At 39.7% G+C, this 111101-nt stretch overlaps 2 protein-coding genes across 4 annotated transcripts; both read left to right on the forward strand.

Annotated features, from left to right (window-relative positions):
• Positions 1 to 1832: 1832 nt before the first annotated feature.
• LOC141578873 (uncharacterized) lies at positions 1833 to 37687 on the forward strand. The gene is made up of 11 exons (XM_074372563.1): positions 1833 to 1974; positions 22964 to 23093; positions 23442 to 23550; positions 23676 to 23786; positions 24220 to 24353; positions 25551 to 25687; positions 27688 to 27737; positions 31077 to 31191; positions 31353 to 31526; positions 34673 to 34779; positions 36080 to 37687. Exons 3-11 carry the CDS (start codon positions 23456 to 23458, stop codon positions 36219 to 36221), a joined length of 1065 nt encoding a protein of 354 aa, XP_074228664.1. The 5' UTR covers positions 1833 to 1974; positions 22964 to 23093; positions 23442 to 23455; the 3' UTR covers positions 36222 to 37687.
• Positions 37688 to 47302: 9615 nt separating this feature from the next.
• LOC141573301 (ankyrin repeat domain-containing protein 26-like) lies at positions 47303 to 74644 on the forward strand. 3 transcript variants are annotated; one of them, XM_074372537.1, is made up of 16 exons: positions 47303 to 47503; positions 47944 to 47972; positions 48158 to 48230; positions 50085 to 50158; positions 50650 to 50791; positions 51986 to 52186; positions 52947 to 53157; positions 54379 to 54562; positions 55411 to 55548; positions 56990 to 57502; positions 58993 to 59145; positions 65508 to 65873; positions 66454 to 66644; positions 68238 to 68448; positions 73152 to 73197; positions 74363 to 74644. In XM_074372537.1, exons 5-15 carry the CDS (start codon positions 50662 to 50664, stop codon positions 73161 to 73163), a joined length of 2310 nt encoding a protein of 769 aa, XP_074228638.1. In that variant the 5' UTR covers positions 47303 to 47503; positions 47944 to 47972; positions 48158 to 48230; positions 50085 to 50158; positions 50650 to 50661; the 3' UTR covers positions 73164 to 73197; positions 74363 to 74644. The 3 variants fall into 3 exon arrangements, with proteins under 3 accessions (XP_074228638.1, XP_074228646.1, XP_074228655.1); XM_074372545.1 differs by having other exon boundaries at positions 50088 to 50158; XM_074372554.1 differs by lacking the exon at positions 51986 to 52186.
• Positions 74645 to 111101: the final 36457 nt, after the last annotated feature.

Raw genomic sequence — 111101 nt, forward strand, 5'->3', positions numbered from 1 at the left:
AGGGCAAAGCATATTTTGGATTTAAAATTTAGAAATCTGGGTTCTGGTTATACTTTTAGAATGATACAAGTTTGTTACTCTGTTATTTTTAAGACTATGGAATCAGAATCAATTCAATTGCTGGAAGTTATACTGTGTTAATTTGTTCCAGCTGCTATAACAAAATACCAGAGACTGGGGAGCTCATAAATGACAGAAATTTACTTCTTACAGTTCTAGAGGCTGGGAGGTTCCAGGTGAAGATGCTGGCAGGTTTGGTATATGATGGAGCCCACTTCCTGGTTCATAGATGGAGCCCACTTCCTGGTTCATAGATGGGTCTTTTAACCATGGTCTCCTGTGGCTGAGGGGCACGCAAGCTCTCTGGGGTCCTCTTCCATAAGAGTATCGATCCCATTCATTAGGGCTTGGCGCTGGTGACCTGATCACCTCCCAAAGGCTACACCCCCAATCCCTATCACACTGGATGTCAGGATTCAGAATATGAATTTGGGGGCCACATTCAGTCCATAGCATTTACTTACAGGTAAGAGAGACCAACCTGAGTTCCATGTCCTGCTCCTTCTCCACCCACTCATCTTAGGTTCCTACGGCCTGGTTGTTTTAATTTTTCCGGGACATAGCTTAGTAAATAGATAAAAAAGGAGGACCTAGAATTAGGGTTTCTTTCCTGATTCTTAGAATAATGCTTTCCTCAATTAGATGTGTTGCCTTTATTTTGTTGCGAACCTATGTAGTTTTAGGAAACCAACTCTTTAAGTTCTTGACAATAAATACATGATTTAGGTAAACAGTTTGGGGAAGCATAAGACAGACTAAAGTTTACATGTTAGCTCCACCACTTACTGACTGTGTGACCTTAGGTAAAGTAACCAACCTCCCTGAGTCATGGTTATTTCATTTGTAAAACTGGAGTTTTAACAGCTCCTGTGTCACAGACTTGCAGGGCATGGACCTACAAATGTGTAGCACCCCCGGCCCAGTCACCTAACATGTAGGAGGAAACAAATCCTAGTTTCTTTTCTCTCTCTCTTTTCTAAGATTTCCTTTGAGTTTTTAACAATTTTTTCACCTAACAAAGTTGTCCTTTGTCTCAGAAAAGTATTTTTTAAAATTATATACAATTCCAAAGTGGTGATAAATGAGTATGTAGGGGTCAGATGTACAGTTACCTATTAAAGTTCATCTCTCCAGGTCCCTATGGTTGTCTGTAGGTTATAGACTTCTATTCAGCCTCACCAACTTTGATCAGATTTTCTTAGTTCTTCTTTCCATATTTGTTGCCCAAGCACCACAACTTTCATAGTGAAATGATAATTTCAGAGAGCACAAAATGTGTAACTTTTGTATTTTCTGGAAACCAAAATATTACTTTTTATTCTTACCTCCATAATGGAGCCACATTTGAAAGAAGAAAAGAAAAATCACATTTGAATGATACATCTATCTTCTTGAAGTAGCTTTATTATTTTTATGGTCCTGGAACTGGTCAGTGGCTATGTTCCTCTGTAATATGTAACCTGTCTGAACTAATTATTAATCACTTCAGGCTCTGAAAACGCACAACCTTTTGTTTAAATAATTAACAGGTTTGCTTGCATTTACATCCATAAATTAACATAACCCAAACTGACCGGAGCACACACGTTACAGAGTGAGTTCTTTTCCTTCACAAGCCCCCTCAAGCCCTTTTTATTATCTGTAGCCAGGCTTTGGGGGAAATTTTTTCCTGTTCATTTATTTACAAAGTCAGCTGCAAGAATCAGTCAACCAAGGCTGTGTAAATGTTTATCTTTGAAAAGACAGGCGTACGTTTGAAGTGTGAGGATAAAGCTGCGTGAGTCAGTCGTCAGGAGAGACCCTTCGCCTGGAAGCACGTCTGTCTGCTCTGGTGCTCCTGGTGGACAAGCCCCGGCAGCCCCTCTGTCACTTTGTGTGATGTGTGTCAGCAGGCGGCACTTCGTAGGGATGGCGGTGAAGTAGATTTAATTAAATACTTGTCAGTAATATTGAAGTGTGTTACTGGATCTATACTTTGAGAAAATAATGCATAGCATTAGAGTTTAAAAGTGGAAAGTTACAAATCTCTTCAAACATTTTACAAATAGCATGCTTATTTATCTGCTTAGAGCTCTCCTTTATATTTATGTGGTTAGCATGTATAATGCTTAATTTCTGGTTTATGATTTGATGGACAATTTGTTGTCTCAAAGATATAGTTGAAGGGTGGAATTTTCATAGAATATTTTAAGAAAAATGGATATTCAATATTTGTTTCCTGTATCAGATTGCCTTGCCTTTTGAGGGAAGGGGCAGTGATTAGTAATCCTATTTTTTCATTTATTACTAATCCAGAGTTTTCACAAGTACTTTTCTGACTTTTGTTTTTATATATACATATATATGGACACATATATGTATGTATAATACATATGTATTATATTATGCATGTATTATGTATTATATATATATATGACAATTTATTGTTGTTCAAGAGAGCTAACCTGTCTTCGGTCACCTGCAGATCTTTACTTCACACCCATTACTGGCAGCCAGCGTGCCAGACCCAAAGCCAGACAAATCACAGACCCTGCCCTTGGCGCACTCGTGAGCTAGGAGAGGAGACAAACGTGCAAGCAACCACCACAGATGATGACTGGTGTTACGGTGGGGACTCTGACCAAGATCTAGGGGGTTACCAGACGGGCTAGTTAAAACTGAGGGTGGGTAGTGGTTGGGAGGAAGACAGGTTTGCTGGACTTACCGGAGGAACCGGAGTTTTCCATGAGGTGAACAGTATGAACAAGCTCTGGCTGTGCGTTCTTGGGGTTCTTGGTAGATCTGACTGGCTTTACATCTGTCAATCACAAGCTCATACAACATGGGTGTTTACACACATCTGTTTCATTGCCGTGTTGTCACTTTGCAGGAACTGCTGTTTTGACAGTATTGAAGTTTTCAATTTCAGTATACCATGGCTGTTTGATATATTTAAATCAGTGATCAGAAATTTTAACTGGGAGTTGAAAATGTGTCTTTAAGTTGCCCAAAGTTGTATGAAATAGTTGATAATGATACGATTGAGGATGAATATTATGTGCCTAGAAACAAGGGGAAAATCAGTAAAGCAGCTATGGAATAAAAAATAGCCTGCTAATGAGAGAATATTTGAAATTTAAAAGAAGTCCTAGTATCGTCTGAACATATGGACGTAGTTTTCATTCCAGGATTATAGACGCTGTGTTCTGAGATAGATGCAGAAGTACTTAGTCTGGGTGACATACTCTCAGGGAGCTGCAAAGACTGCACTTCAGGCTGCTTTTTCAGATTAGAGGAGGAGTCCAGGTGACATGCCCGAGTCTCCGAGTGCACGTGAAGCAAGACAGGGGAGTTGAACACCATCTCTTAACTCTCTCTCCAGTTTTCAATGTGCTTCTAGATCTTAAATCTCCCTCAAGTGGCAGAGCACTACTGTCCTTGAACTGGGCACAGACCTCTGGTTATCTGGATTTTGTTCGGTCCACAGTGATACATTCATAATCTCCAAAGTGATCACTGCTGCTTGCCTGCCCGCCCCTCCCCCACCTCACACAGGGCCACCCCCAGAGCCTGCGTCTCTCCCTTCTATTCTGACTTTGTAACTCGAATGGGGACCATTTTTCCCTCCTGAGAGATTTGGGGGAGGATCAGGGGAATAGGATAAAGCCAGAGCAGTCCATTTGGCATTTTTAAAACCCATCCCTGCTTCTCCCACTGCCACCTGAGCCGCTGATGGAACCTGCTTCCAGAGTAGGGACCCCACTTCCTGTCTCTATCTCTAGGTGCCGTTTCTAGTTATAATATTTTTAAAAGTCCTGTTGAAAAATGAAACTTTCCTCATGGTGCTAATTTTCAATCTTATAGTAGCATCCCATGCAGCAACTTGATGAAAACATCTCGATCGTTCATTATAAAGATCTCTGTGGTCATATAATTAAATTTTTGTGGCATCCGTTTAGGAACATCTGAATTATTGAGTGTATGAATTAACAGAATAGCAAATAGCAAAATAACAAAAGGCCTTTTATAAAATCAGGACTAGATTTGGATTCTTTTGAAGTAGATGAACTTGCAAATCATGTAAGATTCCAGCGTTGGAGAATACTTCTGCTTATTAACACAGGACTTTTTATGAAGCATAATTTAATCTGGGCAAGGAATTCACGAGAAAATGGCTTATCTTCCACTGTGATGCCGAGCAGCTGTTTTTAAAAATCAGAAAGAGAAACACAACTTGCATTGATGTTCAGGCCTGTGTGGGAAGCCACCTGTGGGCTTCATTTCAGGGTCTCCACAGGGTCCAGTGTCAAGAAAAGGGATTTCTCCCCTTTCTTTGAAAGTGCAGTAATATACCAGTAATGTAGAGGTTGGATTTCAAATGGCTTCAACCAAGGAGGATATAATCAGAAACTTAGAAAGCAGGGAAGAATATTAGAATAGCCAACAAGTTTGCTCACTGAGGGAGCTGGAGTCCCAGGAAAGCCTACCAGCTCTTACTCTGCTTTCACTTAGTATTACTTCTCTCTCTCTCTCTTTTTTTTTTTTTTTTAATTAAAAAAGTTATGATGGTTTATGTTGTTGAAATAGGCTAGAATGTATGATGGTTTAAAGTCCGGGTTGTTGTCTTTATTTTTAAAAAAGACAGAGCAAGTGACAGAGGGGTACAGATTTCCGATTTCTAAAAGCTAATATGCCATCATTCTACGAATCGGTTGCTGGTAGCCTGACAGTGATGGCCGTGAGAGAAATGCCACTAAAAGCAGGATGGAAAACTCCAGAAGCCAAGCAAGTGAAGTCATCTGAAGTAGGAGCATTTAGGCATGCATTTTCCAAATGTGTACCACATCTGGAGTAAAATTCCTTTAAGTCTTAGAAATGTTGTGATACTCTGAACATTTTTTCTGTTGAGAAAATCACTTATCTGGCATACATTGGCCTTTCACCATGTTGGGTAAATTAGATATTTGAGCATGGGTTTTTTAAATTAGTGCACTTTTTCCTTTTTAACTATAAATGAATGCTGTTTTTTAGTCACCCTTTGGTGGGGCCTTTTCCTTACTTTTTCAGGGGCCTATGTAAAATTGTTTTCCCAGGTATGTTAATCCAGACAAATTATAAAGTCGATAAAGTATATATTGACCTTAAACTAGAGTTTATTTTATCACATGGCCCATTGATCCTCATTTTAAATTACCATTTCCTGTAGGTATGAGCCAGTCATTACCAAGTATGGTCATAATTGCACATGGTGTTGAGTACAGGAACTGTAAATCTATTGCCCAATCATAACATTTTTGAGCTGCATTTAAGTAGAGGAAGAGTGTTAAGCTGGGCAAAACAAATGACAAGGGGACGGCAGTCTGTGAGATTCAATTCAGGGGAAAGATACAAGATTGATTGTAAAACCCTTGAAATGTAGGTTTCTTGTAGATGCATTCTTCATCTGTTACACATGGGAAGTCATGTGTAACAGAGCTTAGACACCCAAAACTAATCAATGCTGAGGCGGCTAAATACTTAGCCTTTTACGTGTAAACCTGTCTGCAAAATTAGCGGGTTAATTTATCATTTAGAAATCTTGTATTTTCAAAAATTCAGTGCAAGCATCAGGTGATCTGTGTCTGAAGATATGACTGTGAACCATACAGGCAGTGGATACAATGTCATCAAACACCTGTTCCCACACTTGCACCTGATGGTCAAGAGCAGTGCTTCTCCATTTGTTTTGCAGAGGAATGTTTTTCATTGCCCATGTGTTCCATTTCCCTCTGAAATCCTTCATCTGATTTTATCCATTTTTTAAGGCTCCTCTTTCCCTCCTTTCTTCAGGCACTGTGGCTATGGCACTTTTCTGTAACCTTTCCATTCCTGTGTACAGTAGCTTAAAATTGCAGTGATTGAGCATAACCCACTTGTGTGTATAAATTATTGAAACCCATTTGCACCTTGTAAGAATGGACTTTAAAGCACTGCTGGGCATGTGTGCTGAAAGTACATGGTTTGCTCAAATATAGGGAAATGGCCTGATAAACATGGTTATGGGAGGGGAAAGGGGGAGAAAAGCTGATCAGATGTGAAATGTATCTGTTGTAATTAACATGTTAGAACAAACAAAAATTGTTATTTTTATTTTCCTTTGGTCAATGCATATTAGAATTTGAACTGCCTGGGGATTCCTTATCAGAACTATTCAACTAGTGTTTATCAGAAATGTTCAACTATTGTTGAACATTTATACTTAATTGAAATAATTAAGGGAGGTTTTGTCTAAAACCTATAAACAGAGAATTGTGTGTAAGAATACTGAATGAAATGTGAAATTTAACAAGAATGATGAAGTCATGTCCCAGATGGCTGTCACTTGTTAAACCCTGGTTTACCTGTCTTGCTATGATGACATTTCATTTGGAAGGATGTTTGTGTCGCAGCTGACTGTTCACGTCTGGTGCTGACTGCTGTTCTCAGCCATCACAAAACGCTGAATGTGTGTAGCTGGAGCTTCCTGCTGTTACCTGGTGATGGTGGGAAAGCTCGGTTATGTATATCGTTTCCTAAAGTATATTCAAATAAAAAAAGAAACTATTACCACTATTTTTTTTTAAAGACTGCTAAGATTTGATTGGGATTACATTAAATCTATAGGTCAACTTGGGAAAAATTGGCATCTTAAGAACATCAGATCTTCCACTGTTTGAATATGGCGTAACATTCCATTTAGTTGGGTTTTTATAATTTTTCTCAGCAATGTTGTATAGTTTTTGGTAGGCAAGACTTGCCATGTGCATTGTTAAATTTATCATTAAGTATTTGTTTTTGATGTAAATGCTGTTATTTGTTCCATTTCAGTTTCCAACTGTTCATTGCTAGAATAAAAAAACACAACTATTTGTACACATTAACCTTCCATACTGCAATCTTGCTGAGCTTATTAGTTTGAGTTGCTTATTGGTAGGTTCATTAGGATAGTCTATGTAGACCATAGTGTCATCTGTAAATTGAGTTTCACTTCATCCTCTCCAATCCACATAATTTTTATCTCATTTTCTTGACCTATTGCAATCAATTGTTGACCAGAAGAGATTCCAGCAAACATCTCTGCTTCATTCCTTATGTTAAGTAGAAAGCATGTTCTTCCTTAATTAAAACATAATTTGAAATGGTATTAGCTATGTTTTATTTATAGTTGCTCTTATCAGTTTAAGGATGTTTCTCATGTTCCTAGGTTGTTGAGAACTTTTATCAGGAATGTGTGCTCAGTTTTGTCAAGTGCATTTTCTGCATCTATTGAGATGATCGTATGATTTTTCTTTTTAAGCTGTTAATACAGTGAGTCATATTTGTTGATTTTCAAATGTTGATCCAACTTTGTAATCCTCAGATAAATCTTGTTGATCACAGGGGATTATTCTTTTAAAGTTATTTTGGATTTTGTTTGCTAGGATTTTGTTAATGATTTTTGGATCTGTGTTTGTAAGGAATATTGGTTTATATTTTTTTGTAGTATTGTTTTCCAGTGTGGGTTTTGGGGTACTGCTAACCTCATGGAATAAAGTGGGAAATATTCCCACCTCATAATTTCTGAAAGAGTTTGCATAATCAATGAAATAGCAAACAAAAATACTCTAGAAAAAAGTCAGTGAAGCCCAAAACCAGTTCTTCAGAATGATTAATAAAGTTGATAATACCTAAGAAAATTAATCAAGAAAAAAGAGAAGAAACAAATAAAATCATGAATAAAGGGAACATATCTATAGATCCTATGGACATTAAAAGAATAACAGGAATAATCTGAACAAGTTAATAAGCTTGATGACTGATATTAAATGAACTGAATGAATGAATGTTTTTAAAACATGTAACTTTCCTTCCCTTTGCTTGCTTTGAAGTTCATTTGCTCTTGGGTTCCATGTTTCTTAAGGTGAAAACTTAGATCATTGACTTGAGATCTGTCTTTTTACTAACATGAGCACTTCATATTATAAATTTCCTACCAGGCACTACTTTAATTGCATCCCACACATTTTGATATGATGTGTTTTAATTTTCATTGCTTAAAATACTCCTATTTATTTTATTTTTGACCCATTGATTGTTTAGAAGTATGTTGCTTAATTTCCAAATATTTAAAAGTTTTCAAAATATCTTTGTTATTATTGTCTAGTTTCATTGTGTATTGGTCTGAGAACATAATTTATTTTAGTCCTTTTGAATATACAGAGATTAGCATCATGTCTCAGAATCGTGTTCACTTTGATTAATTAACATGTGACCTTGAAAACAAAGTATATTCTGAGGTTGGATAAAATCTTCTATAAATAACTTATCCTTGATGACTCTTATGCCTTCAGAGTCTCTCAGGAAGTGAGGGTATTGAGCTCTGCCTGTGATCTGTTTCTCCTTTCCGTTCTCTCAGGGTTTAGCTCATGTGTTTTGGGGCAGTGATATTAGATGTCTGCTCACTTAGGATTATTCTTTTTGAAAGGTTGCCTTTATCATTATGAAACGCACCTGTTTTTGTAGGGTAATAGTCTTTGTTCTGAAGTGCACTTTTTTCTGATATTCATGCAGCTATTCTATCTTTCTTCTGATTGGTGGTTTTACAGTATACAATTTTTAAAATTTTGGGGGGGAGGTAATTAGGGTTATTTATTTATTTGTTTATTTATTTATTTATTTTAATGGAGGAACTGGGGATTGAACTCAGGGCGTCGTGCATGCTAAGCACACACTTGACCACTAAGCTATACCCTCCCCCTATAATATACATTTTTTAAACACTATCATGTATTCCATATATCTTTTTATAGGCTCTGCCTCCCCTTTCCCTTAAAACATTGCTGAGAGCATTTTTTTAATAGACTTATTTTTTTAGAGCAGTTTCAGGTTCACAGCAGAATTGAGCAGAAAATACAGAGTTCGCACATAGCCCTCCCCACCCACACATACATACTCCCCTACCCTCAACATCCCTCATCACTGTGGCATATTTGGTACAATCGATGAACCAACATGGGCACATTATTATCTACCAAATTCCATGGTTTACATTAGGGTTCACTCTCGATGTTGTACATTCTATGGGTTTTGACAAATGCATAATGACATGTAGCCACCCCTATAGCATCATACAGAATAATTTCATTGCCCTAAAGATCCTTTGTGCTCCATCTATTCCTCCCTCTCTCCCTCTCCTCAAGCCCCTGGAAACCATGATCTTTTTATTGTTTCGGTAGCTGTGCCTTTTCCAGAATGTCATTTGGTTGGAATCAGTTTGTAGCCTTTTCAGACTGGCTTTTTTCACTCAGTAATATGTCTTTTAAGTTTCTTCTATGTCTTTCATGGCTTGATAGCTCATTTTTTTCACTGCACATACTTTTTAAAATTTACATATATATACTATTCATTATTTCTAAGAACGTTTAAAATTTTAGCTTGTTAAACTTACATAGTTATCAAAAGATTAGAGCCAACCAGAAAATAAGAATTAGTTCACAAAGATACATACACCTTGCTATTAACAGCAACATTATTCATAATTGCCAAGACTTGGAAGCATCCTAAGAGCACATCAATAGTTGAACAGATAATGAAGATGCAGCATACATACATGTAATGGAATACAACTCACCCATAAGAAAGAAGGATATTCTGCCATTTGTGGCCCTTCATCCACTTTTTTTTCACTTCAAAAACCAGAATTTTATAACCAGCATAAACATCTGATTACATCAAAATGACAAAATACCTAGAAATACAATTAACCAAGGAGGTTACCTATACTCCAAAAACTGAAGTGACACAAAGAAATGGAAAAATTTCTTGTGCTCTTGGATTGGAAGAATCAGCACTATCAAAATGGCCACACTACCCAAAGCAGTCTATAGATCCTGTGCAACCCCTGTCAAAATACCCACAACAATTCCAAAATTTATAAGGAACCACAAAAGACCCCAAACAGCCAAAGCAATTTTTTGTCTGTTCTATTCCCTACAGGCTGTTGGGTGGGGCTAGGTCTTGGGGCTAATGATCCAATCAAGATGTCAGCCTCGAGGAAAGCTCATGTAGATGAACACTCCCAGAATGTCCACCACCAGCTTTTATGTCCCCTGAGTGAGCCGCATCCAGTCCCCATGTCCCCAGGAGACCCTCGAAATCCAGCAGGCAGGTCTGGCCCAGGTTCCTATGAAATCACTGTCCCTGCCCTTGGACCTGGTGCACGTGAGTTTCTGTGCACACTTCTCAAGCAAATGGAGTCTGCATTTCCCCTAGTCCCATAAGGCTCCCAGAGCCAAGCCCCACTGGACTTCAAAACCAGATGTCCTGGGGTCTCCTCTTCCCAATGCTGGGACCTGAGCTGGGGAGCCTGAAGTGGGACTTAGAGCCCTCACTCCTGTGGGAGGGCTTCTGTGACTTAATAAATCTTCAGTTTGTGGGTATGGGTCCCCATTATATCATGAGCACACCCCTCCTACTGTCCTGCTATGGTTCCCTCTTTATGTTTCCAGTTGCAGGAGATCTTTTTTGCTAGGTTCCAGTCTTTTTCTGATGGTTGTTCAGCATTCAGTTGTGGTTTCATTGTAGTCACAAGGAGAGGTAAGCTTATGGTCCTAACACTCTGCCATCTTGACCAGAACTCTCCCTAAATTCCATTTTTATTCCCTGATAATGGGTTTTTGCCAGCGATATCATCAATACATGTTGCTAAGTAAGATAATTGGAAGAGAGAAATTCAAGCAATTGAGAAGCCAGATTAATAGATGAGCACACTGAAGCACTACACTGGAGACGCTATCATCTGTAGGGCTACTTAAATGCCAATCATCCGTCCTTTCCTCTTGGAGAAGGATCCTAGTACAGCTTTTCTGTATAAATCTTCCCTGCTGATTTTAGTGATGACTAATTCCCAGTCATCACAAATAACTTCTTATGTGAAGGATTTAAAAAACAAAAAATAAGTCTCTACATTCCTAAATCAAAGCAAAAAATGGAATTCTACTTGGTAGGTTCAGATGGAGTCAGACGACATATCCTATATATTTCTGTTCTGATTTTGATAAAATAATTCACACTCTCTGCCTGTCAATGCATGAGTAATCCATAAAATAACACCTTTTAGCGCTTCATGCAGGAGGGAGGCATTCAGTGCTTAAGGAGAAAGCGTGCTCTTCCTTTTAGTAGTCCAGTCAGGAAGTTATATGTGTGTTTTAATCTTTACTTGGCATAAATAACCCTGCCACTTCCCATTCAGATTGCATCGCCTCTAATTCTGCTTCCTCCTCGAGAATTCCTTTTCTACTTGTTATTTACATCTTTCAAATATTTGCAGATCATTTTCAAATTCCTTTAGCCCAGCTATAAATATTATGTTGCTTTAATCTCCCCCCATAAATCAGTCTTTCCTTCTCATTATTCGGTGGTTTTTTTTCCTGGATTTTTTTCCAGTGTTGCTACACGTGCCTGGCATTGAAGTGCCCCAGAACTAACACAGTACTGCAGCTGCAGTCCCACCAGTGATAATATCGATTTCCAGTCTTAGTACAGGATGTCTCTTCATTTTGTATTTACTATTATATTTATAGATTTTATTTCGTTTGTTGACTATGCTATATCACTATTCTTTGTGAAATGTTTTAATTAATCTTAAGTCTTTTATATGTTATCATTTCTAATAGCCATGGATTAGTCACAATGACTGTCTAAAATCCATGATTTTATCTATTTGATTGTGATTTTATTTTCCCTAGAAACTCTGTATTTTAAAGTTACATAAGCATCGCCTTGTTACACTATTCATTACTTCATTTAGGACAGTTTGTAAATAGTATTAAATAAAGGAGAACTGAGATCTAGTGACACTCTGGTAAACTCTGCAGTATTTATCATTACTCTGATGACCATATTTTATTCAACATTTAAACCAAGAGGAAATGTTTAGATTCAGACAAGTTAGATTATGTGGAAGTAGTATTTAGTGAATTTTAAAATCCAAAATGTAGTTCTGAATGACCCAGCAGAGTATGTGTCTCAGTGAAATGGAAAATTTCTAAACACTTTGCAAAATATTACTTAGCTCCCAGTTGCTGCTGTGATGTGAAGTCCTCACTCAGTTCCCAAAATACTCTCCATATTGTACTATTAGTGTTCTGTATTAAAAAGTACAGCACTCCATTTGTGTTTCCATGTAGAAGCCTGGAAAGGAAGTTACTGCCTCCCTGTGTAAAACATGTCCTAATTTTTTTTTTTTTTGCATTTCTCTGATGATTAGTGATCTTTTTTTTTTAACATTTTTTATTGATTTATAATCATTTTACAATGTTGTGTCAAATTCCAGTGTTCAGCACAATTTTTCAGTCATTCATGGACATATAGACACTCATTGTCACATTTTTTGTCTGTGAGTTATCATAACATTTTGTGTATATTTCCCTGTGCTATACAGTGTAATCTTGTTTATCTATTCTGCAATTTTGAAATCCCAGTCTATCCCTTCCCACCCTCCACCCCCCTGGCAACCACAAGTCTGTATTCTCTGTCTGTGAGTCTATTTCTGTCCTGTATTTACGCTTTGTTTTTGTTTTTTAGATTCCACATATGAGCGATCTCATATGGTATTTTTCTTTCTCTTTCTGGCTTACTTCACTTAGAATGACATTCTCCAGGAGCATCCATGTTGCTGCTGTCCTAATTAATTTTTGAGACAAAGTATGGTTGGAGGTACATCATGCACATGGTGATATTGAGAGTGTGCAAATAAATCGTAAACACTGAACAGAATATACAAAGGCAGAGAAGCCTAAAAGAGTACGCTCTGAGCACTTCAGTCTTGGCTGATGACAAGTTTTGGGTGATAGGAAAAAGTGGCTTCACCTGAAAGACAGGTGAATGGCTGCTATTTGTTTCTACCCCAAATCCATCGCTTCCATTAATTTGTTTCAGGTGCTCACTCCTCTAATGTGTGATTGAGGTGAAGGTGCTCCCATATTGAGCTGGAGATTGCTTCTGATTAGTCATGGCAAATTTCAGTCATCTCATTATATCCAAGAGAAATTGAACAAAATCCAGAATTCACCTTTGATAAGAGAAAGTTTCAACAAGCTAGGAGAAAAGGGTTTCTTCAGCCTGATACAAGCATCTACCTCAACTCTACAGCTAGCATCTTAATTCAGAGCAAATGACAATGTTTTCCCCTTAAAATCAGGAAAAAGACAAGTATATCCATTCTCACAACTTCTATTTAACATTGTGCTGGAGGTTTTAGTAAGTGTAATAAGATAGGAAAAAGGGTATCCGGATTGGAAAGCGAGAAGTAAAACTATCTTAATTTGCAGACTACAGAATAATCTATGTAGAAAATCTGATGGATTTATAAAAATGTTAGTAGAACTAATGTATGAATATAGGAAGGTTGCAGGATGTAATGCCAATATAAAAAAATCATCTGAAATTTTAAAAATCTGAAATTAGAATACAAATAACACGTATAATAATATCAAATATACAGTAAGTCTTAAAGAAAATGTATGAGACCTGCAAAGTGGGAACTAAAAATATTGTTGATTGCTGTTAAGCAATTAAAGAAGGCTAAAATAAAAGATGGGTACCTTGGTCCTGTCTCAGGACTTTTAACATTATGATGAGGTCAAATATATCTAAAGTAAATGATAAATAGAATAACTATTAAAATCTCAGCAGGCTTCTTATAGAAATTGACATGTGGTTTAATTCATTCAGAAATTCCAAGGACCTAGAATTGCCACAATAACTTTCAAAAAATAAGGACAAAGTCAAAAGGCAAACCTGATTTCAAAAGTCACTATAAACCTGTAAAATTATGATGGTGTGTTTTTACCACAACATAGACAAGTGAATCAATGAAAAAAGATGGGGAAGTCTAGAAATAGAGTGACACATATATGGACAACAATTTTTTTTGTAAGTAGCTTTACTGAGATAGAATTCACAAATTCACATGCCAGACATTTCACATAAAGAGTACAATTCAATGATATTTTGAATGTTTACATAGTTGTGAAACTATAACCATGATCAAATTTAGAACTTTTTTCATCACCTGAAAATGAAAGCCCATGCCCATTAGCTATCACCTTTCAATGCCTTGGTCTTCCCAGATCCTAAGTAAATGCTGATCTACTTTATGGATTTGCCTATTCTTGTCATTTTATATAAAAGAAATAATGTGGGATCTTGTGTGGCTGGCTTCTTTCACTTACCATGTTTTCAAGGTCCATACAAGTTGTAGCATGTATCAGGGCTTTGATATTTTTATGGACAAGTGATACTGTATCGTAGGGGTGCACCACAATTGTATTTATCCATTCACCAGTTGATGAATGTTTGGGTTGATTTGACTTTTGGCTATTATATATAATGCTCTTAACATTCGTGTGTAAGTTCTCATAGTCTATTTATTTCCATTGTTCTTGGGTATTTACACCTAGTGATGAAATTGTTGGGTCAAATAGTAACACTGTGTTTAAAATTTAAGTAACTTTTAGATTATTTTCCAATAGGGCTGTACCATTTTTCATTCTCACCAACAGTTGTAGTTGTCACTGTAGTTGTCACTGTCATTGCTGGAGAGAGTCATTTAAATAAAATATAAACTTATTTTATTAAATGTTGAAGACAAGTAGCTCTGTGAATAGGTGGCCAGAATCCATTCCACTTTGTTCTGCTTTTTTCTGGTCTACTCATGAATTCCTTCCTCTGCCCAAGGAAATAGAGAAATTCCCATGAAAGTGTCCCTGACATAAGAGAAGAAAAACTGGAAAATTCACATATACATCAACAGTAACAACACAACCAACCAATGGACCAAAAAAAAAAAAAAAAAGATCAAGAGAAATTAGAAAATACCTTAAAACAAATGAAAACAAAAAACATAAACTTGCTGTACCCAAACTTACGTGATGCAATGAAGTATATACTCAGAGAAATGTATAGTTTTAAATGTCTATATTAAAAATAAATATCTCAAATCAATTAATCAAGAAGAATAAACTAAATACAAAATGAGTAGAAGGAAGGAAATAGTCAAGATTGTAGCGAAGATAGAGAATAGAAAAACGAGAGAAAATAAATGGACCAAAATCATTTAAAAGGGCAACAAAATTGACAAAACCTTAGCTAGAGTGATCAGAAAAAAAAAAGCCTCAAATTACTAAAATCAGAAATGAAAGTAAGGAAATTACTACAGACCTTAGTTCCAAAGATAGCACAGAATTGTACTCTTAAAAACAGTTAAAATGATGAATTTTACGTTATGTAATTTTACCTCAATAGAAAAGCCTGTATTTGTGTGGATTCATGAACTGTCTGGTTCCATTGATCTGTATGTCTTTCCTTTCATCAGTACCATATTATCTTGAGTGTCGTAACTGTCACTTTGTAGTAAGTCTTAAAATAAGATTTTTTTCTTTTCAAAAATATTTTTGCTATTCTAGTTATTATCACTTTCTGTATAGAGTTTAAAATTAATGTGTCAATATACACAATAGGTAATACTGGGGGTTTTATTGAAATTGGGTTAAATCTATAGATTTTTTTTGTTTTAAAAAATTGATATTTTAACTCTATTGAGTCTTTCAATCCATGAGCATGATCTATCTTTCCATTTATTTAGACTTTCAGACATCCTTTGTTTTCTTTTGTTAGCTTTTTTTAGTTTTAAGTATACAGCGCTGCATATATTTCTTAGATTTGTATCAAAGTATTTGTTTTTTTAAAAAAAAGCTATTTAAGTGGCATTTAAAAAAAGTTGGCTTCTTATTTTTCATTAATATTCTATACATTACAATTTAATTTTTGTACGTTGACCTTTTATTGTGCAACTTTGCTAAATTCACTTACTAATTCCAACTTTTTATAGATTCTGGAGATTTCTACTTTCATGATCATGTCATCCTTTCCAATTTCTATGCTTTTTTCCCCCTTGCTTTATTGTACTGACTAGTCAATGTAGGATGTTGAACAGGAGTGGTAAAAGTTTTATATCCTTGCTTTGTTCTTGATTCTGGGATAAAACATTAAATCTTTTACTACTATGTATGATGTTAGCTGTAGATTTTTTCTGTAGATGCCCTTCATCAGATTAAGGAAGTCCCCTTGTATTCCTAATTGGCTAGAGTTTTTAATGATGGATATATTTTGAAAGTTTCAGGTTATTTTTCTGCATCAGCTGATATAATCATATGGTTTTGATTTTTCCTTAGTCCAGGGATCAGCATACTGTGACCCACAGACTGAATCCTGCCCCCTGGCTGTTTGTGTAGAGGCAGCAAGCTAAAACACATTTTTTACATTTTTTTTAACGGATTGTAAAAAGAAGAATAATATTCTGTAAAAAGTGTATGTCACCCACAAAGCTTAAAATATTTGCTGTTTGGTCCTTTACTGAAAAAAATTGCTGCATCATCCTTTAGTCAGTTAATATAATGGGTTACATCAGTGATGTCTCTTTAACTAGGTTTGCATCACAAGAAACCGCCCCCCCCACTTGTTTGTGATGTAGTATTCCATTTATAAATTTCTGGATTTAATTTGCTATAATTTTACTAGAAAATTGTATGTCTGTTTTCATAAGATACTGATTTGTAATTTTCTTACAAGGTCTTTTAAGGCTAATACTAGCCTCAAAAGTGAGTAGGGGATTGTCTCTTTTTTTCTATTTTTTATTTAAAAATATTTTCTTAAGAGGCTGTGTTTATTTTATGTTTATTTTATGTTCATAGCAAAATTGAGCAGAAAATACAGAAGTTACCCCTTGCTCCCAGACATGCACAACCTCCCCCACTACCAACGCTTGTACCAGAGAGTACATTTGTATGTTATTGGATAATCAATCTAAATTGGTACATCATTGATACACTACACCAAAAGTCCATTAGGGTTCATTCTGTGGGTTTTGACAAATGTATAGTGACATGTATCACTATTATACTGCCATATGGAATAGTTACACGGCCCTAAAAATCGTCTGTGCTCCAGAGTTACTTTACCTTCCTCCCTCTTTCTGAACCCCTGGAAATCACTGATCTTTTTACTGTCTGTGTAACTGTACCTGATCTAGAATTTCATATATTGGAATCATACAGTATGCAGCCATTTCCGATTGTCTTCTTCCATTTAGTAACAGGCATTTAAGTTTCTTCCATGTCTTTCCATGGCTTGAGAGCTCATTTCCTTTTAGTGCTGAATAACGTTACATTGCCTGGATGTACCATGGTTTACTTATTAATTCACCAAATGAAGGACAAGTTGGTTGCTTCCAAGTTTTTGAAATTGTGAATAAAGCTGTTATAAACTTCCATGTGCAGGTTTTTGTATCCATGTGCAGGTACACAAGCTTTTAATTCCTTTGGGTAAATACCGAGGGGTACGATTGCTGGATCGTGTGGTAGGAGTATGTTTAGCTTTGTAAGAAACTGTCCAGCTGTCTCCCAAAGTGACTGTTCCATGTTTGCATTCCCACCAGCAAAAGAGGAGAGTTCTTGTTGCTCCACATCCTTGTCAGCATTTGGTGTTCTCAGTGTTACAGATGTCTGGCCATTCTGATAGGTATGTAGTGGTAGCTTACTGTTGTTTTAGTTTACAACTTTCTAACGGTATATAATGTTGAGCATTTTTTCATATGCTAATTTCTCATGTTTATCCTCTTCAGTGAGGTATCTGTTCAGGTCTTTTGCCCATTTTTAAATCAGGTTGTTATTTAATTTTAAGAGTTCTTTGTATATTGTGAATAACAGTCCTTTATTGAATAAATCTTTTGCAAATGTTTTCTTTCAGTTTGTGGCTTGTTTTCTCATTCTCTTGCCAGTGTCTTTCACAGAGAAGAACTTTGTTGTTGTTGTTGTTGTTGTTATGAGTGTACCTTATCAATTCTTTCTTTCATGGACCGTGCCTTTGCTGTTATATCTAAAAAGTCACCACCATACCGAGCACCATCTAGAATTTTTTCTATGTTACCTCCTAGGAATTTTATAATTTTGCATTTTACATTAAGGTCTATCATCCATTTTAAGTTACTTTTTTTTGAAAGGTATAAGGTCTGTCTCTAGACTCCTAGGTTTTTTAATATGTGGATGTCTGGTTGTTCCACTGCCATTTGTTGAAGAGATTATCTTTTCTCCATTGTCGTACCTTTGTGATTCATTAAGATCAGTTCACTGTAGCTATTCTTTATTAAGTTGAGGGAGTTCCCCTCTATTCCTAACTTGCTGAGAGTTTTTTTTTATCAAGAATGAATGTTGAACTTTGTCAAAGATTTTTTTCTGTATGCATTGATATAATCATGTGGGTTTTTTTCTTCTTTAGCTGCTGATGTAATGGATTGCATTAATGGATATCCAAATGTTAACCAACCTTGCATAACTGGGATTAATCTCACATAGTCTTGGTGTGTAATTCTTTTCATATATTGTTGGTTTTGATTTGCTAGTATTTTGTTGATGATTGTTGCATTTGTGTTCATGAGAGATAGTGGTCTGTAGTTTTCTTGTGAAGACTATCTGGTTTTGGTAATGCTGGCCTCATAGAATGAATTAGGAGGTTTCCCTTATTTCAGTATCTTCTGTGTTTTCATACAAATTTTAGAATGATTTGTTGCAATTTTGTGAAAAGTGCCATTGGCATTTTGATAGGTGTTGCATTGAGTCTGCAGATTTCCTTTGATTGTATGGTCATTTCAACAATATTAATTCTTCCAATATATGAACACAGTATACTTTCCCACACAAAAGACCTAAATAGCCAGTCTTGATAAAGAAGAACAAAGCTGGAGGTATCATGCTCCCTGACTTCAAACTGTGCTACTACAAAGCTACACTCATCAAAACAGTATGGTAAAGGCTAACCTTTTCAACAAATGGTGCTGGGTCAGTTGAATATCTATATGAAAGAAATAATGTGACTCGACCCTTAACTTATACCATACGTGAAAACTGACTCCATATGGATTGCGTACCTAAATGTGAAGAAAAAACGATTTGACTTCTAGGCTAAAACATGAGAACCACTTCATGATACACACCTGATAGTTGAAATCTAAAAGATGGAAAAAGCAAGTGTTGGCATGAATGTGGAGCATTAGCAAATCTCACACACTCTTGATGGGAGCACAAATTGGTCCAGCCACTTTGGAACATTGTTTGGTGGAGTGTACTTAAGCCAAACCCGTGCATACCCCATGACCCAGCAATTCTACTGCTAGATCTATATCTATCACCAATATGCACATAGATTTATCGAAAGACATGTACTAGAATGTTCATAGCATTAATCATAATAGTCCCAAGCTGGAAACTGTAACTATCTGTCAACAGTGGTGTGGGTAAACAAATTGAGACACACTAAACTACTGTGCAGCAATGAGAATCAGATACCTATAACTGCATGTGATACGGATGAATCTGACAAAGACAACATGAAGGAAAATAAAACTACAGTTGATCCTTGAACAACACACGGGTTAACCTGTGTGTAACTTCAGTCAGCCCTCTGTATCCATGGTTACTCTGCTTGTGTAGATTCAATCAGCCACAGACTATGTAGTCCTGTACTATTTACTGTTGAAATATAGCCACATATAAGTGGACCCACAGTCCAAGACAGTGCATTCTAGGGTCAGCTGTGTGTAGTATACCACATAACACACTATCTGATTTCATGCGTGCGAAGTACAAAACAAAGCAACACTAATCTGTGCTCTCAGATGTCAGGACGGTGGCTACCCTGAGAGGTTCAGGCTAGAGGGAAGTTGAGAGGGCTTTGGGGGTCCCAGTATTGTTCCCTTACTTGATTAGAATGCTGACTTCATGAGTCTGACCAGATTGTGATATTTTGGGGGGCTTTAGACATGCAATATTGCATTTTTCTGTATGTACAGTATTTTTCAGTAGAATGTTTAAAAATGTTTCCACAGCACAGATGTGTCATAATTTATTCAAACTTCTCTGTATTTATTGGTCGTTCAATTGGCTTCAGCTTTTTACTTCTACAAATATTGTGAAGTAAAGATCTCCATACATATTTGATTCATGGTGGTCCCCTTTAAGAATAAGTCATTCATATGTTAAGTGGCTGAAGTCTTTGTGCTAAAATACATTGTGATGTTTGTTCCCCCCAAAACGGGAAACTCAGATTTTCATTTTCACTAGCAATGTTTGTATTTCTCCTCTTACAATCTCATGAGAATGTCTTGTCTTTTTCATTGTGTTTCATTTCATTTCCTCATTTATAATAGATTCAATCATTTTGCTTTCATAGATGTTGCAGATACTTTCCCTAATATAGCTGCTCTACATTGAACTTGTTTATAGTAGACTTTCTATAAAACTTATGGTGATTTTAAGTACACAGATACTTTCATACTTTCCTTTGAAGAGATGGAGGTAAATTCCTCTGTCTTTCAGCATGGACTGGGCTTTAATGACTTCCTTTTAATGAATAGTATGTGATAAAGTGACAGCCCTATGAAGAGGCTTACATGGAAAGGAGCTGAGGCCTCCAGCCAACAGACATGTGTGTAAACTTTCATAGAAGTGGATCTTTCAGCCCTAGTCAAGCCTTCATATGACCACAGCCCTGGCCGATGACTTGACACCAAAGCAAAGCCACCCGCCTAAGACACTCCCTAAAGCCTTGCCTTCAGAAATGTGTGAGATAATAAGTATTTGCTCATTTAAACTGTTAAATTTTGTGATCAATTTCTATACAACAGATAAGTAATACACAATTTTTAAACTTTTTATTTTGAAACACAGTGTATGTGCAAAGAAGTAAATGAAACATAGATATACAATTGAGCAAAGTATTACAATGCAAACGCGAATGCAATGGTTATGAAATAGAAAATTGCAGGTCCCCAGAAAGAATATGCATGTTCTTTCAAGTTCAAAACATCTTACTCCAGTTTGTATGCAATCATACTCTTGAATTTCATGGTAATAACCATTTATTTGCTTTGCCTTATGGTCATATCTCCTATGTTTACACCTCTGAACAATACAATTTAGTTTTGCTTATTTTTGAGTTGCATATTAATAGGACCTATGGAATCATAGATTTACTTTGTTATACCTTACTTCTTTTGTTCAACCGTCTGTAAGAGTCACTAGTGTTGCCAGTAGCTCTAGCTCGTTCGTCTGCATTACTGTAGAGTATTTCTGTTGTTTGATTCTACCGCAGCATAGTTTTCCATTTTACCTGTTAAATACTTTCTAATTTGGGATGACTCTGCTTGCTTTTACAGTCCTGTTCATATTGTAATGGTTCACATGTACAAGAGCTTCTCAGTGATATATATTCCTAGGAGTGGTGATATCTTTTTAAGATCTTGATTTCATTTTCCTCAAATCTATATCCCCAAGTGGGATTGCTGGATCATTTAGTAATTGTATCTTTAATTTTTTTAAGGAAACTCCATACTGTTTTCCATAGTGGTTGCACCAGTTTATAGTCCCACCAACAGTGCACAAATGTTCCCTTTTCTCCACGTTTTCACCAACACTTGTTATTTCTTGTCTTTTTGTTGTTGTTGTTCTTTGTTTTCATTGAACTCAAAATAGCTAGTAACAAAAACATCTAAAAATATCTCCAACATTTGATTCTTCAGTCATTTTTGGTTGATGACATTTGATTATTTAGTTCCTGCTTGTTTCCATCATGGAGTAACACGTCTATCAAAATATATCTGAGAGTTTGCAGCAAGCTTTAAACCTGTATATTTAGACCCTAGCCCAAAACCATGATTTAGTTGTTAGTTTTAAATCTAAATTTTTTTCTGCCACACAGAAGCTTATTAAACTAATAATCATAAATAAGCTGGCTATTAGTTAGTTTTCAAGAAAATGCCCAAATACAGCACATACATACAGGTTGCATATATCCTTTCATCCTTTACTACTCATATAATATGAATGTAGAATGTACAGTGGAGTTACATGATAAACACATTTAATTTACATTAATTCAATATGTCATGTCAGTGAAAAGGAAATAATGAGGAGTAAGGAAAACAACAATAAAGCCATGGCTAGAAGAAGCTGAAACAAGTTTCAAAGGCGCAGTCAAGGAAATCGATACCTACTAAATTAACCCAAACTCTGACATACTGCTCTCGTGAGTGGTGAAATTCACAGCCCGTTTATTTCTTGTCTTTTTGATAATAGCCATTCTGACAGGTGGAGGTGATATGTCATTGTGGTTTTGATTTGCATTTTCCTGATGATTAGTGATGCCAATTATCTGTTAGTCATTTGTACGTCTTCTTGGGAAAAATGTCTACTGAGGTCTTCTGTACAATTTTAAAAGCAGATTGCTTTTATTTTGCTCTTGAATTGTGTGAGTTCCTTATTTACTTTGATATTAACCACCTATCTGATAGATGGTTTGCAAAGATATCCTTCCATTCCATAGGTTGCCTTTTCATTTTGTTGATTGTATCTTTTTTTAAACATTTTTTATTTATTTATAATCATTTTACAATGTTGTGTCAAATTCCAGTGTTCAGCACAATTTTTCAGTCATTCATGGACATATACACACTCATTGTCACATTTTTTTCTCTGTGAGTTATCATAACATTTATTGTATCTTTTGCTGTGCATCATTCTTTTAGTCTATTGTAGCCCCACTTATTATTTTGCTTTTGGATGGAATTTCACAGTGCTGGTCTCTTGACAGTTGAAATATCTTTTTAAGATCAGTACTTTAAGGCTTAGAATCCTTTTTATGATTTAAGGGGTCTCGTTTACATTTAAAATGATACCCTAGGATACATTTTAAACTTTCACAGTGGGGCGTGTTTCCAGATTTTGGCAAAGGCCTCTAACAGAGAAAGAGCTTTTCCTAACAAATGAGTGAGCTGGAGAGAGCAAAGCTGACACTTATCCCTGTTTTACTCCAGACCAGGATAGGTGGACAGCAGAACAGTGTGGTCCTGCAGAAGCTGAAGCCTGACACTCCTTACACCATCACCCTGTCCTCCCTGTGTTGTGATGTGGAAGGAGGTCGGATGACAGGAAGAGGCGAGACCAGTAAGTGAACCTGGACTCCTGTGGCTGTTTTAGTAACTGTCATGGGGATGGAATCACATCTTCCACTGGAAACACTGGGGGGACACAGAGGTTTGCTAAACTTTTAAAATGCATGTTAATAATGCTCTTTTTTTTTTTTTTTTAATCTCTGTTGGGGGTGGGGGGTAGTTAGGTTTTATTTATTTTTTAGTGGAGGTACTGGGGATTGAACCCAGGACCTCGTGCACACACTAAGCATACACTGTAGCCCTGAGCTATACCCTCCCCCCAAAGATCTAAATTGCTTTTAATATCCTTACTGGAGTTATCTGTCTCTGGTCTTGGAGAAAGGTGTTTATTACCTTCTAGGATAACACAGACAAATGAGCAAATTATGCTCTGAGGCCAAGATACCTTGTGGAGGGATGAGACATGTACCTGATGACTACATTTTTTCCTTTATTCACTACTTCAACAGGTATTTGTGGGGTGCCTACTAAAGGGATCCTGGGTTCTAGGGTTCCCGGGACCCATCAGTAAACCTGGGCTTCGTGTGTGCTCGGTTGTTAGGGTCACGCGTGGTGTGCTTTCTGTGCCTTTCAGAACCTTTGAATACCTCGGTGTACGACTCTTCCACCAGCACTTTGAATGTTCGCTGGGAGCACACAGAGCAAAATCCTCATCAGTACAAGCTCTTCTATGCACCCACAGCAGGTGGTCTGGAGGAACTGGTCACTATTTCCTGTAGGGAAAAGTGTGTGTTAGTTTCAGCTGTAGATTGCGAAGTGAGGATCAAGAGTTAACTAGTGTACCGTAGCGCCGAAGGAGTTCGTGTTCCTTCTGTAGAACCTGACGGAGGGTAGTCGGTTGGGGCCTCAGTGCCTGGGTGATGGGGGCTTTTGGGGGACTGGGGCTAGGGGATCAAATCATTCCAGGGGCTTTTCAAGAAGGAGCTGAGCGTGTGCAGAGAGGCCTTCATCAACTCTTAGAACAGGTTGTATGGGGGCACATCCTTAGGTCCCAATAGTACAGAACCTGCTTCTCGACTTGGTCTTCAGTTAGTATTTTGAGTGTTTGGTTGTTCAAAGTATTATTTCTTATACAAGGTTTTCAAATCAAGTACTTTACATTTTATTAAAATCTTTAGGTGCCAATCCCTGGGAATACCAATGATGCCGTTCTTAGGAATCTGCAGCCAGGTGTCCCAGACACTGTTACAGTGGTTCCCCTTTATCCTGAGGGTGATGGAGGACGTACACCAGACACTGGAAGGACATGGAAGTAAGAAGGCAGACAAATTCAGTGTTTTCATGATGCATTTTGCTCTTTAGTATAGCGTAAAGTTTAGAAAGAAAATTTGGGAAATACATAATGATGGAATAAAAATGTAACAATTACACATAGTTACCTTCCAACCCCCACCAATTGTTAATATTTTAGTGTATGAAATAAAAGTGACATTCTTCTGAAGTGGTAACTTCAGGATTTCTAAATGTGTGTACAGTTATCAATATTCTCTGTCACTGACAAAAGTTCATGAGCTTTGCTTTGTGCTCAATAAATTTGTACGAAGCAGTGTTTTGTCACTGGCTTTCAGTGTCAGTTGTTGAAATCTGCTGGTCATGTTACTTGATAGCACATTTCTCTGCTGATGAAGTGCTTTTTGGCATTGAAAATCTCTGTGCTTTCATTTGCTTATTAACATGCTGAGAAACCAGTTTATAGTGGTTTTACAATTCTTTGTAGTATTGTTTAAAGGCTTTGGTGCATACCTCTAAATATTTTTTTTGGCTTAAGAATATACATGCTGATGGCTCAAAGAAAGCAAGTATGGATGACTTCTTTTGGCAAAAGATTAGTGGTCTAGAAAAATGATGTTATTCCTAAAGTGGAATTTGGAGATAATACATGGATTTAATTTGCATGTTTTTCTAAGTCCCTATTGGGGCAGTTAACTGAGAACTGAGTGTATCTTTGATTTCTTCCTCTGTTTGCCTTTTCTTTGAATCACAGAAGACATTCAGTGTCTGTTGAATGAGAAGAAATGAATGATTGAAACCAGCTAATCTAGCTGCCCAGATTAGATGGGCGTCCTCCGTGTTGTCAGTTCTCATTTAGAGGCAGAGATGATAGAATCCTCTTGTCTCTCTTTCCATGACCTGTGCTGGAACACTGAGGCTGCTTTTCCAGTTTCTCGCTCTTGCCCCTTGTCCCTTGTCCTTTTGTGGCCAACCCAGTATTACTACTTTTACTCCCTTGTTTTTATTGACAATTTAGCTTCTGTAGAGACCAAGGCCCTAGTTGGCTGAGTTTGGCTAGATGTGGATTTGGAGAGTTTTCATGTGCTTTTGTGTGTAGATAATTCAAAGTTTAAGGAAGTCAGTATTTCTCCTACTATAGAGCAAAAGTTTGGGGTAAGTGATAGCTTGCCATGTGTAAATAGGCGTAAGAAGTATGTGTTGCCTTTTCTTTTCTCAGTGGTGAGAGGACTGGCCAGAAATGTCCAAGCGTACAATCCACCGAACAGCGGGGACGTTGGCTGGACCCTGCCCCTGGCCGGTGCAGCAGCGCCACATGTGTGCACTGCCCTGGCTGGCACGAGGCCTCCGGAACCTGTAAGTACTGTTGTTGGCTCAGAGCTGGCAGAAGAATTTCGTAGATTTTATGGTGCCTTCTGCTGTGGTTGCTGGCGCAGGGCAGTAGATGAGTTGGTGTGGCCCTGGGTCACGTGCACACTCATTTCTTGATGAACTTAGTCTCATGTTTGTGTCGTGCTTGGCAGCCTGTGAGAACGCAGGCCACAAACATGCCTGCGTACAATGCTTAAGTGATTGCTTTTGATGAATTAAGTCATAAGGGTATCAACTGTAGGGTTAGTAAGCAAAAATGAATTTGGGGAAAATGCAGATTAGCTATATATGAGTTAAAAAACCCCAGTAGTAAATGCAAATCATTCATAGACCCTGTCAATATGGGCTTTCATTGTAACAGACACGTCTTTGTTAGGAACCTACCTGAAAGTTTGCCTTCATTGGCTCTTAACAGATTGCCAATCTATCTTAGTACTATTCCATTTTCTAAGTAGAATAATAATACAGAGAGCAGAAATTACTAATTTGAGTAGGAAGAGTATCAGAACATCGGAGGGCAAGTAAACTTACAAGACTTGACAAAAAGAAGCAGGGACCATGAACAAAGATAAACAAAACTTGAGCCTGTCCGAATGTTGACTTGCATCCTGTGTGTGGCAAGACATGTTCAGACAACACTGCTCTTATCCACTGCCTGGAGTAGCTGTTTTAATAGAGAGATCTCTCCCCGAGAAGTGTATCTTAGGTGTACATGTCTCTAACATTTGGGATGCTTTGGGGTCACTATCATAAGCCCTGGATGTTGTATGTGAGAACCTTCCCCAGGAACCTAAATGGGAGGTTGTTGAAGTTGCTAAGGGTCAAGTGTGAGCTCACATTTAATGCAGAGGGAATTTATGAGAGTAAATTACATCCAGTGCTGTGGCCTGGGCAGATCTCATGAGGTGGCACAGAGGTTGACTTCTGCTGTGTCTGGGCTCAGCCCTTTGCTATAAACATTATAATGCTGACTAATAAAAGACTCGGTAAGCATTTAGGTTGTCGTCAGACAGAATTTATCAGGTCCTCCCCTCTAGATTGTGGTGCCAGGAAACACCCACATGGGGCACTTGGAGCAGCTGATTCCAGACACACCCTATTCTGGGGACATCATTGCCCTCCACTCAGATGGAAGGGGAACCCCAGCCCCGCCCAGGGCCAAACACAGGCTGAAATCCTTTCCACCCAGTTCCCTTGTGACTCAGTGAGGAAGGCTGGGCAGGTGGGTGGTGAGGAGGGTGCTGAAAGCTGCCTCCACCTTGTGCAGGTGAGGGAAGGGCTCACGCCTACTTCTGCCCGGGTTCCCCACGTTCACATTCAGGCTGAAGGCCCTCTGGGCTGAGTGAGTGTCACTGGGCCGTTTTCTCATCTGGGACCTTTGTTAAGGAGGTTCCTTCCCTTCTCCTGCCCTGCGGTGGGTCTTCTCACCAACTGGGCACTTTTGAAATGGGAGGGCTTGGCCTCTCTGTTTCATTCAACAGGAATTGGTCAGAATAGTTGAAATCCCTTTCTCTCCCAGTTTGTACATTTAGGTTCCAACCTAGTCTCTGTCCCTAAAAGATCAGAATGTAACCATATCTCTGAATGGAGCACCTTTTCTTTTTTTAACATTTTTTTAAATTGACTTATAGTCAGTTTACAGTGTTGTGTCAGTTTTCAGTGTAGAGCACAATTTTTCACTTATACATTAACATACATATATTCATTGTCACATTCTTTTTCCTTGTGAGCTACCATAAAACCTTGTATGTATTTCCCTGTGCTATACAGTATAATCTTGTTTATCTATTCTACATATGCCTGTCAGTATCTACAAGTTTCGAGCTCCCAGTCTGTCCTTTTCCACCCCCCACCCCCTTGGCAACCACGAGTTTGTATTCTATGTCTATGAGTCTGTTACTGTCTTGTATTTATATTTTGGGTTTTTTTTTTTTAGATTTTCACATATGAGTGATCTCATATGGTTATTTTTCTTTCTCTTTCTGGCTTACTTCCCCAGGAGAGAGAGGGCAAGACCAGGAGAAGGCAGGCCCAGGTGAGTGCAGGCCCAGGAGAGGGCTGGCCCAGGTGAGGGCAGGACCAGGAGAGGGCAGGCCCAGGAAAGAGCAGGACCTGGTGAGGGCAGGGCCAGGTGAGGGCAGGACCAGAAGAGGGCAGTCCTAGGGGTGGGCAGACAAACCCGAGGGCAGACCCAGGTGAGAGCAGGCCCAGGGGAGGGCAGGCAAAGGACAGGGAGGCCCTGGTGAGGGTACGCCTAGGAGAGTGCAGCCCCAGGAGAGGGCAGGTGCAGGAGAGTGCAGCCCCAGGAGAGGGCAGGTGCAGGAGAGTGCAGCCCCAGGAGAGGGCAGGTGCAGGAGAGTACAGGCCTAGGAGAGGGCAGGCCCAGCTTAGGGCAGGAACAGGAGAGGCTAAGCACAGGTGGGGGCAGGCCCAGGAGAAGGCTGGTGCAAGTGAGGGTAGGTCCAGGAGAGGGCAGTAACTAGGAGAGGGTAGGCCCAGGAGATGCCAGGCCCAGGTCAGGGCAGGCCAAGGAGAGGGTAGGACCAGAAGAGGGCAGGCCAAAGAGAAGGCAGGCAGAGGAGAGTGCAAGACAGGTAAGGGCAGGCCCAGGAGAGGGCAGGAACAGGAGAGGTCAGGCCCAAGTGAGAGCATGTCCGGGTAAGGTCAGACCCAGGTCATGGCAGGCCTAGGAGAGGGCTGGACCAAGAGAGGGCAGGCTCAGGAGAAGTCCTATTAAACTTCCAAGAGATGACGTTGAGAGGCAATGGGTATTTGAGTCTGGAATACAGGAGGGAGGTCTGGATTGGAAATAGCAGTTTGGAAGTTACCAACTTGTAGATAATACATAAAGCCCTAAGGCTGATGTGGGCGGCAGCAGACAGTAGTAGAGGCCAGAAGACTGAGACTCAGGGGTGCTGTGTGCCAGCATTCAGGGGCTGGGACTGAGAAGACCAGCCAGGGCCGTGGGAGGAAACCAGAGCAGCCTGAGGCCGGGGAAGCCCCATGAAGAAAGGGCTTCAGGAAGTCGGGGAGAGCAGCGGTGGGAAGGGTGGCTGCCGGGCCGTGCGAGGAGAGGACTGAGAGCTCCCCGTGGAATCAGCACCTGGTGGGTGGTGGGTGACCCTGTCGTGAGCAGTTGCAGTGAGTGGACACACTTGCTTGGATGGAAAATGAGAGGAATCAGAGAAAGCGAATCGGAACAACTCCTTTGCAGGGTCAGGAGACGTTCGTACAGGAGAGCAGAGAAATGGGGCTGCAGTTGGAATGTGAACTCATCTCTGTTTTTTAAGATGAGGGAAATAACAGTATATGCTAATAGAAAAGATAGATTAACAGGGGAAGTTAGTAACACCACATTCCCTTAGGTCAGGGGAGTTGCAGGTGAGGGCAGGTGGGGGCACAGAAATGCCCCTGAGAGAGTCAGCTTCAAAACACTTGCCAGGTCCAGTCCACTCAAGACCAGCTCCCAGGAGTGTCAGCCACTTAGGAACTCTACCGCCCCCTGCAGTTTTGATCCTGGCAGGGCCAGAAGCCATAATTAGCCAGCTGAGGGAGGAAGGATGGAGTTAGGCAGGAAGAAGAGGCCTGCCCTGCCTTCCCCCTCTCCTGCAAGTGGTCAGCCAGCAGCGTGGCCTCGCTGAGTAGCTGACGTGGTGTTTTCATAGTTACATGGTTAAAAAGTTCTCAAATGTTATACCATGCTCCCAAATAAATCTTGGATTGATTCAAGATTTAGTTGGTGGAAATAAAAGCAAAAAAAATAGTGAAGAAAGTGTGTAAACGTAAGGCTGAGCCACAGAGCAGGGTCAGCAGACATGTGGAAACACATCATTTCATCTGGAGAACGTGTGTTGGTTTCTCAAGTTTGTACTTAATGATACGTATTGCCACAATCTCTGAAACCATGAAAACAGCTTTCTGCTGTTTGCATCTGCTAAATTCCCTGGAGACTGGCTGGGGCCCAGAGGGATGGGGAAAGAAAGAAACTGAGGGATAAGGAGATGTAGAGATTTTTGGTGGGGAGCTCTCTGGGGGACTAGGCCTTCAGCATCCTGTGGTTCCACCCTACTCTAACCACAGTTGCATACAAACACGGCTTTCTCAGGGGCAAGCCTCACTTCTGGAAATGTCCGAAAACACTCAGCCACCTAGCACCAACATTTGAAGGGAATCCAGAATGGCCCACAAGCAATTGCAGAGATTTGAAATGCCTTAGGCGCCCACGTGCGCACCGGGCACACTGGGCCTCCGGGCCTCTGTGCGCACTCACAGGGACACTGGCTCTGGAGGGACAGTTGAGGGACAGTTGAGGGTCAGTGCTGTTGCTAGGCTACGAGTGTTCCGGACCAAACATTCCAAGCCGCTGAGCTTCACAGCCAAGGTGTGGCAGCGAGACCTCTGTGGCTCTTCTGCAGCGCCAGCGCTGAGATCGGGAGGTGGCAAGAGGCCAGGAGGGAAGTGAGCGGTGTCGGAAGGCGATAAGCCAGATGAAGAAGAGACTCTTTGAGTTCGTGAGCTGGGTGGACTTCAGCATCCATCAGAGAGAGCGCAGGAATCGTGAGAAGCCCGTGCCTGGGTATCATGTCCATAAGTGTGAGCTAAAGGAGTTCCACAAAGCCGCATATTTAGGTGACACGCGTACAGTGCAGGAGTTGCTGTCACATAAGAAAAATGTAGACAGCAGAGACAGGCAGAACAGGTAACAGCGGCGGGGCGGGGCGGGGCGGGGCGGGGCGGGGCGGGCCTGGGAGGAGCTGCCAACTGTGGTTGTAAGACATGAATTTTAAATTGCCTTTTCATGTCAGAGGTGTTGAAGTGTGAGACAGTGAGCATGTTAGAATCATTGAAGTACAGTGTTCCCTCTCATCCTTGCAGCAGCAAAGTAGATACACTATCATCTTACTTAATTGAAATGTTGTCTTTGTAAAATAGTAACGGTAACAATTATAACATTATCTAACATTGAGCTGTTCAACTGCCAGACACTTTGCATAGCTTTTCATTTAAGCATCACAGTGGCATCCTGTAAGATAACTACTACTTCATGCCCATTTTGTTGATGAGGAGATTGAGGCAGAGACAGGCTAAGTGAGAGCTAATAAGTGACAGTGTTAAAGGAGAAGTCAGACCCAAGGTGAGCTGAATCTCAACGGCATGCCCTTCCTATTCAAACAGGTAGTTCTTCCATTAATGTGAGTAATAAGAGCTAATAAATATTGTTCTTTCCCCATAGAAAGAACTAAGATAAGAAGACCAAATGTTAGTTTTAAAGGGGTAGGAATAGCATGCTGTTGAATGTTTACAATTACACGAGTAACTGTATCTTTGAACTAGTATGCTCTTAATTTCCTAAAAAGTCCTCTCATGTTCGCAGGACTGCCCTACACTTAGCCTGCGCCAGCGGCCGGTCATCAGTGGTGGCTCTCCTTATCCAGTGGAAGTGTGACCTGGATGCTCGTGACAAGGAAAGCAAGACAGCTCTCATCAAGGTGTGTAGCAGCCAACCGTGTCCACGTGAGATGGATTCAATTTATTATTTAGAATAAAAATGAATTTATCTGTTTTAAATATAACGAACTGCTGGAACTTGGGGAATGTTAACTTGGAATGCCTAGCACTTACAGTCTGTTTCTTGGCGTGATACCAACAGGCTGTACAATGCCGGAAAGAAGCGTGTGTCAGTATCCTGCTGAAACGGGGTGCTGACCCAAATCTTGCGGATGACTGTCAAAACACTGCTCTGCATTATGCCGTCTTGGCTGAAGATACATCAGTTGCAGCAGAGCTGCTCCGCTATAAGGCAAATATCGAGGCGATAAACAAGGTATAGCTCAACTGACTTTATTTACAAGATATTTGAAATACAGGGCCTTTTCTAGTTACAGGTGTTTTATTTATAGTAGTATATATACTGAATACATCAGGCCCTGTTATCATGGAAACAACTCCAAAGCCAAGGCCAGGGGCTAGAGGTAGTGCCCACAGAAAGGGCAGAGCTCTGTCTCCCAGCCGCACTTGTACCCCAGAAGGAACAACTTCCCATTAGGAAGTGCCTGGGAGTGGGTGGTAGGCTCAGAGCCTACAGAAGATGAAGGCTTGCAGGGAGTGAAGCGATGGCAAGGGCTGGCTGCCTGCCTGGGGATGGGTGGGAGGAGGAAGGAACCCAGTACCCAGCAGGGGGAGCTGGGTGACTGCACCTGGGCAGGGGAGGCGGCAAACCACAGGCCCTGAGCACCCCAGGATCCCAGGTTCTAGAATCTGGGCAAGTGAGGTCAGGTCATGTTTGACAGCCAGCAGGGGCATTCACTTGTGCTGGTGGCCACGTGGCCCTCCACGTACACCTTGGGGTCTTCCACGCTCAGCCGGGTGCAGCTCCCCTGTGGGGCTGTGGCTGTAGGTGGGGAGCAAGTGATGGCGTAGCTGGTCCTGCTTTTCCTCCTGGCTCTCCCCTGAAGATTTTGATTGAATAAGTCTACTCAGGTCTGGACACAGGTATTTAGAAATACTTCCCTGAGATTCTGATACAACCCTCAGTTAAGGACTATTGAATGGATATGTGTAATACATGTAAATTCACAGATCTCAAAAATAAGACGTCTCTGGAAGAGCGGGGGTTTGATAGATGTTGCTTCATTCAGTGCTCTCGTTTCCAGCCGTGTTAGCTTGATTTTTATCCGTCTCTTCCTGGCAATATTACTGGCAATGTCTATTGCCTTGAAGAATAGCTCCTTTTCCCTTCTAACCACTGATCATTCATTGGCACTCAGACAGTCTTAGAAACTTGGTCGTGGTGAGTGATTCAGTAAGTAGAGTCGGACCCTTTGAAGATTTTGCACCTTTTGTTCCCATCCAGGTCATTAGGTCAACAGGGTTTTTCTGATTGCAATAATAGGAAATCATGAGCCTTCTTTTGGTTAAAGCTGTGTGACAGACTCTTGCAATATATCTGTTAGATTCACTGAGCCCTAGCATAATCAAGATGACAGCTTTTTAAAATTAAAGTCTAGTTCATTTACAGTGTTGTGATAGTTTCTGGTGTACAGCAAAGTGATTCTATTTTATATATATACATATATATATATTCTTATTCAGTTATATGTATGTATATTCTTATTCAGCTATATATATTCTTCGGTTATATATACATTCTTTTTCAGTTATATATATATATTCTTATTCAGTTATATAAAATTCTTATTCAGTTATCCTTATTCAGTTATATATATTTTCTTATTCAGTTATATATATATTTTTTCAGTTATATATAAAATTCGTACTCAGTTATATATATTCTTATTCAGTTACATATATTCTTTTTCAGTTATATGTATATACATATATATATTCACATTCTTTTCCGTTATGGTTTATTACAGGATATTGAGTATAGTTCCCTGTAGTATATACAGTTGGACCTTGTTCATCTATTTTATATATAGTAGTTTCTATCTGCTAGTCCAAAACTGCGAATTTATTCTTCTCCCACTCCCTTTCCCCTTTGGTAACCATCAGTTTGTTTTCTATGTGAGTCTGTTTCTGCTTTGTAAATAAGGTCATTTGTATCATATTTTAGAGTCCTCCACATATAAGTGATACCCTATGGGATTTGTCTTTCTCTTTCTGACTTACCTCGCTCAGGGTGAGAATCTCTAGGTCCTTCCATGTTGCTGCAAATGGCATTATTTCATTCTTTTTTATGGCTGAGTCGTATTCCATTATATATAAGTATACCATGCAAGATGGCAGTTTTAAACAGCAAGACCCATGACATTAGTAACAAATTGGAATTGTAATAATTCAGTTTCGGCCGTCTTATGAACTGATTATCCATTTGATTAACAATCAGGGAGAATTAGATACAGGTAGATTGTAGTTTTAGCAGGCATTGGAAAAATTCTTGAAGTGGATATTATGAGTCTTAATCACAATTTTTATTACATGTTGGGGCCCAGTGTTTTTGTGTGTAAGACATATGATTCTACAGAAAGGCAAGGTTTTACATACAAATACTTGATTTATACCCAACTGTTTGGAAACACAGCAAACATAAAAACACAAGTGGGCTATAGACTAAACATGGCCCTGGGTATGTTCAGTTTGTCTCCACACATTGAGTCAACATTTAAAATTTAGGAGACGTGCAGAAATCTGCACTTCAGAACTTCTAAAGAATCAAATCTGGTCCCCCTTGAGCCCAGGCTGCTATGCGGTCTGCCCTGCAGAGGTGGCCCCTTCTCAGTGGGGCGTGTGTTCTCCGGTGTGCTGTCCTCACCTGGGATCTTCACTTACTCGGGCCACCTATGTCGCCTCTGTAAGCATTTGAATTTACAATTCCTGTTGTATATTTTGATAAATATTTCAATATTTTAAAGATAGTCTATATTAATTTATAGTCTACTTCATATTTTATAATAATCCCTTAAGTGGGATGGAATTTTTCGAATTAGGATTTATAAGTTGGTTTAAGAAAAACTTTTTCTTTACATGCAAATAGTCATATTCCCATTGGAATGTCTGCAAGCTTTATGAGATTAGTCATAGTTGTAATTGGATAGGTTAAGCATGTTGCAGACAGTATGGTATCTTTCTCCTCAGCGTGGCTCCTTAAAAATGTAGTTGATTCAGTAGCTAAATGGTTCTCTCTGGAGCAGTGTTTAGAGTGTCAGGAGTAGTAGTTGAGCAGTAAGGTAACTAGAGAATGCCTGATACACACTGCGATAGAAGCGAAGATTCTTGGAACCAGCAAATGTCTGAAGTGAGTTTCAGAGAATGACTTCACAGGGAAACTTCCAGAGGTCAAGGAGGAACCTTTTCAAGAGAAGGGGCACAGAGGGGCGAGGAGGAAGGGGCTACTTGTTATTTACTGTTTTATAGTATATGTTTTAAGTTCAGAGACTTAAGTTTTTAAATTCAGTTTTGAAATGTATATGTAATTTTGTACATTATCAACTGTTTTTTACTATTTTACAGTATAACTTCACACCATTTTTAGTCGCCGTCAGGGAGAACAAAGAAGAGATGGTCGAATTTTTGATAGAGAACGGGGCAAATGTACATGCAGTCGACATGCGGCAAAGGTACAATAATTTGTTCCCTCTCCCTCTCTTTTTTTGTTTAATCTTAATGTTGTTCTAGAGTAGTAACAGCCAATCAGAAAGATTAACTTAATAAGAAGAGGATTAACTTAGAATCAACACATCATCAGTCAGGTAGAAAAGCAATTATTCTGCCTGGTGTCAAAGAACGAACGGTATGCAGCAGGATTCATCTTCCTTTATAATAGTGACTGCTGTCGTTTGCAACCTGACTTTTTTGGTCATATGATCTTACAGTAGTTCAGGGATTTCATTTTAGTTTTATTAGTATGGACTGTAATTTTAATTTACCTTATGAGACAGTGTTGAATTTCTTCATTCTTTTATAATTTTTTTAACCTCTACTTGGTGTATATTTTTTTCTGAAAAGATGCATATTAAATAGAGGAGTTTGTTTTGCCTTTTGGATGATTCTGCTTTAAATTACTTTCTTTGAAGGATACTGATATTATTAGGTTATCACTAAGTGAATATCACTAAGAGAGTAACTATGACCAGATACTGTGGGCTCATCAGTTTTTATCCTTTTTCATTTCTAGTACATTTTGATGTTTTTATTTTTAATTGATAATGGTAGAAGGAAGAAAAATAGCTTTAATTATTGAATAAACATTCCCTTTAAAGAAGACAAGTCATTGGTGGATGATAAAGAGGAAAGAGCTGGGCTTTAGAGTCAGACGAGGTTGAATTCCCAGCTCTCCTGCTGGCCAGGTGTGTTACCTGGGGTACATGACTTAGCACCAACCAGTATGTTTCCTGACACGTAAAGGAGGGTACATCCTTCAAGGGCGGTTGTGCCAAAGAAAGACCATACGTAGACTGTTCAGGTTAGTGCCGGGCACATGCTTCTCAGCGTGGTTAACTGCAGCCGTGACTATTTTTGTTGCCATTTTTATTCATATTACTGTTTTCAGCCTGCAAACAGCTTCTCCTTACCTGACCTCTAGCTGATTTTAAAGTATTATATTTCAGACTAGGGAAGAAATGGGGAATCCTTTATTTAAATCTTTACCTACTTCAGATAAGTGACCTCAGCATCCTTTCTTGTCCATCAGAGGACTTTAAATTAGCAACTTCTACTATGTGCTACCCAAGTAGGACAGGAGGCTTCTTTTTTGTCCCTCCATTTTGGCCTTGGAGGTAATTTGCAAAGATGAGCACTCGAGCATGTAAGTGGTCAGTTCTCCAGGGGTGGGCAGGATATTAACTTGGTAAACTAGACCAAATTAACTGTTTAAGTTACGCTAAGTTCCTAAGGGTGAAGTTGTCTCTTTTATTTTAGATCAGCGCTCATGCTTGCTGCACATCATGACTCACCAGACATAGTCAAGCTGCTTCTTCAGAAGCATGTTAATGCCTGTTCTCTAGATTTTCAAGGATGGTCTGCTGAAAGATATGCTTGTTGTAATGGTTTTAAACAGTAAGTGTTTAGAGATAACTGGCACTGTAATGTAAACTGAGGTTGAAAATGACCTAACTGTTACTTGTTACGTGACAGGTGAGAGTTCCTAGTTGGGAGCAGGAACTTTGGGGATGGCAGTGAGACACTCCACATCACCAGCTGGAAACCAGCAAAAGGCCAGACTAGTGAGATGGAGCAGTGGGCACAGGGTTCTTTATCTCGGGGTTTGTAAGACCTTTATCCTTAGGGTCCTACTGGTCTCCATTTCATTCCAGTGTAACCCCTATGCATGGGGTCCAAATAATATCACATATCTGATTTTTCTAACTAGTTATTTGGGTCTTGAAATGTTTAGTAGAGCAGAAAATCCTGTATTTTCCTTTGGGGGCTTTCTTCTATAATCTTCCTCTTGAATTTTTCAAGAACCTAAGGGATTCCGTAAGGCCACAGTGACAATCCTCTCGCACAAGGCATTGGGGCAGGGTGAGGGCATGCTAATCGTTCTCTTGTTTCCCTTGATTCTGTTGCTGCAGCGTTGGTACTAAAACTAGTTTTAACAGGATCTCCTTGGCAGCTGAGTCTGGGGTCTGGATGTTGCTCTCTAAAGACCTTTAATAAAATCTTAAAAGAAGAAAAGGAAAAAGAAACTGGTCCTTCAGTCGGGTCATGATTGACCTCTGCTCCTGGGATGCCTGTGCTGATCCAGTTTCCGCGGTCTTCATGGCGATCGACACGTAAACTTAAGCGTGACAGCTTGTTTAGTTCTCATACGTATGCTTGTATGAGGTCATATATTTATAAATGAGTTTAGCTACGAGTTACATAGTAGCTGAGGTGCCCTGAATTATAAACCATGAAGAACAGCTAATCACCATAATTTGTAACATTTTCTGAAAACTGCCACATTTAAATGTTACACCTATGAAAAACACACACATTGGGTTTTATTTAGGATTCTCAAATAGTTCCAGCATTAAAGTTCAAGAACAGATTATTCCATTCTTCCACTATTTCTCTGAGCATCTGGGGGATACATTATCTCATTAAATCTTCGTAATACTCTTATGAGTATTAATAACTAACTGCCTAACAAGACAGTAAGATCCCAGTTTTATAAAGGAAGACTGAGCTGAAGAGAAGCAACTTTTCCAGGAACAAATAGCTGTTGGTTATAGAGCTGGGGCTTCTGAGTTCAAGATACCTTCCATATGTCAGGCTCGCTCTAGTTAACTTACTGAGCTGTACTACCCTCAGTTCATGACTACTTCACCTTACTTTTTTTTTCTTTTTTAATTATACATCCTAAATTTAAAAGTGTAGATTGTACAAATTTGAAGTATATGGGACAGTTGAAGTTTTGATATTACCTCTGATATTGTCTGAAATAATCTAAGAATTTAATATACTTGGTAATTGTTTTTCATATTAGTATTCAAGTAGTAATATTTATTTATCCCATTTTTTTATACATAGCATTTACCAGATGATTGTCGACTACAAAGACGGAAAGATACCAAATATTCCCCCTCAAAGTAGCGACCCAGGACAGAGTTCTGGTAATAAGTTACTCTTGTTGGGCCCACCATAGATACGGAAGTAAGAGTGAGGAAGTTTTGATAATGAAAGAGCAGTGAAACAAGCCAGTGTGTAAATTTCATGTGTGTTTTTATTTTTTTCATTAATTTTTTCTTAATGGTCTAGTATTCAGAAGTACTTAAGAAGTTAATTGTAGGTAATTTAAAATCTGAGACAATATGGTCTGAAAAGAAATTCATTTATTTAATCATGGCTCCTGAAATCCCATATTATATCTTTGTGTAAATAAGAAAAACAGGGTTTTAACTTTGTTGTACATTTCCTCTAACATTATAACAAGTTGGCCTTGTTACAGAACTGGATCTTTTAATTTTCACAGCAAATGGATTACATCGGGCAAATGAATGCTAGTTATTGCATAATGAGTAGTCTCACTAAAAAGTTATTGTCTTTAAAACTGGGAGCTCAGCAATACCTTCCTGGTGCTGTAAACAAATGGCCAACAATTAGAACTGCACAGCTGAGCCAGTGTGTAGCATACTAATAAGAGATTGTTTTTTAAAGATACCTAGTGATAGTGCAGAAATCAGGAAAGCAGTGCCTTGTTGAGAAGCACTGGTTACTTTTCGCATCATTACACCAACAATTTCTCTTTCTTACCGATTGCATTCCTCAGAAGTGCAAACAGAATGAGATATGTTGCCTTCATGAGAGTCAGATGTTTTCTTCTTTTTGGGGGATACTTGTCATGAAACTATATTTTGTTGGAACAAGATTTTCTATTGCCATTAGTTAAAGGATTGTCATAATAAATACTCAAATAGCACAACTCAGGACTCAACAAATTGTAATAAAAGCACAGAAGTGCTTCACATTAAAAAAAAAAAAGACTGTGTTGCCTAGATGTGACCCCTAGCGTGCTGTTCGGTCTGAACTGTATGAGGGCACCTTTAACTTGGTAGACCTGGATCAAGCAAAGAACTTCTGTTGTAGGAAATACAAAGATGGAATAGACAGTTTTGGTCTTCAAGGTGCTCATAACACAACAGAGTTGTCCCTGGTAAATGTCTGTATTATTTTTAAACAGGATTTTCAAAGAAAACATTCTTATCTGTTAATTCATCCACTTAACAGATGACTCTCAAGTGTCGTTTAGGTACTAAGCAGCACTCTGACGTTACAGAATGCAAACAGGTCAAAAGCACAGTTCCTGGCCGCCAGGAGCTTGTTACTGTCATCACCATTTTTATGATTTGCTTTACTTTATTCTGTGCTTACTGTGTCCCAGAGCCCACTAGGACTTTGTAACTGTCTTTATATATATTTTTATTGGTATTTAATATGTGCCAAATACTTTAAGTCCATGGTGAGGAAAGAAGTTTTTTAAAAGTGGGTAGGATGTCAGGTAAGCCATGCAGAGCGAGTAGAAGTTTGCCAGGGAAGGAGGCAGAAGGGCAGTGTTTGGTGGGCAGAACATCTTTGAAGATTACACTTGGCAGAAAGGACAGCGGTGCAAAGGCTAAGATGTGCCAGTGAACTTTGCAGGATCTATGAGTTTCATGTTGTTGGTGCAGGAAGGATGCTGTAGGAATGGTTGGGAACGAGGTGACTACCTAGCTCAGGCACGCTTCTGAAAGCCTTTCTAGTACTATAGAAAGGAGGAGGTCTGCTGTAGACCTTGGGAAATCTGTCAGAATGCTTTTAGCCACAAATAACAATAGGAGCCCTAAGTAACAGTGGCTACAGCAACAGGAGTCAGGATTGGTCAGAAGGTTCGGTGATGTCGTCAGGATCCCAGACGCTGTCCCTCCTTCAGCTGTGAGGCTGCTGGTGTTTGATGTCACCTTTTCTGGTCTGCTGGTTGGCAGCAGTTCCAAGCGTCATCTTCTCACATGACAGTATCTGCAGGTGAGGAGGGCTGCTTCTCTCTGCATGTTTCCTGTTAACGAGGAAGAAAAACAGAGACACTTCTGGTAGACTTCCCCTAGCATCTTATTGGCTGGGCTACATCTCATGCTCGTTCCTAAACCAGCCACGGGGGAAGGAGATATAGTTACTGTGATGACCGCAGAATAATCATTTCTCTTTTTGCAGCTAAGAAGAGTTTACCTTCTTCGCATACTGGGGCAGAAAACATCCAAGAAAAGTTGCAATTGTCCGGCAAGGACGACAAAGAAGAAATGGTTGTCAAGTTGGGAACCAGCAATGGCAGCCGCGTGGATCCACTGAAGAATGTTGAGCAGAAGAGTAAGAAGATTCGATTTGAATCTTAGGGTTTCCTGGTTATGTCATAAAGCAGGGATGCACAAGCTTTTTCTATACAGGGCCAGAGAGTCAATATTTTAGGCCATGTGGTGTCTGTCACATCTACTCATGTGTGCCATTGCAGTGTGAAGGCAGCCCTAGACCGTATGTGAGCGAATAAGGATGACCGTACCCAGATAACACGAGGCTGACAAAGCCAAATGGCAGGGTGGGTTAGTCCCATGGGTGTCGTCCAGAAACACCACGCTGTGTGAGCTTGACAGTGTCAGTTTAGGATACTGATTCTACTAATGATTATTCTTTTGTGAGTCTCATAAAGTTTGGTTGGGATTTTGGTCCTTGTAAACAGCAGTTCACTTCAAGATACCAAATTTGGATAAACATCCTTTGTTTTTGATAAATATAAAGGAGGGGAAGTGGTTTTTATGCATTAATTACCTACCAGGAGTATACTCAGTATTCACTCAAGTGTGTAGTCTCCAGGTGTGGTCCCAAAGGAATGCTTGTTAACAGAACATTGGTCTTATACTTTCAGTATTCTGTATTTTTCTCTTGCTGATATGAAGTCTTACTTTTTTCTTTAATAGCGGATTTAGTGGTTGAGGTTTCACCAAGTAATGAAGATATCTCTGTCATCAGGTAGGATTTTATGGATTTTTAAAAATTACATGTTGACTAAGGGAACACAGAGAAAAGAAACAAGGCTTGTTGAGTGTCCTACTCTGGCTTAGACACCGTGTTATGTACTTGACATTTGTTAACCTCGTACAGTCACCACAACAGCTTTGCAGAGTAGCTGTGCTGTTACAGCTTACTGCTAGTTAATTAGGCAACTGTAGCTTAAGGAGGTTGACTAGTTGACCCATGATTCCATGGTTAGCAAGTAGTTGACCTGTGACTTGACCATCAGGCAGCCAGGCTCCCAAATCTGCTTTCTTATCCCTCAGCATAGACTTTTGTGACTTGTTTGTTTAAAGAAGTGAACTTACTCATTTTTGATGTGTATTTTTGCTCCAAAGAGTTTCACCCAAACATGATACTGATGATTCAAGGCCTCCATCAGATGATGACTTAGCTCTTGCTCCCAAGGTAAAGTGTTCTCTTGTGAAATTAATTTTTCTGCTCTGAATTTAGTTTTGTGTAGTATTTACTCTTAAAACTTAGTGGTGGTCTGCCTATCATTGTTTTATGTTTGTATTAGAAAGTTGGTCAGAGTAAACCATTTTATAAAAATATGACACGTTGATTTTTTTTTTTTTTTTTTTTTTTTTTTTACTTTGGTAAATACTGAAGATAAGGCTGAAGCAAAATGGACTAGAAGATACATAGTGACAGGAAATCTGTACTGTGAAAAGGTTTCCCACAACAGAGGAAGTGTGAAGCTTGGCCAAGGATAAGGGTTCTTTGACTTCTAAACCACACTGACGGCACTTGTATAATACTCATGCCTCAGGGACATCTTCAATGCACACAGCTACTTACTGTGATAATCATGGCCTCTTCCTGGGGCCTTTCAGTTCCAAAACTGCATAGCATGTGTCTTTTTCTTTCCCCTTGGACACTTTTTATTTTGGTATCAGAGAGCTGTGAGGAAAGAGGTTTTTGTTTTGTTTGTTTGTGTGTTTTACTTTATTTCTCTCTCTGGTTCTGCATTAAGACTAAAATAATAGTTGAAATTATAGAAATTTAGAAATTAAAATTCTGTTTCTCAAAATCCATATTATAGATTCCTCTGTGTTTTCTAAATTATCCCATTAAGAGTATATTCAAAACTCTTCATCTAATTGAAGAATACATGTTTCTCCTGAAATAACAACCAGCTCTCAAAGTAGACTCTTAATAACAACCATATGATAAAACCTACTTCAGAATTCTTTTGTATTATAGTTTAAAAAAGTATGTCCAGTCCTCGTGTCCCATTCTAAAATTTCAAGTTTCAGATGCTTTGTAGTGTAGTTATTTACATATTCATTTTATAACCCCTGCGTCAGTATACAGAGCTAGAGATTAGGGAATGTAATTGTGCATTTCCTGGAGCACCTAGAATAAGGTCTTAAATGTAAGAAGCATTTTAGTATTTTTTGAATGTGAATGCATGAGGAGACATGGAATTCTTCACCATGCTGCAGGTTATATAACATGCACACTCTATCATAATGAAATCCATTTGATGGTTACAGGTAATATAATACATGTACTATGTCATAATGAAATCTCTTTGAATTCTAAAAATATGACTTAAATTTCTATTCCCTTTGTTTAGGTTGTAAAAGTTCAGTTGTTATGACAGGAAATATGTCATAAATGCCAAGGAAATAGATAAGAAGTATATGATGAATAGGAATAAGTTACAGTCTGTTTTTCAGTATCTACCAATTGTGAGCTTAGAATTTGAGATGAAAACTTTTTAACCTTCTTTTTAGCCCCCTCTCATGTTCCATTCAATATATCTTTTCAAGCTATATATTATCAGAATCCTCATTACCTGTTCTTTAGGTGGAAAGTTGATGTGTTAGGAACTTTCTAACATCTGTTTTTCTCTCTCTCATAATAATTCATAGTGCTCAGGTAGTGCGAGATGACCGTGTTCAATTGAGTGACTACTAGTGACAAAATTTAACTCTTACTTAAAGTAGTATTTACAAACAAACGGTTGTGGATTAATACAAGTCAGTCTTATTGGGGATATACTATGAACAAATGCCTTTGTTTTATATATCATATATTTTGATATTTTTATAAAATTTGCTGAAGAATAATATATATACTTGCATATGTAATTTATATATTTTTATATATATAATAAAAAGGTAAAACAGAGGCTTTCATTCATAGTATATCCCTGACAATACTGACACATCACCGATCTATTATCTATAAATGCTGAAATACATGTATTTCTCCACACACCTTGTTATACTTACATTTTCCTTTTTTCTTGCCTTAAGTTTGTACTTGACTAGTCATGTTAAAACATAAATGGAGGGATGTCACTTTCTCACTTTTACATTTGCCCAGCAAAATTTTTTCCTCATTTTAACCCACACTTAGTAAAGTCATTCCGTGCTACACGTCATACCACTGCAGACTGCACTTCTGTTAATTTTCCAGACTCACCTAATGAAACTGGTGTATGTAGTGCAAAAACCAAGGCTTAGAAGTCATAGGGAATCGGCTTGGGTTCTGAAGTTAAATTTTCTAAAAACTAAAGAAAATAATTCTTGGTCAGCCTGTGACCAGCTGTTTCTTTGTTATAAATGAATGTGTAAAACTCTTAGTGAGATTGAGACAGAAACAGGTTGTACTAAAAAAAAAAAAAAACGAAACAGTGTTTTTGTTTGTTTAACCACTTTGACCTTGAAAAGACAGTGCTTGTGACTTCAAAGTATTATTATATTTGGATTGTCAATTAGAGCTGCAGAGAACATTTCAGGAGAAGCAAAAGCATGGGGAATAGTAATAAGTATGTGGGTTTAAAATACCAGCAGTTTGGTTTAGTGATGTTTTAATGAGGACAGCCCATTTTGGGTAGGGAAAATAGCGTGCACTGAGTACCTTTATGGCGACCGAACTTGAAGGAAGCTAAGTGCAGGGTAGTGATGACCTATTCCAAGGTGATAGCCGTGGAAAGAGGTAAGAGCCTGAGCCCTTGGATCCCGGCAGCTCCTGCCTAGTGGCACAGCACTGTACTTGAAGTCAGCAGACGTAGCATCCTGGTTCTGACCCACTGTGGGATCTGGGAAACACTTGTCTGACTTGCTTGAATGTCAGTGACCTCGTTCAAAAACATGGTACTGATACCTACCTCTCAGGTTATGTGTCATGAACAAAAATGTGGGAACAAATGTGAAAACACATTGTCAACTGTAAAGGGTGCTATAGAAATGTAAGACGGAATGATCACAGTGGCCACTAGGGACCTACTGAAATGTTGAGGACACTTTTTTAAAATCTGAAGGATAATAAAATGGGAAAGTTAGAGCGGGCATGGGGAGTTCTCATTTGGGGTACGTTAAGTGTCAGTAAACTATTATCGGACATCTCCGATAGGTATGTAGTGCTTTGGTACTTGACGCCTTCTGGGGACTTTAGATGTTTTGACTTTAAATAAATTCCTGTTCCTGAACACCAACTAGCACCAGGCAGGTAGGCACTGAATGTAGCAGTTGAGGGGTTAGGCTGTAGTGGCAGGAACAGAAGAACAAGTAAACAGGAACCCTTTATCAGGGACAGTAAGTCCTTCAGGAACGTGGAGAGCGTTAGGTTAGACAACAGTGGGGGAGTTTGTAGTTAGGACGGGGGTGGAGTAAGGGTGGAATGTAGGTAGTCAGAAAAGAGCTGAGTGTGACCAAAGCTGCCAGGTGATGGACAGGAAGGAGCCAGTCACACGAAGGTCCAGGGGAGGGATGTTCCGGACAGAGAGAACAGCGGGTCACGTCTGCTCATCACGGTGCTCCAGCATCTTGGAGTGGCCAGGAAGCAGCAAGTGGGTAAGCGTCCTTAGAATCAGTTTTATAATTGTGTGTAGAGAAGAGAATGTGCATAATAAGGGCCTGGCACATGCAGATGGTCACTAAACAGTGTTCTTATTCTTCCCTTAGTAAAGGAAAGCTTATGGTACTTTTTTGAAGAGCTGCGTAACTACATTTAAAATTTCTCTGCTGTTAATTTAAACGTAAATGTTTTTCTTTCTACTTTGGTACTTTATTCCACTATTTTTCCTATCAATAAAAGTTTTATCAAATAATTGTTAGATTCTGCTAAGCCTTTGTTTACTGAAATGTAGCAGTTTCTACGGTGATCTGTTAATAGTCAACATGACAGAATCCAAGGCTTCTTTTCATGCCAAGTATGTTATTTTAATATTAAAAACAATATCTGTCCTAAGAAACATTTTAAATTTATAGCACATATACTTATTAAAGAATATATTTAAATATGTGTATTTTTAATTTTATTTTTTATTGAAGTGTAGTCAGTTTATAATGTTAGTTTCAAGTGTACTGCAAAGCAATTCAGTTATACATATAAAAATATGTATTTTTTAAAATGTCCTCTTCTTTTGTCGAGGAATGCAAAATGGAATTAGGTGTTTTGAAGTTAATTCTTTGTTGAAATCTGCACATAGGTCAGTATTTTGTCTATGAAAATATTTGCTCTGGCTTTCCATGCTCAGTTTACAGAGTCAAAAGCCAAGTAAAGATAAAAGATAGACTTGATCTAGAGAGTGTATATGAAGTTTTCTATTTAAATGTTTGGGTTTCCAGGATATGCTTATTTTGTTTTTAAGTCTAATTGCTTTTAAAGTAGGAAATTAAAAAATAATAATAAGATAGGAAACACAGGTATTTTGTTAGAAAGGGATCAGGAAATCTTTATGCAACTCATTATTAATATTAATTTTTACAGAGTACCTCTGAGATTCAACTACCAAAGCATGTTGGCCATTTATCTGGAGCTGCAGGTCTACGAGAAAAAAATACATTAAATGGACAAACAGAAAGTAAGCACTGTATTTTATAAAAAACTCATTTGACAGAATGTTGATTTAAAACATGGATTTGGATCTATTCTCTCAGCCAAGGAAAATCACCTGTTGAATGTATAGGGAGAAAAAAGAGGAGGAAAGGAAGTAAATTGTGTATCTTATCAGGTGTCAGCAACAGATTAAACTAGAATGCTGTTTAAGGAGCTCAGTTGTTAGCTTTCTTTCAAGATGCTCTGTGACCTGAGGACAGTCAGGAAATCAGGAGGAGGGAAGGAGGGAGCGAAGAATGAGAGAGGTAGAGAGGAGGGGAGTAAATGAAGGAAAAGTGGGGGGGGGTCCCTGGCAGGAGGTGGTAATGAATGTAGAATAGTTCTTTAGAAGAAGGAAGAGGAGTGTTTGAAATGAGATGGGTGTGAAGTGAGCTGCTTCCAGCACCAAAGCTTGTCCGGGAAGCACAGCAGAATGTTCCACTCCCCCATCCCCCTGACCCTTAGGAAGGCAGCGAGGACTGCGGTACCTGATCACACAGAGCTGGGTGTGCCTGCCGTGGGTGAGCACAGGCGTGTGTGGTCAGCTGTCAATGTCTGGACCTTCGTGTCATGCAGCGTGTTGCTGCCTTATAGGATGGTGTCTCATAGGCCAACAGAAGAGAGTGGGAAAGAGGAAGAGGGCAGGGTGCGTTCCGGGGAGGTCAGGGGAGCTGGAGCCCGGTAAAGAGTCCACTGGAAAGTCTGCCACTCCTGTTGCAGCTTTTGGGGAAGTGTTACAGTGAGACACGTGCGGCTGGATTGCAGAAGGATCAGTTAAGTCCGAGTGCTGTAGAAGCAGACTCGGTATAGACCGGAGTTTCTCACATTTCACTCAGTCACCTGGGGACCCAGTGAAAAGTGCACATTCTGAGCAGTGGGTCTGCGTTTCTAATAAGTTCTCAGGTGATGCCCTTGTTGCTGGTCTTTAGATCACGCTCGGAGGGTAGACTTGTGTTTAGGGGAATCTGGAAGAAGAGCCACTGGGGAGTTAAAGACACAACAGCATCAAGGAAAAGCATGATTTTGTTTTTCTTTCTGAGCACATTCATAGCCAGAGCGAGGCAAAGAGTTGAAGTAGAAATTAGAGACGTAAGCTACTGCCGCTAAGCAGAGAGGGAAAAGAAGTGGTGGGCATCATCCATCCAAAGAATAGAGAAGGGGAAGAATTAAGACCACAGATCTAGAGGTACCTTTGAAGAGGAAAGTGAAAGGAAGGAGGGAAAAAAGGCCGCAGGTAGGTGATTTTGGAATTGAGGGGAAACTTGAGAGAACTCCTTTTCGATGGCATCAGTATATTTTGCACTGAAGCCAGGTTAGATCACTGCCACTCCAGAGAATACTGGAATCAGGAGGGGGCCTAGAATTGGGGTAAACCACAGCCACTCCTCCTTTCAGGCTTCAAAGATACATGTTGTATTGGTATTCGTTATTCAAGTGAGATTAATTTGAATATGAAGCATTGGCTGTGTTGTTGTTGTTTTTTTTTTTTTTTTTAATGATAACCTAATTTTTTGATAAGATACTTGTTTCACAAAAATCCTTTTAAATATTAGCCTGATTTACCAAACCAATTTTGGAAATAAAAGAAATTAATAGGCTTCATTCCATAAATGCTAAAGTTGTGATTTTCAGTGAATACTACACAGGTTTTGAAATATAAAAGACTTTTAATGTCTAATAATTCTTTGGCAATGAAATTTTTTTTTTGATCACCAGATTTCAATATTGAAAACTCAGTATACATTCTTTCTTGCATGAGTGGATCAAGAAACTTTGACGGCTAGAGGATCCAAGAAATGTAGGCAGACCAGTAGCCCATGTGGGTATGGAAAAAAATGAATATTTTTATGAACGATTATTCTACAAGTGTGTATCCAAGCCGATCAATTCATAACACTTTCTCTGACGAGAAGTGAATTGCACATTCAAATGAACTGCCATCACAACTGTGGACTTCCTAAATCACAGGACGAATTGAAGAGCGTGGTAAATACTTGTAGTCTAATGGTGTCAGTCGCATGGAAGCTGTGCTGTTGCGTTTTACCGTCAGCTTTCACATTTGTCTTCTTGGAGCCGTGACTTGTTCCTCTGATTAAAGATCGCTTTTCTCCTCCTCAGGCAGCATGTTCACCCTGGTACATGTGCACGTTTCTAGTTTATAAAGTCATTTGAAACATAATCGTACTTTTGAGATCTTACCTGCATGTTTTGTTAAACCTATATTCCTGCTCTTTATTCAGTATCTATAATGGACTCTTATTTCTGCCTTGTTGCTGTCCTAACTGCCCCTGAAAATCTAAACACCGAAACCTAACGTGTTCATTTCCAAAGCAAGCATGAGGATTGCGCTCAGTACTAACTGCATGACTGGATAGTTGGCTTTCATATTTATTTATAATTGATTATGTGTCTCTTTTGGCTTTTAGATGCTACTGAAAAATATCCTCACCTGAAGGTAAAAACTTTTATACTTTTATCTTGAATTTTTTTTTTTAATGAGGGTACTGTGAATTTAGCCTAGGACCTCATGCACTGCTAAGCAGGCACTCTGCCACTGAGCTAGACCCTCCCCCCTTGAATTACTACTACAGATTGTATCAAATGTACATTATTAATCGATTTGTTTCAAAAACCATTCAGCCTGCAGTTGGAGTGAAAGATTCTGTTCCTAAAAAAACAGGAGCAAAGAAGAATTTACAAAGATTCAAATCAGGTAAATTTTGCAATACAAATTTAACTCTGAAATGAAGTACAGTCTTCTTCTTCCTAATTCCTTTTACTTTTTCAAATTTAATTGAAAGATGACATAAGTAAGGCAGATGTTACGATCGGTATCCATGTTTGAAAAATATATATAAGCATAAGAAATAGATTTTTAAAATGTCAGCTTTGACTCGGATGTTTCTATTGATGTTGGGAGACACTAAAGTGCTCAGTTTGGAGTCCCTATACTTCTCAGGGATTCTGAGAGATTGATTATTAGGTACTAAGATTTTTCCAGTTTTAAAATGCTTAATTGAATTCTGACCTTTACGTAGGGTAAAGCTTCACTTGCTAACATGTCAGTCATATTTCACTTTAATGATTTCATCGAGTGCTATCACATTGCTGATATTTATTTATTTCTGTACTTATTTATTAATGGAGGTCCTAGGGATTGAACCCAGAACCTTGTACATGCTAAGCATGTGCTCTACCACTGAGCTATTTCCCTAGCCCAAAGATCTTAAGCCAACTGGATGTTTTGATTAGGAGAGTGTGTGTGTGGTGTCTTTGATTATTAAAAATGATGGAAGTTATTAGTCCTACCTTAGTATTTGGTAGACATGATCTTTTCAAAAATAATCCTAAAAGTTTTGGGGTTTAGGATATTTTTTATACTATGAAAAATTATTGAGAATTCTGAAGAACTTTTAAGTGGGTTGTATCTATTGATGTTTAGTATATTAGAAAATGAAACTGAAAGATTTAAAAATCAAGCACAGAGAAACATTGCATTAGCCATTAGAGCTATAATGTTATCACATGTCATGTATCTGGAGACCTCCACTGCAGACTTAACGGAGAATGAGAATGAAAATAGCGTTCAGTATTATTGTGAAATTAGTTTTGACCTCCTGGACTTCCTAGATGGAGGGAACTTGGGGCTTCAGGGCTTTTCGGGTGGCACGTGAGAACTGCTGTTTTAAACAGGGCTCATGGATGTGAAACCAGTGATATAATCAGAGCTGTAGTAATAAGTCATACAATATTTTTTCTGCTCCTATAGTTTTATCTTTTCTTTCCTTACCTGTAGAATTAATGTCGTATTTACAAAAGATTCTCAGTTATCTCCTATAGTAGTGACTACAAGCTATAAACTCAAAGTTTTTCTAATAAATAATGTTTATACAAAGATACTTTTAAGAGTTTGTCCTCTGCAGCAGAGGAGCAATGAGGATAGACATGTAAAGAAATAGTTTAGAGTTCAGCTGGTGAAGACACACTAGAAAAATCTGTGAAGTACCAAGGTAACTCCAAGGAAAGAGATCCCTGTGTCTCTGCAGAAAGAGAGCTGCAATCAAGGAGGACTTCACAGAGCAGGCTGAGTCTTCAAAGAGGAAAAGGCACTTGTCAGAACAATAGAGGGAAACGTTCAGATAAAGGAAAGATGAAAGCATAAAAAGTAACAGTAATTTGGGAAAGCATGAATAACATTGCTCTTGAAGCTTGGTATGTTGTTAAAAAGGTACTGTTAGGAGGTAGAGAAGGTGACTTTGTATATTTCTACTGTATTTTTAAATTTTGTTTTATTTCTTTGTTTTGTTCATGTCTGGTGAATCAATTTGTGAGTGAAACTTTGAGATATTTGTATGCCTTTAATCTGGTAACATCTAGTATTTCCCAAATAGTTTGTTGAAATTTTAAATAATTAGAAGTATTTCTTAAAGAAGTAAATATCCAGCTAAAGATTAAGCTTAATTTAAACTGTCAGTTGATGAAATGTGTTTTACGTTTTTATAAAGATGATGCCTTTTATCTAGCTGTACTAAGTAGTGAATTTTAACTAAGCATATTCATTTTTCAGCAGACCTAGACTTAGAAAGCACATCTGAGGAAGAGCAAGAAAGACTTGATGGAAGTGAAAATAACCACTCACAGGTATGTAAAAATGTAAATTTAAATTTCTTGTTTAATACTGTTTTTTGTGCTTTGATAACACAGTTCAAAAGAAATTGCCTTTCAAACTATACTTTTAGAGTCAATAAATAATTATTTAATATCTAGTTTTTAATAGCATTTTATCTAGTCACAAAACTTAAAGTATTGTTAGGATCTATAATAATTTATAGTTAAATTTTATCCTTGGAATTGAGGCAAAAAACCTTCCTGAATATTGATTTCCTGTAGTAAAAAAAAATTATAAAAGATAGAGTGGAAAAACAGAAAATCCTCCTTTGTTGTAGAAACGTTTACTTCAAAATCATTTAGAAACACTACTGATAAAGTTAGCCTTTTGACCGAAATCAGTTCTTTCGAGAAGTGTCTGTGTTTTTGCTCTCATAAAAAGATGGATATCGATCACCTCTGTACACTGAGCATATTTGATAACAATGTTGGAGACACTGTGAAATAGCATTATTTATTTGTAGGTCAAAGAGCAGATGAATTCTCTGGATGGCCTCGATGACTTACCTCGGTCCCCGGGGACAGCTTCCAAGGATTGCGAGTCGCTTTCCCCTAATTATAAGAACACCCTGAGGCTAATCGAGCGACTTAGCCCGGAGAGTAAAGGTAGGACCCCCGTGTGACTACACAGCCTTTCTAAGTGTCTCGCGGTAACGTGTGCACACCTAGTGCCGCCCAGGGAGCGCGGCTCCGTTACAGTCCGCTGCGTTTCAGGATCCTGCACTGTGTTAAAGCAGAAGCAGACGTGTTGTGCGCTGCCAGCCAGGGGCTGTGACCGTTCCCTCTCCCTGTGCTTTCTGTTGACTCTGCTGTTCCTACGCCTTCACCCAAGGTCAGGGTATCACTACTTCCCTCCTAGAACGCTGAAATCACCTCAGGACTTTCTTCTGCACCATTCCACCTCCTGGGACCTTGGTCTACACCGCAACCATGATTACTAGACAGTTTTTAAAATTCAGGTCTTTGTTACCTCCTTGCCTAAAATCCAGCTCCTGCCACTCGTAGCTCCATGGTTAAAGGCCACCGTCCTCTGGCTTCGTCTTGTTTCCTTTTATTACCCTTCTTTCCACGTGAATTTTAGAATCAGCTTGTCAATGTGAAAACAAAAAGTCTGCTAGTGTGCTGGAAATGAGATGTAGATTATGTTGAATCTGTAGATTAATTTGGGGAGAATTGACTTCTTAACAAAATGAAATTTTTAATCCCGAACAAAGTTTATTTCTCCATTTATATAGGTCTTCCTTGATTTTCTCAGCAATATTTTAGAGTTTTTAGTGTCTGGGTGTTTCTATCTTTTATGAGTTTACCTGTATTTCTTATTTTTCAGAGAGATTATAAGTAGTATATTTTTATTTATTTATTTTAAAATAATATATTTAAAATTTTAGTTTCTGATGATAGAAATACAGTTGATATCTGTATAGTGACTCTCTGCCCTCCAACCTGGCTGAACCCATTTGTTAGTTCTAGTAGTGTTTTTATGGATTCTCTCCGATTTTCTAAATAACCAGAGGTGGTCCAGCTTTTTCTTCTTTAAACTACTGTGTTACTAAGGATAGTTCACATTTAAGACTTGCAGCCAATAAATACATTCTCTGTCACAGCTAATCAGCTCTGTCACCGTTGCAACAAGAGTAGCCATAGACAATACACAAGTTAATGGACGTGGCTCTATTTCAGTAAATGTTTATTTACCAAAGCAAGCAACCCAGCCCACAGGTTGGAGTTAGCTGACTCGCACCATGTAGTCATATTCCCCGCTGATTAGCAGATAGTTTTACCTCTTCATTTCCCATCCAGATGCCTTTTGGTTCTTTATTTTGCCTGATTGCACTGGCTCCAGTACAGTGCTGATTAGAAGGAGTAAGAGAAGCCACTCCTGTCCGGTTCCTCACCTTCCGGGAAAAGCATTCCGTTTTTCACCGTTGCGTATGGTGCCAGCTGTCGGCTTAGCACGGATCTTTGTCATAGTGAAGACGTTCCCTTGGTTCCCAGTTTGCTGGAAGTTTTTATCAGGAATAGATGTTGAGGTTTGGCAAAAAGAGGTCTGCCTCTTTTTATCCACTGACACGATCATATGGTTTCTTTTTTAGTTTGTTAATATGATGAATAACATTGATTTTTACGTGTTAAAACAGCCCTGCATTCCTGGGATACACCCGACTTGGTCACGATGAATTATCCTGTATTGTTGGATTTAATTCGCTAATGTTTTGTTTAGAAATTTTACCTCCATTTTCACGACATTAGTTTTCTTTCTTGTAATATCTTTGGTTTTGGATTCAGGGTAATGTGAGTTTCATAGAATGAGGACATATTTCTTCCTCTTCATTTTTTGAGGAGAATTTGTGTAGAATTGGTATTAAATTTTCCTAAAATATTTGGAAGAATTCACCAGTGTAACCATTATGACTGGAATTTTCTTTGTCGTAAGGTCTTTAAATAGGACTTTTGTTTTGGTTTTGAAGATGTAGGGCTTTTTAGCTTATTTGTTCTTTCTTAAGTGAACTTTTGTAATTCCTCTCTTTCAAGGAATTTTACCCACTTCATCTGAATTGTCAAATTTATTTGCATAATGTTCATAATATTACTTTGTGATTCTTTTAACATCTGCAGAGCTTAGAAGAATGTCTTCCACGTTATAGATGCTCAATATCCATTTGTTCAATGTATGGATGAATGAATGTGAAAATGCACAGTCCTTTATACACAAAAATTATTCATATATTTTGTTTCTATTTTTGTTTTCTTCCTAATGCAGATTCTGATAGGTTATTGAAAATTCAGGATCCAGTTGATTCATTCCGATCAATAGAACTTAAAGAATCTGACTGCACACAACTTAGAGGAAAACTTAAAGAAATGGAAAAGAAGGTGAACTGGCTACACACAGAGCTGCTGAAAACAAGAGAAGCAAAATCACAGTTAAAACTTCAAAATATGGAGTGGGAACGAGATCTCCGCCATATGAGGTACTGAATTTCTTGATTTTAAAGAAATATTTGAACTCTTTATACTTACTTTAATACTGTAGGTATGTAGGAGAAGTCATAATTGCTAACTTCCCTTTTGGGATTTTACAGGGGAGAAAATTTCATTAATATTGTGGAATGTGAGACTCTTGGAAATAACACAGCAATATATATATATATATATATATATATATATATATATATATATATATATATATATATATATATCTCCTCATTCTATATTTCTTTAAAAAAATTCTTTGATCTTTATCTCTCAAGTGTTCTCCAGAAAGTTTATATTACTTTACATTCTCACTTGCAGAATTATGAAATGACCATTTTTCTCAAGGCAGAAACTTTCAAAAAATTTATGCAGTTTGATTCTTAACCTATGAATGGGTGGACTGAAAAGTAAAGTGGAAAGTGATTACTGGTTAGTTTATTCAGCATCGCTCTCATACAGAGATAAGATTAGTTCAAAGGTCTATGCTGAAAGCGTGGATTACTCTTTATTTTTTAATTACTTACTATGGATCCTGCCTTGTACCATAAGGGATTTAAAAATGATTTACTAAATAAATAATATTCAACAAGGTAAGTTCAAAGTGTTGCAAAAGAAGAAACAAAGTGTAGGGCATCAGGGAGTAGAGTCCCCAGCCTCGCCTTGGATTATGCTAACTAGCGGGTCTGTGTTCTGGAAAAGGCACCTGTGGTTGTTACCTTCCCCTGGAGATCATGTAGGAGTCCCTCTAATACTTCAGGAAGTTGAAATTTTATCTCTCATGAACTTATAAACTTGTTTCTAAATAGCAACTTCTCTTTTAACTAGTAACTAATTTCTCTGTCCCAATGAAGGAGTAACTTATGACTATGTGGGGAAAAGAGGGTAATTTTCAATTCAAACCTTAGTGAATAATTGCAAAATTTCTTTCCTACACTATTGACCAGAGTTACTCTTGATTGAAACTCAGTAGTATTTTTGTCTTTTCATTGCTACTTTTCAAACGTGTGTGTGTGTGTGTGTGTGTGTGTGTGTGTGTGTGTATCTTTATGAAGAGATTGAAGTGAGGAATTTAAAATGTGAGACTTAGAAATGAAAAAAAAATTGAGAACATAGAAATTCCATTAGGGTAATAAATCAGCATGTGAAGAACCAGATCATAAAATGAACTTTTTATTTTCTAACAAAATAAATTTTAAGGTAAGCATATTTCACTGCAGATTCACATTAGAACAAGAAACAAAGAAGAAGAAAAATGCTTATACATTATATGAAAAACCTGAGGATGATTTAAAAAGAAAAGAGAAACAAGACAATGAGCAAGTTTTCCTGAAGCAACAGATTGAAAGCACTGCCCGAGCACTAGAATGCAAACCGAAGGGCGTAAGGAATAAACCAAATCAGGTAAATTAATCTTAACGTGAAAGTTTCATATCTCTAACACTGTTTCATCAATATTATTTATAATATTCTTTTGAATGAATCTATATTTTCATTTAAAACAAATAAAAGTTATCTCATCCTAGATATGAACTATGACATTTAGAGCTTAATTTACTAATTTCTTGGTGTTCTTGGCATCTAACAGATGCTCTGTGTCTTTTCTGAATGAAGGAATGGAAGTTAAATTGAGCTTAATCATTAACATAAGGTTTGACAGTTTTGGTCCGTTCAACAAAATAACAAGTCTAATTCAAATCCATGTGTTAATTTTGGCTTTTTGAAGTTAAAATCCAGGTTAAATCGCCTTGAGACTATGATGGAACTGGTTAAATGCCTTATAAAGAAATTTTCTTTCACTGGGATTTCAAAATTTGTAGATACTGACAGGCATATGCAGAATAGATGAGCCAGATTATACTGTATAGCACAGGGAAATATATGCAAGATCTTGTGGTAGCTCACAACAAAAAACAGTCACAATGAATATATATATGTTCATGTACAACTGAAAACTTGTGCTCTACACTGGAATTTGACACAACATTGTTAAATGACTATAACTCAATTTCAAAAGTGTTAAAAAAGTTTTTCTTTCATGATACTACATCCCTTGTGTTTTTGCTCTGTGATAAATTTAGCTGTCATGTATATTTGAATTTGAGTTATTTATATGCATTAAAGGTCCCTGTGCTTAAAAAGGCTACTTCTTTTTAACAGGTTTAAAAAAATTTTTAAAGATTCCCCTCCTAAGCTTTTTTTGACTTTTTTTCATGGTATAAAACCCAAAACCTAATGTAATATGTCTCCAGGTTTTAGAAGAGCGAAATGACGCTGAGAGACAACGTTCTCGAGTGCAGAATGCCAGAGTAATACAAGATGACATCCTGGCCCATCATCTTTCCCAACAAAAGGAGGCAGAAAAGGCTAATAAGGAAATGAATGCTGAGGTATTTTCTTTAGTCATCTTCAAACGTGTGTGTATGAATTTGTATACTTACATAGTTTAAAAACCAATACTGTAGGTACAGAAAGTATAGAGGGTTTTAAAAGCCTATATATGTAAATATATTTTCTGGAGGTTTCATTTCCGGTCCATTGGATAAAGCAATATTTTGAATTCAAGTCCACTTGCCGGCAACAGTGACGTAGTGACATTCACAATGGCCTCATCCAAGGAGAGGCTGTTAATATTGCCCATAGGAATCGATGAACTTTCCATTATCTCAAAACTGTTGCTCCTAACGGCAGGCATTCTAGTTTCTGGCAGTGATCTCACTCCTTTGATAGACGAATGGAGAGGTAACTTTATCATTTCCACTGATGGTAAGGAGGGAAAAGCGCAGCCAGTTCAGAAACCGTAGTTTGGGTGTCATTCTCCTACGTGTGATGAAAAGGAACGCTCTGCTCCATGTGGTATCCGATTTCAGTACAAGGAGATTTCGAATATAGTGATAGATATGCCGTACTCTGTACTGAGTGATAATTTATTGATCAGTATTTTATTTTTAATAAAGCGGTTCACTGTATTTCCCTGCTATTTCACATCCATTACTGTTATAAACACCATGAAGAAGAAATCAAAATTATTGCAGAAGCAAATAGTCTCCTGATTTTCTACGAAGAGCTCTGTAAATTTGACCTTGTTGACCTTTAGTGTGTTCACCATTAGGGAAGTAGAAGGCTTCTGTTGTGTTTATGTATTTATCCTAGAGAAGTAGCTTTGGTTTGGTGTAAGTGTCAGAGAGTCAGAAGCCCTGGGGGAAACCCTGCAGCTTGCTTGTGTTTTCAACCCTTTATTCCAGAATTGTCACAGCTAAATGAGTTAACTGATGTTTGTAGATGTGCTTAGAACAGTGCTTAGATTTATCATTTATCTGTAGATGTAATTCTTATAACTCGTTCTAAAAATGATAGGAAGGGAGAATATTTATGGAATATTCTCAGGAAAGAAGTTTTTAGGAAATCTAACCTGTCCCAATTTATACAGAGCTAAGGCTCTTACTTTGGGGGTAGCTGTAAAGGTAAGATGTCAGATATGATTTTTAAGTGTAGTCAGATTTATTCATTTTTTTTAAGCCTTTTGGGTTTGTTGTATTTCAGAGAAAGAAAGGCCTTTCCGATTCTGAGCTTCTTAAACATCCTTTTGTGGTTTCTTTTTTACTTTCATGGATTCACTGTCTTTCATTAAATTTTTGAACTTTGGGGATTTCTGGTTGTTTAAAGTTTGAGATTTGTATCCACCTTAAGTTTTTCCAGTTGGATACCCAGTTAGTGCAAACTTTCTGTTGTATAAACTTAGAGATTAGTCTTTCACTTGAAAGGAAACTATGATATGTCAGTTTATTGCGTACAGTTCAAAGAGTAAGAGATGAGGGGTTTCACTTACAGGACACGATGGATTTTAAGCTGTCTGACCCAAAAGATAGCAGCGAGGTGCTTCCTCAGCAACTTCCTGAAGCTGAACGTCAATTCCGTGGCCCAGAAATTGAGCTCCGTCCCAGGAAAGATGCTCTTAGACCAACGACGTTGTTATTAGAATGCGTGCATAGAGACCGAGGCCAAGCCCAGCGTTCAAACAAGGAAACTGAACCCTTGTCTCAGAGCAAACAAGGGGAAGTCAGCAAATACACTGGGAAGCAGGCGTTCTTGAAGGAGACAATATGCAAACTACAGAGTGAAAACACGTTGCTTCGACAGCGACTGGAAGTTGCTCAAAATGAAGGCAGAAGCGAAGAGACAATACTTAATGCCCCACAGCTGTTTCTGGACCACATGGGAAAACTTGAAGCCATGAGCAGACGAGTTCTGATGCTGGAGGAAGGAAACAAAGAGTTAACCGATGAATGCAGATGTTTAAAGCACAGACTGTGTCAGTATGAAACAGACAGAGCAGAAATGGAAGTAAGTACCCAGAAAGGGAACCAATTTTCAGACTTCCTCAAAGAAAATTCAAAGTAGTATCTGATGAAAGCTGAACGTTGAAACTAGTTGAATATGAGAAATGTGCGGTCTATAAATATATACACTGTAAAGCAGCCTAAAGGCATTTCTTGTATCCAGCAAACAAAAATTAGACCTGAGAGGTGCTTTACTTTGAGTAAAGATGCCGTGTCACCTGAAATTCTAAGAGATTATGCTATAAGTTGTTGACAGATACAGGCAGGTCTTAGTAATTTATACTGCCCAAATCATTTTAATCTTTCTGTCACCACATTTTAGTATCATGAAGCAGATAAATGAAATGCTCAGAACTAAAATGAGTATTTTGAAATTAAGATTCAGTTGTGTGAACAAATGAGTAAACAACAACAACAACAAAAGAGAGAGAGAGAGAGAGAGAGAGAGAGAGAGAGAGAAAGAGAGAAGATTCAATTGTGTGGATTACCTTGACAGTTAAATCCAGATTTCCCAGATGAACTGATGTGTAAATGGTGTATCTTGCAGTACTTTTCCTTCAGTACCTTTTCATACATTGTTCGTTGATATAACTTTATTTTTATTCATGTCAATTGGAATTAAATTTAGAAATACTTCCATCTCAAATCATGTATTGTTATGACCTCTCCACTCCTTAAAGACATCTACTTTTCATTCAGTCATAATTTGGGACAAATGTAAATTTTAGCAAAATTGTGTTTGACTTAGTCTCCCCTGTTCTATTTATAATTTACTTTGAACATTTTTTCAAATAATGTGCTCACAGTTCTCATTGCAAGGCTGAGTTACTGTCATTTGGATCTAAGTTTGTCCAGTACAGAGGAACTGGAGCGCTCTGTGATGTTCGAGTTTGGCACTGGGGTCCCATTTTCAGACTGAGGAGGAGCAGCCAGAGTCCTGAGTGGCAGGAAGGGAGTGAGTGGGAGGGGTGGGGGGAGCCGTAGGAGCTGCAGTCCAGGAGGCAGGGGAGGCCAGGTTGTCTCGGGTCCCCAAAGGCCATTGGAATAACCTCGTTTTTATTGTGAGATAGGAGTCTATTGGAAAGCTTTAAACACCAGATTGAATATGTGAAGAACTCTGAACTTAAGCCTCTAATGAGAAAGAGGGAGAATGTTCCACAGTGTGGAATTTACCACCACTCATCCCACCCACACACCCCTTTCTGTTTGAGACTTCACTGGGGAGAAAGCTTGGCCACTTCCTGGGAGGGGCAGGGAATGGCTGGTGGGGCTGCATCCATCGTCTAAGTTAACTTACTGTCGGTAAGGCAGGAGGGTCATGCTTTCTGTGTCTTTAATGGAACTCAGTAAACAGGAATGTGTGCCTATGAGGAAAAGAAGGCGAATTGATGTCTGTGGGGATAGTTCTCAATGTCCATTTGTTGGAGTTATATATTATTAATGTAACTTAATGATAAGGTGACTTAAAATTCAGTAACAGAGTTATCTCTTTAGGCACATATCAGACAGCTTGAACAAGAACTGACTGACACCCAAAAGAGAGTGTCCATGTTGGAAGCGTCCCTGGAGGTGACAGCACATCATAAGACTAATTCAGAAAACAAGAGACGGGATGGAGAGAGGAAGTCACATCAAACTGCGAATCCAGTACGTATGAAATTCAGCACGTCGGCCGTGAGTGTGCAGCACAGAGTGTTGCAGGACACTAGCTTTTCAGGGACAGCTTTCTTTTGCATCTTCATTATAATTACACTTTTATTATCTTTATAATGCACTTGTTTCTTAAACTTTGACTTTCATTCTGCCATTCTTTATTTTTTTCTTATAATATTTACCCTTAGAGAAGTTGAGATTTATACCTCTTTCCTCACAGAAGTGAACTTTTTTTCCCTATTAAACAGTATTTTTTAGTGATCTCTCACCACAATGAGGCAAGCTAGATCAAATCAGAGGATAATGTTTCATGGAATGTTCCAGAAAATTGTCATGTCTCATCTTCACTTTTGTGAATGGATATCGAATCTGTGTGTATTTATTTCATGGATTTCAGAATGCCTTGTGCAGAAAGGTCATTATACAAACCAGTTGAAGTTAGGCATTGCCTTCATTTTCTCTTCATTTTAGACATGTTGTCAATGCACGGAGAAATTCAGATCACATCTGCACACCCAAAATAGAGAATTAAGAAAATTGTCTAGATCCTGCCTTTGGATTTTTTTTTTTAAACTTTGTTCAAATATAATTCACATATTATAAGGGGATTGCATAACTCAAGTGGTAGAGTGCATGCTTAGCATACACAAGGTCCTGGGTTCGATCCCCTGTACCTCCTCTAAAAATAAATAAGTAAAACTTAATTACTTCCCTCCACCAAAAAAGAAAAAAATTCATGTATCATATAATTCGCCCATTTAGGATGCATAGTTAGTATCTCCTAGTATATTCAGAGATGTGCAGCTGTCACCACAATCAATTTTAGAACATTCCCATCACCCCAAAAAGAAAGCCTGCATCCCTTGGCCATCACCCCCAGCAATGCAGCCCCCCATCCCCTGGCAACCTCCAGTCTGATTTCTGTCTCTATAGATGTGCCTGCTCTGGGTGTTTCCCAGGAATGGAATCACATGCTGTGTGGTCCTTCATGATTAGCTTTTTTCATCTGACAAAACGTCTTCGAGGTTCATCCATGTTACAGTGCTTGTCAGTGTTTCTATTTCTGTTTATTGTTGAACAGTACTCGGTTGTGGGGCTAAACCATTTATCCATCCATCAGTTGATGGACCTTTGGGTTGCCTCTGCTTTTTGGCTATTGCTAATAATGCTGCTGTGAAAATTTCTGTCCAAGTTTGGATGTAAACATGTTTCCATTTCTTTGGGGAATATACTTAAGAATGGAAATGCTGTCATATGGGTCTTATGGTAACTCTGATTAACTTTTTGAGGACCTGCCATACTGTTTTCCAGAGTGGCTGCACCATCTAACATTTTTATCCAAATTGTATAATTCTCCCAATTTCTATGCATTCCTGTCCCTTCTGGCCACCAGCTCTCCTGGTATGTGTGAACTGGCATCTCATTGTGGCTTTGATTTGCATTTTCCTGATGACTAAGAATGTTGGGGATCTTTTCATGTGCTTATCCATTTGTGTATCTTTTTGAAGACCTGTCTGTTTAGGTTTTTGCCCATTTTCAAATTGGGTTGTCTTTTTATGATTGAATTGTCAGAGTTGTTTTTGTATCCTGGGTGCAAGTCTTTGATCAGATGTAAGATTTTCAAGTATTTCCTCCTATTCAGGAGCTTGCCTTCTTACCTTCTTTGTGGTGTCTTTTGAAGAGTAGAAGTTTTTAATATTGATGAAGTTCAGTTAATCTATTTCTGTCTTTTCCTTTCCTAAGAAACAAGTGCCAGACCCAGTCATGAAGACACACCCATGTGTTTTCTTCTAAGAATTGTGTAGTTTTAGTTTTTTCATTTTCAGTTAATTTTTTATATATTGTATGAGGTAGAGGTCGAATTTTGTTCTTTTGCATGTGGGTATCCAGTTGTCCCAGTACCATTTGTTAAAAAGACTATTATTGTCTCATTCAGTTATTTGACACTCGTATTGAAAATCAATTGACCGTAAATGTGAGGGTTTCTTTTAGATTCTCAGTGGTGATGCATTGATCTATGTCTGTCCTATGCCAGTACCAACGCAGATGTTATGAGAACCCTTTCCGAGTCTTCTTGCATATTTCCAGTTGTTTTACATAATAATAAAAAGTCAGTGTCACGGAATGTCTGTAACTCTACTTCTGTGGAGATTTGCTGCTTAGTGAAGGGGCCTGTGGCCAGCTTATGCCTTGCTGACTCTGTGACATGACAGAAAGTAGGCTTGCAAAGGTAAAGTCCATCCCTTCCCCCCCATTCAGACCTTTAGTTTCTCACCCAGTGCCTCCCACTTCACTCCAGTTTCCATCAAATCATGGTCACGGGATCTGCTGACTCAGTCTGCAATATACTTCATTATGTTGCATTCATTATAATTCATAGACTCATCCATAGATTTCAGTATCTAGAGGCAAAAGGTTAAGCCTGGAAAAGATTAAAGCAACCTTCCTCTTTGGAAACCTCTCTAATCCATCATCTTGCCGTTCACGATGAAGTCCTCTTTTGGCTTGGTTCTTGTGTGTAACACTGGTGCCGATCTTGTTCTTGGTGTACATCCTGCATCCTCAGCTCCCTGTGTCTACCTCCTTTTACTTAAAAGGAGAGGCGCCTAGCTGTATTCTACAGCTTAATGCATAATTAATGAAATAAATATTTCATCCCATCCAAGGAAAATTTTCCAAGAGTACAGCTGTTAAAAATTAGATAATATTCAATCAGTTTATCAGAAACAGATAACAGATTAGTAATTTGAATTTCAAAAGTTCAAAGCCAATCTCTGATATGGAGAAGCATTGTGCTACAACATGAAGCTGAGACAATCTTACCTTCCCTTACCAACAAGCTTTTAAGTAAGGTAAAGGAAAAATTGTATTTAATTTAAATACTGTGAAAGGACATTACATTTATGGTTCCATAATATTTTATTTTGTCTCTGAGGAAAGGAAAATGAAGAGTGAGTGCTAGATTAATACGTTCTCAAAGCTGCATGTCTCTTAGAATTTCAGTTAATTGAAATGAGGTAAAAAGGCTGATTTTGGTAAACTGACTCTTTCTATTTGTTTTTCAATTATTAGACTTCAAATCCTGTGTCTTCTTGCTCACCAGTCTTCCTTAACCTCAAAGTTGAGGGGAAACTGTGAAATACATGCCTGTTTGTAAGGAGCTGTAATGGGATGGAGCTCTAAAGTATCTTCCCTCTCGCTAGTTCTGAGGTCTTTCTTTCAGTTATCTGCTGCTTCTCATCAGCACTTTGTCATTAATAAGTTAATCTCAACGTTTGTTACATTCCAGTGTATAGGAGACCAATTTCTACTATATTCAAGTTACATTTCTTACTGTCTTTTTTCATCCACTTTTCTGCTTATCTGTTTTTGCCTAACAAACTCCCCAAAGTTCAGTGGCTTAAATAAGCATTTATTTTGTTCACAACCTGCACTTAGGAAAAGTGTGGCCAAGACAGCTGGCCTGTATTCCTCTCAGCTTCAGGTGGGGCAGCTCGAAGGCGGGGGGCTGGAATCACGTGAAGGTTCACCCATTGATGTCTGATGGTTGATGTGGGTGGTGGGCTGTGGCTTAGGTGGGGCGGGAAGGTGGACCCCCTCCCCTGGAACATATAAGCTGTCTCTTGTGGCCTGAGGTTGCCCACCTGAGACTGGGATCCAGGGTTAAGAGCGAGGCAGAAGCTGAATTGCCTTTTCAAACCGAGCCCTGCAGTTCACTCGTGTGACTTTCACTGTTTTCTGTTCATTAGGAGCAAGTCACTTAAGGTTGGCCCATATTCTACCTTTTTTATGGAATTTAATTTTGAAAATTTATGGAGACACTCAAAAACCAGCATAATCTACTCACTAGCCACAACGTTTTCTTACTGCTTCCACACGAGAAATCCACTTATCCCCACTCAGTCCCCAAACAGGTCTCGGTCGCTGTGGTGTTAGGCTCAGGCTCCAGTGCAGGGCCTTACTTTCCCATCTTCCCCAGGTCCAGGTGGGGCTCAGGTTCCTGGGCGTGGTGGTTCTGGAGTACAGCCCTTGGGAACACTCCCCTCAGTGCTGAGGCTTGAGGATAAGGAGACACGGGTTATTTGCCGCCACACACCCGACATTCTTTTGAACTGCTAAGGACTCCCTCACTCACAGCTGGAAGGTGGGAGGCACACTGGCTCGTAGCAGTTCTGAAGTGCAGCCCGATGCTGCCGGCTCTTTGATTAGGACTTAGTCATAACCCTGGGAGGGGTTCTCCTTCGCCGCCCTCTCTGAGCTCTTGGTTCTGTCCCTTTCATGAGCAGTGACCTGTGTTTGCAGCTGAGTGGTTCTCTGAAGCCAGCTTCCTCCTCGTAGACCTTCTAAGGAAAACCCAAAGGCCTCTTCCCATTTTGCACTGTCTTGTCTCTTTCAGTCCAAGCTAGCAAGCAGTAGTTTTGCTACCACAGTTCTCTTTAAAACTTTGAGTTTCCTGTGAATTTTATTGGGGTTCCTGCCATTGGAAAAGCTATTCTCATGTCTTTTTGAGATAAACTCTTCACCTTGGGCTTCCTGTGAAGCTGTTGTGGGACCGTGCCTTTGAAATTCTTATGCTTTTAAGATCTTTAAAGGAATCTGAGGCAGCACGTTAAACCTTTCCAAGGTCTTAACAAAGTCTTGGCTTCATCTTTAGACTGTTTTCCTGGCAGCACCCTAGATTTGATCTTCGCCCGGAAGCCATTTCTCTGCTTACCCATTATGTGACAATTGGGCATGTGGAGATGCTTTAAATGGGATAGAGATATTTGAACCCAGTGAGTCCTGGTTCCTTTCTATTTAATAATCTTTTTGCTTGTTTTAGCTTATCCCTCTCATCAATTTTACTTTCAGCTGTTCGGTAGCAAGAGTCCCGTTCCGTCCGGTTTCAGTGTCATTTTCTTCCCTGGCCTAGAATCCTTCACTCTCAGCCCTTCAAGGGCCCTCAGGCTTCCACTAACAGTCTCGTGGACACTTTGGGCTTTCACTCTTACTCTTCTCTACATCTGTTCAGGTTTCACCTACCTCCAGGTGCAAAGGCATCCCCACAGTTTGGGTTCTTTTCTAATGGTTGTGCCCCATTTTTATTATCAATATGTGTGCCAGTGATTTATTGCTAATAATTTATATAATAAACTGCCTCAAAACCTGGTGACTCCAAACAGCATTTGCTTGGTTCCCAAATCTGTGTTTAGACAAGGCTCAGTGGAGCCAGCTCATTTCTTCTCCACTTGGCATGAAGCGGGCACTAGAATAATCTAAAGGCTTGTTCATGCACATGTCTGGAAGTTGGAGCTGGCTTTGGTTGAGGACATTCCCTGGGGTCATCAGCTGGGACAGCTGTGTGTACAAAGACTCAGTAGGTGGCCTGGGCTTCACAACGTGGTGGCTGGGTTCTAAGGGTGAGCATCCCTATGGAGTGAAAGTCAGAGGCCATTTAGCCTTAGAAACCACACAGCGGTGCCCCTGCATTCTGTCCCCTGGAAACCAGTTAACTGAGGCCAGTACATACTTCAGGGGAGGGAATTTCGCAGGGGAAGTGCCAAGGAATTTGTAGAGATGTTTTACAACCACCACCTCCGCCTGCCTTGTGTCAGCAAATAATCCTTCTATCTGAAGGAAAGCAGTTCTTCCCAAGTCAGTGTCACTGAAATTCCAGCAAGTTTTTTTGTTTGTTTTTGTTAAGTATGTTCTCTTGTTTTGTGGAGAGCCACAAAGGATTACAAGAATTAAGGCTTTTTTGTGTGTTTAGAAAAATGTATCGGTCATCTTACTAAACCACTACACTAGGAGATGGATTTCTCCTTAACTCTGTGAATCATTCATTGCTCCTTGGCATGCAATTCAAACTAGCATAAAATATTTGTAGTTCAGAGAAAGGCTTATGGCCTTAGAATCCATATTTGTAAGATGTATTAATTGCAGTCTTTTTTTTCAAAGTCTTGTTTTGGGAGGCATTTATTAATTCAGCCCTAAGTAACTCAATATGATCTCCCTAAACTTTAAAAATCATGAAGAGTTGAGACTTGGGGAAGGAAGGGCTAAGAGACTTTCTACTAAGAGGTGACTTGTAGTCATTTTATGTAGGAAAGACATGAAACAACTACCGAAAATAAGATTGTAAAATCAAGTACAAATGTATAACAAAGATGATGAAAATAAACAGTATATTTTTGTGACTCTTGGTGGTTTGAACTTTTTTTCTTGATTTTCTGAGTAATTTGAGTTTCTCCATTCCACAAGGTAGATATGCCACTTTATTGTAACTGAATTTATTTCAACCTTTGATGCTGGGTTAGAGTTAGGCTGTTCTCAGTCTGCTAACCTCATTACCAAACAATTTTATCTTTTTCATGCAGAATGCTGATCTGCCAGCAAAAGAGGAGTCTACATCTTCAGTAGTTCTCCATCTGAGTGCAGAAACTCAGCTGCTTCTAAAGGAGTTGTTACCTGTGAAAGAGATGCAAAGGAAATGTGAAGCACTAGAGGAGGAGAAGAAGAAGTTGGAGGAAGAAGCAGTAAATCTGAGGCGTCACCTCGAAATGAACCCAGTGGAACGCAGCCAAGTGGAGCATTACAAGCGGGAGCCTGGAGAGCAAGCAAGACGGGATGCAGTAGAAGCACTGAAAGAACTCAGGCAGGCTTTGCAGCACAGACAGGAAACTGAAGAGAAAGCAAGACATGATGTAGTAGAGAAACTAAAAGAAATCAGCCAGTTTTTACAGGTGAGACACTGATTTGTAACGTGCTCTAACTCACTTTGCTGAGAATGATAGTTCTGATGTGTACATTTTATGTGTTTCCTCTACTTCCCATATAGCAGTTGGTTTTGTAGATTTCTGGAAGGAAGGCCGCATTTGTTACTCCCTTGAAATAATTCAGTTTCCATCATCACTATCACTAAATGGATCTTTCAGAACAATTCTCACTAGAGAATCATTTTTAAGACCAATTGGTGTAAGTGAAGACTACTAGGAGGAGAAGAATATATTGTGATGTAAATACTGTGCCACACTCGGGGATTGCTCTTAAGTTGTATTGTTCAACTTTTAAAATTTTAAATTGATCCTTTTATTCTTTGAACTATCACATTACATGAGTACTAATATAAGAGTGATTCAACTTTAATTTTGTAATTCAGATTTAATTCACTTGACATTGATGATAAGTAGTTTAACATTCAGCTTTTTTCTCACACTTAAAATTGCTCTCTGAGTCATTGACTCAAAACTAAAGGGAACAAATAGACTGTAATTACTCAGGTTATAATTATTTTTAAAGTTGTATCCTTTTAATTTGCTTTAGGCACAAGCAGGATTTCAAGAAAACGTGTTGAAAGAGTATAAGCGTGCTTCAGTTAGTCAAACGGAACCCAGAGTTAAAGATCTGGAGCCTGAACTTAAAAGTGATTGTAATGAAAACAGATTGGAAAAATACAAACAACTCTACCTGCAAGAGCTAGAAAATAGAAAGTCTTTGGCAAGTGAACTTACCTCGTAAGTCAAAACGTAGAATTATAGAAAATAACTCAGGTCATTAATTTGCCTCTAAGGCATAATTCTTACTGAGCCAGGTTCATGAGGTGAGCAGCAAGTGAAAACTAACTAGATAGTGTAATTTGGGGAAATGATGTTAGCAAATGAACTCCCCTTTAAAATGTCAGTCCAGGGCACTTTGCATCTCCCTGCCTTTTGTTGCTTTTACACGACTTTATTTTTTATATTTGCATATATTTAACCTGATCTAGTCTTTAAGCTAGGGGTTTTGCAAACTTTGCAATTTAGACAGCCATATTATTACAAATTTCTAGCTGGAATTCCCATAAATAGAAATGTTAATGAGTTTAAAATTGACTGTGTTTTGGAAGAGCACAATGTAAACCCAAGGGGCCCCATGCTGGTGTTTGGTGAATTTACTTTGTTGATTGTGATATTTGGTGTCACCGCTCGTGGGCACCCTGAGACGAAGTACTGTACCCTTCTAAGTTTGTCTCCGCTACATAAAGGCATGCTTGGGGAATAGGGGGAACTTCACATAGGGGTGAAGGGCAGCATAGTGGTTCACAAAGTGGCTAAGAAGAATGTGGTGGCCTGCCCGAGGGGGTGTGTGGGAGACAGAAAGGGCGGGTCCCACCTCCGGTGCCTGAGTAGCAGTGTTACAAGCTACAGGTCTCCCCGCTATCCAAAAGTAGAGCTTTCCTATGAAAGTTGTCGATGTAAAGCAAAGAGGCAGTTACCTTAGGACACATCTTGCTGGTGGATGCATGAAATAAATATGCATAAAGCACAGGCGCTCACGGACACAGTCCTAAGCCGTGGCGGCGTGATGCCGGGACACTGAGTGTGGTTCTGCGGAAGGAGCTCGGTGGGGCCCCTCTCGCTGCTCGGGGCGCTCGTTGCCCCTCTGATGGCTCGGGCTAAATCAAACACCCAGCGCTATTCTGGCTTTTTGCTTTTTTCCCATAAAAGTGAAAATCCGCTTGAGAGTTTGTTTGATTATGGAAAACAGGTGCTGATGTAGGCCTCTGGTAAAAGCGAAGTAACAAAGTGAGCTTTGGGAAATTGGGGGACACTTGAAATTGCCCCTGGCGCTGTCGGAGTTCTTTCCCACCATTGACTGTGCCGCCTGGTGCCCCCCAGAGTTGGTGGCTCTAAACTGTTGCTCAGTGCCGCGTGCTTCCTTTCTCCCAGGTAATGAGTGAAATGTGTATATAAGGGGGGTGAAAGCAAATGCTTGAAAATGGCTTTGAGGAATGGTTTATCTTTTATTTCTAAACTGGTTTACTGAGGGTGAGTATGTCTAGATGCAGCCGGTGCAGAAGGCAGTGGGGGTCCTCTGTGGGGGCGTCTCCATCTCTGACTCTCCCCACTTTGAAGTACTTGTTTGTTAAGCGCCCCCCCAGGCACGTACGTCCTTCTTTAGGACAGTTTTAAACTGTAATTGTTTACAGTAGGTGTTCGCTGACGTATTTTTGGTGTTAAAACGCAGTTTAATGGGACAATATGTTTACTATTATAGCAAATGTAAAAATACACATCACTTAGGAAGAAAATGAAATGAATGAAATCTGTGTTTTGCGATCCTCGCAGGGTTAATGAGAGGCTGGCCGAGGTGAGCACTAAGCTTCTGCTGGAGAGACAGCACAAGAGCTCTTTCCCTGGCTTTGTTCCTGCAAGGCCTGTTGGCGCACCGCCTTCTGCTGCTGGTACTAGCGTGGAGGCCAAAAGGAGTCCTACTCGAAGAAGGCGCTTCAGGACTTTTTCCTACCCTTCAACTAACTTGAGCGTTCCCTTGTTCCGGGTTAGTTATATTATCTTTTTTTCCTTGGGTTTCAGGTTTCTGATACAATTCTTGTTTTTAATTTGATGAAATTCTGAGTTGTTTCTTTGACTTATGCACACTAAGTAGAAGCCATAGTTAATTGTGCTAATAAAGAAAGGAGACAAATTTTATAATTTTTTAAAGTCCCTGGACTTGTAGTTTTCAAGAGATACCTGTCATTAACTTTATTCAATAGATGCAACTAAACTGACAAATGTTAAATTTCTTAAAAAGCTCCATTTTAAATTCTATTTTACAAGTTAAGTATTAGTGCCAAATAACTCGAGATCCACTTTCCATTGATTGCCTTAGTTTCTGATTGATTTCGTTTTGGCATTGGTTGATAGTAATTTTCAAGTTTTGCTGCAGCCCGGTTTTTCTACCCCTAAGCATAAGTAAATGATTGGCATTGAGCTACTTAACCACATGCGGATGCTTTTTATGTAAAGGAATCCAAGATAAATTCTTTTTATGAATTCAATAAACTTGTAACACTAAAAATATTAAGTTCCGTTTTTAAGTTTAAAATTTTTATCATTTTCTTCTGTAAGAGTACATCCTTAATTGCTATTTTACTTGTAGCATTGTTATTTTAATTGTTATAAAATGTCTTACTGAGCAGTTGTAGAACATTTCTAAATATGTAGTCAAGGAAAGCAAATACTTCAATTTTTAACAAGAAGTTCACTTATGTCTCTGTCTTGCCCTCACCTGCAGGAATGCCGAGGTGGCAACGATAGGGAGTGTTTAAATTACAACCAGTTTTCATTGTGTATCGTTGTTAAAATAGCCATTTAAAGCGGTACGCGTTGGTTTATGATTTGATGGTGTTTTCATGATCTTCTTGATGCAGAGAAGGGTAACACGGGCCCTTGTTATGTGAGGTCTCAACCCATTTCTTCTCACTTGGCTTCGTGTCATAATAAATCAAAGAAGAAAAAAGCTCAGGTTTCGTAGACAGTGTTGTGGGTAAATTGAGTCTAAGTGCTTCAGAGTCATGAAACCGGACTGCGTGGTGTTAAAAAAAAAAAAAAAGCCTGGCTAACACTTCTGCCAGTGGCTAAGCATGATGCAAACTCGAAATGTTTTCATTAGTTGTCACCAAAAAATCGACAGTGTGTCACTTTGCAGGATGATGGTGGAAGAGTGTGAGTGCAAAAGCAATGCAAGAGAAAGCTCCTGAGGACAGTTTTCTCCTTTAATGTTTTTGGGGAAAGAGGTGTCTATGTTTTAGTACTTCTAGATACACTGGAAAATGATTTATTTTAACCTCAGTGTTGTAGTTCCGAGGTACACGTAGTTCTGTGGGGCCGTGGGGCCGAATCATGCTAGGTTTAGCAGGGAGGTTAACAAGCCCCGTTCTGTCCGGGTGCAGAGACACGTCTCCCTCAGCACTGCCGGGCGCCTCAGAGGAGTTACTGTACAGTTACTGCTTACAGATTTCTTAGTCAGACTTAGAGAAAGAAGGTGACTTGTGGAATTGCTAGGGATGCAATTATTTCTGCTGGGAAAACATAAAGTAATGCTATGAGAGGTGTGAACATACTGTTTAAAATGACAGGAAGGGATGGGTTTTTCCATGGGGCTTAACAAAACAACAGACTTCCACAGCTTTTCAGCTATGGTTCTAGAAAGCAAAATGTTAAAAATGGCATTGCGGTTGAATTTAACATTCTCCTTTATGTGCAAGGTTTTAACATTTTGGACTGTTCCTACTGTGAAGTTCCAGCTTACTCAGCATTTTTTTCTAACTTGACAGAAGTGTTGCTCTAAGTCTGTGAGTTCAGTCGTGCTGGTTGTCGAAGCAAGTTTTTTCCAGTGTGTAACACTTGGGTTTATTGCCTGTCTTACCACTGAATGAAGTATAGCCTTGTCACGTGACTTCGTTGTAGCAGTGACAGATGGACCCCGTATCTGTTTGCTGATTTTTACCCTCAGATTTCACATTCTAGTTTATTTCTGGGGTGTTTTGTCCTACATGTCAGAAGCAATTTTACAATTTTACTCAATTGTGTTATTTAATATATTACTATAAAATACAAAAAGTTAAAATTATCCTGAGAAGATACATCACTGTTAGATTTTCTTGCACATAGTATTTTTTTCTGAGAACTGAAAACTTAAAAATGGATTCCAGACAGTATTATAACAGACAAAATTTCTCTGTTTTAAAGATTATTTTGTGTTCAAGAGTGTTTTAGTATTGGTATGCCTAACGTGAAGCATGGCCACAATAGTTAATAAATGTCCTTCAGATCTATTTTAAATAGGAAGACTAAATGTTACACTCATTGATTTTGGACTTTTGGTGTATTACTGACACTTTCAAACATTTTCTAATGATTTATTTAAGTAACTTAAATTTCTCAAATGTCCATTCCATTTAGCAGCCCTTTTTCTAAATGGGATTATAGCAGTGCACCAGAGCTAAAACGACTAACATTCCTAAGACTTTAACTTTTGACATGACACAGCACTGCGTCTCAGCCGAATCTGGTCACGTTTCTTTTAAAATTAGGCTTCCAAGGCAGGGCACATCCACTCTGAATTTTAATTCTAATCAAACTATCACAGTAGTTAAGCTCACTTCTCATAAGGCAGAGGCAGAGTTCAGTAACCTTGTTTCTGCTATCAGCTCTCTGCCCTGTGGACTCCCTCCTGCCCTCATTTCATTTTGTCTGAATGGACAAATGAGGAAGCGTGCTATCTTTTGAAATACAATCACTCAACTTCTTCCAGTTCTTTTTCTTTCATTCACTTTTTTCTCTGTACTTAATTTTTTAGCTCTTTGATCAACAAATACTTTCCCATTTCCTTTCTCTGCAGCAAAATACATGCATTTAATAGTTACAAACTGACAAGTGTCATTTCCTTCATACATTAACCTATTTACAACAGGATAATGAATCAAAGCAGTTAAATGACTTGATTTTATTTCATTTCTGGAATTGTACTTATGTTTATAACATTTAAATTAAGAATGGTACCAAATTTTAACTGAAAAGTATCAATAATCTGAGAACATATTCACTTTGGAAATGAACGTGTGTGTATACGTGTGTGGCAAGTGTGTTTTTATCAAATTGATCTCGGAAAGAGAGGGCAGCATTATCTTTCAGCCTGTGACCTCAGTTTTGACCTCAATCCTGCCGTGTCCCCAGTGGGACCTTCCATTTCTATGGGACATAGTCTGCAATCTGCCAGTTAGGAGAGAATGCTCCTAATTAAAAACCATTAGAATTAAAACTTGCTGATACATTGTCTTCCTGTGTATAATTTTCTCACCTTTCTGTGTTTTTGTTAAATGGAAAAGTTTAAGTAAATCTGCAGGTGCCTTCTCCTTATTAATGTTGGACTTCAGACCACTTCCACCATCTGGACATGGGGGTCCTCACCTAGAAATAAACATAAAGGTCTCAGAAGTACCTATTTAGGAAAATAGCTTTGCAGAGGAAAAGATAGTAATCTTACATTCAGCTCATGTGAAAGTGTGATCTACATTTTGCATAGTGCTTATTAACGGTTATATGAATTTATTTCAGTAAAGTCTTCTCCCTTCATCTGTTAGGCATTTTTCACTTCACAGGACCCACCTGGCACTGTTGCCACTTTGTTGATGGCAGAAGGCCTCTGTAGAATGCTCTTGTCAGACAGTGTTATGGAAAATATTCTCTGAAAATACTGGCAAATGGTAGCCCCAAATTTTGTGTTTGCACCTAACATTTACAAAGACCTCGGCTCTCGTGTCGCTGTTACCACCGCAGTGTTTATTATGTCTGGTGGACTAGTTTAGACCCTGTTTAGTGAGCGGGTGTCTTTTATAAGAAAGGTTTTTAAAAAAACACTCTAGATGGGGACATTTGTAGTTTGAAAGTCCCCACACATTTCATAATTAAATACGTAACTAATTAAGTCATGTTTCAAAAAGTTGGCCCTAATTTCTAGAATGGAAACAGTTACATTTAAAGAATTACGTATTGTTTTCCTTATTTCTAACTCTAGGAAGTTGTGAATCAGAAACCAACTTTTGAAACTGTCGCTACCCTCTCCTTTTCTTTTCTTCAAGCAGATTTTCTGGTATGAATATTTTAGTCATAGACAGAGAGCAAAATACATTTGCTTAACTTGTTTGCCAGTAGAATTTTCACTTGACATTATAACAGAACACTTCTTCATTTTATGCATCTACGATTGTGTGGTAAAAACATTAGCAAGAACAGACCTTAAAATTAAAAGTGCAGGAATGGAAAGCTCATTTTAAGGAAAAATCCATTAACGTTAAAAAAACTAAACTTTTATAAAGGGCAGTTTTTCTGAGAACTGCAGAGTAATGCATTCAGTGTAGAACATGACTTGAATTGTTTAAACTCTTTGTGCTAATGAGATCGGGCATCGCCCTCTGAGATTTTGTGTATCTGACAGGGCAGTGTTTATTGTACTTTCCATAAGGGGAATCTAAATAGCCTTACATATATATGTTCTCTATTATCTAAAATCAAAGTAAGTAGGAATTTATTTGATTTTATTTCTGTGATTATTTTTTCTATTTAAGCAATCCTCAAGTTAGGTCAAGTCCCTAAATGTATTTATTTAAAGGTCACATCTCATAAGCTAGCTGTCATTCCTTTGATAGTGTTTCTTGTTTAACTTACACATTAAAAATAATATTTGACTTATTTCAGATGCGGAAGTAGTTGGAGAATAATACAGATAGAGAATTAAAAGAAGGTATGTTGCCAACATTTCTGAATTAAATTTAGACTTTGGTTTCCAAAATACACTGTAAACAGTAAATGGCACCTCTTTCTATTGTTTGAATAACAGATACTATGTTAAATTTTTTTTTTACACATATCTAATGGGAAATGTGAAAGCATAATTTCATTCATAATGATAAGTGTACTTATTCCTCATTTATTCATCATGATCCATAGCTTTAAAAAAAATCTCAGGAAGTCTGTGTTCTCTCTCTATTTCTGGCTGTGCCCTTCCTCTCCCGCTGTCCCCGTGGGCCTGTCACCTGCACAAGGACCTGTTCTCAGAAAGCATGGAGGTCATCAGCTTCTCGTGTTTGGTAGTGACTGAGGCCAAAATCCCAGACTCAAGCAATCACAGTTCATGTACCTGTCCCCCGGTGGATGACAATTAATTTCCTGTCATTCACTTTGTCAGGGGTTAACATTTTGCCCTCAGGAAAAATTCCAAATTCCTTAGCTTGGAAGAAAAACACCCACATCGATCTGGCTCTTGCCAAAGGCTTCAGCTGTATCTCTTTACTCCCCTGCCCTGCCCCTTGGCTCCAGCGGCTTGTCAGACTGTGTCCGGCTCAGTGGGCGCCCTTCCTGCCTCCGCTCTTTGTGTTTGCTTCTTGCCTCTCCCTCCCACACTTTCTCCTCCTCCTTTGGGTATCTGCTTACACGTCACAGCCACCAAAGAGGAGACAGAATTGACACAAAGCTGGACGTCCCTTCTGAGTGTTCCAACTGTGCCCTCTTTTATACCTGTCATGGCATTTATGTCTGTGTACCGAAATTGCCTGTTCATCTAGTTTTCCAGTTTATGGTACATGATTTTTCAGGGTGGACTCTGTCATCTTCATCTTGTGATTCCAGTGCTTGTCACAGTGACTTAGTACATGGTTGCCGAGTAAATGAATGAAGAATGAGAAAACCGGGGTCTCTGATCCTTAGCCACAGGAGCAGTTAATTCAACATGCAGCCCTGGGCAAAGTCTAGAATAGTAATCTTGTATTTTGTGTTGTAATCGTATGTAGGTATTTTTCATTCTTCTTAAAACTTAGAAGAGTCTCAGCTTTTTTTAAAAAATAAACTGACATTTAGTTACCTATGAAGTATTTTAAGTAAAGAATCTAATTCTTTCATTTTCTTTCCAGCTACTACTGAACTCGGATCTAAGTCCTAGAGACTCTCTCACAGCCTTGATGGACGAATCAAGTCTAAGTCCAGATCTGGTTTCGAAAGCACGTGAAGAATATGTGGAGATTTTGAAGAATAATTATATGATGTGCAAGATAAATAGTAAACATTTACCTGCTGGGCTGTTTGCTTAACATTTTATTTACTTTCCATTATGTAAGATACTGACCCTGTTTATTAAGGGAAAATACTCTTGCATTCTATGGGCATGATTAAAATTGATGTAGTATTTGAAATCACGTTTCTCTGCATCTCATTGACTTTTAAGCAGATTTTGGGAATAAAACCCAGCACTCTGGAGTATTATATACTCAAACTGAGCCCAGATGCCAGCTGTTTAAACAGCACCCAGCCACCCACCAAACTTGTCGATACTGAGCCGTGTTGATTGATATCTTTTTTGAATTTTCCAGCGTTAATCACTGTCTATAGACCTAAAGATTTAGACGAACAGCGTTTGGATCTGCTGTGGCTGTTGCAGTGTTCTGATGGATCACAACAATCATTACAGTGCCATCAAGCTTTCTATATGTCACCTTAAACACTGATTCACAGATGTTTCCTCATGGAGAAGCGAAATCTGCCTCAGGCTTTTCATTTTCTGTATTTATTTAATTTTTGGAAACAGTCTTAAAATTAGAGACAAGTTCTGAGCACCAGACTCAAACGGACATTGTCACAAACATGCCATCTCTCCCATACATTCTCCTAAGGCGTTATCTATCTTCCCTAAATGTCACTTGTTCTACCATAAGTGCCCTTTCTCTCCCCTCTCACCAAGAAGTCATTTGTTTTTCAGAAAATGCCTTTCTCCTTTTCCTGTCACTTATTAAATTGCATATAAGCCCCCACTTTTAGCTACCTCTTCAAATCCCATTGCTTTGTGAACTCCTGCATGTTTTCATACATAATTTTTTTCTCACAGTAATCAGCTTTAGTCAATTTAATTTGCAGGTTCCCAATCACTGAATGTAAGATGGTAAAGGAAATACTCTCCTTCTCAACAATTTCCAGGAGCTAAATTTTTAATAACTCCTACTTAGATCCTTTATTCCCTTTTCTGTCTTTTCAGTGTGCTTACTTGGCAAAACTCCCAACTGCACAACAGACTGATTGTCACTCTTCCCCCTTACATCCCCCCAGGCATCTAAGTGCTGCTGAAGAAAGTCACGCACTGCCCAGCGATCCTACTACTTTTATGTAGTTAACTTGCACCTTCTTCCTTCTCAGTGATGATTTCAAATTTCCCTCTCTGTAAACATCTCCCTCTGTTTCTTCCCTCTCAGATGAACCAGACAGTCTTACTTCTGACGACAAACTTCCTGAAGGATTTGCCTGCTTCCCCACCAGCAGTCTGTCCCCACTCACTCTGGTGTGTCTTCCCTTCCTCCATTCCCATGCAGCGAGTCACTGATGACTCCCACGTCTAAACCAAAGTGACACCTTTCCGGCCCTTGTCTAACTGAACTTCTCATTCCTCCGGGCATTCCATGTAGCTGACCTCTGTAACTGACCGCTGCCTGCAGCTTCCTCTTTACTCTTTAGCTGAAGAGGATGTTGAAGGTGAGGGCTGCAGCCTTCTTGGTGAGTTCACTCAGTTTACCCTGGCTGTCTCCCATGGGTATACACAGGAAGTATACGTGTTATTCAATTTTTATTTTTCTCCTGTTAGTCTGCCTCATGTCAGGTTAATTCTTAGACCAGCCAGATGAGTCTAGAAGTGTGGAGGACCGCTCCCCGCCCCCACCCCAGCTCAAGCCTTAGCACAGGTGGCTGTGCTCATTCTCAGCTGGCGTGGGCGCTGCCGCGCCTGCAGGGAAGAGGTCGATGGCAAACGCTGCTCTTCCTCCAGCACTAGCCAGTGAGTTGAAGCTCACCTGAACGTCCTCCAGGCTGAGCTGGAGTCACTGCTCCCGGCAGCAAAAGACTGCCTTTGTGAAAGAAAAACAAGAATGGAGTCTGCATTGCTCGAGAGACTTACGCACGTCTCAGCCCACAGAGAACCCGGCCCTGTGAGCATTTATTGCCCTAATGAAGTCATCCGGAACTCCTGCCAGAAACTTCAGCTACTTACTAAGCCCCCACCCTGAAATAAGCTGTGATTCCTTAAGGACATGTGTTTCCTGACTGGCTCACGTCAGTGTCAGTCACAATTCTCATCAGGCAACTTTTGACAGCCTCTTGGCTTTTTGTCTTTATAAGCCCCTGACTCCCGTCCTTGAAACACTCAGTTTTACCCAAATCTGTGTCTCCCAATTCGCAATTTATTTCTTCCAGTTTTATTGAGAGATAATTGACATGCAGCACTGTATTATAAGTCAGTTTAAGGCATACAGCACCAATTTCACACCGCCCTTGGCCAAGACCCCCCTGCTTACCAACACAGGTGAGGCAGAGCACCGCACAGACCAGGGGCAGGGGCTCAGGGCTGGGATGGCAGAAAATCTGAACTTGTAGAGATGTGCCCAGGGTCACGCTGGCTGAAGCCAGGAGCCCTGCCCCCGAACAGGTCTTGGGGAATCTGGCAGGGAAGAGAGGGAGTCTCGGGAAGCTCTGTGTGCTCAAGTTGGGTTTACCACCCTGACTCTCCCTTTAGCCTTCTCTGTGCCATTTATTTTTCCACGCGTCAATTGGCCCATCTGTAAAATGGAAACTATATGTGAGGGACTCCACTGAGACCTGCGTCCCATTGCTGCCGACGACCACTGTGAGCCTGGGCGAGACTCCACTCCCCTTTGGGGCTCCACTTCACCAGCCATAAGATGAGTGGTTTGGAAGGTGCAGGCTTTAGGGATTCTCTGTTCACGGTGGGATTCAGATAAGCCTCAACTTGAGCCCAGGAAATGTGGGTTCTGTGACCTTGGCCAAGGCCCTTCACCTTTCTGAGCTGCTTCAGTTTCCTCACCTGCAAAATGGGTACCACACAGGTCCCCACTTCAGAGGATGGGCGTGCAACTCTGAAACAATCCACATAGAAGACTGATCCCACAGGAGCTGCCCAAGGACCCCCAGCTCCTGTTAGCAGAGGGAGTCAGTGCAGAGCTCAGGAGTCAGGCAGCCTGCGCTGGGATTCAGAACCCACCCGGTGAGGACATCCCTGGAATTCAGTTGCTGTTCTCGCTGGGCCTCAGTTTCCTCAGCTATAGATTGGGGATGATAACGTTTCCAAAGGGTTGATTTCAGGCTATGAGGATGAAAGAACCACGTGACATGCCTGTCATGGTGCCTGGCCCACAGCAGGCACCCAGTACCTGCCAGAGGTGAGGCTGAAGATGCGGGTGATGAGAAAGCAATTCCGGGCAGATGCAGCAAAGCCCCTTTGTCCCCCGGCTCTCCACACGGACATTCCCTCCAGCTGTGTGTCCCTCAGCTCTCTGGCTCTGATGTCCTCATCTCAGCCAGAAGGTTCAGGATCTTGTAGGGGCCACACGCCCCTCAGTCCTGGGAGCCCCTAAATCCTGTGGTTATTAGACCCCATGTGCCAAGCCCCAGCAGTGATGTTCGCCACAGGCAATTGCTTGGATCTTGGCCAAAAGTGGGGGGAGGAACTGAGGACCTTTCTGACCACCCTCCTCAGTCCCTGTGATCCTTAGGGCCAAGGAACGTAGAGCACTCGGGGAGGAGGCCGGATTTGGTGCTGGAATAGGAAAGCTTCGATCTGCTGCAGACTGGCGGAGTACCTCCAGGGGCTTCAGCATCCTCACCTCTGAAGTGGGGAGATGCTGCCCTCTGGCTTGAATGGTCAGGGAGCTCTGGGAAAGGGCCCGGCTCACAGTAGGCGCTTCAGTCATGTCGGCTTTCTCCACTCCCTTAGAGGGGGAGAAAGGGGAGTCAGCTCATGTCCAGAGCTCTGCCCTGGTGTGTGTGCCCGGTGGCACTGGGCGTGTGGGGAGGGCCAGCTGCCAGTCTGAGGTAGGTTTGAAGGAACATCACGGTGTATCAGGAGCTGAAACTCTGGCCCTGAGCTCTGCCTTCAGAGCCGCTCATGTGGGTCAGAATCCCTGCAGGGTAACTGAGCAGCGATGCTGAAAGTCCGGGAACACAAGCCGCCCTGTCGCCCCCTCACCTTGCAGGCAGTGCACGTGCTGCTCCGTTATCATGGTCATCATAGTGCAGATTGTCCCTGTCACAGCTCACCAGCAGGATGGCTCCACACCCACCAGGCCCCCAGACCCACTTCTGCTGCCAATGGCAAAGCAGAGCTGGTGGTGGGGTCGCAGACCAACCAGCACCCCCCCCCCCAGTGTCCCCCTGGCCATCCTCTGAACCCCATCTGTTCATCTTCACCCCACCCTCTGAGGATAGGTCCGCTCCTGCTCAAGAAATGGAAATGGCTCCCTAGTGCCCACACTGTCAAGTCTAACTACACGGCTGTCTTTCAGGGATGTCCGTGTTATGTCTCCAGCCAGCATCCTCTTTCCCTAGGCAACTTCCTGACTGTAAGATTCATTCCTCCCTTCAGGTTTTGGCCCCTGCTGTCCCCACACCTGGAATGTCCTCCCTCTGGCATCGCTCTGGAGCTCAGCTCAAGTGGACTTAAGTAACTCCTCCTTGCTCACAAACCCATCCTGACCCTTCTTCTCTGAGCTCCCAGGGCACCAAGTGCCACCACAGTCCAGCCCAAAGCTCATAGTTTCATCCTTGGTAGCTTTCCCTTTCCACCTGGGTTATGGGGTTGACATACTACTGCTCAGCCACTGCCTGTTTTTCTGAGTGGAGTTTTACTGGGACACTGTCACCTCCCTTTGTTTCCGTGTTGCCTGCAGCTCTCTCATCCCACAGTGGCAGAACCAATTACCTGCAGTGGAGACAGTATGGCTCCAAAGCCTTAAATATTTACTAGCTTGCTCTTGGAGTAATGTTTGCTGACCCCCAGTCTAGACTGAAAATCCAGAAGGACTTTTCCCTTCAAAGGAAGGTTTGGGCACCTGTGTGCTTGAAAATTCTTGATGATTTTTCTCCCAGTGGAAGACCCCCAGCCATGCCTGGTTCCTCTTTGGCCCCCCCGACCTCGGCATCAGCTGGGAGGCAGGGGGACACCTGAGGGGCCTCATCCCTCTTAACCCAGCCTGGAGCAGCTCCAAGCCCCATCCCCTTTTCTAGGCCCAGCCAGAGATCCCCTGCCTTGTCCACAAAGCCCCTGTCCTGCCTGACTTCACAGTTCAGGTCGCAGTCCAGGGCTGTGTCTGCAAGGGGAGGGCAGAGGGTAAGTCATGACAAGGTTCCCAGGGGCCCAGCACAGGCCCATGGCCTCCACCTTCTAACCTGTCTCAGGACCCATCTGGGGCCAGGCAGACAAGTCATTTCCAAGAAGACACTGCCCAGAGGTGAGAGCATCTGTAGCCCCCACCCTGGGCTAGGGGTGCAGGGGCCTTGGGGAGGAGGAAGGGTCAGAGCAAAGGTCAACTGCTGCCCCCTCCAGGAAGCCTTCCTTGAACTCAGTCTCTTCTGCATCCCTACAGTCCTCGCTGTCTGGGATGTGCCCTGTACAGAGCCTGGGTCACCCTGGACCCCCCTGGTCTGTGTGAAGCTGCTTCATCTCCTTGGGATGGGGCAGTGAGCCTGGACTCTGGTGTCAGACAGTCGTGGATGTGAATCTGGGTTGGCACCTGCTGGCTGTGTGGCTTCTCTGAGCCTCAGCTTCTTCCCAATTCCCAGCCCCCTTCCCACCTTCTTAATCTTCCTCCCTAGAAATGTGGGGAGATTTTACAACACCAGTGAGACACTGAAGGGAGAGAGAAGACCCCCAGCCCCCAGTGTAAAGAGAATTTGAAATGATTTTTAATCGTGTGAAATGACACCCGATCACCATGCAACAGGGCATGAATCTCACAAACACAACACAGGGCAAAGGACGTGTGTGATATGATTCCATCCACAGAGAATTCAAATATAGGCCAAAATAGACTGTATTATTTGGGAGTGACCACAAGTTAGTGGTTACCTCTGCGGGAGGGAGGGGCTTATGATCAGAGAGGAGCTTGGGGGCAGGGTGTGCTTTGGGGTGCTTGTCACATTCTGTGTTCTGTTTCTTGACCTGAGTGATGGTTGCCCAAGTGTTTGCTTGGTATCTATTCATTAATGTATGTGTATGCCCGCACGCGCGTGCACACACACACACACACGTAAAATAAAGCTTTGTGTACGTTTCTGTATGTGTATTTTCTTTTTTTAATTAAAAAAATTTTAATTGAAGTATGGTCAGTTATAATGTGTCAATTTCTGGTGCACAGCCTAATGTTTCAGTCATACATGTACATACATATATTCCTTTTCATATTCTTTTTCATTACAAGTTACTACCAGATATTGAATATAGTTCCCTGTGCTATATAGTAGAAATTTGCTTTTTCTGTATGTGTATTTTCCAATGAACAGGGATGTCTGTGTGTTCTGGGAGGGGGAGGCAGAGAGATACCCAGCCTCAATCCTAACAAAAGGAAAGCAAATTAAAGCAACAGTGAGAATCTGTCTTCCCAGATTGTCAAAAAAGAAAAGTGGTTGATAATGTGCAGAGTTAGCAAGGCACTCCCAAATGTTGTTGGTGGGTGTGTGAAGTTGTACGGTCTTTTTTGAAAAGCCATTTGGCAATATCTACCAGAATTTTAAATGTACATTGCCTAGCTCACCGGAATCTGCTTCTAAAAATGCTTCCTGCACACAGAAAACAAACAATGGTTCCCAAAGGGCACAGGGTGGGGGAGGGATAAATTAGGTGTTTGGGGTTAACAGATACACATGACTCTATATAAAATAAACAATAAGGTCCTACTGTAGAGCACAAAGAATGATATTCAATTTCTTATAATGACATATAATGGAGAAAATTCTGAAGAGAAGAAATATATAAGTATTTATATGTATAACGGAATCGCTTTGCTGTATGTGCCAAACTGTTACCGAGTCCAAACTCTGCTCACTGCACGACAGGCCAATAAATCAAAAGATGAGGTGTTGGGGCAAAGAATGGCAACTTTATTTGGAAAGCCAGCCGACTGAGAGGATGGCCGACTAATGCCTTGGAGAACCATCCTCCCCCAGTCAGAATACATGCTCATTCTATACAAAAAAAAAAAAAAAAAAAAAAGAGTGGGATGTGTGCTAGTTGTTGTAAACTTCTTGCTGTAGGAGTTCTTTGCTCCTGCAGCTGTCCACGTGCACCAGGTCATGGTGCTCCTGCAAAACCTCCAACAAAACAAATGTTACTTTCTAGTCTGCAGCTTGTTGTTCCCGGAGTGCAGAAGCGCTGACAGCCTTAAAGCCCAGTGCCCGGAGAACAGGCTCTCCTCTCTATTTTAGGCTAAAGGCAACATTGTTTCCCAAAAGGTGCAGAGCCGGCAAGGCTAAGCCTGGAAAACAGGGCACAGGGTTAAAGCAAAAGGAACAGATCTAACGTGGAGTCAGATTTGTTCTTTTCTATTACATCACCAGTATTTGTTATTGTCATTATTTTTTAAACTGCGCATGAAAAGATGCTCAGCTTCGCTAATAAGTAGAGAAATGCAAATCCAACCAACAATGTATTGAAAAATCCAAAGTAATCAAAAGCAGAGCACAGGACAGTGAACCCTCTGTGCCCATCTGCTGCAAGGATCACGAACTCTTGCCACTCTTGTTGGACAGATACTCAACATCCCTGCTCCTAAGCAATTCAGGGGGTTTTTTTTGGGGGGGAATGAGGCTTATATATTTTAATGGAGATACGGGGGACTGAAGCCAGGACCTTGTGTAGGCGAGGCACACACTCTACCACTGAGCTGTACCGTCTCCCCCTCCCCAAGCTTTTCTGACACACACCCAAGACATCATTTCAGCCCTAAATACTTCAGTGATTCAATACTCAGTTAACTATATTAAATTACCCATTATCCCAATGAACAGGCACTAAACTCAAAACAAAACGCCTTGAGCCCTCTGGCCACACAGATGTGCCTCCCCATCCTGGTCAGAGGACACTGTTTCACATTTCATGTGGACTCTTGGCAAGATGTTCTGGAAAGGGGCTGCGTGCATCAGGTCACATACTTCTAAAGACCAGAACAAAGAGAGAAGAAGGTCACATTAGGTAGTTTATCTCACAGCAAAGATGGACAAAGAAATCAGTGCTGAAAACAAGGCACATCTTTGTCACTTAGTGTAAAATAAATGGAGTCTCCGGGCTGGTGGAAATGTTCTCTGCTGTCCACCGAGGTAGCTGCCGGCCACCTGTGGTGATCAAGTCCTTGGAATGTGGCTGAGGAACTGAATTTTCAGTTTTCTTACTTTTGACTAATTTCAATGTGGACACATGCAAACCCAGCCTTGAACGTGGCCTTTACTTTCCAGCACTGACAGCCGTCCCTGCACAGGCAGAAAGAAGGCACTTCCTGTGCAAACAGGGCAGGAGGCAGGAGGAAGGGATGGCACCAGTGTCCCCAGAGCCCCAAAGTTCCGAGCAGTGGCCCTGAACGTGCTGCTGGGTCACCAGCTTCTTTAGAGAGGTGATGACACCCTACACCATGCACGGCCCATCCACTCTCCAGGAGAACCCAATGTGGAGAAAAATTTACTTCCAGCATCACAGGGGTGACAGAACTCCCAAAGCCCCATCGTGCATCCACAGATGGTCAAGCACAGGGCGCCCTTCCCAAGTCTGGGGCCCACAAACAGGAAGGCTCCCCTGACTGGTGCCTTCACCTCAGGGCAGAAGATGAGCATGAGTTTCTGCACCTCCTACTCTGCACCTAACCTGAGAACATAAAGCAGGTTATTAAACAGAAATCAGAGAGTCAAAGCATATGACTGCCAAGAGTTTCCCTTGAGGAGCTCCCCCAAGGTGACAGCAAAGCTAAGACCAAGAGGAGGGAGAGAAGGCTTTCTGTCCCCAACAGGTGAGGGTCCTGTTGTCACCTAACAGACACCTAATGCAGCGGTCAGCAGCCATCCCCGGCTCCACCAGAACCCCCCAGAGGGAGGCTGACCCCCCAAGCTCCTGGTCACCTGTGCCTGAATCCCGTGCACAGAATACATGTGACAGGTGCACTCAGAGCACCCACACGAGCTGTTCCTGGGCGTCCTCTAGAAGTGTGTATGTGTGGCAGGGTTGGGGGGGGACATGCTCAAGGAAGGAGAGCACCGGATGGTGAGGCACAGCTTGCAAACAGGAACGAGGGTGGTGTCTGTGGGAGCCTATGCATCTACAGAAAGGTAGAGGAATGTCACCACTCATGTGCTGTGGTCTCCAGGACATATTTACTGGCAAGCGAAAAATGCAAAGTGGAGACGAGTGATCGTCCAGCCTGCGCCAGCAGGGCAGGAGGGCATTTGGAAGGTGACTGATGAAAGAAAGTGGCCCGGCCAATGGGTGGCATCACGGGGACAGTGCCACACAGACAGGGGTCTCTACCGGTGGTAAAGCACCTGCCTACCAGCGGTGGCCCTCCAGACGGGCCATCCAGCCATCTATGCTGCTTCCTGCTGCCACAGCCAATGAGCTCAAATTTTTGCCCCCAAACCAAACCACAGAAAGAGGGTGAGTGGCTATAAAAGTCAGCATTAGAAACAAGCAGGCAGCAATGTGGGTGGATTTGGAGAGTGTCATTTTAAGTGAAATAAGCCAGGAAGAGAAAGAAAAACACCATATATCATTCATATGTGGAATCTAAGACACTAATGAACTCATCGACAAAACAGAAACAGACTCACAGAGTTAGTAAACAATCTTTTATTACTGGTGGTGGGGAAATAGGGGCTGAGAAGGGATAAATTTAGAAGTTTGAAATTTGCAAATATTAACTATATATAAAAATACTTAAAACAAATTTCTGTACAGCACAGGTAATTATACTCAATATCTTCTAATAACCTTTGGTAAAAAAGAATATAAAAATGAATATATGTATGCAATGCATGACTGGGACACTGTGCTGTACACCAGACATTGACACACTGTAACTACACATCAGTTAAAAAAAACAAAACACAGCAGTGTAAAACTATTGTAAAACAAAAAGTTTAACAAGTATACACACATACAAGTTAAAAAGAATAAACTACATTACCAAAAATTTCAGGTTGGGTTTAGATGGCAGAATTTGAAAAACAAAATAAAACAACCCTTCTCCAGAAAGCAGAGATTCAGAGCCAGATCAACACCTTCGGTTACTGAACAACTTCCCGGTGCCAGCCAGGGCCACCAGCACCCTGGGGCCTCACCACAGGCACGGTGTCCCCGGCAGCTGGGGGATGGCGAACCCATTTGTCTAATTTGTGGCAATTTGAAGGCCACATCCACCCTTAACATCTCTATCTATATTAGTGGGAGCCCACATGGATGCCAAATGTACTTTGCCACCACTTTCCTTGGAGACACGAAAATCACCACCAAGGAGAGGTCAGTGTCTGGAGTCTGGATGTGATGGGATGGAGTGCGAGGAGCCAGGCATCTTCCACCTTCCAAATTCCACCCGGTGGACCAACTGGAAGACATTACCTCTATTTCTAGAAGGACCAAAGCAACAGTGCAGAATTCCAGGCTGGAGCTGAGGAGGCTGCACTCGGCTTAGCTGCAGGCTGTCTTTTTATCTATGTTTCAGAAGCAGCCATCCACTCATAAGTCAAAGCTTTAAGATCAACTGACAGCTATTCATAACATCTTTTCTAGATGCCCAGTGCTATGTTCCTCACTCAGGGGAGTCATTACACAGTGCAGACTAGAGACCCAGGTGTCACAAGGAAGGAGATACCAAGGATGTGTGTCCGTGGGGCAGCGGGGCCCAGCCCTCATCCACCTCCTGAGAGCTGGAAGGTCTGTCCAATGTGGGGGCTGGTCTCCCAGGGCTGGGGGGCCTGTGAGAGTCCCAGACACCTCAGAAAGACTGTGCTTGTGTCCAGGGATAGACAACGAGAATTTAAGGGTCTGGGCAGGTAAGGATCTCATCGGTCCCAGATTTTTCTTTTCCAAAGTTTTAATTTTTTTAAGTATTTTTCATTACTTTATTTATTTATTTATTTATATTTATTTTTGTGGGGAGGTAATTAGGTTTATTTATTTATTTTACTGGAGGTGCTGCGGACTGAACCCAGGACCTCCTGCGTGCTAAGCACCCGCTCTACCACTAAGCTATACCCCTCCCCTCTCTTTTCTGAAGTGTCTAACACAGGATCACACTCCTTCCAGAAGCCAACAAATGTCCAGGTGCTGCCCTGACAACTCCTTTCAGCTGATGAGAGATGAGTTCTGCCCCTCCAGCTTCAAACTCCTGTGGGTCCATGATTATATTTTCCTCCTGTGGAACAGAATATAGTTATTTTATTGTATTATTGTGCTATATTACATTACATTATACTGTAATGAGATATACTAAGATTATTTTATCATCAAGGTTACCCATTTGTAGGTTAGTCACCGGTGAACCCAACCCATCTTCAGTTATTTCAGACAGAACAATGAAAAGTCAGCAAGGAAACATTTGCTGAAGAAAATCAATCATCTGAAAACTAGAAGTTTTTAAAAACTAAAGGGTAGTGATTTACAAGTTGCATTAGTTTCATGTGTATAGCAGAGTGACTCGGTTATACATGTATATCTCTGTTCTTTTCCAGATTCTTTTCCATTATCGGTTATTACAAGAGACTGAATACAGTCCCCTGTGCTGTATGGTAGGCCCTTGTTGGTTATGTATTTTAGATGTATCCGTGTGCATCTGTTAGTCCCAAACTCCTAATTTAGAAGTTTGTTTCCATAATTATTTTTTGTTCATACAAGGCATCCTTGACATTGTCTTTTTTGTAAAGGAAAAGCTTTTGACAGTTAATCTTATCTCCTAAAAGGGCAGCTGGACCAGAAGAGACACCAGCCTCAAAGGGGTCCCCGCCACCAGCCTGATCAATCCCACAGGGTGGCCCCGCCCTGCCCTGGGGCCAGTGACCGAGGGGCACCTTCAGGCCTGGACACACATGGACGAGGCTGTGCTTTATGTGTGTGTTCAGGAAAAGCCACACGTGAGGGGAACTTTCCTGTATTTAACATTTCAATCTCATGATAAGTGATTACTATTTAAAGGAATATTCCCTAACTTACTTGGTTGTAAAACATTCACATATATTTAGGGCAAAGATTCAGCTCTCCCTCAGCTGTCCCTGGGGCAAGGCTGCCCTGGACACCAGCTCCTCAGGGAGCCACACGCAACCTCCCCACCACCCTTGCTGCAGGTCAGGGTGGCCATGCGAGTCACAGGGGGCAGGACAATGAGGGCCTGGGGATCCCCTCTCTCTGGAAAGGGTCTCCTTGGAGCAGAGCAGCAGAAGGAAAGCTGCAAGATGTGGATCCTGACCAGAGGTTGTACCCAGCACACCTTGATTTTTGCAGACACAGGTGTGAGGCAGCCAGTCCCATGGCACAGCCAGCCCCTACAGGCCCGGCAGTCTGACTGTCATGCCCAGCACAGCGTACAGGGCACCCTGGTCTCGGTCATTGCAAAATGCCACCCTGTCCCTGCCAAGCTGCCAGGGCTCTGGAGACAAGAGACTGCTTTAAGAAGCAACAGAGCAGGAGGAGAGGGGACAGCTCAGGTTGTAGAGCATGTGCTCAGCATGCACAGGGTCCTGGGTTCAATCCCCAGCACCTCCATTTAATAAATAAATAAATAAATAAAATAAGATAAAATAAAAATAAAATAAAAAAGACAATTAAATTGAGATCTCTAACAAGCCCAAGGTCACACAGCAATTAGAAGACAGTGCCAAGGAGACAACTTTGGTTTCAATCTTCATAACTTCAGAGAATAATTTTATTACCCTCATCATGAACAAGGTAAGTTACTGGTTCACACTTTTGCTATGACTAAAAAAAAAAAAAAAAAAAAAGAAAAGAAAAGAAAAGAAAAGAAAAAAATTATCTAAATATAGCATATAATAGGGATCTTTTAAACCAGTTTAAAATCTAAACTGACATCTACCTTGAAGATGTGGAAAAACATGTAACAAAATAATACAGAAGAATGTACTTCTTATACACCAAATATATATATTTGATTTCCACAGCTAGTGATTGAAACTGGCACAGCTTCCCCTACAGGAGCCCATGCCAGTCTCCAGCTCCTGTGCTACTTGGCTCCGTCAGATGCCACAGAATTGCCTGCTCCCACGTGTGGCGTCTGCACCTACTTAACTGAGATCTGTTCCTATACCTTAGCAACCAGTCAAAAGCTCAAAAAGTAGGGACCGATGCAGCTCTAACACCAAATCTCACTGATGCACTTAAATATTCACTCCCCTCCTCAGCCACATTTGAATAGACCCTGGCCTCTGATCTACTCGTATTTGTATCTTATCTCCCCTTTGATACAGACCTGATGCCCTAGTTCCAAGATGCCTACTTGTCTACTCCAGTTCCTAATCGGCTACCCTATTCCTGACCCCTGTTACTGGCTAGACTCTCCCAGGTTCCATCAACCTATGGAAATATGTGCCCTAATAAACGCTGGCAATATCATTGCTTCTATAAGAACAAGCACGAACCAAGAGACATCATGAGCCAAGCAAAGGAACACCAGACACAAATATGAATACAAGGTTTTGTGTTTCTTGCAAATCAACGTGCAAATCCTACAAAGGAAACCTGGCCCAGAATCTACAGACTTTTCCATAAACGATAAAGCATTCTCCATTATGATCTCATTCAATTCCCATACTTCCCAAACAATATTCTTTTACTTGAAGTATTACTGTATTACTTGACAATAATACTGGCACCCTGCCCACTTTTATCTTCCTCAAGACTATCCAGGTATCCCCAGAAGCAGGAGTATATCCCATAATTACCCCCAAAACATCTTGTGAAAAACATCAACCCTAGTGGAGAGCCCTGCCTCTCCAATGCCCCTTGTGTATCACAAACACAAGCTTTAAATGACCAGGGGGAAACCTGTCACAGCTGTCTGAAAATTGCACAGCATTGGCAAGACTTCAGCAAGCATACACGCCTGCTCAGCCAGAAGCCAGGTCTCCAGCGATGCTCCTGATTAGAGGAGCTACTTAAGAAGGCTAGTGTACGTGTCTGTGTCCTAGTTGCAAATGAAAGGCTGAGGAGTCTAAATTAGGGAGATGGAATTCTTAAGGCTGAAAATGTACCAAGCAAAGCAAGATTTTAAAGGTTCTAGACAGTCAAAGCTCATGACAAATAACTGGCCTCCGCTCTCGCCCAACTGCAGTCCCCTTTTCCCACAACAGCCAGAGGACTAATGTTGAAGTGAAGTCATATCATGTCAGTCTTCTGCTCAAAACCTTCCAAAGGTTTCCCAGCTGCTCGAAGTCCTAGCCATGGCGTACAAGGCTGACACGATCCTTACAGGAGGCTGCATTTCCCCCACTCCACTCCCGTATCTGTCTCACCTTACCTTCTGCCACTGTCCCCTTACTCTGCAGCCACATGAGCCTCAATGCCTGTCCCTCTGCCTGGACCGTCCTCCCCCAGAGCAGCACTGGCTGCCACACTTCATTCAGACATCTACTCAATTTCTTCACAAGCTGCCTCTCATTATCCTGTCTGAAAGCCTATGTCCCAATCACACTCCTTCTAGCCCTGCTTTGCCTTCCTTCACACTATCATTTATTGACACATCCCTCCACGACCTGAATGTAAGTTCCATAAGAGCATGGACTTAGATTTGTTCTGTGATGTACCCTCATTACCTAGGACAGAGTAAGAAAGAAAATAGGGGCTCAGTAAATGTCTGCCATAAGAATTAAGGAATCCACTTACTGGTCCATGGAAATATCTGTTTTCATTTATATTTATTAAAAAAAAGCAGCCTATACCTTGCTGATAAGACAGCCATGCATCAATTATCAGGAAATGTGATCCTATGATACTCATCCAAGAAGTATCAGAATGTCTAATAGGTCTAGCATTTGCAAAGTGCAATTTGTTAAAAATAAAATTATTATAGATCTATTCACTAGATAAGGTTTTAAAAAAATCTTCCACTGATGCTATGAGCGCATTTCAGATACCGGTCTCTGCAACTACCCATGCAACTTTCAGCACCATTTTGCGTGACTTTCTGGACAGCATTGTAACTGTCATACTGCTGTTGCAACTAAGTTTTTCAATAACAATGGAAGTACATGGTCAACGTCTTACTTCATATTTCAATAGTTTAGCAAGCACTAGCTTTTATTTATAAGTAGAACTAAACTGCATGGGTTAGAACCCCAGCTCTGCCACTTACTAGCTGAGTGATCTTGGACAAGTTACCTCCCTCTTTGTGCCTCACTTTCCCTGTCTGTAAAATAAGTGAAATGGCAGTATCTATACCTAATAGTGTTGTTACCTGGATTAAATGAATTAATGTGCTTACAATAGCATACAGTGCCTAGCAGGTAAGAATTCAGTAAATTATGGCTTAATCAATCAATGAATATACTATCTCATTTAAACCTCAAATCAACCATATAAGACAAGTACAATTAATCTTAAGATGAGGCACGGAGATGTTAAGTAACCCAACCAAGAGTACAAAACTTCCTTCTAGCACTAACATTCTGTGAGTCCAAATTTACCCCAAAATGAAAAGGGTTTTTTAAAATAAGGTTTCATGTCAATAACATAGTCAATTTTACACCTTTTATTGGATAGAATCAGATAACCATGAAGACATTCTACATTTCCCTTTGGTCTAATTTTTGCAGGGAATGATAACTGCTAAGTGTTTAAAAAATATTTTTTTAATAGGAAGACATAGTAGTTGAGAAAAAGCAATTAAGTTTTTATAGAGAAAATTCTAACCCATTCAGCCTAAGTAATTTTTTTTAATTAATAGGGAATAAAAAAATACTCAACAGGGAAACAAACCTACAAATCTAGGAGTAAAAATAATAAAACAATGAACAATGAAAAAAATGAATATTCTATTGTAGTCCCTGAATACAGACCTGGAGCTGCTTTTATCACTCGGATACATTACCCAAGCAGGGCAACAGGAACCACAGGGAACAGACCAGGAAAGACTCAAAGGATGCTGAACTTTAACTCCTTTTCTCCCTTCTGCTAAAGCATATAACACTCACTGAGGCTGTCCTAATCATGTAAAGTCCTCAACAACGGAGAAAACAGATCTGTTTCCTGACAGTGATGAAGACAAAATCCAGTTAACCGAGACTACAGTAACACGGTAGTGATCTGACATCAAAGGAAAATGACAGGTTCCACTGAGGAAACTTTCTAGATAACTGAAGTTTATCTATGTGTCAGATACCTTTCCACTTGGACTAGTACTGGGTTTTGTTTGTTTGTCTGTCCTCTACTTTAGCATCTTCTTGAGCCAGGCTCATCCTTACTAATATCTTTATCCTAAGAGGTCATAATGCTATGATAACCTCTAGGCTATTGCCTTATTGTGCCATTGTTCTTATATAAAATGCTCCATCCTGCAGGGTAGTTATTTGTCAATGTCTCTTTTCTCTACTATGACATTATCTATACATAAAAAGCAGACCAACAGCATTTTACTTTCCAGTCCTTAGTTGTAATCACCAGAAATCTGCATAAAATAAATTCACATGGCGCCTAGTACCTACAAGCTCCATGGGAAATTTGAACATCCCCACACTTAAAAAGAGAAAACAATCTTTTTGGTTATGTAAGGACAATGCCCTTTAACTTGTAAGAAGCAAACTGAGGTATTTAAGGGTATGAAATTAGGAGTTCAAAACAAAAAAACAATATATATTAAGAGAGAGAAAACAAATGTGGCAAAAGATAACCGTTAGTAAACTTAGGTAAAAAGTATATAGATGTTCATTGGACTATATATATTACCAACCTTTTAGAAAATATAGAAGTTTTTAAGATAAAAAGTTAGGGAAAAACAAACATAGTATATCAAGCAAATGCCTATGTGTAAAACTGGCAGAAGAATAATTAGATTGTACCTGTGATATGGAGAAAACAGATAACTAATTTTCACAGTTAAAAGAAAAACCAGGGGAGGGGGGAAGTAAAGCTACACCAAAAACTCACCGACCTACACACACACAGGAATAAGAGGAAAATGGCCAGCAGACACTAAGCAGAAAAAACAGAACTTGATCTCCTTGCCACTGGAGAGCTTAGCAGGTCTATTCATTTTTATAATTTGAGAAAGGCATTTTATTTCCTGTAACTTTTTTGAAAGACACCAGGATACTGGTATTTACTAAAGGTACTGCCATTAAAAAATGTTTTTTTTCCCCTGATGTCTTTTGTGAGTACTTGATCACAAAATTACATAAGGGATTACTTTTCTAATAGATACTTTTGTAAAAGATAGAACCCATATCTCACCATCCAGAGATTTATTACCTGTCCTCAGCTTTTAAAAAATGAATACATATATAAATTTATCTCTGACAAAACTGAAATGGTATTGTGTATAAAATGTTTCTGTAAGCTGCTTACCCTCTCTTAATTGCAAACACTTTCTAACATCAAAAATGAAAACAACCAAAAACCTTGCAAAGAACTTGACTGACCAAAAGCCAAATGGCTCAAATACTCTAAGCACAAAGAGCCTCAATTATGCTCTGATTGTAAAATGATCCAACCTTCTTACAGAGGCAGAATCTAACAAACTCATTATATTTTTTAAAGCATATGTTTCTTAGAGGTAGTTAAGTTTTTAAGAGCATGAATTCTGGAGCCAGACTGAACACATTCAAATCCTGGCTTCCCCAGTTAATAGCTAAAGGGCTTTTCTGACTTGGATAGCTTACCCTCCCTGATCCTGTTCCCTCATTTATAAAATGAGAGTAACAGAGCCTTACAGAGATGTTGTGGAATGTGAGTTGATACACCCTAACCTGGGCATTTGGTGTATCAACTCCATCCAGAAACCTGGCATACAGTAAGTATGCCCTAAGTGCCAGCCCTTAGGGTTATTTCTCATGTTCCACCAGGAGACAGCATCTTGCTTCCCAGGAATGCATGCAAACAAAAGCTTCCTTCCTAACTCCTAAATCTAAAGCCTACGATCTTCTGTTCTGATCTAAATTAAATGTAACAGGGCAAAAAACATAGAATGAACATGCCATTGACATCAGAGGAGAAGAGACCATCCGCACAGCTCACTGACGGTGGCTCAGTGCCATCTTTGTGTGGGAGAGCAATATTACATAAGAAACAAAGTGAATCATGTTCCTTTTCTATGAAAGAAAGTTGATCAGACAATATTATGAATAGAGGAAGAAAATCTGCAAAAATCTTTTGACATCACAGATCTTCGTGTTTACAGGAAAACTCAATTACAATATATGAGACGATCTGTAAGAATAAGCTAAGGCTGGCACATTCCCATTCCTCAGGAAAAATCACTTGTAATTGAGGTGTTCTGTACAGCCTTGTCACTTGTGCAATTTAAAAACCGGATAACAAGAGCATTTTCCCCAACATAAAATTGTATTTTCTTCCTAAGGAACTTGAGACATCAACCATGTCTTAGGCATCACACTGTGCTGACCAAGGCTTCTAACATTTATGTATTCACTCTGATCTTAAAGAACTAAATTCCATTAACAAAGCTGTTCTCTTTTAGGACAAAGGAAGATTTCAAGGAACAGTCTTGTCTTATGTTTCAGCAACATACTTAAGTGCCTTTACTGCTGCAGTCTTGGAGAAGCGACTTCTACAATGCGACTTCAAACCTAGCTACATTATCTATTTCTTCATTAGAAACTAGTCAAATTATTTTCTACAAATATCTACACCAAAGAGCTACAAGTGAAAGTTCAAGATAGGAGAGTGTGTCTACAGTTATACGCATATTCCAACCCACCCACTTTTTCAGACAAGCTAGTCTCTAAGAATTAAAACTAATACAGTTAGCTGGCACAAAGTGAAATAATAAACTATAAATTATAAACTAAATCAATCACAAAGGACATAAAACATTGATTTAATACTGAATGTATTAAATTACATCCACTTATGAAATATAACTTAAAAATCCAAAAGTGGAAACATGTACATAATTTAGATGTCCACACTAATTTGAAACTCCTGTACACCATTTCAAGTAAGTGCAGACACAAGGAGAGACATTAGCAACCCACATAAAGGACTGTAACTTTCAACCATCTAACATACACACTCACACACACACACACACACACACACACACACACACACACACACACAATGGCTCTGGTCACTCCCCCAATGTTGATATCTGTCTATCCCACATCCTGCAGTATATCCTAAACCCACCCTCATAACCTCACCTTTCTCCCATATTGCACCTCAAACCATCTGCCTCTGTCTCTTTCCAGGAAATCTGGATGTGTAAATAAAACAATTCTGCCAAAAATGTTACAGATGAAAATAAAGGGAGAGAGGGATGGAGTTATGAGAAAGATATGAAGATTTTTTAGGACTTCCGAGTTAAAATTTTGAGGAAAATAAATTGTGAAAAGTTGAAGCTGAGTAGAACTAATTGTGAAGCTACATTTGCAGAGTAAGTTGCTGCTTAAGTGCCTTAAAAATCTTCCTCCACAGAAACTAAAACCCTTCTAATCCAGGCTCTTCTGGTTTAACAAGCAACTGGCTTGGTCTGGTTTTGAGATAATCCCCATGGGCCATCATTCCATCACTGCTATAAATTAACAGAATCAGATATTCTTCCCAAACACAAGCTCAGAGATGAAGAGAAGCACGGGCAACCCTGGAAAGCAGACGCCACTTGTTCTGACTGCAGTGCCTGAGCGCTGGAAGAGGGAGGCTTCACAGGGTAAGGATACGGGAAGCTTACACAACTGGAGTAATCAGTTAAGACAGCAAGCCGTGGGAAATAACAACAATGCAAAAAAAGACAAAGAAGACAGTGACAACAGTGACAAATCTCTGCTAGGGCGAGGTTTCTCAACCTCAGCACCGCAAACATTTTGGGGCAGATAATTCGTTGTTGCTGGGGGCTGTCCTATGCATGTAAGCTGTCTACCAGCATCTCTGGCCTCTAGGCACTGGGTGCTGGGAGCACCCCTCCAGCTGTGACAACCGAACCGCCTCTCCACCTCCTACAAGTGCTGCGGGCTCTGCTCTGCATATACATTTTTAAATACAGGTTAATTTCTTGAAGGATACAAAACTTTATAAATACTATGATGTAAACTCATAACAGGCATTTTAATAGACTGAATGATGAATATTAAAAAGTGATAAAATCATATTGGAGAAGGAATTAGGAACTTTTCAATTCTATTAGATGATGTTTGGTAATGATGTTCCAGTATTTCAACTTCTAAAAATACATTTATTTATCCGTATTTTCTAACCGATGGATTCCAAAAGAAACTAGGTCTGGAAACAGCATGATTTTAACAATATTTGCAAAGCACTTTACAGTTTCTTCACCATTTTTACAAACTTAACCTACTTAATTCTTAGGAAAAGAAGCAGTGTATAAATACCCCACTCAATTCCCAAGTATACGATTCTACCTGTGTTCTTTTGAAAACTAAATCCAAAGTTCAAAGTTCAAAGATGTGTATGTGTGTATCCTTTGCCATCAACAATGCAAGAAGAGATGAATGAAAAGGTAATTCTGCTCCACAAATCATACATATACATTTGCCTCCAATGCAGAGATCACAGTTTCCTCCACCTTGTCTGTGAAACAGGAATTACAATTCACATATAATCAATGGTATCAAGCATATTCTTGACCTGAAGTGTCTAATTCCAACTTAAGGAGAGTAAATATATACCTGTAAAGGAGAAATATAATTGATAATGTATCTTTACATCTAATTTCTCCCCTCCTCTCCAAATTCACCAAACTTCTACCTCCCAACTATCTGGACCAAAGCTTCCCAAATGACTAGGCACAGGTTACTGAAGGACTGTGCAAAGTTTTAACCAACCCCCAACAAAAGTATTAGCTTGCAAGTAGGATAAAATCGGGCTTTGACACAAACCCCAACCTATAACCTCCTATCTGGATTCAGAATTTTAGACATTTTCAACTTCAAAGACTGAGTTCCTCAAAGTTTTATAAAATCAGACTCTTCCCAAAACAACAGCGTCTGTGGTCCAAATTCAACCCAGAGAGTGAGCCCTCAAGAAATTTTGATAATTTCACATTAAACATTTGCCAAGTTTGACCAGTTTTTCTTCCATGTAATGTCTTGTTCTACTCTTATTTATTCCTGCAATCACTACCTTAATCCAGGACTCAATCACCCAGTTCATCCAGCAGCTAATGTATTTCCTATTGTATTATATCCCAACTGCTCAACCAACCAAAATTCCAAATACTCTGCCTCACGGTTATCGTGGCCTGTTACGTGAATAATCAGAGTCGCAGTTACCATGGTCCTGTTAGCATCTCCCCTCATTTCCTGCCTTGGATTCCGCACTCCAGGCAGGTAAACCTGCACGCTCCTCACTAGACTCCATGCCATTCCCTGCTGCCTCAGAAAGCTCCCCCCAGCTGGCTGATGTCCTTCCTGCTGAATAAATTCTCATTTCAACTGCAGCTAAACACATAACTGGAACTCTAGTTTTAGGTCTTGGCATTTCTGTCTACTCCGACAAACTGTGTTTTGCACGTCTCTTCCCCCTCCAGGCAGTGGCGTCATGACTCCTGGAGTCACAGACACACCAGAAAGTCTGGGGACTGAGCAGCAGAGCCCTCCCTGCGCACGTTCCCACGCTGTTGAGTTGGAACCGCAGTAGCTTCGGGATGAATTCACCCAACAGCAAAAGGAACGCGCACTCCCTGAGAACTGGTCTCAGCGCTGCTGCTGCCGCAGCCCGGCCAGGACAGGACTGGCCCCACGAGCACCGAGCCGAGGCCTGCGCGCTGCCGGGCGGCAGGGCCACCGCCTTCCGGGGATCTGACTCGGGGGGGGGGGGGGGGGGGGGGGCCGCCCCGCGCTTCCCATGCGCCCTGAGCACGGCTTCCTCCAGCTGCTGTGCAGCTGGGCCGCTCAACTACGTGAGGGCTAGCCCTGCTGGGGTTTCATTCAGAACAAGCAGACTTCAGAGTTGCTAGGAGAATTAGTAACAATCATTCAATAAATCAAATCCTTCTTTAAAAAAAAACCCGGGGGCTGTTTGCCCAAGCATGTCACACAGACTTGCTCATGTGAAAACACAAAACACAAATCAAGTCCTGCAGCCTGGAGTGAGTGCCCTGCGACTTGGGGCTTGGACTTGAAGGCACCATGTGTTTCTCTGTTCACAGCCTTTCACACCTACAATTTGTTTCCTGCAACTAGTGGCCACATAGGCCTCTCATTTAACTTTGTGTTAGCAGTTATAGCCAGTGACTGCCCTTGCCCTGCCCCCAAATCTCTCCATGTAAACAAACTCCATTTTTTGATACCCCATATAGACTGCATTTGAAGCTAGGACACCCTAAATATATACCTCTAACTTTGGCAAAATTTTCCAGACCATTAGAATGTAGTAAAATTCAAAGATGAACAAGAAACTTCACTTCATGTGAATCATGGTCACCAAACCTGTAATGTAAAACACAGCAGCGACTTACTACAAACTAACAGCAAAACAGAACATCCAGAGCCCCTGTCATCTACCTCGTGCTTAATCTTTCCTTTAAATACAGAAAGTACTTTTTCTTCACTGATAATTTACATTTCTGGAGAGCGTATTACAATCAGACATTTTAGGCTATGTTTAATATCAATAACCTAGTGTATTAGTTTAGAGCCAGAGTACTCAGGATTCAAATCTCAGAAATGATCTACCCGAAGCCTAAGGAATGTGCATTTTATTTGCTGTGTCTTTCCGGTTATTCATCAGTTTCTTCTCTCCATCCTACTTTGCCTCACTTTAACTAATACATCATCCCAGTTACTTACAAAGTAACAGGGCAATCTCAACACTAAACTCTACACAGCCAAAACAGGTGTTTAAAAAAAAAATGACTAAAGCTCATATATCTTACTGCACAGAAGATTCAGAATTTATTTATTCCACTTTACAGGCAAATGTCAAGTATGATTACTTTCCCCACAGAAATTATATTAGAAACAGTTAAATCAGAAGGTGACATCCTCAAGGTTGCAGGAAAATCAGGAAATTTAAATAAAAAGTTGGAAATAGTATTAAAACTAGATACAAGAATAAGAAACACCATCATCTAGTGTAAATTTAGATTGCCCATTCAGTTGTTTCTGGAAAAATAAAAAACAGAAACTACAAGAGAGCTGAAAACAGTAAGTTGTTCTTATACTAAACTTCAAACATTTAAGAAAAGATTAAACTCAGTCCACCTTAGGGACACAATAAGTATGTAATACATTTCAGAAAAACTTCCATCAAAAACAAACAAAGTTTTTAAGTCTGGTCCCAGAGACTTGTTACACAGCAATCTTCTCTTTGCCAAACCCGTCATCTACCAACAATGTTAGAAAAATGCTTATTGTTCAATTTCTTATTCCATTTCATTGTCTTCATTTTGAAAGCAGAGTTTATATTTATAACCCATTCTCTTAAAATTGACATTTAGTCAGTTTACAATGTTGTGTCAAATTCTAGTGTACCATGTTATACATCAGTCATACATATACATACATGCATTCCTTTTTTTTTTTTTTAGTATTTATTTATTTTAAATAAATCCTGATCACACATACCTTTTTATATTCTTTTCCATTATAGGCCACACAAGATATTGAATCTAGTTCCCTGTGCTATACAGTAGAGAACTGTTGTTTATCTGTTCTATATAAAGGACTTAGTATCTGCAAATCTCAAACTCCAGTTTGTCCCTTCCCACCTGGTAACCATAAGTTTGTTTTCTATGTCTGTGAGTCTGTCTCTGTTTTGTAAATAAGTTCACTTCTGTCTTTTTTTTTTTTAGGTTCAACAAATAAATGATATCATATGGTGTTTTTCTCTCTTTCTGGCTTACTTCACTTGGAATGGATAATCTCCAGGTCAATTCATGGTGCTGCAAATGGTATTATTTTATTCTTTTTTATGGCTGACTAGTATTCCTGTGTTTGTGTGTGTGTGTGTGTGTGTGTGTGTGTGTGTGTGTACCACAACTTCATCCAGTCATCTGTCATGGACAGTTAGGTTGTTTCCGTGTCTTGACTATTGTAAATTGTGCTGCTATGAACACTGGGGTGCATGTATCTTTCGAGTTAAGAGTTCTCTCTGGATACATGCCCAGGAGAGGGACTGCTGGATCACATGATAAGCCTATTTTTAGTTTTTTAAGGAATCTCCATACTGTTTTTCCATAGTGGCTGCACCAAACTACTTTCCCACCAGCAGTGCAGGAGGCTTGCTGTTCTCCACACCCTCCCCAGTGTTTATCATTCATGGACTTTTAATGGTGCTCATTCTGACTAGTGGGAGGCGATATCTCTATAACCCATTCTTAAAAGAAAAAAAGTTATTTATATGATCTTCAATCAATTTCTTTTTTTGTGAGTCTCATCCCAGTAAAAAAGTAGTGTTTTTTTTATTTGCTCACTGAGATGAAGAGATGTGGAAAAATTATAATCATCATTCTTTAGAACTTGCAAATTGTTACTATTATAAAAAACAAAGTTTTAAAAAATACCTAACAAGCTAACACTGGATTAAAAGTATTATGTATACCACAGGTTTTATTAACAAACTTTTAGGACTTCTGAATAAATTAAGAATGACAAGCAATATATTAGAAGTTGCATAAGTGGTCACAGTCCAAAAAAACGTTTTGTTTTTAAAGGTTGGAGTCATCCATGCAAGGGGAAGCTGGGGCAGAGACGTGAATGACACACCTACGAGGACTGAGGCGGGTAACAGAACATCAGTGCCGTAGGCCACGCACGTCACCAGCCAGGGTGAGGGGACCGCGCTGACTGCACACACACCCCGATCTACAAACGGCAGTTACTGCCCCACCACTCTGCCCCAGAAGGTGGGAACACAGCCTACCAGTGACTGGATTTTCAAGTCATCCCTAAAAATCCAGAAATCCATAAGCCTCATCGAGAAATTTCCCAGTTTTTCAATGCTGATCACTAGTTGAAATTCAAAGACACTGCAAATCAACAAAACACATCTCTAAGATGGTCAGTCCAGAGGCCACCTTTAGGCTAAAACATGAAAACTGCTTTTAAAGAGATATGAGGGTCAATGAATAAAAAGCTCAGCCTTTGAGACCAAACGGTTTGGGTCTGAATGTGTAGTTCACCACTTAGCAGGTGCATGACGATAGAAAAATTATTTCTTTAAGCCTGCTTCTTCAAATGGAACACTCTCATAATTGTTGAAAAGTGACACTTTGAACACAGTACCAGATACACAGCAGACATCACAGAAGTGTCCCTCACCCTGACTGCCCCAGCCTGCAAGTCTGTAGGATAATTTAAAAGATACCAGATCATAAACACCCTGGAACACTTTAAACAAGTTATAAAAAGGAGATCAGAAAACTGAGAGGTGCTTTGATGCCCACTTCCCTCAAACCCTGCTACTCAGAGAGGCCCTGCACATACATAGGGAAGGCACTGTTAATGTAGGGGATGAAATGGGCCTTCTTAAAATGAGACCGCTAACTGGAGTATCAATCTCAGTTAAAAAGCTGAAGAGTCCGAGCCCCTTAAAGCTAAAGACAAAAAAAGGCTTTCTCATTAATTTCACAGGCCCTTACTTGCTGGTAGAAGTGAAACAGCTTAAGCTTTGATACTTTTGTAACTTTTGGCCAAACTTCCAGGAAACTTATTTCTATATAATGCCTGGAGCAAAGCATTTATACCAGATTTTTCAATGTAAAAAACCTGTCATAATCTAAAGTTCATTTAAAGTATGACTCCATTAAACCAAAACATTATGGGACTAAATTTACTGCTACAGTTAAAATATCTTTTGACCACTCATACACACCAATTAATTTTTTTTTAGGAGAAAAAGACAATAACTCATTAACATATGATTTTTAAAAAGTAAAACACATACATAGAAATTCATTAGGCTACACCTAATCATGATACTTCTGATACATTTCTAATGTGGTTACAAATAAGAAAGAAAAGCACTTCTATATACGTGAGCCCATGTCTATATAGACACTTACTGAACTCTAGAAAGTTCATGATGTCTTCCTACAAACACAGCACAGGCTGGGGCACGTGCTAGAACTGGAGGCACTAGGGAAGTTTAAGTTTTATGACTCTAAACACATGAATTCTCCTTTCCAGCTTCCCCCTCCTCACATTAAGTGCAAGAAAAACTAATGCAATATAGAGATTGACAAATTGGATGGGGGAGCAACTGAAAAAGGATTCAGTACCTAAAAATCCACTACGATGTCTCCTTATGGACACAAACATATCCATCCTCTCATATGAGAACCTGAATGTGTTCTATTCTACACATCACCCTCATATAAACTCCTTACCAACTGGACCATAAATAGCTCTGACTTGTAGATAAAAATACTATATATTAAATAAAATCACATCAAAAACTAAGTAGCCTTTTAGCCAATGTTTAATGCAAAATGATACTTTTAAGATGACTCTAGAGTTCTGAATTTAGAAAATTTTTGTTTAACAAGGGTCTTAGCCCACGAAGATAAAAAGTAAACTTAACTTTTTTCTTCAATCATCAGGCTACACCAGTTTCTATTCTCACTGTTTCACATTTGAAAAGCAGAGGCTGTCGTACATACCACTGCTTATCAGTAGTTTAAACTGCCTCACGTGGTTTGTCTTATTTTCCACTTCATAGAAATCAGTGTCTAACAAAAAGTGAAAACGGACACAGAAGTGATTTGTTAGAAGCCGTATGTAGAACGTAAATACAGACATTAAAGAAAAGGCCCTATAGAGGGTCTGCAGCTACAATAGTTTAAGCTAAACGCCTCCTAGAAGCTCCTAACTTGAAACATTTCTCTGGCAAATGAACACCGCGAGTGCAAAGCAGAAGTCTACCTACAAAGCATCATCCAGACCAAACAGAAGACAGGACAAAGCTAAGCGTGGCTCCGCAGTCAGACGGTTAAAGGGACAAAGGAAAGAAAGGCAACAATCATGACATGGAATATGCGGATATTTTCTAAATTACCAAATTAGTCTATAAGCATCCAAAGCATTCAGGAGAAAATTTCAATCCAAAGCTTTTAAACACACTTTGAGGTCTTTAAGCACACTACGGGGAAGTCAAAAAGCTAACCCTGAAATAAAGCACTTTGCACACCACCACATGATGCAGCTGGTCCTGGAATACACTGGAAATAACAGTCAGCTTCAAAACCCGAGTAATCAAGAAATTACATGCTTTTAGCAAACTTTAACGTCAGCTGGGGGGTGCAGGGCTGCCACTGTTCTCACAATCCACTAGCTGCAGTAAACGTCTCCTCCACCTGCGAGCTTAAGAAAACTCTTCAAGTTGGGTCACCCAGGGGCCATCCCTCTAAAAGACTCAAAATAACGCAGCCTACAGAGCAAACAACATTTAGAACCGGCGTTATCTTCCTCCCCCCAACCCTCTCCCCTGGGCAGCAGAATGTTTTTACTGACCTTAAACACAGCCTCTTGCTCTGTCTCCGCAAACCCCGGGCGGGGGCGGGGCGCTGTGCGGAGCAGCGGCTGCCCGGCTCGGACACGCAGGACGCCGCTGTCGCCCCTCCGCCGGCGGCCCCGCCGCGGAGCCGGCTCGGTTCGGACCGTCGCGCCCGTGAAGATCGGCACAGCGGCCCGGCCGGCGGCGCGCAGCCCCCCTGCCCGCGCCCTGGGCGGCGGCTCCGCGCGGCGCAGCGGCTCCGGAACCGGCCGCCGGGCGGGCGCTGGGGGCGGGAGCTGGGGTTAGGGGTTGACAATGTCTTACTTTGCACTAACTTTTTTTTTTTTTTTTAACATTTTTTTTTATTGATTTATAATCATTTTATAGTGTTGTGTCAAATTCCAATGTGCAGCACGATTTTTCAGTCATACATGGACATACACACACTCATTGTCGCATTTTTTTCTCTGTGAGCTACCATGACATTTTGTGTACATTTCTCTATGCTATACACTATAATTTTGTTTATCTATGCTACGATTTTCAAAATTGTACTTGGCACTAACTTTAATCCTAACAGTTATGCCCCTCTTGGGGTCTCACAGATCTCCTAAGAACCTTTACTAGATTGCTGGTTACTCACTGGTGGGCATTTGAAAACAATGATACAATATAAAACTTGAAAGCAATAATGAAAATCAACCATATTATTTGATATATAAAATACTGAACTAGGAAAAATATATGTTAAGAATAAGGGCAATAACATGATGGTGTGTATAGCACTTTATGAACAACTAGGGCTGAACACATTTTTTAAAAATTTATTCTATATTTCATTGAATAACAATCTTATGGCTTGAGTTTGCTCTTTGTGTATGACGGATGTCTCATTTTTAACAATGCTGCTGTAAACACAGATTGATGAAATTGGGTCTAGGCTATGCAAATGTCCACAATCTACTGCTCAAGAGACAAATTATAAAAATTATTTATGTCACAAGGAGACAAGTCTCAAAATAGTTATGTGATTCATAGAGGAGGCACATTTTTATTTATATTTTGTAGATGAGCAGTTTGCAGTTTGATGGGAGCTGGGCTAGAGAATGAAAATTCTAAGTTGAAACAAGTGTTGCAAATGCTTGGAGACAGGAAAGAGTCTGCAAGGAGGACCAGCTGCATATTGTTTACGACGCCTTTTGTGGGGTGACTAGTAGAGTATGTGGGGGATACATAGCAGCCTGAGAGTTAAGGGTGTTGTGCTCTCTGCTGGCTAGTCAGAAGTTTATTTTATTAGTAATGTGTAATCATTGAGATTAAAACACAAAAAGCGTGGTCATTTATGAGTTTTAGTAAGAATATTCTGCTAACAATATAAAAGTTTTGGGGGAAGGGAGGGGTACGACCTAGAGCAGTGATTCACAATCCAGATAGATTGTAATAAAAGAGTTACACAGAGAGTTAAAAAAAAAAAAAAAACTCCACATATTCTGGTTAACATCCTAAACTTAAAGAATCACATAGGACTGGAACTTGAGAAGCTATTTTTTTTAAAAGCCCACTTAGTAGTTATATATTGCTAGATAAAAAGTTATCACAGAACTTGCAGCTAAAACAACAAACATTCATTATCTCAGAGTTTCTATGGGTCAAGAATTGGAACATTGTTGAGCCAGGCCTTGAGCTTCAAAGTCTCTCACAAGGATGTAATCAGGATGTTGGCCAGGACTGGAGTTTCATGTGATAACTGATCAAACACTGTTGAAAACATTTTTTCAACTTCAAGAATTAAAGTCAAGCCAAGTGTATGGATTCATCATAATACAATGTTTAAAAATGATGATAAAAATACAACTAGAAATTTATATATATATTATATATATATATATAATAAATATATATTATATATGTATATATATATATATATAACCTATAGGTCAAAGAAAATTTTATTTTGAAAATTATAAAATATTTTTAAATGAAAAATACTGATAATACTATACATCAAACTTTCAGGATGCAACCAAATCACTAATTTCAGTGAAATTCATGTCCCCAGAGCCACATGCTAGTAAAGAATTAAAGTTGAAGACAAGCTAAATATCAATCTCTACACATGATACAAATACAAAGTAGAATAAACCAAAATAAAAATGAAAGCATACTTAATGAAACAGAAAACCAATATACAGTAATGGGATCAAAGCATCCAAAATGTTGGTACTTTGTGAAACTGGTAAAGCTAGACTGACTCATCAAAAGAAATGAGATCTGTGTTCCAAATTGCTAAGAATCCAAAATGCCTAAAAAATATTGTCGCAGTCTGAAAAACAAGAAAGGACCAAATAATCTACAAAATCATGCTTTTAAAAATCCACTACAGGTTATGTCACAAGGTAGGAATATAAACTGAATTCCAAAGGGTCCAAATCTCCTTTGAGAAGCCACATAAACTTTTTGACCACTAGTAAATTTTAGAGATTAGAATAAATTAAATAAAATGTTAATGAATTTCTTGACGACTGAGTAATGGCTAGAATCTTGAGAAAACTTGACATAAGAGGAATCCACACATACTCATAAAAAATGTCCCATTGGCCTCCATCAGGTGCTCACAAGAAACAGCAGGTGTCAGGAAGGTGTCAGGAAGAAGATGTGTGACATCCTTGGCTGGACACTTCCCAAGGTTTGAGGGGCAGCAGGAAGACCTGGAGAACCCAGGAGCCTGTAAGCACGCAACAAAGCCTTGCACTGAGTAACAAAAGCAGCAGTCTACCATTGGAATAGGTCAAGGGCACAGAGAGAGACTGTCTGTAAGACAGGTCAGCAGGTCTGCTAACAGTTGAGGGTGGAACAGGAATACTCAGGAAACCCTCAGACCTGCCACTCAGAGCAATGCCATGGCGGAGTTCCAATGGAGGAATGGGAAGCTTTCTGTCTGCTTGATGTAGCTGCAGCAACAGCAGAGCCCAGCCAGGCGGGGTACAGCTGCATTGGATCAGTGCCCCCCACAATCATCCTAACTGAAACTTTTCAAACATAAATTATTATCTCAATATCTACTTTTTTACAATGCCAAGCATACAATAAAAATGGAGTCAAGCAGAAAAACAGAACATGTTAAAACTATGAATCATAATGAGATAAAATGAGGAACAGAACCAAAATCAGAGATAGACCAAATGTTGGAACCTTCAGACAGGGCAGGGATTTAAAATCGCTATTATTATTATGTTGAAGGATCTAGTGGGAAGGTGAAGAACACACATGAACATATGAGAAATGAAATGGCAACTACTTTTAGAGTTAAACGAAAATCCTATAAAAGTAAAGCACAGTATCAGTGGTTAAGAATTATTTTAATGGAATGAACTAAAACAGATGTGGGCAAATTGGTGGAAAAAATCAGAGAGCCTGAGATAGAGCAATACCAGTTAACCACATGGAAAGCAAAGACAAACAGAAAAAAATGACAACTGAGCATTCAATAGCTGACAACTTCCCACAGGACAGTGTCTAAAGGTTTACTGTAGGTAACTGGAAAAATCAAAATAGAAGAAGTTAAGAAGAAAGGGAAAAATATATTTGAAGGGAAAATGGCCAGGAATTTTCTAAAAGTCATGAAAGGCAAACAAATGTCAGATCAAAAGCTCATTGAACCCCAAGCAAAACAAATAGAAGATAGATATGGCCATGTACCTCACAGACTAGCAATAAAAACCAAGTATAAAGAGAAAAACTTGTAGGCAATTAGTGAAAAAATGAAACACTACATATAGAGCAAGAAAAATTAGGATTGGAAGCAAACATTGCTAGAAATTACAAAAACGAGGAGAAAGTACAACAACATCTCTGCAGAGCTGAAGGAAAAATGTCAACCAGAATTATCTACATAGTAACAATGTTTTTAAAGTGAATGCAAAATAAAGACTTGAAGTATAGCTTTTGAACCCTTGTACCCTGTTGGTGGGAATGTAAAGTACGTAGCCACTATGAAAAACAGTATAGGGGTTGCTCACAAAACTAAAACTACAGCTATCATACAATCCAGCAATTCGATTCCTGTGTTTGTATCTGGAAAATCAAAAACACTAATTTGAAAAGACCCCTGCACCCCAATGTTTGTAGCAACACTATTTACAATAGCCAAGACATGGAAGCAACACAAGTCAGTATCAACACCTGAATTGATAGAGAAGACCTGGTGTATGTACATGTAAATATATACATAAAGTAATATTACTTAGTCCTATAAAAGGCCGAAACTCTGCCATTTGCAGCAATGTGGGTGGGCCTAGAAAATAGTATGCTTAATGAAATAAGTCAGACCGAGAAAGACAAGTACTGTGTGAGATCATTTATCTGCGGGATGTGAAAAATAATACAAATGAGTGTGTATGCAAAACAGAAACAGGCTCAAAGGTGTAGAAAACAAACTAGTGGTTACCAGTGGGGAGAGGGAAGGGTGGGAGGCAAACTAGGGGTACACCATTAAAAGACACGCACTACAATGTATAAAACAGACATCTAACAAGGAGACATTGCACAGCACAGGGAAGTATAGCCATTATTTTATAATAGCTTTGACTAGAGTATAGTATGTAAAAATGATGAATTACTATGCTGTACACTTGTAATGAATATAATTTTGTAAATCGACTATACTTAAAATTTTAAAAAAGTAAAAAACATGGAGGCAGGGGCTGGGAGGGGGTCAGGTACTGTGAAACTTTAAGGACTAACCACTTACAATATTAAATACATTTTAAAAAGTCAAAAAAAAAAAAAAAAAGCTGACAGACTTTATTGCCATCATGCTTTCACTTTAAGAACTACTGCAGGCGGGCGGGGCGTCGGGCTGGGAGCAGGTGGCCGTCTCCACAGCCGGTCCCCCGCCCGGCCGCCTGCTCTCCCGCCCCGACCCGCGCTGCGCCTCCGCCTGCGGCCGCCGGGCTCTCCCCCCCCTCCACGCCCCGACCTTGCGGAGCGCAGCGGGGAGCGGGGAGCGGGGAGCGGGGAGCGGGGAGCGGGGAGGGTCCCGGCGGCCGGCGGGGCGGCGGCCGTGCCCGCTTGTCGGCCGCGCGCGCTCGGGGGCCGTGCTGGGCGGGGGCGGCGGGCGGTGCGGGGTCCGCGGGCTCGAGGAGAGGAGCCCCGGGAGGGCCGCGTCCCCCTGGGTGCCCGAGGGCTCTCGTGGGGTCCAGGGTGGTGCAGATCCCATCCCCCGATTCGCCTTGACGCGGGCGGAGGGGGACCGGACCCCTCCTACCTGAGTGCGTCTTGTCTTTCTCTATTTGAGTGAAAAACTGCGGTGCAAAATAAAAGCGCAGAGCAAGGTGGAAGCTGATTGAAGAAAAAGTCACATCTTAGATTAGCTGTTCAACTGCTGCCTCATACTGGATACAATTTTGGTTTCCTATGAGTACAGATTTTAAGTATTAACACTGAGGTTTTAGGAATTTGACCATTAAAAGGTTGTGAAGTTTAAAAGGCTAAGTTTTGTTACTTAAAAGTCTGAGTACCTATGATCTTTCATTTTCCTAATCACCGTTGAAACGAGATTGTAGAATAGTGTCTTATATTTCATGCAATCCTCGCATAATAAAACGAAGTTTCAATTCTGTAGGCGCTAAAATGAAAGGCTTCAGGGTATATTGTGTTTGATACTTTCAAGGTAATACCATTTTACATTCATTTTAATGAAAAATTGTGTCTTTTAAATTCCTTTTTTATTATTTACAGATGTCAGGGTAAGAGCTTTAATGCTTTTAGTGTTGGGAAGTATGTTGGTATATTTGAGGTCAGAACTAACTAGTAAAGCATGGATGATTTAAAGAGTGACATTTTAGTATTAAAATTTTAATTACTGTCCTTGCTATTTGAAATCGAATGTGCTTGTGAAGGGGGCCATATCTTTCAGAGTTGTGCTTAGTACCTACCTATAGTCTCTTGAAAATGTAGTAATGAAGTGGTGTGTTTTAATTTGATAGTTTTCATTTTGTGGATTTCATTTTTTATTTAAACATGCTTTTTTCCCTCTAATATGGTACATAAGAGAGAGTATGGATATATTTTGAGATTAAATTATGTTAATGGCAGATACTTTAACCACATATAGTCAGTTTTGGAAGTTGAATATAAAATATAAAACTATAAAAAGTTACTGATTATTAACTATATTTATAAACTATAAAAAGTTACTGATTATTAATATATTTATTGTACATTGGAAGCCTGCGTTTTCTAGTTTATATTTCAGCTATCTAATTGTTACATTTACACTGGTTTTAGATTTATGAAATTTTATACCTTAGCACAGTGAAAAATAATATATTTTAGGCAGTTATTGATGTTTTCTTAAACCACTGAAATTTGTTTTGAAACTGTTGCTAAAAATTGTGCTGGTCAATTTCATATCCCATTTGTTCCTTTTCTGTACTTTACATCATTGACAGTATTCTCCAACTGGGGAAGGAGGAGTGCAGAAGCAGTTTTGGACTATGTTTTAAAACTATTTTAAAATTACACTTTCTATTAGCTATAATTTTGTATTGTTTGCTTCTTGGTGGCATGGGAGGGAAGGAGTACCTGTGTAGTTGTGAAATTTAAAATTAGGTGAGCTCGATAGACATACTGTACATGTTTTGTTTTTTAATCAAAAGTAAACACCTATCTTACTGTCAACAATGAACTAATTAACTGGTGTATGTTAAAAATAAAATTTTGAACTCCCAGTCTGTCCCTTCCCACCCCCCTCCCCCTTGGCAACCACAAGTTTGTATTCTATGTCTATGAGTCTGTTTCTGTTCTGTGTGTGTGTTCATTTTGTTTTTTTTAGAAGTGACTTTGAACCTCAATAAGCTTGTGAGAGCGTCATTTTGGTGAGCAAACAGTGAAATTAAGACAATGATCAAGTAGTTCCACACTGACAGTAAAAAGAAATAAGAGAATCAAGAAAATTGTCCATAAAAAGAAAATCAGTCTATTTCCTGTATCACATGTCAGTCTAGGTTACAGCAGTAAAGGCACATTTTGCAATACCGAAGCCTTGTGACTTTTATGTGATTGACATAAAATACGTATTCATAGCAATCTTACAGCCCTAACCAGCTGATTTAACACATCATGTACCAGAAGTGTTTGATGATGCTTTCTTAAGGCTTTTCATTTTTATAAAGTGAAGCAACCTTGATTGATAGTATGAAGAGGATATAAAAGCTGTAGATGTTGATTTATTTCAACAGCTATACTTATGCAAGATAATGATTTCTTTTAGATATTCTGCTTTCTGTGCTGTATTAGGTGTCAAACTTAGTTCTTTCAAAGAAATTGTATCCCCAAATCAGGGCTTATATCTGTCATTTCTACATCTGTACTCCCTGAAGATTCTATTTATGTTCATTTTAAAAATTTATAGTAGGGTTTAGAAACAGTGTTAAATATATAGAAATGTGTTTTTTTCCTTTACATAATGAACACACTAAGAACAAGGATAGCACATCTCTCTCTCTCTCTTTAAATTTGTGTGTGTGTGTATATGAGAGAGAGAGAGAGAGAAAGAGACAATTTTGCCATATAAATAAAATTTACCAGTGTTCAAATGAGCTCAAAAGCATTATCTCATTTATTTCTTGTGAATTTTCAACAGTCTTGATAGTGTAAGCCCTTTCAGATAAGAAAACAACAATTATGACATTTTTAAAAAAGTGCATACACCTCAGTTCTCACAAGGCCAAGATATAAACCTATATACTCAGGTAACAAATTGTTTTATTTATTTTTTGTTGCTTATTTATTCTGCAATTGAAGCATTATTGATTCAAGTGTTAATTAACTGACACAAAAGATATATTATCACTAAAAATTTAAAGCATAACATTTTACAAATCTGAAATTTTACTGTTTTTGTCACATTGCCTCTTGCATTACCATTTCATTTTCATTCATTCTTGAGTTACTACAAAAGAATCATGGGCATTTTATTTATTTGTAAGATATCTTATCCTACTTAGTTTAAAGAAATTTAGCGATTTTTAAAAAAAGCACTGATGAATTCACACAGAAAAATATTAGAAAACATCCAATGATAGGCTGCCTACGAGTGACTCCACTTAGATTTAGGACGCACGCAGACTGAGTGCAGGAATGGAAGTAAATGTTTCAAGCAGATGTTAATGTAAAGAAGGCAAGGGTAGCTACACTTACACCAAACAAAACAGACTTTAAGCAAAAGATAGTTAAGAGAAAAAGAAGCATTACATGATAATGAAGGAATCAGTCCATCAAGAATATATTTGTAAAACTGGGTATAGAAAAAATGTATCTCCACATAATAAGGGCCATATATGATAACTATACAGTGGTGGAAGGTTGAAAGTTTTCTCTAAGATCAGAAGCAAGACAAGGGTGTCCACTCTCAGAACCCTTATTCAATGTACTACTGGAAGTTCTAGCCAGAGCAATTAGGCACACACCCAAAAAATTAGAGCCATCCAAATTGGAAAAGAGGTAAAACTCTTTTGTAGATGACATGATCTTTTCTGTGGAAAATCCTAAATACTTCACCATAAAAAACCTTAGAAATAATAATCCAACTCAATAAAGTCGCAGGACATAAAATCAACTGACAACAAAATAGCAGAAAAAGAAATTAAAGAAGCAATCTCATTTACCATCACACAGAAAAGAATAAAATACCTAGGAATAAACCTACTGAAGCAGGCGAAAGACCTGTACTTGGAAAACTGTAAGGCATTGACAGAGAAATGGAAGACAACACAATCAGACGGGGAGATATTCCATGTTCTGGGATTGGCAGAGTCAATACTGTTAAAATGACCCTGCTACCCAAGGAAACCTACAGATTCAATGCAATCCTTCCTGCTTTGAAGTATATAAATCATGTTAAAAGTACTCCATGTCAGTATTATAAATGAGTATGAATAAAGTACAATATTGCCCAAGGCAATTTACTCCCTCTGAAGAACATTTGTTTCTAAATCTCTTAAATATGGTGTCTGTTATTAAACTTTTATCGTTGTTTTAAATTAAATGAAGAAAATTAGAAAAGGCATGGAAAATCTAGAGTGAAGTCATTCTTCTATTTGGAAAAGTGAATCAATCAATCAATTTCAAACAGTCTCAAAAAACTATGAAATAAGTTTGACTGTTTTCCCTTCTAAATCAGCTTTCAGCTGGCAGCTTAAAAGTGCCTT

This window comes from Camelus bactrianus, chromosome 1 (genome assembly GCF_048773025.1).
Source record: "Camelus bactrianus isolate YW-2024 breed Bactrian camel chromosome 1, ASM4877302v1, whole genome shotgun sequence".
Taxonomy (NCBI): Eukaryota; Metazoa; Chordata; class Mammalia; order Artiodactyla; family Camelidae; genus Camelus; species Camelus bactrianus.

What these genes read in the sequence shown, in the direction of transcription:
- LOC141578873 (XM_074372563.1), top strand. Translation starts at nt 23,456, where the DNA reads ATGAGCAAATTATGCTCTGAGGCCAAGATACCTTGTGGAGGGATGAGA. An exon ending in TTTATTCACTACTTCAACAG is followed by an intron (nt 23,551 to 23,675) that starts GTATTTGTGGGG and finishes TGTGCCTTTCAG; the next exon opens with AACCTTTGAATACCTCGGTG. An exon ending in GACACTGGAAGGACATGGAA is followed by an intron (nt 24,354 to 25,550) that starts GTAAGAAGGCAG and finishes TTCTTTTCTCAG; the next exon opens with TGGTGAGAGGACTGGCCAGA.
- LOC141573301 (XM_074372537.1), top strand. Translation starts at nt 50,662, where the DNA reads ATGAATTCTCTGGATGGCCTCGATGACTTACCTCGGTCCCCGGGGACA. An exon ending in ACTTAGCCCGGAGAGTAAAG is followed by an intron (nt 50,792 to 51,985) that starts GTAGGACCCCCG and finishes TTTCCCATCCAG; the next exon opens with ATGCCTTTTGGTTCTTTATT. An exon ending in CCCTTGGTTCCCAGTTTGCT is followed by an intron (nt 52,187 to 52,946) that starts GGAAGTTTTTAT and finishes TTCCTAATGCAG; the next exon opens with ATTCTGATAGGTTATTGAAA.